This window comes from Antedon mediterranea, chromosome 2 (genome assembly GCF_964355755.1).
Source record: "Antedon mediterranea chromosome 2, ecAntMedi1.1, whole genome shotgun sequence".
Taxonomy (NCBI): Eukaryota; Metazoa; Echinodermata; class Crinoidea; order Comatulida; family Antedonidae; genus Antedon; species Antedon mediterranea.
Genome location: NC_092671.1, coordinates 3,487,774 through 3,593,731, shown reverse-complemented (window position 1 = coordinate 3,593,731; position 105,958 = coordinate 3,487,774). Strand labels below are relative to the sequence as shown.

General features: G+C 33.3%; 4 protein-coding genes across 4 annotated transcripts; 1 reads left to right on the top strand and 3 right to left on the bottom strand.

Moving 5' to 3' along the window:
• Nucleotides 1-41,896: 41,896 nt before the first annotated feature.
• LOC140040099 (alpha-1,6-mannosylglycoprotein 6-beta-N-acetylglucosaminyltransferase A-like) lies at nt 41,897-85,068 on the bottom strand. Its single transcript, XM_072085779.1, has 17 exons — nt 84,993-85,068; nt 84,173-84,582; nt 83,597-83,890; nt 83,131-83,210; nt 72,859-72,948; nt 70,933-71,007; nt 69,315-69,479; nt 65,346-65,515; nt 55,815-55,949; nt 53,182-53,315; nt 50,402-50,526; nt 49,223-49,381; nt 47,575-47,721; nt 46,992-47,186; nt 46,302-46,398; nt 46,096-46,153; nt 41,897-45,960 (listed from the first exon to the last, which is right to left on the bottom strand). The coding sequence occupies exons 2-17, from the start codon at nt 84,420-84,422 to the stop codon at nt 45,762-45,764; spliced, it is 2,373 nt and encodes a 790-aa protein (XP_071941880.1). The 5' UTR covers nt 84,423-84,582; nt 84,993-85,068; the 3' UTR covers nt 41,897-45,761.
• Nucleotides 85,069-85,978: 910 nt separating this feature from the next.
• LOC140039511 (uncharacterized) lies at nt 85,979-89,684 on the bottom strand. The gene is made up of 5 exons (XM_072085120.1): nt 89,420-89,684; nt 89,128-89,204; nt 88,179-88,274; nt 87,188-87,817; nt 85,979-86,603 (listed from the first exon to the last, which is right to left on the bottom strand). The coding sequence occupies exons 1-5, from the start codon at nt 89,420-89,422 to the stop codon at nt 86,441-86,443; spliced, it is 969 nt and encodes a 322-aa protein (XP_071941221.1). The 5' UTR covers nt 89,423-89,684; the 3' UTR covers nt 85,979-86,440.
• A 3,281-nt stretch (nt 89,685-92,965) lies between these two features.
• Nucleotides 92,966-96,940, top strand: LOC140039510 (uncharacterized). Its single transcript, XM_072085119.1, has 5 exons — nt 92,966-93,011; nt 93,198-93,286; nt 94,127-94,231; nt 94,978-95,598; nt 96,251-96,940. Exons 1-5 carry the CDS (start codon nt 93,009-93,011, stop codon nt 96,438-96,440), a joined length of 1,008 nt encoding a protein of 335 aa, XP_071941220.1. The 5' UTR covers nt 92,966-93,008; the 3' UTR covers nt 96,441-96,940.
• Nucleotides 96,941-97,827: 887 nt separating this feature from the next.
• On the bottom strand, nt 97,828-101,184 carry LOC140039509 (uncharacterized). The gene is made up of 4 exons (XM_072085117.1): nt 100,964-101,184; nt 100,656-100,826; nt 100,286-100,388; nt 97,828-100,020 (listed from the first exon to the last, which is right to left on the bottom strand). The coding sequence occupies exons 1-4, from the start codon at nt 101,118-101,120 to the stop codon at nt 97,836-97,838; spliced, it is 2,616 nt and encodes an 871-aa protein (XP_071941218.1). The 5' UTR covers nt 101,121-101,184; the 3' UTR covers nt 97,828-97,835.
• Between the last annotated feature and the right edge of the window lie 4,774 nt (nt 101,185-105,958).

The window sequence follows — 105,958 nt, the reverse complement described above, 5'->3', positions numbered from 1 at the left end:
AACCGCGAGTTTATTTAAATTGTTAAAATGTTTTAAAATCTTGACGTAATTTTAATTGGGTCCTAATATCATAGAAGAGAAATGTTTCTTAATCGTTGATCCAATAGAAAGAAAGTACTAAAAATGTTAATGAATATTTTAGAAAAGATTACAATTCAAAATGGTCGAGTTCTAGTTATCAAACTAATATTTCCAAACATGAGTTATTCCATCGCATCATCACAATAATCCATGCATGTTTGAATCAGACAGTAAAACACACGTTTTAGAAGAGATTAGGTTCTAAATAGTTGACTTATTAAACTATTATAGTTATGCATAATTGTGGTTTGAAACAGTCGAGCAACTCAAAAGTGAGGCTTAGAATTGTACACAATTTAAATGATGAATGCACGTTATACCTATTCACAAAATTATGAAATACAAATTGCATATAATCCAGCGAAAGGTGATAATGTTTGACACTGTTTTGCAGGAGAGCTATAATGTAACAATCATTTTTGTCAATTGTTACTCTTTGAAATGCAATGTTCAAATCTTATAATTAAGATATTAGAAGGTTTGAAGTAAATGTCGATTTAGTTGCATGGTTGTTTTCTCCCCTTGCATGCAACGAGTTATAACCAATCATAAACGACACTCCGGATGACCCATTGCGTGTGATTGGTCAAATCACTTGAGTAGGTATATACAAAATTGATATAATAGCACTCACCTTACATATACAAGTTATACATGGATTTCCAGCTAGGATTGGCAATTTAATTACTTCTCCTTCTACTGTACATTTTGCGACACTGCCTATAAACAAAAACAAATTTGTTAACAATTAGAAGTAAAGAAGAAAAAAATAGGAAGACGATTTTGTGCAATTTAAATTAGGCCCTATAAGAAATTGACTGATTATTTTCAGATAAATTATATTTGGGAGTGTAACTCCAAGTAAAGAAAGAGAATACATTTCGACAATTCTAAAAAAAATTGTTATTTTATCTGACGTAGAATGTTCGGAATATCCATTGTACTTAAAGGGTAACTCCGGGTTTAAAATGTCCCCACTTTTGATGCTCGTTAAATTGTCCCCACTTTTGATGCTCGTTAAAATTCCCCCGCTTTTTTTAAAGACGCTTGATTTTCGTTCTTCTTTACCGCTGAACAAAACTAAGTGGGGTTAATATCAATGTTGTTGCAAAGGTTTATATCTTATTATAATATAAAATATAAATGTTTTACCTGGAGCTACCCTTTAAGAATAGTTATACGTGTGGATGATAATTGAAAGTTCTTCAGGGTGGACTCGAAACCCTACCTGAATAAACAAGCCGTTACAACGTACTGTACTTCAAACAAGTTTTCTACAGTGGGCCTATACTTCATTCCACCGACACAAAACAGTTATTTCACGTATAAATAAATATTTTCTTTAAAGACAATATCATAATTTACCATGATTGTATGATTTATGGTGGCCTTGAAGGACCAGGACTATCGTGAGAATCATGAGAACAAAGATGACGATAATGTGCCAAAAAAATACTTTCCACATCGTGTGAACTCGAGTTCATAGTACTAATTATGTATCTCCACAGGGTTATACACATTTACACCAAGTAAGGAGCATTATCTAATAATCAATTAAATTTGGGGAATTAGCATTTTATAAAAACGTAAATATTTTGTTTATATAAACATTTTTAAGACGCCGCGAAAATTAAGATTGACGTCCGCAATGGAATTCGTTGTCAGTTTTTCTAACTATCATCCCTTCTATCATTAAACCTATCACGATAAAACCTATAAGCAAATTGACAATACTAATGTAATTGCAATCAATCTTTCAACACATTGTCAGTGGGACGTTAAAATCAATCGTTCAGTACCCCATCGTTCCCTGGTGTATTGCCTAATACGCCATAAACAGTAAGAGGCAAAGATTTTACAGTGACCCTACGTGACCAGGGACGATTACAGCCTGACAGGACCTTGAAATGTGAACGCATGTGACTAGTTTCCCCCTCTCTCACTCTTCCTTTTTTCTGATCGATATGGCAGGCGGCCAGAGAAAGGTTAGGGTGACCATTGATTGAATAGTTATTACCCCTTCCCCTTCTACTAAAATGCCTGTAGGCGAATTGTTATGTATGAATACGAAGTATCAAAGTATCATTGACAATCTACTGTATGATTTGTATGTTGACAACTTTGGTAATGTGTAGAATGTAGGCCTACAACTGTTCTAAATACCCTTCAGGCAGAAAAGCATTAGTTGACCGTTTTATGACGAATGACAGAACGTTGAAATGTAAATACATGAGCTTAGCTTGGAGCATGGTCCAGTGGAGTTTCCTTTAATCTTTCTCGCGATTGTGATTTGTAATGCAAGGTTGAAAATGTCTTCCCTTTTATTTTATAGAGATACCTTTATCAAGAATCGTATGCATTTTTAATTGATTTCTTTAATTGGGTTACGCTATTTTATATTAATGTATAGGCCAATTATTTCCTACGTTCATTAGACTGGGCATTTGTGCAAAAACATGACAATAAGTAGGCCTACATTTTTATGAAAGATAATACACATCCTTTATTTCATTGTTCTGGTTTTAGACTATAATGTGTACCACGAATCCGTCTTGCAATATGTTGATATTCATTTTAACAATAGTACACAACACGTTAATTAACATTTTATAAAGTATTCAACAATCTTGTTTTTAATCTTTTTACCTATTTTAATCATTTTTTTCTCTTAATGTTTTACTGTATATTAAGTATAATTGTCAAAGGAATGTCGAATTTTCAATTTATGGACGACAAAATATTCTTGAATAAAAAATGCTAATATAAGATTGTTTATATCACCGGGTTGACCATACTTAAGAGACTGTGGAGCTCTTATGAGTAAACACTACATTACATATTCCTCTGCAAACTAAACTTTATAAACTACTTTCTACTACTTCTACTATGACTTAATTAATTCTTAATTCTGTTGCGTAACGAATTCTAAATTAGCGTCAGAATTTCCTGCATCAAAAAAGTAAGAGTGAAAAAAGGATGTGAAATTTAAATTAACTCTGGAGAACCAACGTAAAAATTCTTTTATTCTCTTTATTCACGATTTTGAAACGTCTTGGAGCAGGTTAAAAGCAATTTATTATACACTTTTAGACTTGAGATGAGTTAAGCTTTGTCCACACTATCGAACTTTATGTGACAAACAACTTAGATGTGGCCATATGAACATGATAATGTCATAGCACTACCATATTTGGGCACATCACATGAGTAAATGTATAAAATGTATACAATATTTTGGCCAGGTTCAGTCTTTCTCATTATTACACTGTTTTATGGACAGACGCGCTGGTCTAAAATTCCGGGAGGAAAGGTATATATAGGCCTACAAGTATAAAAACCGCAATAGAAGAGTGTGTTGTCACGTGTTTGTCAAACTAGTTTGACAGTGTAGACAGAGCTTTAGAAAAACTGTACATTTCTGGAAAATTTCATTTGTCGATAAAAAGGATTAAAAGTAGACAACGGGAACTGACGAATATCAACAGCAACGATGGGGCACTTGTTAAAAATGATTCGATCGAGTTAAATCGCTCATGGGACACGAATGTTAAGTGTTTTTAATCTATTCAAATCACGATCTAATTAGAGAGAGAAGAGTTTTAAAAAGTACGTGAGCGAGATGAATTGTAATTTTGAACGTGCTTTTACTGAGATGGTGACGTCCTATTTAAGTGGTACAGACACACAAATTGCGACATGACTGATATATTTAATTTTTGTAGGTTATTATGGAAAATATCGATGAATAAAAGATGACCATATTGAGGATTTTTTTTTTTTTTTAATGTCTTTTCTTAATGCACAATTCTTTAGAAAATGAATTTTAAACAAATAAAAGAACCGTAAATTTTCAGCGGAAATACCAGATCTTCCCCAATTTGTATTTAACGGATTTTACCAAATAAAGAAAGACAATTAATTCAGCAACGAGAAAAACGCCGGGCTAGGACTATGCTAGCGTATGATGTTCGTATGTTACCGATCTTTACCAGCTAGGCCTACACAACAAAGCCTATTAGGCCTAAGACCGTCCGCGAGAGGACATTCGACGCGAGCTACTTAGGTAGTGCATTGTTTCTCTCTTTTAACCATAAAACGTACATTTAAGACAAGAAATGAACTGGTTGAATATATGCATTATTGTTACAAAACTTCACAAATTGTAGGTCTATAGTGTTTTTAAGAAAATGCATCGATACAACCAATTTTTATAAGGAATACCTAACGCTTCTTAAATTAGGTCTACAACCTAAATCATTTGCATTAGGTAACTTGTGAAACCGCAATGGAATGTATCGATTTCAAAACATTAAACGTAGAAACATTACTTTGATTAACAAGAGGAAACTCGCTTCATCTGGATTGCATAACGGTAGATCGCGTGCAGGATATCTCCCGAGAAAACATATTTATGATTCAATGGGTCAAAATAAACAGCAATACAAATTGATTCATAAAGACACGTGGCAATTGATATGAAACGGTGGATGATACCAAACACTGTAAACTACCAACATACAGGGAACCATTGAAAATACGCCCTCAATAAGTAACAACATTGTAAAACTTTAGGCAGTTAGTTTAAGGCATGCAACAATGGGGAATTATAGCTATAGTAACGTTTCAACTACGCAATACATTCGAGAGTCAATCTAATGATTTTGTGTTATGACGTTTCAATACGCGTAAGGTAATAACGCGTTACACTGACAGCCAATTATAACACAGGAAATCTATGAAGCGTTCTCTGAGAGAAAATATCTGAAACTAATGTATGAAACATCTCCTATTATACGCAATGGAATTTCTTACTACAATCATCAATATTTTTAAACATATCCTATAGGCCAAAAGTCCAGTGGAAAAATGACTATTTTAAATCGGAGAAGGCAACGTAAAGAACTATAAAACAATTATAGATATCCGACCAGACAGAGAGAACAATAATAATAAGGGAGGAACGAAGTCTAAATCTAAAAGTAAATTGGACGTTTTGGGATTACTAAATGAGCCATTCGATAATTATCAAAATTAATAAATAAATAAAATAATCCACGCGATCAACGAGTTAACTATTCAAGCAAATGTAATTGTTCTAACAGTGCGTAATATTTCGATTATTTGTTTTCTATTTTATTAATTTGATTGCATTCTTATATGGATTAATGACAATTTGTTTTGTGGTTGTACGTATTTAATTTAACAATTAGTAATCAGTTGGCGTGGGTTGCTCGATAGACCAATATACTGTCTTAGACTTGAATATCGAATACTTGACCGAATACTGTCTAATCTGAAGGATTCGATTGGCATAGTTTTGTCACACAATACCAATAATCACCCACGAGGGTTATTGGGTCAATATTTATTCTTGGGCATGGAGTGGGTGGATGATACATAGAGGCAATCATTCGTCAATTTGAAGATGACATTGACTCAACGATGATTCGAACCAGGGCCTACATGAGACGTCACTATGTTCCAACTCGTAGAATATTCTCTGCCTTTTAGAGGCAACTTGGCTCAAAACAAAATATAAAAGTCATCTTGGAAATCTAAAGTAAATGTTAATACAAATTGAACTAATATTCAAATTCAAAATTCTAATTTATTCACCTCCCTTAGGAGACACATATAAAAACTGTACAGTAAAATTAAACACATCTAAATATTCACATTAATCATAAAGAGAAAGAATATAAAACATCCCCATGGCATTAAAACTATACGTAACGTCGACTGACATTGCTAATTTCCCTAAAACAATCTAGGCCAAAAAAAGGGTTTTAAAAGTCAGCGTTTACATGCGTTCTAATATGGTGCATCGTGGGTTTTCGCTCTAAGAGAATGCTAATTGTTAGGCTAAATTAAATTAGGAGTAATCGTTATATGTGTACCACTATAAATCTTATTCTAAGTGGTTTATTGAGGTACTCGGTTTTCTTTAAATAAAGTAATGATTCAATTAATAAATAGGAAAGCACGTTATTACGTTGCTTTTTTTGGGGCACTGTCATAATCGAAAACTAGTTCCAGATGTCGACGACGAAAAGCCAATCATTAATTCGAGTTCCACTAAACCGCTTCAAGTTGTCATGTCTCATTAAAATGATTAACGTAGAGTGATCATATACTAATTAATTAACCAACTAGATACATCAATAGCATCCGATATTTTTTTACCTGAACTTACAATCATAGTTACTCATACATCAACGATGCACAGATGCTGTTCCATCTTGTGTCCTTATTCTCTCGAAAACAGCCCACTTCACAACATCCCCGTCAAATTAAATCGTTTAATTTGTTTATTAAATTTATTAGTTTATGTTTTTTTCTAATTCTACCGTATTAGGCCAATGTTGACTTCTTTTCCATCAACGGTCAGCGCGTGAATCCCTCGTGTATTGAAAACGGCGCCAAACTGTGAGAGGGTCATGTCACAACTGTCGGATATAGTTTAGATTTTTTTTAAAGAATATGGATTTCAAAAACTTTGACTAATAATATATTAAATTGCATAAGGCATGGAGAGAGAATAAAACGTTTCGCAATTCAAAAGAAGATACCAATAATGTAAACAGTTTTTAAAGTTATTCTACTTCTTACCAGTATTGTAAAAGATAATATACCTTGCTCTTCTTGTTGTTAGGAATTGATTAGGTATGATAAAACATTGATAATGTTGAGGTATAGTAATAATTAGTGCATTAGTAATTATTACATAATAATAATTATCTACAATATTTCGACAGTATCATAGGAAAAATCCGTAATACAGAATCCCATGGGATGTGATGTCAGTATAATGAAAGGTTATTATGGTTAAGAGTTAGACTAAGGTCTATGATACAGGCTCCATGTGTTTCAAATGTGATGCTGGTATTACGGAATTTGTCTATGAACTGAAAAAAAAATAGATATAGGCCCCTAGTAATCATAACGGTATAGTAGCAAACTGGGACTCATTGTTAATTGCTGGTACTGGTGGATCGGTGAATGTTCCAAATACAATAGTTGATGTAAATAAAGTACGAATGAATTGATGTCCTTACTTAGTACAACTCATTGTATTGAAATCATGTCACGGGACGGCATAATATAATTCTTTTTCAACGATCACAAAATGTAGGGTAGGCCTCTTACCGACAACTTAAAAAATACCCTTGATTTTACAAAGATCAGAACGAAATAATCAGCAGTTAAATCTGGTTTGTAAGTGCGTTTGGTACCTGTGAGTAATTCTACAATCTTTATTAAATCATCAGATTAACCGAGGGGTATAAATAAACTATCATTCTTCGAATACTGGCCAATTTCTGTTTGAATTCGCGCCATATTTATGTCAACAGCACGCATATCAACTTAAGTGTAAATTCAATTTGTTTACCGTTTATATCGAAAATTGCAGGTATGAAAATCAAACACGCAACGACAATTATTATCCCCGGGTTTTATGAAAAACAGAACAACTTGAAACGTTTTTTATCCAGGTACTCCCACGTGACCTCAAATTATTCTATTGCGGTTTTTTATACTTGTAGGCCTATATATACCTTTCCTCCCGGAATTTTAGACCAGCGCGTCTGTCCATAAAACAGTGTAATAATGACAAAGACTGATTGGTCAGAAGTTCTAACCTAACTTAAATTTACTCACGGGCTAAAGCTCTGTCGAACAGCTCTGTCTACACTATCAAACTAGTGTGGTGTGCCCGGTAGTGATCCCCAAACATGGTAGTGGTATGACATCATCATGTCCATATATGGGCACATTTGGTTTTTATCGCATAAAGTTTGATAGTGTATACAGAGCTTTAGCCTATAAACACTTTCAAATTGTATAGGCCTATTGCCGACAAATTTTTTATTCCTCAACAAATATTGGAGATTTATGTTTTTTCCAATAAACATTTTTCAAACCCCACCTTTTACCCCCAAAGTGTGTATGGTTGCTGGGCCCCGTCTAGCACACCAGTTCCTACTACTCACAGTATGTCAACATAAATCGGAAGCAGTCAAGTGAAATACGATTCAACGAGGAAACTAATGATTATACGATACTGAATTTATAATTTCTGTGTTATTTTATTGCCAGTCGATAAAATCAATTTATTAAATCAATTAATGTTTCTTAATTGTAACTTGTCGCTTCTCTCCTGGGAACTATTTTGTTTCGGCGTAATGGACAAGCACGTCTGATTGCCATGCGATGTTCGCGTATGGACTGAACTCTCTGCGGTTTTACATCAATCGACATCCCGGTGCACACGCGTTTAACAAATTCGTAAACGGGACTTTAAATGCCAAATCAAATCAGATTTGACTCATTAGAACTGAAAACAAAGCGAAGTAAATTAAAGAAAGTGCCTATCTAGATTCCGTTTTAATGAGATACCCACTTATTATAAGGTTAAGTGCCACAAGACAGGTATTAAGATAATTGTAGTGAATCGAACGCAATCCAACCCAACAGCTGTGTGATGCGTTTTCTTTACACGCAATATGGAAGCTATTACAAACTCTTGTTGTTGTAGGCTTACTTATTTTTTTCTCAGCTCATGCTTAATGTATCAATATAGATTATAGACAACAAGTTCAATTCTTTGCTATGTTTTATATCTTATACATTTCCTTGCTTTACTAGTACATCACAAAACAGTTATTACACAAAAAAGAAAAGAATTATTTTTCATTTTCCTAATTCGATTAAAAAGTTTGTTGTACTGAAGTATTTTTGGTTGATTTGCATTTGTTATTTCTGTAATACATTCATGGCGGCAAATCGTGAACGAGTTCCTGAGTTATCATCTACCGTATGATACATATCCGAAATGTGTCCGTCACTTGGCCCTAAGGGATGACCCTACAGTCATTCACAATTTAAACATAGAAGAAAAATGTTACGATGTTTTAGTCAAGATACGCACATGCACGGAAGTGGCGTACGTGCTAACACGAAACGACAAATTGTACGTGCGTGGAAACATTAGTCTTGATATATTAGCCATTGTTTAATCTCTACAGACGAGACATTTCGTTTAGGAATGTAAAGTGTTCGTTCATGTCCTCTTGGAAGTCAGTCGTCTTATTCCCACTGTCATGATTATTATTCTCAGATGAGCACTATATCAATTATATGCAAGCACTTTATTGAAACGAAATTATTCTTTGAATACTGAAAGACTATTCTGTATCGTACCAAATCCGTGTCGACAACTGTCATCGTGCACGCTGGAAAATAGAATACAAGGTACGACTATGGAAAGCCAAACCCGTCAAAAATACATAATACGACATATACTCGCAACTCACTTGATGTTAGCTTATTATATAGCTATACCTGTATTCCAACCCACCCTATAGAGCCTATTAGACACATTCCCCATTATAAAAGCCTCGATAAACTGCTTTACAGCCAGAATTACGTATGAGAAGCATTCTTGGTTCCCATTATGACGTAAGGTATTACGTGAACTTTCGTAAAGTATTGCGTGATGAAAAGTAGTAAATTTACTTTACAAAGGTCTGTAGGATAATAACAATTTTAAAACTACTTGGACATGAAACATTTATTGTATATAAAACAGTGATTAAAAAGAGACAAATGAGACAAACAATTATTCTTATCTAAGAAACGTCGAGTGTTTTAGCGAAAAATAATTATTTGAATTTATATACCAGTGATGTTAATTTCAGTTTGCTTGACCTGCGTTGGGTTATCAGACCGCTTACGTAGCATGCACCGGATGATAGTCAACGGAAAAGAATGAGTAGACATTTCATAATATTTATATTAATAGCAATTTAGCAGTTAATCACGAATCTAAGTATATACAGACAACAAATTCAAACATCATCAAATAATTCAATATGGTACTATTCTAACAAATGTTTGAATAACACATTTTTTTTATCAACAGTGATAATTTGATAATAGTATGAATTTTTGTACGCGCGCGTTCCGAGTTGATATGGTAATTATTTTGTACGCTCGTTAAAACGTTGACAATAATGGTACATCTTTTGTACGCACACGTTTAAACGTTGATAATAATGGTACGTCTTTTGTACGCGCGCGTTCAAAAGTTGATAATAATGGTACATCTTTTGTACGCGCGCGTTTAAACGTTGATAATAATGGTACGTCTTTTGTACGCGCGCGTAGACACGTAGAAAATAATGGTACTTCTTTTGTACACGCGCGAGTAAGCATTGATAATGGTTACGTCTTTTATACGCGTGTCTTCAAAGTATGATTTCTGTAGGCGCGCGTCAAAATCGTCTGGTATAAACTGCAAACTATTTCGCTGTATTCCATTTACTATGCCTAGGTCTAGGTCTAGTGTCATATCCAATCAACGTGTAGTATGATTATTGTTAATGTTATTACGTTGAAAATGAAATGTTGTACCTTGCTGATACTTTGTAGCTTGCCATTTCGTGGAAGGCATATTAACAATTTGTTCTTAGGCGTTGATATGGTAAGATGGGTTAATTTCGGTAACGTTTGAATACATTTATCGCGTTAATACATTACCCGTACCCAGCAGCGAATGAGCTCAAACATGACATTGAAATCATTTAAATTAATCAAATGTTTTAAGATGAACACCTCGCCATGAACGAGATAAAAGTTCAATAACTTGTGGTTTGTATATTTGGTTTAAGAAACGATCCGTCGATAGCTTTTTTCATATAGGCGTACAATTCATTTCTTGCACATTTTCATATGTGTGAAGTTGTTTCTATGGAAAATGAATTTATCACACAAAAACAGTAGTATTTCATTATTATGTGATTAAAAGAATAAGACCCTTTTATGTTGACGTCATTTACGCAAAAAAGGTACACATTTGACTTCCAAACTATTACGACGAAGTCTATAGAAATGGAATACTATTATTCATCATAATAATTATATTTAACGACATTTAGCAAAATTAAAAATCAATTTGTTCTGACTACCCTATTTTTTAATGTGAAGAGAGAACACGTGTAAATAAGGTTGGCGACATCGTAACACCGGTACATCGCGGTTTATTAAAGTTTCCGGTAATAGCTGTTTTTAATTAAAGTTTAAAGATACTAAAATAAACATAAAAACGAATCTTTTCATCTGGATTTTATCGAAAATGTATACACTTGACAGATAATAGGTCAAAGACCGACGTTTCATTTCCCATAAAGTTGAATATTACGTTTTATATTTCTCTTTTCTTTCTTTTTATTGTATTTTTTTAATTTATAGCGACTGTTAGACAGGTAGTTGGCCTATAAAAATCGAAATTTACACAATTCACTGATTTCGAAATGCAGCAAGTATTTGAAATGGCGTTCTCCCAAAACATGCATTCAAAACATCCTAAATGCGTTTAAATTCAATTAAAATATAAATAAAAACACATTCCAAGAACATATAATACAAATAAATTACTGGCATGAGATCCATACATTTTTATTATAATTATTTTTATTATTAGTAGTATTAAATTACATTATATTACATTACATTAAATTATTAAATGTTAGATTTTATTTAGACAACAATAAATTTCGCTGAATTACATAAATATATTAAATGTAATTAATTGAATGTATTACTTTAAATTACATTACACTATAGGCCTATATTAAATTGCTAAAGTTTAGATCGTTATCTTTGTCTTATGTAGGTTCGTCATACTTTAGGATCATTGTTGAATTATGTGTTCAGATATCACTTGAATCTTTAATGTTTAATATCCGTGACCGTTGCGTGCGTTTCTTAATATATCGTTTGAAAAACTTTTTACTATATTATAATAATAGGTTTACTGTACTTTTTGCTTATGATTGACAGTAATAAAATTAGGTCCATAAAATATTCCTTAGCATACCAATACAGGAACACATTTTTAAGAATGCAATACTGTGTATTAGTTTGTCAAATAACTGATCTTTCAAGAGTGTTATTAGGCGATGTCTGGCTTCGCCATCCTACCACCAAATATTTTGTTTTTGTCTATAAGTGAGCTTTTCCATGGGTTGTATCGAACTTTATATTTAGAGTATTTTTGTGATAAAACAAATTAATGGACGACCTCACTTCATCCAAAATACTGCTTAGGACGAAGAATCAATTTCTTTTTAAAAAAATTAACAAGAAGAAATCGATTCATTGGAAATATTTTTTTTAAAGAGAGTAAAGTATTGAGTATATTTTTTACTGGAAATTGAAACAATTCCTACGAAAGAAAAAAATCCAATTCATGCAAACAACAACTGAAGCAGCTAATCCGGAGATCACTAGAGATGATCATAAGTCAAAGTTCACAAGTCACAAGAAGAAGATTTTTCAGCTATTATACATAAAAAAGGGATAGAATAGATAGAATTATTACAAGAACAGGTGAACGATCAGTGAAAAAAAAAACGTGAAATACTCGAAATATGAAAGTCGAGGCCGACTCCTGAATCACAGTATTTTGTCATCAAAGTATGACGAATGCACTCTTGAACTTGTAACAAACCTGAGTGACAATAGCCACAGGTTACGATGGAAGATGTCCACAGAAGATTAATAATTTTAAACATCAATTATGTCTTACTTTAATAATGGAACTCTGCAAAATAACTAGGTTAGAACGACCAACTTTGTAATAATAACCACAATTGCGTCGTCGTATAAATAGCATAAAAGGCCGTAGTTCGTGTAGTCGTTAGAGCGTTGAGATATACCAAAACGTAAAGTACACTTACCTAATAAAAAGTGTTCATAATAATGAAAAATATAATATCACATAAAATTTGTAATAATAAGTACTTTACTAGACATTTTTTTATACAGCCACTAAGTATAAAATATAATTATTCAAACTGTGTATTTGAGTTGTTCCAAATACAACTGAAATATGAATGAAAATATGGTACGCCTTATTCGACAAACATCACACTGTTAAGCTCTGTCTACACTCTCAAACTTGATGTGACAAAATATGTGCCAATATAATAGACATGATTATGTCATATCACTACTATATTTGGGCATATCACTACCATACTTCGCACATCACTTAAATTTGTTCAATTAGTTTCATAGTTTAATAGACAGAACTTAAAACTTCTCTTTCTGGAAACATTAACAACTGGGCATAGGCCTATACTACGGAACTTCAGGTTGTGTTTATTGTGGGTTTTATTTAACCAGGTCTACAGTATATAGGTCTAAAACATTGTCCACGCAAATGACGAAAGTTGAATTTTCTCATAATAACTCGTTATTGAAATAAATATGAATGGAATTTCCGACCACCAATCAAGTTTTTGTCAATTAAAGTCTACAATCAAAAAGTATGTGTCATTTCGGTGGGAATGTCTTTTTAGCTTCTGTAACAAATATTGCAATTTTACTGAGCATCTGGCACGGAGGTCGGTTATAGCCGTCGGCGTGGAAATGAAATAACTGCAAATTATTGTTTTGATAAAAACCCATCGCAAGTAAAATATAAACATAAAATAATGTATTGTAAGATTTAAAACTGTTAATACTTCAACATTTTTTACAAATTACAACAAGTTTATTCACCTCGAGATAACAATCAATATAATTGTTCATAAAGATTAAAGTTTTTCTTACAACAAATTAAGAAACACAACAGATCTTAGTTTGCTTTGAGCCTCACTTTCCAACTAATAACAGTGAATATAGTGCAATAATACCTACTAAATACCACAATAAAATACTGTAATTGAACAGTCATAACATAAATATCTTCCAATTGTCTGCATAAGATTACCATACCGTAGGCAGTAAATACCTACCAAAAAAATACAAAGGAACGGTGTTCCGAAGCGGTAACCCAGTATTTGGTACATAATCACACAATAACAAACACTCTCTTGTTAATATAATTATTCTGTCACTTTTTATTATATTATAGTTTAGATTCAATCGTTCAATCCCAATTGCTCTACTAAGTTCCGAGGATCTTTCGTTCTCTCAACCAGAACAACTTGTGTTATATAATGTTTGGAAACCACGTATTTAAAGCCCTTTCAAGTCAACTAACGAATCATTAATCTAAGTGGAATCTGTTGTTAGGCCTATTGTTAACAGAAAGTTATTAGAAGGTCCCGTTTGGTGACAGAAACGTTTACAATAATAAGTTCTATCTATATAAATGAGAAATCGTCAATGACACCACAGGTACATACATTGGTACGGACAAATCGATAGAAGAATACTAGGCCTATATGCACGCCATCCATATCCAGTAATGAGCCACGTAAACAAAGCACTATCCTGATATTAATGTTTTTTACGGGATAAGCCAGTTAATATATTTAGGCCTAGATGTTTAATGTTAACGCAACTAACAATGCATTTTTCTGTAAACTTATTCAAAGAACACAAACACGCAAAAGTATGATTATAAGAATTTGCGTCAACAATTAAGGACTGTACAAAATGTTCAGTAAATAATTGTGATTAAGTTTTTGCACGTGCCAAATAATTACTATTGTCATGAGAAAAATATGATACTTAGAAAATCAGAAAATACAGAATAAATCTATATTTTCTATTCAAAGAGGCCTCCTAGTACTTATAGTTCTAAGATATAAATCATACGTAGAGAAACGGATATCTTGTTAAATCGCCAATAACGTCGTGAAGTTCAAATTCCTTTTATTTAGTTAATCATAATATTAGCAGCTATTAAACGTTTTGCCACTTTATGGTAGCCGCGGGGCTTACAAGCTAAAATACTAAGCATTGTTTTGAAAAACCAATAAAACGTAAAGTTATTGTCATTTTTTTGACTTCCAAATAAAAGAAAACAGATTACAAATGATAAGTAGAAGCAAAGGTGGAGTTATATTGACACTAATTGTTAAATTTTCAGTAAAAATAATTAGCCCTAGGCTAACATTTTAATAGCAAACGAGATGGTGTCGATACCGGATTTACGTGACCTTGAGCACCTCACGAACGGGTTTAGTTCAGTAGTCACCCGGGCTAAAATCGTATTATCAACTAGATCTATCGTGTATGCCACTAATTAGAAGCTAGATACATGGGAACTGATTTTATCAGATGCTAATGAAAAGAACCAATATATATAATATATCTTGAGAAATAACTTTTACAATTCACAAAATACCCCACCAAACTATGGTTATTCCATTTATTATTAGGGCTATCACTATTGTTAATAAAAGAAAAGAAAGAGGCCGTGTGATGAACAGAAATATGTTGATAAAGATTAAAATCAGAAAGTTGAATCGCAAATAAAAGTGTAAATGCTATCCTAGTTCAACCTGGTTCAACTAGCTTCGATACAACTGTTGATAACACTTGAAGTTACTTTACCCATTAGAAAGGAAATGATATGGTCTTTTGTTACGGCGTTTAAGAACTTTTTTAATTACCCTCTTGAAAAACTATTAAAAATAAGTTAGACCTCATTAGGCGTTATAATAACCCATGTACAAAAGTACCAGGCTCTAAATGGGAACTTACAAGTATTCAAAATAGTTGAAATTTCGTTTGATTTTGTTATTTATTGATTCGTTTAAAATTGTCTTGATATCACTGTGCATCAAGTGAATGTTGTTTTTGGAACATAAAACATTATTTTTAACATCGAAGAACATGCTTGGGCCTATATTTATGATTACACTAAATATTAAGGTGCGCGCGTTTTAAACGCGGATAATGGTACAGTCCTACAAATTGACGACGCGTAATTTTAATACCTCTCTTTATTGCATCACAAACGAAATAAAAATATATAATTTGACCGATTTGAATGATATATTGGTACCTTAAATTAGAGCATGGGAAAGTGCGTTGTCCGCTCGACCATTAAGGTAATGTGTTTCCAATAAAGGTAGCCGTACGTCTAAGTCAACCGTCATTAACAATGACAATATTTAATTTACTCAAATTTCTCGCATACGCCTTCAATTCTTTAAATTATTGTCCACAGTTTTAACAATGACTACTGTGACTACAGCTGAGGAATTTGATAAGAAAACTGTTTATTTGGCTAAAAAATTAGCAAGTTCGGCAAGCGACAGGTGAAAGCCTAGACAGCGACCCGGGGAGCCGCTGGAGTCCGTTGGGACGAGGAATTTCCCCACGCTAACCTAGGCGACTACGATGTGTCGACGTCTCAGGGTGTCAATATCGTATTCAAGAGTAACCGGGTGGGTCCTCCTTGAGGTGCTTGACAGCAATAATGATAGCTTAAGGTGACACTTTGTTTCCGATGTTTGGTCTGATCTTTAGCCTAATGTATCAACATTATTTAAGTTCCTTTTGAACTTGTGTTCTCCGATTACAATTTCTTTTTAAATTATACGGCATTTAGTAGTGTTTATTTAGGCCCACACTAAACATTATGATCATTACATCCTCGTTTACAACAACTTACAAGACAATCAAAATGTTGTTAAATCGTTTGTTGATACAGCTAACTGTTGTGTGTATATGTTTGGTTAAACTAAACATTGTTGTTTTGAAGAAGAAAAAGAAAAAAACAGGATACGATAGAAAAAACATTATTTAACCATTTAAAAAACTACTCGTCTGACATTTTTATATACTACAATGATGAAACGTCGTTGCAGTCGGTGAGGATTACAGACGATGACGAGGCGAAGATGAAGATGTTGATAAAATAAAGACAAATGACGTAATTGAATGTTTGTATACAAACAGTAAAAATGGTTCCATCTTCTTCTATAAAAAGCTATATTTTTCACAAAGAACATCGAGTGAGGACGCCTAAAGTTATAACAATTCACATTACACAAGTGTGCGTGCGAATTCCAATGTACGTATCTATAATTCGTCAAAAAAAAAACCTTAAAATTGCTTCAACAAAAGACTTTATCATCACCGTAACAGATTCAACTGTGGGTATAGGAAGGGTCTAAGTTCAGAGGTCAAACAAAACGTGTCAACGCTATATACAAAGTTCATAGTTGTTATTATATTCCTGTGACATGGATGATCCAATTGTTGATTTAATCTAAAAATAAGAATAACATTCAACATCTTGCTTAGTTCTCATCATGTTTAAGTCGTAAGTGTACAATGGCAGGTCAGTTTCCTAATGTGAACAGGACTACCGTCAAAAGTTCAAACTATTGAATACTATTGCATAACAATTGCACGACAAATATCGATGCCATAACTTAACTTCTGTGTATGTGCCATATCATATCTTACCTTAATGATAGAGGTAAGCTATGATATAGTGCATACATCTAGACAAAAATCGATGCCAACTTAACTTCTGTGTATGTGCCATATCATATCTTACCTTAATGATATAGGTACGCTATGATACAGTGAATACATCTAGACAAATATCGATGCCACTTAACTTCTGTGTATGTGCCATATCATATCTTACCTTATAGTGATATAGGTACGATATGATATAGTGAATACATCTAGACAAAAATCTACAGTATACTAAGTTAGCTACCGTACTGTATGGATGATTATCATATCTTACCTTGGTGATATAGGTAAGATATGATATGGTCCATACATTTAGACAAAATGAATACGAAGTAAACTACTGTATGGACCATATTGTATTGTATTTATTTATTCCTTTCAGTGAAACATTAAAAGGGAGCACTGAAAAGAGACAAGACAACTATCGCCAAATAGCGTGTTTCTCTAACTCCATACAAACATTACAAGCAAAATCAAAAAAAAAAAAAATAGACTATGTACAGCATTAAAATAACATTGACAATACATGTATAATTAACAAGTTGTACAAAGTGTCTATAAAGTCATTTAAATAAATGTTAAGAGAGTGTGGTTGAGGTACTTCCAATGAGAACAAGAAGAGGAAACTTTTCAATTTGCAAACATGATTTGATATTTGAAGAGAAATACAATTTTGAAGACAATCAAGAGAACCAAGAAGAATAGGTCCAGTACGGTACTAAGACGACTAATACTACTTTCCTGCTTTTCCAATTTCATATTCATTTCAGATAGTAAACATTAATGTCACTCAGACAACAGAAATCTTGCCAAAGGTCAACCAAATACATGTTAATATTTCCTAATCCAATGTCGGACTTTCGGTTTTGAAAGTTCCATCAAGGAAATCTAAAAATGTCGAATGTTCTATAAAACAACTTTTGGCACATTCAACAGAACAGAAAATGTAACTGTTATGGAATGAATTTAGAACAGGTGGGTTCGTCAAATTCTTCAAAAACGCGTTAACCATCAATCATCTCAAACCAGAGACAATATGATAATCGTACAATTAGGGCGTTTCAAGTTTGGTAAAGAAGCACGTTTGCGGTCTATTCTAGGCCTGCAGATGTTTTTACAGGGCGGCTGGTCTCTCAGAATTCGCAGGAGCATAATCGAATATAAAGCGTTAATATTCAACGATTGGCAACAGTTTTTATTGCGTTAAATGGAAACGCATTTGCTGCAATTACTGTAGATTAGCCCCACACCAGGGGCCTGGTCAGTGGCGACATTAACTTTAAATACAGCCTGCTTGATGGGGGACATGAAAGCAGCTACAATAACTCCAATCGACACACGTAAAGACAGAGAAGTCAATCATTTAGGTGATATCGTTCTGATGTCCAATAATAGTTATTATGTTGACATTGTTTAAGATTTATATCTGTATTATATTTAAAATGATTAATAAGTTTTGATTTCAGAGATCCTACTATCACAAAATAGACACTTACTTTTAGGCCTATATACACATGTACTCTATATTCACTAAAAAAACAAAAGTAAAATGTTTAAGCAACATGCTTAACACTTAGATTGTAGCTTAATGTATATATATAGTTTCAATATTGATACAATATATCAAAAATCAATCAATGAGCAATTGATATCGTAAATTGAAAACAATCGTAAATGAGCAATTGATTATTAGAAATCGAAAATTAATCAATAACCAATTGATCTATCACAAATCGAAAATAAATCATGATTTGTTAATCTATCGAAAATCAATCAATTGATCTATCGCAACTTAGAAAATTAATTAATAAGCAATTGATTTATCGCAAAATGAAATTAATTAATCTATCGGAAATCTAAATCGATCAATAAGATCTATCGAATATCGAAAATGAATTAATATGCAATTGATTAATCCTCCACATATCAATAATCAAATGATCAGTTCAAATAAAATGTAATAATTTAGCTGTAAACTTGACGGCTTTCATAGATAGTACGTATAAAAAGATGATTTAATATTTTTCTATGAATTTCCTTTATCACAAATTAAGAAATTAAGTAGTCAAAATCATGTGAACAGATTTGTCAATTCGTTAAAGATATCGATCATTTTCTTTGAAACATTATTTTTAAAGCCTCTTAGAATTGCTGATATGGAATCCATCACTTAATACTAACTCAAAGTTTGCCATTTTCAAGTATGTTATTTTATTATTTTGTCCATGCATTTGAATCATATTATAGACTAGCGTCATCTAGAATCATATGTCAAAGTTCAAACATACTAACGAAAAATTGTAGCTGATGACAATTTTGTTTTTAAATATGTTTAATTAGAATGGAACCATAATAGTTTATTTGCATTTACTTATTTTGGGTCAGATTTCAAAATTATATACCTTACAAATCGAGGTGTATTGCTCGTACTGATAATTTTAAAGGCCAGGTGCGGGCAACAAATTTCTATTGATCATACATTCCAATAATTATCGATCTATAATTTCCCCTATATTTCATAATTTTTGGGATTTTATTTGTGTTTACACGAGCTTGTTGAAAATAAGCACTTTCTTATCAGTGGGGGGATAGTTCAAATTACACAGTAAAATCTCTATTCTTTTGTACACAAATTCTGTAAATAGAGAGACATTTTAAAAAGCTATGAAAACTAAACGGTGTGGTAAAAAATGTTATATGAATAAATATAGGTAATATAACTTGAATTTTACATTTCTGGTATTTTTATTCTACTTTAGATTTTTATTTTCATGCTATAGCAACAATTATCCACCGTATATCCACCATCTTTTTTCACCTTCTAGGGAGTCACCAGACATGTTATTACATTAGGTTAAACTACTTAACTACTGAAAAAAAGTCTTCCTGATTTTTATGGCAGAATTTTGCCAAATTTGTATTTGACCATATTAAGGGAAATTCATGTTTTTTCGTCTTGATTTGTGTTACAAATTTTTTATTTATGTACAATTAACTAGATATTACATTTAAAATTCATGCCTGTACCTGAGCTTTAATGCTCTCTTCCATTTAAACGTGTGCAAGTTATTAGAGCGTGAAAAACAGCACACACAAAACTGAGTAGTGACGTTTGCCTTAAAAACGAAAAATACTGTGTTACAGATATGAAGATAAGCAAGCAACAGAATATGTGACTTTAGTAACAATTCACCGATATCGGTGAGCTTGTCACGTTAGATCTTCCAAAAACGCGTCACGCGTGACTCCCGTAACGCCCCGCTGATTTGCAGCACGCGTGGTCATAACCCGGTCTCCAGGTTTAATCTCTTGCAAACGTTGGTATTCAGACGGTCGTGCATTTTGTGTCGATTACTATAATGTTAACTGAAATGTATGTTAACATGTAGAAATAGGCAGTCGCCGTGGCTATAACGGCTGGGGAGTCAACCATGTTGGGTACCGCCACCTCGGTCGTTCGATTACCTGAATAGAGACAATACTGACTCCTCTTTGTAGTAATCTAGAGTAGGCCTACAGTATGTTTATTTCATAATATGGCAATTGTGTAATATTAATCAATACAGTAGAATCCCTATTAAGGGGACATCTTCGCAGAAACAATCATGATAACATCGTGCTCCAACTTCGTAAGACGGGAAAGTGTCCCTTTAATAGAGGTTTTCCCTGAATATGTGTTGTGGCTGTACGCTAAACACAATATGTTCCCTTCGTTCATTTGAATAGAAAGTGTCCCTTCTATAGGAGTTCTACCTTCATCGTATTTTCCCGATGTAAAGGCACTTTCGAAATTAGGAAATCAGATAAAACCGAGGTCGAAGAATTGGTTAGAGAGTAAATTAAACCTATATCACTTTTTATAGTTTCTTTTTAATAACCGTGGATTAGCGATCAATTAATATCAAGTTTGTGAACAATGTTAAAGTACTAACGGATTTTAAACAAGGGTTACTTTTGAAGGTTAATAACCGAACGAAGAATCATAAGTAGTTGGTCTTCTTATAATCACCATAGGAAATAATAGTCATTCTTGTGTCTGTACAAATACGTAGATTGCCTTAGGTTATGAATACCATCAAATTTCATGTTAAAACACGAATATTAACCTATTAAATGGAACATTAAATTCGAAATAAACCGCATTAAATACAGTAATTTGTTGTAGCATGGTCAGGGCGCGGCTCATGTTCGTCTTCATTGCACTGTTGGTAACTATGTTTAGTGAATTTATCACGCTGCGTAAACGCGACCAGTTCGCGATTCGCTATGCTTCATTATATAATTTGTATCTCTTCTTTTCTATTTTATTGCTGCCAAGTGCCAAGCGAATACGTGAATTCACCATTCCTTCTTCACACATACACAAGTCGCTCTATAAACAAAGTCTTTAACAACTATTTTTTGGAGTACAGTTGTTTTCCCCGACTTCTGACGGGAGCTGAACACAGGACCGTGTGATTGGTGGTAGCCAAGCACCAACACAACTACAATCTATAACTTCACTGACAGCTACAAGCTACAAGCTACACTCGGAAAACGAATCTGCATTTTGTTGTTTATATCACTGAGACGGTAACGCCAAACATGCACTCCTTGTCTCTCCAATATCCAACGATTGTTTATTGAAACCGGGTTAAATTTGTTAATCTCTTATAGACCTAACCATTGTTTTATTGTTTCGCATTAGTAACATTATACATAAACTTAGAACATGGTTCAAGTACTATGTTTATTGTTTAAGAAATCCGTCGACGGCCGCCGTTTACATTCAGAACAATGAACACAGCATTTGTCATTGTAGTCACGTTTAACTGTCCTTTTAATAGTTTGGTGTGTTTTTTTTTTCAGAAAAAAACAATGGGGTATATTTCAGACTAAATAAACACAACGTTTCATGTGGAAATGATCTTTAAATTTAATAGTTATTTTTCTTAAAGAGGGGTCAGTAATTAACGAATAGACTAAACAATGTTACTTTAATAACGTCAAACCATCAATAATAAACCCATCAACAAACTATCAATTTGAAAGTGATCAATGTTGGATGAACTTGATTGGAAATAGCACCAAGTATTTAAACGACCAAATAGTTCTTCATGAACATAACAAAATCGGTATGACATGCCGTTGACGCCATACTTTGTTGTTATTTGGTTAAGTTTGTCATACATTATCATCCATTCGATCCTCTATATCGTGGCCTATAATAATATAACTATATCTGTGTACATAAATCATGTATTTAGGAATCATAGGAAAATTATGTAATACAGTGTATTATTATAAGGTTACGGTAAGGCTTAGGCCTATAGCCCACGATACAGATGAACATGTGATAGATAATGTGACAATGTATCACAGTATTTGCCTATAATACTATAAACACTATATAAGGTAATGTAACAGTTTGCACAAAGGCCTAAAACAACAAAATATAATTTCAATATTGTTTAGTCGTATTACTGGCCATATTCTAATGTAGGCCTACGATTTTAAAATGAGGAAGGGGAGAGGGATACTATTTATTTTAAAGTTACGAATGACCCATTTGATAGTGTTATGCCTACTAAGATAAATTATCATTAAAGGACAGGTGTCCTGAAACGAGGGAATAAAACATGTAAACATTTAACAGACGAAAATGAAACATTTTGACGTTTTATATTGGATATTTGACCAGAAAATTAAAACTTTTTCCTAGGGAGTCGGTGTCCTTGGCCTATTCAAGGTCCACAGGGTAAAAATAAATGACAATAATCGATGAATATACCCATCTCAAAGGAATAATATATGTTAATACATTATTCAACACATTAGAATAAATAATATTTTGCCATTTTAAATAAAATATACGCGACTTCAATTAGCCGATAATTAATAACAATTTTGTACTTACAATTATAGTTTATGATTAAATAATCCTGTTCGGCTGTCTCATAAATTGCTCTGCCTAATTGATAATTAATAATATAATAATTCAAACGTTGTGTTTCCATGTTACCGTAATACATGTTCGTGATATCAACTTGTAGGCCTCTTGAATATACCGGAAATAACTTTTAAGTAGGTATGTCAGATGCGCTTCGCAGGCCTATCACCTGTCTATTTCGACAAAAACACAAGTGTAACAATTGATTATCTAATGAGTTGGGCCTAGACCTTTCATTATGTTATATTGGAATGTTCCGTTATTATTCTTGTTTTACTTGTTAGTTTGAAGCACCTAACACTTTTGTCAGTTGTCGTGTTTTGTGTGAACACGACTCCAACCATGTCAGTTGTCGTGTTCACACGACACAGACAATTTACAAATACAACATCATAACAAGTTGGTACGTTCCCACACTGTAAAGTGGAAGGTTGAACACATTGTACTGCAGTCTGTGTTTTTGCAAGGTAAGCTTCAAATCCAAAATGCACTATCTGACACAAACTGTAGTTATACAGTACTAAAGGACAGACACAATTGCACTATCTGACACAAACTGCAGTTATACAGTAGGCCTACTAAAGGACAGACACAATTGTAATCGGAATAATGTATTTATTATTTACTTTAATTATTACATTTTATTGTATAATAAAAACAAATGATAAAATACACAACACAATTACGGGCGTCACATTTCGTGAGTTAAGGACAACGGATGGTATCTGTTACTGTCCGGTTTTTTTATCTGTTCAGACTATATAATACTTCTGAACTTGTTTAGATGCGTGCCTTTTGCTTGCGTGAAAATCGTTAATCATGTTCAGACGCGTTTATATTGCAAATCAATTCAGACGCGTTTTGTAATCTGTTCAGACGCGTTCAGACTTTTGAACTTGTTTGATGCGTGCCTTTTGTTTGTGTGAAATTCGTTAATTATGTTCACACGCGTTTATATTACAAATCAATTCAGACGCGTTTTTTAATCTGTTCAGACGCGTTCAGACTTCTGAACTTGTTTAGATGCGTGCCCTTTGCTTGTGTGAAATTCTTTAATAATGTTCAAACGCGTTTATTGCAAATATATTCAGACGCGTTTATATTGCAAATCTATTTAGACGACGTTTCAATCCTGAACATGTTAAGCCGCCGCGTTTCATACTAGGCTATGTTCAAATGCGTTTATTCTTAGATCGTGCTAAACACATTGTTATAAGGAGTGTTGGCCCCCCGCACTGGGCCCCTGGTTTTCTGACAGGCCTATGTGAGAAGAATAGTACAGTATTATTATAATTGTTGAACACAACTTGCAGTGGTCTTAGCTAGTGATACCTAATTATTGTGCAAAATGCTGGCTTTACAAAGCGGATGCTTACATAATATTAAGACCTTCACATATATGATTAGCTATTCTCAAGGGTCGTACACTTTGCTAAATTGCCAAATACTTTTGTACCTGTTCGCAATCATGTAACTTGTCTAATTGAAAGCATACGCATGTGAGTAATAATAATTCGTCTCAAAAACAGCTTTCCACCGGGGCCTCATGACATTAACTACGACAGGAAACATAGGCCTAGCTTATGTTGGAAATTATCTAATATATATGTATTTGAATGGACAAACAAACGGATAGGGTGGGACTGGAAAAGATGAGCTTTTAGGCTGTCAAAGTGGAAGATGAAGGTGTCATAGGAGGAGGGTTTAACGGGAAATGAGTAGGCGGTCAAGTGCGTTATCCAAGGATGATTAATCGTTTGAAATATTAAAAAGGCTTAGCCTAGAGAGTTATGATGAATATTATACTAGGATTACCTGCAGTGGCAAGGAACAGCCAGACACTTGAGTTTGACGAGAGGAAATTCAAGGTTATTTAGTTCAGAGTTAAAGTTACGTGTGCGTATACGAATAAAATAATGAACACGTGACCTATAAACTACGAGAGGAAATTCAAGGTTATTTAGTTCAGAGTTAAAGTTACGTGTGCGTATACGAATAAAATAATGAACACGTGACCCATAAACTACGAGACGAAATTCAAGGTTATTTAGTTCAGAGTTAAAATTACTTGTGCGTATACGAATAAAATAATGAACACGTGACCCATAAACTACGAGAGGAAATGCAATGTTATTTAGTTAAGCAGAAGGTACTTGTGCGTACGAATAAAATAATGAACACGTGACCCATAAACTTTGTTTGGCTATGTTAAATAATCACTTGTTGTATTGTATTAGCCTTTTCAAAAATTATTAGGAAAGCGAAACAACGAGAAATATTTTATAATTGTTTGGTTCTCCCACTAGGGACGCACCGCATACGTATACACAATTCAAGCGAGTTGACCAATCAAAAACAACTGATCGAATAAATCCATCGCTTGTGATTGGTCAAATCACTTACAATGCGTTACGTCTTTGTGTTGCGTCTCCCAATCGGAACAAAGTATTACTAGCGACATCAAACGACAAAATATACATACATGCGTATAGTATATGTCCAACATTAAAATAATTTGACTATTAAAACCACATTTTCAAAAATGTGAATAATCAATTGTAATTCTTTATCGAAAATAGGCTTACTATAGTAATAGACTGCAGCTGTAGGCCTACATTTGATTGATATCTGACACATTTTATTGTGGAGGCCTAGTTCGTCTAACAAGGCAAAAGTGCATTTGATAAAAAAAACGTTTTTGTTTTACTGTATGTTAAATATCTGACAGTAGTTGCGACGTGCGTAAGAACGTGCTACGACATTTATTTAATATGGGCATATATCATCGTCCAGTTTTTGTGCTATACCTGCGGGAAGGGGTAACCGACACGGTCAACCGTGCCTGTAATTTATAACTTTTCTATCGGCACGATGGACCCTGAAAACAAGGCATTATACGCTGGTTAACCGTACTGATAGAAAACAATACACACACACAGTCGACCATGCCGATAGAAAACTTAGACGTACGTACGATTGACCATGCCGATAGCATCATAGCTGCTTTTGGCGCATGCGTTCAAACTGAATTGACATTGAGGATAACAATTAGCTATAGATATGTAGCTAGTTGTGTGACTTTGCTACTCCTATGCATTTTTACCATTGAAAGTTATCAAACGTCAACTATTATCTAGTCTGACTGATATTATTTGCTTGAGGGAATTCTCAACGAGCGATTGCTTCATCACATGATAATTTAAACATGTTCATTCCCATTCATGTTATTATTAAATGTACATTGCTATTAAACATTATAATGTTTTTCAAATTTAATCATCTCAATGATGTATAATTGGCATTTTTCTTCAGGAAATACCCTTTCCTTCATTGTACTAGCCTTGTTTAATTCGATTAAGTGCGAGGTTACAACCAGGGTTTAATGTATTTCAACTTGCCATTCCAGCTTACGGCTCAATACGATGGAGATCCGCGCCGTTCGACTGTCTAGCAACCGCCACCTAATAGGTGTTTGTAGGCCTAAAAATGTCACCATTTCACTATACACATATATCGATTACACACTCAATTTACAACCAATTATATGCCTGAATTCAAACGCTTTACAAAATAGGTCGGAGTAGCCTACCGTACTCATTTTAAGCCTACACAGTCGATTTTTTACAGCGTTAACTTCACCGAAAACAAGAGGTTTTGTAATGTGAACATACTGATGATTTTGATATACGGCTTGTGTACGCGCGCGTAAACATTATGTTGATAATCACGGATTTGTACTCGCGCGTTCAAATAATGTTGGTAATCATGATTTTTGTAAGCGCGCGTTCACATTATGTTGATTATTATGGATTTGTACGCGCGTATCAACTTCTTACTTATGTTGTGGTGTTTGAGACACCACATCACTCCAGGGTATAGTACACGACTGTCAAACTATAGAACAATATTTCAACAGCACGCGATAAAACACTTTGGATGTCAACACCAATTCAACCCTAACCTCATATCAACTGTCAGTCATCGTGCAAGTTGTCAATCAGTCAATGCAATTTGTCAGTGACTCGTCATATTTCGCAGTTTTTGGTAAAGAGACACCTGTATCGAAGGCCATGGTCACTATCACTTCCCTATTTGAGTCACATGTTTCGCAAAAATCTACATTTTATATATATAATTCATTTATTTACTTTGTAACATTAAACAACGACGTTTTTTTTTACACTCTTTTCGTTTACAAAGATGCTGTGCGTATGGATCGCCAACAATGCCAAAATTGCATTATGAGGTAGATTAGGTTTAATCTTAAAACGTGTCTGCACGTCTCTGCCCTACAATTTGCTTGTCTGCTTTTTAATCGGTCAGTTGGTTAAGTTGTCGGTTTGTCGGATGCAAAGGAACAAAGTGAGCACAACGCAAGTTGACCAATCACAGAAGAAAGTTTGGAAGATCCATCGCGTCGTGATTGGTCAAATTACTTGCTTTGCTTTTGTGCGTTGTGTGCAAGGGAACCAAACTTAAACATGCTATATTATTCCGCTACACACATAAGCAAATTGATTGAAAAATGTACGAAAGTTTGCAGCAAAAAATTGCATATGTTTAACACTAAACTCTTGATACGCTGGAACATAATATCTTTAGGAAAAATAGAGGAATATTGTTCCTTCTGGTGTTTTTAGTCGCGTGGACGCGACTATAGTTCACTATGTCGGTCGGTCGGTCGGTCTGTCGGTCTGTCTGTCGGTCCGGTATCACTATGCGTTTTAGCACGCGACTTATGGCTGTTGGCCTTGTTTTCTATAAACTTGTTCAAAGCTTACAACACCCTTTACAAACTTTTTTTTTCTTATGCCTCGATTGACAAAACGTGCAATCTTTTAAAATACAATACTTAAACTAAGCTTACAAATTGCTAATATTTTGGAACCGTAAGGATATTAGTTCTATTTATATCATTGTTTTTTAAAAAAAAACATATTGTAATATAGTATAGTCAATAAATATTGTGAATATAACTAGTAGCTTATAATATAACTCTAATAGCATAAAACCGTAGTATGAAAACAGCATAGGCCTACTTAGTACCATGTATTACTTTAACATGGTGGTTTCGCTATTAAATCCTAATGTATCAATTCTTTCATTATAAACATATAAATTATATGGATTAGAGAATGATGGTTAATAGATGTTTTATCAAATCGTAAAATAATGTTCACACTGAAGCAAGCGGGATACTGTGTCACATCACTTGTCCTGTTTACCCTCAACTTAAACCCTCACTTCCCCTCTCCATCGAATCTACAAAATAAATTTAATTCCAGTGACCTTGGGGTTGTTCCTAACGTTCCCCCATCAATACAGAAGGGCGGTAATAGTTCCCGTGGGGAAAGACAGGCCTGGCATTTACGAGCCAGCCCAATCCCTAGAGAACAATTTAATTGACTTCAACAAACCCATTTCATGCAATCGTCAATCATTTTAAAATAGCTATAAATTAAACATCCGAATATTTATACGGACTTTTGACATTAGACATTCATGTCATGTGACACAATGAACGTTGTAATGAATTGTAATAAACCGAGTTGTCACTAGAGCTGTATATCAAGATATGTGCATATGACTTTGTCCAGTATCATAATTCCATGAAACAGCAACTCATGTATATCAAATGCGATGGCTGTATCATGAACGAGTAATACAGGCGTCACATGTGAAACACATGAGACGCTCTATCATGGAATTACCCTATGATACTGTATATATTTAGATACTGTATATATTTAGATACAGTACCGAGTATAGAAATGACTGATTTAAGATACCCAATATATTATTCAATGCTGCTAAATAATTGTTTTAACTAGCATAATCAAATTGTAACAACATTAGGTTTCAAATAAAAACTAAAATGACAAGCCTACTAATCCATGAGTTTTTTTACGTGTAGAAAAACAATTCATAACGACACTTTCACTTAAATTACGTTGGCCCAATTTCACAATTCCATCCCCAAGTGCATTCGACCTTCTCTCTGAACGTGGTCGAAATCCGCATGACACTGCCGGCCTAGACTAACCAAGCACTAATCCAGGCAACGATTAATTGGCCGATATAAAGTATGTGTCAGAGTTATTTAACCTAGGCTAAAGTGTTGGAATAGCGATTAGGGGAAGTTCTCGATGTCGTCTGTGGATAAGGTCAGAATGTATGTTCATGGACAGTTCTGGCACGATCCACGCGACCCGAAGGCATCCTTCATGTATCATTAGGACGATCCACGCGACCCGAAGGCATCCTTCATGTATCATTAGGACGATCCACGCGACCCGAAGGCATCCTTCGTGTATCATTAGGACGATTCACGCGACCGAAAATATATTAAGCCTATTTGTCCGGACGATCCAAGCGGCCGTATGCTTGTTTAAATAACGATAAATAAGTATGTTAAAGACTGCATCGAGGCCTCAGAATTGTTACAGAATAGTGTGTGCACATTATCGGGAGACAAACAATTGGTATTGTGTTGCGGTATCGTAATATACACCAGAACTTTCAACCAATCAGAGACCTACATATGGAAGGCGGTTATAACAACAATTCACGCACATTAAGCTGGTCTAGAGAAATATGAAAGCATATAAGTTAAAACCATGGGATATTTTGTTTTTCATGAATGTGTGCGGGTTGGGGGAGGATCTGTCATTTTAGAAAATGTGTCCCTTGTAAAAATGTTGGCCCCTGCATTATAAAGTACGGTACGCAATGCCATAATACACTGAATTGATACACACATGCGCAATGATAATTCAAAGTTCGGATTAATTCCATAATTAATAATTACTGATAAAATTGAAAAAGTCTGTCGACTTTGTAAGTAAAGGAAACAGGGGCTACATAAAATTAATCAGTCTGATATTTTAACAAGAAGATAATAATTATTGTTGTAGACAAATCACTAGAAAATATTTATGCAAAGGAGCTGAGAGAAATAATTCAAAATAGAGCTTTGAGCCTTTGTTCCAACTTAGCTGAAACGCAAGCATAATCGCATCAAGCGACAGTTTGGTGCTCAAATGTGATTTGTCAAATTACTTGCCTCCAACAAGAGGAACCAACTTAATTTGACATCGGTACGGTACGATTGCAGGGGTACGGCGATGGCAACGGGTCACGTTGTCGACTAGGAGGTGCGGACGACGATAGTATAAGGCGACAGAAAGGCCAATCATGAGGCGCGTGATCGTATATAAGGATGACGAATGTTTAACGAACGTAATGATACAGCAGACCATCATGCCGCAATCAAAAACAACAATGGTGGCAATGATGATACAGCAATATTTTAAACATAAATATTGCTACTGAATTCGTAGTCATTTTTTGTGTAAAAATAATTTATTATTTCCGTTTCAATAAAAGGAAGGGAGTAAATTATAATTCACAGGGGTATCGGTTTTAAATAGTTAAATTTGACCCCCACCTCCGAATGACGTTTGCACTCGAGGTTATGACAGGTCAAGGTTCAGTAGCGCACTTCCGTTCATTGAAAAGATGGGAAATATTTATAATGATCACTCAATAACTTTATTCGGGTCTTGGAACTGTCATTTATTAAAACGTCAAATCAATCAAATTATTGTGATAATTCGTCGGCAGCATTCTTCAAGAACATGTAACATGCACATACCCTATCTCTATCATATCATGCGTCGGTGTTTTCTCTTTAGGCCTAGGCCTGCACTTAATACATTAATAAGGTCATTACTTATTCGAATCCGAAATGCATTAATAAGGTCATTACTTGTTCACATCCGAAATGCATTGATAATGTCAAAATAGCCATCAACTTCCCTCTCATCAATTTACTTATTATTCTCGATGTCATTCACAGAACTTAAATCTCCTCCGGTCCAAACAAAGTTTACACTATAAGAAGTAGAACTCGGCCCAACCAGGTCACCACATTGGTCACAAGCTAGCCCCAACCATGTCGCCACATCGGTAAAAGCTAGCTAGCCTTAGTTACTCATTGGATCGCTATTAAACAGATTATCAAACTGATTGTCGGACAGTGCCTAGCTTAAGCGTATTAAATAACGTAATGGTTTATTTAATATCTTATTCGCATAAATATGTTTATTTCCTATTTGGCCACTTCATAAACCACACGGTCATCCCCGTATCACTGATCAGGCCTTCGACAAAGCCAATCTCAATTCTTATCTAGCTGCAAAAAGGAAAAAGTTATAAAGTGGTATCAACATTTCTTGTTAAGTTAAACTATACTCAAGGATATATTGGTAATTTTGGTTTTATCCATTTTTATCATCGGATCAAGTCATTTTACTGCATTTCAAACGCAATATATTTTGTTTTGAATTACTATTAAAGCTATAAAAAGAAACTAAAGCCGTGTGTCTGTTAGCAACTAGTCATAGACTAAGCATGATTTCTGTAAAAGCAACACACAGTTGGTGGAACCAAGGGGCGACCCAGTTCCTCAACCCCTAAATTTAGAAACAATCCAAAAGGTAGGACAATTGACATTTGACATTTGTAGCTCTGTCTCGCCCTCCTCCGCTTCTTTTAAAATATTGGATCATCCCGCCCTTTTCATCGGCGTTGGAACATCACGCGTCAATATCCTCTCCGGTGCGTTAAACGCTCTATTGATTGTCATGTATTGCAAACTCCCTACATTAACTATTAGTGGGTGAAATCATTTCACCCACTAATAGTTATGTGGCTGCGATCAGAATATAACGATCAACAAAAACCTCCTCCGATTGAAACAGAAGACTTTCGATTTAAAATACCACCGAGTAAATGACTTCGTTTGTACTTATGGATTGCATTAGCCGATCCGTATAAATTTAAACGAATAGTCACACGAATTAATAACGCATTTAAACCTATTATTCAGAAATCAAGAATTTAATGTATCTAACGCATGGAATTTTGTGCACGATTAATTAGTCCTATAATAATTAAGATTTATATATATATATATAGTTTGGAAAAACGTTTACAATGTGTTTATATCTCGTTTCATGCCAATAGAGCTTAATAAACACATGCTTTTAGGCCTAAGTATTATACATGTATTACGGGGTTGGATAGCCGAGTGGTTAGACCCGGGTTCAATTCCCGACAACTCCCAGTCCACTCAGCTGTAAAATGAGTACCTGGTTGAAAATACTAGGGAGAAAAAGGCGGCGTGGAAAGGAACTGGCCACCCTACCACATAATGCCGAGGCTTAGTACAATGAGCTCCTAACAGCTCATTCCCCTACGTTCAAAGAACACGGGACTCACCCTTACATGTATTACATAATAAGGTCTAAAATGCGTTTAGCTTTTGTGCACCAATAATTGTGTGGTGACGCATTTACGTCAACAGTTAACGCGTTCGAGCTACATACAGTAGTTAATACATACAATATTCGTTTTAAAAAACGCTTTTTTTTTTTATTTTGCGTTAGATAGACGAATGGTGTGATCCCTCGAATAATACGCACCCTCAGGAGATATACATTAACAAGTCGATTTATTTGAAATTTTCTTAGCAACGACAATCGAATATAAACGACCCAATAAGTGTGTTCATACAAACGAGAATATTTGAAAATCCACAAATATTTCTGATAATATGAAATGGGTATAGTTTGACCTATTTAAATTCTGACAAAAAAATTATTCTGAATAAAAATAACCTATTTTATTCCCCACTTGTAGAGTATCGGCTTTTCAATTTTCTAATTGGATTTCTATTGTAAACTTTTATTGTCCACAAATGCTGTATTCCCACAATATTTTGTGTATATTAAACTGTAGAATTTAGGCTACTAGTTATTTTTATTGCATCATTAATAAATATTTATCACTTTTATTCCAATTGTTGATTGATTGAGAATGCAACCAGTTATAACTATCACTCGATCTGGTTCCTATAAAAAGATATAACAATATAAGCTTGGAAAACACGGCTACTTTATCAGGAAGATAGTGGGTCGGGTGAAATCCCTTTTTTATTTATAGAAATCGATACAAAATTAAGCTGATTCCAATAACTAATCCTCCCTCTGTCAATATCATGTCTCTCAAAATGTGACAGTAAAAAATCCCCCAGTGTCCCCCATTTGGGGTTTCCCCTGAACATAGAGGTTGAATATTTATAGTGTTAAAACAAGATATTGGCCCTTGGAAATGTTCCCCTTATAATAGTGGTGTCCCCTGAAATGGAGTGTCTGAGAGGAGGGGCTCTACTCATCCGTTCAACGTAGCATTGTTTTTAATATCGATTTTGGCGTAATAGAGGCTTATTAATTACCGGTAATTAGCGCATTAAACATTTTATGTCATGAAAAGGTCGCACATTGTACGATATAAATGCCTTTTTTTTAATTGTAACAAAACACATTTTTTCTTAGACCATTTAACTCAAATAATATTCAGAGATTATTAAAAAGGAGTAATACATATAATAAAGAATAGAATAGTATAGGCTTAATACGAGCAATTTCATTCATTCATCTTTTTATTATAATCACATAATATATCTATAGCAAATGAAGAAGCTTAATCTAAGAAATCATTGTACAGACAAAAAAAGTGTTAACACAAAATAGCATGTATGATTATTACAGTATAATACTCTTCACTGGTATTAGTACGGTATCACACAGACTTCGCTAAAATGTTCGTTAGTTTAATGCACACACGGAATATACATCAAGGATATCAAATGGCAGTTAACTCGTTGTACAAAAAAAGCATAAAAGTTTAACTGTAATAACATCATTTAAGTATAAATACAAGGTTATACCAGGGAGAAACCTATTTTCTCCCTGGTTATATACTAAACTGTCGGTGTACTTACACAGAGAAACCCGGCTATAACTTCCCAGATTACCATCAGCGAAACGTTAATTGGAAAGTAAATTTGATTAAATTAAGCCTAATATCTGAATTCCAAATAATTAAATCGTAAATAATCCGCTAAAGACCTCGAAAGACGACCGTATTTATAAAAACGTTTCCCAGGCAGCGATGAGTGGGCCTGATATTTTTTTCTGGCCTACCCACGAAGTCACTTTTATTAACTATCAAAACAACAGATGATTACATTCAAATGCGCGCTTAGGTTTAATTAATACATTTTAAAGGCCGGCAATAAACAGCACAACAATGCTGATAATACAAAAAATAACAGATATAGGCCTATGAAACTCTGCGAGAGTGAAAAGGTCTATCAAACGCTCTAAAATGCCTAAGCGCTCCTCCTCAAAAAAACTCTGAGAGTAGGCCTACTTGGGAAAACATTTCACTGGATATATGCAAACGCCTAGCTCAAAAGTTATTGTAGACAGACCTAAACCTCATTTCTACAGTAATGGCTAATGTGTGTCTGTTTACTGTTTCTATTATTAGATAATTTAGCACTCGACAGCCAAACTTAATATATGACAACTTTTACTTAAAAACATGGTATGCTGTTAATTGCAGTAATAACTTATACAATCATATACAGCTTAAAGTGGGGAAACTTCCGATTTTCTATCATCAACTTTTACAAATGTTTTTCAATTATTGAAGTTGTACAAAATGGTTAATAAATAGCTGTAATTTATTGGGTAACACAAGTACATTGTCAATATCGATTTGCAGCTAGGCTGTTTGAATTGTTCGGACAGAAGGGGCAGACAGTTCATCAGGCCAGCTTAACCAGCTACGCCTGGGGTAGTAAGATGCCACGACTCATAAAGTCCTACGTGCCTTTTCGAAAATTTCATATTTTCTCCATTAGTTAACACAGGCTTGGAGTCTGTATTGAATTGATGGCCCCGCGGGCTGAGACTGGTTACACGGGCTGCAGGAATAACAGACAACACTGCAGACGACACTACTTTACAGATCAATTTGGCCTATTCTCTCTCTGTGGGCAGAGATTTAAAAGTTGTTGTCTTTTAGGCCTTAACAATAGACCAGTAGACTCCACGTCAGTGTATTCACAGCATGAAAGAGTACGCAATGAAATTGAATACCTGAATAATGTTACATTACAAATATACACGAATTAAGTATTGTTTGTTTTTAATGGTTAATGTTTGACTTAACGCGCAAACTCTGCAAACCTAGGCCTAATCGAGGTGGCTATCAGAATCCGAACAATACCGCAATGCTTAACTTATATAAGTTCATTATCTAATTTATGCAAATACAAATAACTAATAATTAATAATTAATAATTAATAATTAATTTAACGAACGAATGTTGAGGAAAAACAGCCTTATAGTCATAGTAAGTAAGTCTGTTTTAAATATTAAATATTAAATATTGTATATTTATGAAAAAATGACATTTTTATTGGTACGCGAACAAACAGTTTATATATGTATGTTTTCTGTATATAGCATTTATCATATTATATTTACATTATTGTATCAAACAACTTAAGTTAACTCGCCTGTATACTAATATACAAATAACTCATATCAAGTGGTAATGGTAAAACGAACGAACGAAAAAACGTATGTATACATAGCCCTTTAGATAGGTCATTTATTAGTATGTCTATTGAACCGTCGTGTTAGTATTTTAGGCCTATATAAAATTATTAAAAAATATTAATAAGCAGCTTAATGAACGATAAAATAACCAATGATTTACTTATTAAATATTAAAAACAACATTATTATTATTATTGGTACATTAGGTGTTTTCTGTATATAAAGTTAGTAAATTTTATAAAATTATGTCTCCGGAAGCTTTTAAAAATATGATTTGAAGTATTGATAAACCGTTCTCAACTGTAGGCCTATATCCACTTATGAAATCCCGTATCATAGGCAAATACTGTAATACAGAGCTACATTGCGTCACATATTATGGTGCCTGTATCATGGATTTATGTCGGTGCCTGTATCATGGACTTATGTCCATGCCTGTATCAATGGGTAGGTTACGCTTAGGCCCACAATTACGATACAGGCCTCACATGTGATACACATATGACACTGTATCATAACATGATACTGTACAAAATACCGTAAAATATTTATGTATGATGATTGAATAAAGTGAATAAAAAAAATCAATTCTTATGATTCATTTAATATCTATCTAAAATATTATCTCCCTCTACAGACTATAAAACAAGGAACACGCTGTTTTAAGTGATGTTAAATCATCGTGACAGCCTTTTTAACAGTTCAAGTTAAAGTTGAAAGAAATTAGTTGATCTATAAGAAATATATATACAATTACATATGGTTTCAATTTATGCAATGATATTTGATAATAAAAAAGGAAAGCATGTCTAAGCCTAAATTAATATCCTTTACAAATGTTGTTATGCGGATACGATATTACTCGTTTAAGAGAAAGTGTTACGACCGTTTTTTCTCTATATTATATCTATGTCAATATAAGTCAAGAAAAAAATGATTTCATATTGAAAAAAAAGTAATAAAAGTTTTTTCGTGGTAAGAAATTTTCACGATTTTCGTTTCGAATTATTTTGCGACCTTTTATTTTCGCGATTTTATTGTCTTGAAGAAAAATATGAATTTTGTGATTTGTGTTCTATTAAGTAAATTTCTAACATAAGTATAACTGGTTAAAAATTACTAATCATCAAGTTAATAATATATAAAAATGTTTTCTAACATTTCTGAAGATACATTAAATATAACTGAGACCTAGGTGTAATATCTATATGTTTTAGTTCTTCAATGAGGTTGTTTTTGTATTGGTTTACTTTTGCTGGGTCTTTTTTAACGTTTAGTCTGTAAGACTCCAGATTTATTAAAAATTGGTATCGTGTTTTATTTGTTGTGATAATCCTGACCATTGTTTCTTAATTGTCTGTCGCTTTACACAACTACTTAGCACGTGCTTATCTAGTCAGAACCAATCAAAAACGAGTGCGTCTGGCACGCGGGAACTAACAACAGGCGACAGCAGACGATGAGAGAAACAGATAAAACCCATAGTTCTTGGCGCGCCATCACACAATACAAAACAATTAAATAGGGTTTAATGTAGATTATAACAACACTATTACAGGAAAGCGATCGGTACGGTACAAAGTGCATATTTATACACATGTATAAATCGACATGTGGTAGGCCTACCATGTTTGTATTTAAGTTATCATAAACAATATGTTGCGGTTCATACATAATAATATACTTTGTGTATCCTTGATTGCGTTCACATTATAATATAATAAAGATAGGCCTGAAAATAAGTTTTAAGGTCATTGAACTCATTGTATAAACAATGTGAACGAATGTATTAAACAAAAATTGTGCTTATACAGAACTTGAATGTATCATTATATAATACTTATATAAAGTTGTGTCATCATTATATAGCATTAACTATAGACAGTATACTGAAATGTATAGGTACTGTACTTATATTGCATACAATAATATACGGTACTACAGTATATTACCAGATCAGGCTCTATACCGGTATGTAATACAAATTGCAATGATCTCAATACAATTATTCCAATATAATCGGCCTACTCAGGCGAAACAACATTGTGTTAAAAATAATTACATGGGTCGTTAAAAAAACATTATAAAAGTAATACAGACAAGATATTGTAAAAGACTTACCCTCTAACTGTGTGTGAACTCCTGTTAAAGTATGGAATAAAATAACAGCGAAAAATAATAAGTTCGGATACAGGGCATTCCTTACCCATTCACCTAACATTCGCATTATAGTCAAAGTCTACAAATTCCAGGTTAAAATTTCATTTAAAAGAATTCGATTCTAAAAAATTTAAATTATATTCCTTCAGAAGAGTATTCCATATACGAAGTGTGTCTGTTACAACGATGAAAAAATAAAATGTCTTTATCGATCAAATAATTTGACATTATATTCCAGCAAGTTAATATATAATCAGGTTAACAATGTTAAAAATATTCACGATGATGACAAAGTCGCTATAATCACCGTTTTGTTAACACCGGCCCCGGTTCATTGCTTCCCCTAACACGACGATCCGTGGATTACCAATAAAATATTTCCAAGCGTCTAGCGAGGTGCTTCCTCGGCCTTGGATAATAAAATTACCAGGCCCTCTCGATCACCGGAAACGTAATACAGTACCAGCAGCAATTATCACAGTGCATAAGAATTACGGTTTTTCAGTCACCATGACGTACTTATGCATACAGGTGTCACTTGCGATTAAAATGCTTTTACTCCGTTGAATCTAACTATATAGTTCAACAGCAATTGGAAAATCAGATAATTATAATCGCGATGATGTATTTATCAACAGCATCTGAAGCTTTAGTATAATAAACCGTCTTCTTATTGTTGTTGACACTTATCAGTGATGATGAACTCGTTGATCGTCTGCCTTGCGTATTACAGACGACTCTTTAACCCACCAATCAGCTGCTTTCCTTGCTCACGTGGTATATTAATGAAATCAAAATTCGATATTTCCTGAACGGTTTGCCCTTAGTAGTTTATCGTGAAAGCGTGCTGCTACCAACTGTCTCAGTTGGCATAGCTCTACTGTCACAGTCACTGCTAAATAGAACCAGTGCGTGATGCCTTAACAATGAACAAGTTACGGCTAATGATTACTAGGCCTATATTAATTCTAATTTTATCTTCCATTGATTGGCTAACAAAACACAATTTAACCACTTACACGCGGTACACTTCCAAGGTGATATAGGCCTAGTATTCATAATAAAAAAAAGTTAGACAAACTTTAGTCATAGCAAAAGTGCATACAACAACACAATAATAACGTTACAAGAATAGTTATTATTATCTATAGTATGCCATTCTCTCTGGAAATAAAAACTTGCATAACGAAAAATAATTGTTTGTAATGTCATGGGGAATTTGCAATTATTTGAGCCGACGATTAAACGCATTGTGGGGTTTTTTTTTTTTTGGCTTGAATTGTTCAACATAAAGTACATTATTACATTACCCAAATATCCTTCATCTAAATTGTCACAAACTTCTGGACATGTGATATTAGATCATTGGTGACATTAATAGTGACTGATATGAATTATAAATATTTATAAAGGAAATTGAGTAAACTAATTAAATCAAACACATTACGATACTCGCCAGTCGATTTGCTCCATACTTGTCGAAATATAATTGTTTTAATCATTTTAAATGTTAATATGGATACTGTTAAGAAAACACAATTAAGCAAGTTTTATTAACTTCGAGGCTAATTTTAACCAGACATTTTTTTCTTTTTTATCCACACATATGTTTTAGGCCGTCAGCAGTCGGCTAGAATTCGTGCATGCTAGGCCGTCAGCAGTCGGCTAGGATGCTTGCATGCTAGGCCTAGATAGGGTATCTCAGGGACTTCTTCCCTGGTTGCCTCGTGTTTATAACAATACTGTTTTGTTCTGCAATGCAATATAATGTGTGACAATGACCGTTGCATACACATTGAACTCGAACGAAAACTTAAAATATAAAACAATTCACTATTTAAATAGAACTTATTAGCATTAGTCACGATTTGTTGTTTTACGTAGGCCTACATAATCAATGGGACAACAATGTTGTGATTGTCTCCTAATTAACTACACGTTCAATTAATATTATATTATAGGCCATGTATTTTTCTATAACATTGGTCGACACATGTCCTCCGCTTTCCATCCGAAATTATGGTGCCATTATTGTTAAAATTGGTAGAGGAACAGAAATGCTCACACGGACCGTTACAAGCACTTACTGTATTCGACCCAGCTGGAAAGGGAGACACTTTTAAAATATCTGAAATTAATTTTTTTTTTCTGTCAGAATCAGAAAGTCAATGGACGATGTAATTTCCATTAGCTTGGACAATTAATGAATATGAATATTGTATCGGTATTATTATTAAATTTTAATACAACATAAATACTTTAAAAAATAAAATATTGAATTTACTGAGAAATATGGGCTGTAAAACACTAAAAAATTCTATAAAAGAATAAGATTTTGCGCAATAATCATATTATGCAAATCAACAGGTGTTTTGTCAAAGTGGAATTTATTTCGAAGGTTATAAAGTTAAGAACTTTACACGAAAACACTATTATTATCACATTATAGATTTGTATTAGATCAGTAGCATCACTATAACATATTTCCACACATTCGATACTAATGATGTGCGACAGGCTGTTTCTATCGAAATAATAACCCAATCGCACACAACCAATTCAAAACACGCTCTTTCTAAATAATCAAATATTTTTTTACTCTAGCATTTCTCCTTGGCAAAATTGACGATAATTTGTACGAATACCGTTTTAATATCCCACGAGAATAATAACTTGGTGACTTAGTTTATCTAAAAACCCAAGTAATTAGGTAACGACGTTAAGAATCATGTACGCGGTGAATGAGCACAGGCAAGTTGACAGCACCTGCCGCTAGGATCACACACATCCTAGGCCTCAACTCACGACGAGTGCAGTAGTATCAGAAATAGTAAGTATAAATGTCAAAAAACATTCGAATAAACTGTATTACAACAATTTTATCAACATACAGATCACGATAATTCTACATTATTAAAACAGGCAAATAATACAGTGTAACATATGCATCACGTGACGCCTGTATGTGTTAACATTAAGACACAGCCAATCCCGGTCAAATATGTCGTTAATTGAAGATGGCAAGCGTCGAATAAACCATAGCTATCAAGATAAGTATAAATTAGATACATTCCAATTAAATGATTTTGAAACTCTTTGAAAATTGGAAAAGATGGCCTTGAAATAACAAGATGGCTACCGATACAGATAGTGTATTCCCAACGTATGCTCATATATAAAATAACATCAAGATAATATGTAAATATATTTCTTTGTATATCTCCAGATTTTGGAAGAGTTACCTGCTTGCCTCTAGACCATGCATTTGAGTTACATAACTAGATCATTCGCAGAAATATAGAAAATAAGATTCTTGAAAGGCCAGTTTAAAAACCGGTAATTTAACCGCCAAGCCGGCTTCATATGCCAAGGTATAACAAACTTACCCGGGTAAATAACTACATAAGCCTGCACGCGTCATGTTACGAATACGCATACATTAGGCCTACGATAAGGTTAATTCTCTTAAAATCTATGAATTTATCGAAATATGAATGAAAAATGATTGGAATTCATATTATTAGATTAACGTAGGCCTACCTTGCATTTTATATGCTTTAAATATTAAAGAACGTGCCTTGTTTTATTAGCGTTCGCCTTCAATTTCCTCACCGTCACCATCTTGCACGCACAGAAAGAACCGATAAACGGTGACGATATAGAGGGCGCTATCTAGATTACTGTCAATGTGAGGTTTTTGATGAAACCGTAGAAGACTGTTACGAAATACACGATAAAGGCCAATTAATACAGACAAGCGGTAACGGTAATAAAAATATAGAATCTATGTTATTCTTTATGACCATCGCGGAGCGGACGGGAGGTTCCTCTCAGGATAGATAGATTCTACATGGGACAAGCTACGCGGTTTTTTGCATACCGCTCGTCTGTGTAAATTGACCTTAAGACTAGACAATATTTTGACGCGTTTTCTTTCGACAAGAGTGTATAAAATGAATGCACAATAATATATTTTAATTATTTTTATTATTATTATTATTATTAATGCGAATAGCAAATATAATCAAACAAACAAACACAATATTATCATTCTTAATAAGTCTGTTTGGGAAGTGGTTGTTGTAAGGAAATAAATTCTGATATCAGATAAGACTTGAACCCAGTATCATGAAATTGACAAGTAAGCAACCATCAAACCCACAAAATAAATTGCGAAGGAAAACATAAGCGACTGAACACTAATTATAAAGATAAAGGCACAGGATGAATGTAGAGAAAAAGATGTGTAACCTAAATTGCACAAATATATATCAATCAATTTATCAACCAATCAATACAATTGGTCACTTACTAAAGAATCAAACGGTCAATAAAATAATTGACCAATATCACTGATTGATATCAATAATCAATAAATTATTGGATAATAAATCAAGCGACTTAATTACTGACAATAACCTTTTAAACATTTTTTGATTTACATAATATAGCTATGATACAATCAATTCCACACACACTGAAGTAATTTGCATAAATGAAAACATTTTTGAAAAATCATGAAAAAAGCAAAAACGAAATGAATTTTAAATAAATTTAAAATTTTTGTATGAATAGTCTAGTATGAATAAGAATTGAACTATTTCTTTTATCTTTAGAATAGTTTAAAATTTCAATTACAAAATTTTTTGAAAAAAAATACTAATAATATATAACTTATAATAATATAATTTAATTTCATCTTTGTTTATTTCTTTTCTTTATGTTATTCATTTTTATCTAAATTGAAATCCAGCCATTTACCTTAATGAATTTTTTTTAATAATTTTTAAAATAAACATTGACAACAAATCAAGATGAATAAATACATTTGTTTATTTTATAAACAACAATGTTTATTTACGTCTTTGTAAAGTTATAGAGAAGCTAAATAAATATGTTTTTAAATGTTGGTCCTTTGTGAGATGGGCCATTACACATAGGCTACACCTGGATTTGGTTTAATACTGGTCAATAGATAGAGGTTCTTACATCTGATATTGGCAGAGCCGTGTACTGTATATAAATAAATCATTTGACAGAAAATGTTGTGATTAGATTACAACTCCCTGTATGTACTATGCCACATGTTAATATTTTAATGTTTTGAGAAACTATTCTCATCATCAGAACAGTAAACAACGCCTAGAGTGCTTATATACCAATAGGACATATTGTATGTAAATAAGTAAGTAATTAGCATAATAAAACAAGGAATGTAGGCAACAACCAATCATATGGCAAGTGTGACGCCTAAGTTATAGATTTGTTTGTTCAAGGAAGGTTTACTCCACGAGATGTGGAGGGCTTCCTTGACCTTAAGTTTGAAAGCGGAATCTGCAGAATCCAGAACGGTGAAGCAACCCGCATTAGCGAGGGCCTTACACCGTTCTGAATCCTGCAGATGTTGAAAAATGTGAGAAGCCTTGTGCCTGAAATGTTCACGCACCCGCATTGATAACCGTCTATTGGTTTCACCAATATACATGGAATTACATCCCATACATTTAAATTTATATACAACACGAGAGCAGAACACATCAGGGACAGGGTCCTTAAGACTACACAAGAGCGGAACACATCAGGGACAGGGTCCTTAAGACTAAACAAGTTTAGTTACAGTATTATTTACTGTAATAATATCAGATTTTAGTTTGTTTCAGTATAGAAGTTTAGAAACAAAAACATTGTATAATTATTGTATTGATAAATAACTGAATCAAACAGGTGAAAGAGTACACAAATTGTAGAATAATTTTGACATGGTTTCTAAAGCACTCACAGTTATTCTTTGCTGTAAGTACTTCAGTACACTTTAGACATTGACAATTTAATTATCATCATCGTGAAATTTAAAATTAAGTTAATTAAATTAAGTCGAAAACGTCGTAACCTGTTATAGGTACGGTTCTCGGGTTTGGTGTAATTGATGGCAGATTACATAAAGTTGTTTCTTCTCTCGTTTTAGCCTATTATATTAAGTAGAAGAAATAACAATCAAAATAATTAAATTTTATCAATTAAAATGATTAGGTATTGTCTAAATTAACTAAATAAATAATATGTGTCAAAATTTAACTATCGTAAATAATCTTTCTTAATAGGACAACCAATTTTAAGTATTTTGGTCTATAATTTTGTACAATTTAACAGTAATATTGCGCTTATAACATGTATGAGATGTAACACTACAGAATATCACCACACGAATGTTTATTATTTTTACATCTACCTGCCGATATATAAATTTGGTTGTCGTCAGTGGGTCAAAGGTCATATAACAATAAGTGAAAACTAACCTAAACTAAATATTAAATGTGATGCATACAGTCTTAGTTTATTAATTATGTAGCAAGTTTTATAATTAACCTACAACTGTAACAAATAACTTCTAGATTCAACAACAAGACAGCTATAATATTAATTTTAATTTTAATAATAAATCTTAGCTAAAATCTTTATAAAAATATATACTCATTTTATTTTATCATTTTATTACATCAATTATGTACATGACTTTTAGAAAATTGCATTTTAGTTATCTACATTGGCCCCTTATGTACAACGCAGTAAATAATGATTTAAATTTCAGTATCATGTTATATAATACGGCTAATTAACTTTGTACACGCCTCAATTTCCAAACAGCTCATATTGTCATATCCGTATCTTTTTTGTAAATTTTCGCCAATGTGATGACATCATCTACACATTCTGGTTTTTTTTAAATAAAATGTTCACCAAACTGATGATGTCATTGCCTCAAAATAACACCACCAAATGTTACATCCTATATCTAAATGTTGGAACAATATGATGATGTTATCACAATGATATTAAAGTGCTTGAATATCAAAATAAAACTGAAACTTCAAACAATTTGATGATGTCATCATCATGCTTTCTGGATTTTCTACAAAAGTCCACAAAAATGTTCATAAATTGTGATGATGTCATCATCATGCTCTTTGGATTCTCTTCAAAAGTCCACTCAAATGTTCACCAATTGGATGATGTCTTAGATGATGTCATCATCATGCTCTTTGGATTATCTTCAAAGGTCCACTTAAATGTTCACCAATTTGATGATGTCATCATCATGCTCTTTGGATTCTCTTCAAAAGTCCACTCAAATGTTCATCAATTGGATGTCATCTTTGATGATGTCATCATCATGCTCTTTGGATTCTCTTCAAAGGTCCACTCAAATGTTCACCAATTTGATGATGTCATTATCATGCTCTTTGGATTCTCTTCAAAAGTCCACTCAAATGTTCACCAATTGGATGATGTCTTAGATGATGTCATCATCATCATGCTCTTTCGATTCTCTTCAAAGGTCCACTCAAATGTTCACCAATTGGATGATGTCTTAGATGATGTCATCATCATGCTCTTTGGATTCTCTTCAAAGGTCCACTCAAATGTTCACCAATTTGATGATGTCATCATCATGCTCTTTGGATTCTCTTCAAAAGTCCACTCAAATGTTCACCAATTGGATGATGTCTTAGATGATGTCATCATCATGCTCTTTGGATTCTCTTCAAAGGTCCACTCAAATGTTCACCAATTTTATGATGTCATCATCATGCTCGCTGGATTCTTTTTACAAAAAGTCCACACAAATTTTTACCTTCACCATAAAAATTTCAATCAATCAATCAAAGATTGCCTTAACAATATCTTGTTGTTGTTAGCTGCCAGTACCAGATAGAATTTGAAATTTCATACCATAATAGGTCTGCTTTTGTCTCCTTTTGAAAATGTCACACAAAAAATGGTGTAATCTTGTGTAATCTCACTGTTCTTTCTCAAAGATTTCTTACAGTCCTAAAGGTGGTTCTACTGTGTTACTAAGCAAAACACATCAAACCCAGCGTTATACACATTCAGTACAGAATGCAATTTGTTCTTTAATAAAGTCTCTACAGGGACACATTCTTTTGAACCCATGTTCATATCCAGCACAACTATATAAAAGTGTCTCGGACTGAGTGTAGCATATTTTACTTTCTGTATCAAAAGAGGGCGCTATAATCTCATTAAACGACTTAAACTCTTCACAAGGTATATTGTTTCTGCAAAAAAAAAAAAAAATTATTTGAAAATTCATGATACATTTTCTGGTTGTCTCCCTCTAGTGTTGGAAAGTTATATTTTCTGTTTTTGTCTCCCTCTAGTGTTTTAAAGTAAGTTTGTTTGTTACCACTTACTGTTGAAAGTTCTCCTTATTATCAATATACTTGAAGAAGTCTGGTTCACATATAAATCCTAAAAAATAAATAAAATAGTAACCAATTATTAATTTAAATCAATTATTTAATCAAATGAATTTATATGGTAATTCACCAAAATTAACAATGTCTCTTTATATTTCAAAGATGATTGTAAAAATTAACAAATTGTTAAAATTCTGTACCTTTCTTACTGCAAGCATGTTTACATGATTGCCCTGCTTTGGACATTATTTGTTTCATTGCTTGCTTCGGAGGCCAATGGGACTCATCACAGAAGTTCTGAAAACAAAAACACTTTATTTTGAACTGGTGAAATAGTATAAGCAATCCAGTGAATGTATTGGACTCAGTTAAAGTATTGGATGTTGTATTTTTTAGACTCATATCAAATCATTTTTTTTATATATACTTTTTTCTGTATATATTTCACAAAACATGACTTTCCCTAATATTAATAAAGGGTAGGCCAATATGGTGGTGCAGTGCAATTCTGATTGTGGGATTGGGAGTTGAGACCAATGCTAGTCTTTAGGCAAGACACTTCAATAATGTTTGCATCTCTTCACCAAGGTGTACAAATGGATACCTGGTAGGATCTAACACAAATGCTGCTGATGCAACATTATGAGAGCTGTCCATACGAATGTATTCAAATAACCAGGGTGGTAATAATGTAAAGTGCTCAGAAGTATTGAGCAGTAAGCGCTATATATTAAAAGCGTCTAGTACTTAATGTATGCTGCCATGCACTTATGAGTTGATGTAACATCATTTGCAAATGCGATTAAAAGTCGAAATCGCATACAGAAGTTTTAACAAATGCAAACATCATATCTATGTGTTTCTGCTGGCCTAATTATTGCGCATCTTACCTGATTTTGAATATAGACGCTAACCCTCTGTAGCATACCCTCACAAGAAAACTCATACGGTAGATAAGGTGCTAACTCGTCTTGTTTTTGTATTTCAGTTAAGGCTAGCTCAAGAGCAGTTGTGTTGGTTATGTCCACAGTGTACACGTATGGTTTTCCAATGTATACCTCAGCATATGGATGCTGTGATGTCAACTGGAGAAGAAACAAATGTAAAATAAACAACATGGAATAAATGGTTTAAGCTCTGTCTACACTATCAAACTTTATGAGACAAAAAAATGTGATGTGCCCATATCACTACCATACTTGGGAATATCACTACCATATTTGGGCATATAACTACCATATTTGGGCAACTGACACAACTTTTTTGTCAAACTAATTTGATAATGTAGACAGAGATTTATAGATAAATAAATTGATGCTTGGTTGGACCAATTAATGAACTGGGAAAAAACATCTCTCTATAATTATAAGGTAGATAAATATATGATATTTCAGTCCACTACATTTTTAGATGAAGTTACTATAAAAAAAAGCGCATTATAAAATTAATTAAAAAAAATAAGTGATACTGTACCTCTCTTGTGGTTGGTTTATCTTTGAAGAACTTTGTATTCTTCGAATTCTTGGGTGGTTTAAACATTGGATTTAGGAACACGCAACCATTTGCAATAGCCTCCAATGGAGCTGGTCCATCGTATGGAAATCCAAGCCCTACAAATAGCTGGAAATCAAAACAAATTAGATGAGATATTTGTGGGTTTCTTTATGTTAAGATGCCTTACATAATAGAAGTCTTTGATATCATTTTTTGAAAACCTTTATAAGTTACTAGGAAAGTGACACATAAGTAGTTTAACATATTTTTCCAGTAAGATTATGGACATTATTATACCCTATGTGTATGCATGCATACAATATAGAAAACATCTGTACAAATGTACAAACGCTCTCCCCTCTACATTATTACAAACTACAATCAACTTTCCTAAAATCGAAAAAATAAGTTTGGTATTTAGAATTCATTACATATTAATGAATGTTCAGGTTTTGAAAGGGTTTATGGAAATTTATCTTCCAAATTCATACATTAATTTTAAAGAACTGAAATCACAAAAGAAAATTACAAAAAAAAAAAGTGTGATTTTATCAAAATTATTAGTTCATTAGTTCAAAAAATGAATCTAAAAAGTCATCCTTAAGGAGCTGTTTCATTAAAAATGGTGTTAATGTGAGGTTGACAAAAAATTTGCATAGATCTAAGGTGTCAAATTGGTTAAATTATATTCAATATTAATTTATCTATTAGGTAGGTTTGTAATCTATAACTACACATGCCGTGCGAACTTCGGTAAGTGCCTTGACTCACCCATGTGTGAACTATGACACAAGGTGTTATATAATCGTTTGTTAACGCGTTCGTGTAAACTAATCTATATGAATTTGTCTATAAAATCTCAGTTATATGATCATAGATAAATCTTACATAGCCTGAGGTGTTTGTACTTTGAATTTGTACTTGTCAATGACATAATGTATAAAAACACTTAACAATGATTTCTGTAAAACGAGTAATAATAATAATCTTCATTGTCTTTTCTTTTTTTTTGTTCTTTCCCACATACATAAAATCAAAACTTAAGACAAAGACAAAAAAAAAATAGCTTTCGCTTATCGAGTTTTGGCCTTTAGAGAAACTAAACTTGATTTTTGATTGGCCTCTTAATTTTTATCTAATTGATTAATTTTTATTTGTATTACATCAGATATTATTATTATATACCATATCTACTTCAGATATCATTTAGTATTGTCAACAAGGAAACACATTACAGTAATATAATTATAATTAGTTATTTGAAAGCTACACTAATATGATGCCGATAAAAAAATCTTCCCAATACACTTCAAGCGATATCGCATTTAATGATGGTCAAAAATCCTGCAGTGGCGCCACGTCTTCTGACAGCAATCCATGGGACACTAGGAATTTTACGCATCAGGACGGTAGATGAAAGGGGGTGGTAGATGAAAGAGAACAGTAGATGAAAGCGGGCAGTGATGAAAGGATACAGTAATTTATGCAAAATATTAATCTGCACATGCGTATAAGCACCCAGTTCCGTACATTATTAAGAATGTATTTGGTCTATTTAACATTCGGTCCGATAGACGGAGCAAAGTTTATGACATCATTTTGAAACTTTTCAACAATAAAATCATACCTTAGTCTCTCTTAGGAGCTGCTGAATAGACTGACCAGAAACAATTCCATGATTAATAACGTAACTAGGCAAGTACTGCTTCTGCTCAGACAAATTTCGAAACACTGTCCCGTGAATATTAAACTTGGAATGTATTGTATCTATGTATTCGTGAGCATCCTAAAATAATAAAAAATACTGACTATCATCACATACTACAGAATCTTCATACATAATATATAAACAATATACTCAATTCTCTGAATCCCTAAATGGCACTATCTGTCCAAATTAATTTGTATATATCACATGTGACACCTGTTTTTAATATGTTTATGTTAGGTTGGCCTATGATACAGGCATCACATATGATACATATGTGAGACTGTATTAAAGCATTTTCCTATGATTGATACTGGAAACATTATAGATATCAATCAATCAATCAAAGTAACATTTATTTTCTTCAAATTAAAACAGTATACAAAATGGTGTAAAGAAAGGAAATTAAACTGAAGAAGGCATGTTCAAAAAAAGCAAAAAGCTTGTGACAGACATGCCTAAAATTAGCTAAACAATGAAAAACATAAAATTTTCGTGAATACAACAATTCTTATTTTCTTTAATATTTTTCCATACAGGGGAGTTAAATATATTCAATAACACATCAACCCAGATGTATCATCTTATTTCAATCTGACATGAATGTATCAAAGGGAAGTAGTGATTATTATAATGCATAAACATTTTGTATGGTATCCTTTAAAATGCTAATGTTTTCCGTCATCACCATAGCAGTCATCACAACATGTTATATAATCTATTACACCTATCACTGTAATCTTGTGCTTTATTATATCCATATCCATTTAAAACTGAATGCATCAAGCTATATCATAATAACTCAAGATGAGATGATAGAAGATTATTAGACACTACTGTACATACATTCCCAGACAGCGATTTTATTATATTGAGATGTCTGTCTTGTATTTAAATCAACTGTTAAAGGCCAACACGCTTTTTTATTCTACAAAATTAACAATTGGTTTTACAAATCTTATATTATAAAAATTTGAAATTATTTTCAGAAAAATCAAAAAAAAATTGACATTACAAACGTCAATCGTGCGTAATAATATGCATCAGACATTTTAATGAGAACGCCAATCATGTGTAAATCAATTGATTGATACTTACGGCCCACATGTTTGCCTTCTTTCCGTACACGAGAGCATCGTTGGTTTTACGAACTGGTGATTTGGATGACTGACTCGGAGCCTGGTCAACAACAAATCCCATGAATGAATTATCAGGTGTGTGGGCTGAAAAAAAACCCATTAAAAATTAGGATAATTTATATTAATAAACATTGAATTCTGTAATCTGGATTTGAACCAGGAATTGTAAAACAAAAAGCAGGTATAAACCATAAAGTTATAATTGACAAATTTGTACCATCTAGGTCGTGTCCACAGCTGTTTCTCGAATACACAGTAATTTCAGGGTAAAAAATGTACGTATCGCAGGACTATAGTACATTGTCGTTTACAGAAACAAATAATTAGACACGATGATTTATGTAAAATTAGCACCCTGAGAATTAGGCCTTGTCTTAAAAATGAGTCCAAATTTTGTATCTGTTTTGTATATAACATTACAGTTGAGGGATGGGGAAGAGGATGGGAAAAGTTTTTAAATAATTATATTCTTTATCCACTCAGTAACGAAATATTGTTTTCAATGTTTTTTAGGCAAAACATTTATGTTTTAGAATACTTTTTTAAAACTGTCCCTGTTAATGTTATAGTCGATTGAAATAGTAAAGTACATGTAACGATACACCACTATGACGTTTATATTATTTGTAATTATTAATTAATACAAATGTTGAGAAGCAACTGTCACAGTCACAATAATAAATGTTCTTTGTATTTTTTGTTTATATATTCACAGTAAGACAATTTTGATTCAAATGGCGATCAAAAATAGTTAATATGTACAGTATTTACAATATTTTCAAAGTATTTATTTTTATTCTCCAAGGGCCCATAAATTTACCTACTTGTGTTTAACCAAGGGCGCATAAATTTACCTACAAACTGTGAGTCTGAGAGATTGGAATGTTCCATTCATCGCAAATCAATACATTTGTATAAACATATATTAAATCTATCAAAATAGTATTTTTAAAAGAAAATCGGCCTGTCTTCAACATTATGATACTGTACTCGAGCTGTTCAACCGGTTTTCAGTTATTAAAAACAATTATCGTAGGAGGAGATAGGAAAATGCGAAGTATCCTCATATTATTGTGTGCAGGTATTTTTCATGAGGACATCCATTAGACAGTGTATACCACGATCGGAAAACAACCCTATTTGGGGCAAATCGTTGAACCTAATTTTGTTTTAATTGTCAATAACTAATTATCTAACTAAATTTAATTAGTAAACAGGGTTACATCAGGTGGTTAAAATCAGTACCGAGATTCTAACCAACTTTATATACCATCAAGTAAACATTCTAGAAATAACGCGCGATTTACCGAATTTTACCCTTACGTAAATTTATATATAGATTTATAGTATGTACTTTATATACTATTCATAAGAAAACTTTTACGGATTTTGGAACCTTTTAATGCGATATTTATGCGCCCCTAATTTTTGTGATCATTATTCAATAGCGAAAGTCACAATGGGCTTTACAGTGTAATATAAAGAATATAGTATTAATAAGTTAGAAATTATCAAGATGAATATAAGGAGACAAGTAATGAATAAAGTTCAAATTCCCTAAAGAAATTTCAGTTTGACAATTCCACACAATTAACTATGTCTGCCTTTATTATGTTTAATAATTAATGTCTGCACGGTCATGCTATTAACAATAATAACATTATTAAAGTAATTCTACTTCATAGATACAAAATAAATCTCAACCGTATACTTTATCATGAAGATAATTCATATAAAATTGTAATCACTATTAAGCTCTGTCTACACTATCAAACTAGTTTGAGAAAAAAAGTGTGATGTGCCCAAATATGGTAGTCATATCCCCAAATATGGTAGTGATATGACATATATGGGCACATCACATTTTTTGTCACATAAAGTTTGATAGTGTAGGCAGATATTTAGGAAGGTACAGTAAATGTATGTACTCATGTCTTCATGATTATCCTGGGTGCTTTTTTTTTTCCTACATAAGTTGGGGACTTCGAATTACTTCCAAAGCATAACTAAACCTAACCCTCTAAATAATCTCAATCTTACTATAAAGTAAAAGAAGATGTTCATAGGATTCGAATCCCATACATCCACATGCAAAGTCCATAATCTAATCTATTCGACTACACAGATGGCTCGACGGAAAGCATTTGCATTAGCGAATTGTAGTTTAGTCAATTATTTTCTTCTTTTTTTAAATATTATTTTAAAAAAATGTTTAATATAAGTCAAATTATGTTTATGCTATAAAATATGTAAATGGAATAACATTAGTAGAAATGTATGTGGAACATAAAGTATGTATTTAGTTGAAAAATAAATTATGTATTTAGTTGGTAAATACTCTAAACACAATATGGTTAACTGTAAACAAACAAACACAAGTTAAGTGTTAAAAGATAATTAAAAAATAAATTATAAAAATTATTATATTATGTATTTATGGAAATAAAAGTGGGATGAACCCACGTAAGACAAAAAAAAAATTATTTTCTTAAGCTCTGTCTACACTATCAAACTTTATGTGACAACAAAATGTGATGTGCCTAAATATGGACATGATGATGTCATGTACCATATTTGGGCACATCACAGTATTTACAATATTGTCAAAGTATTTATTTTTATTCTCCAAGGGCCCATAAATTTACCTACTTGTGTTAAACCAAGGGCGCATAAATTTACCTACAAACTGGGAGTCTGAGAGATTGGAGCTTAATAGAGCCTTTTCTATTTAATACTTACGAAACATAGTAAAGAACTGCTTTGGTTTAAGACCCCACTTGCCCCACACAGACTTGATACTTTTCTTCTTCATATAAGTGGCAAGGTTGAATGCTGGCTCTGTGCCAAACGAGTCAATCACCCGGAACATACAACTAAAACCAATAAAAAATATAGAAAACACATAAATTTAGACACATAAATAGTTAGCTATATTTTTGTTAACAAAATTTGAGTACCTACTATAATAATATTTTATTTGTTTGTTTGTTTGTTCTTTTAAATTTTAAGTACGATAATTCTTGAATATTGTCATGACCACAGACAGTAGGCAAACATAAAATTTAATATCTTAAATATCTTTAAAAACACAATTAATGTCATATGTATGGTACATTCACAACAACAGAAACCATAAAAATCACGGTTTACCATATCCATAAACAAAATAAAAATTTAATTATATTTGAAATGAAGAATTTGATAGATGTATTGAGTTTTAAACATATGATTTTTTACATTGAGTTGTTTTACATTTAAAAGGATAGCGTCTACCAGAATGATCTGTATATTCATCATTTAATGGGCAACAAATCTTTTTCATATTTCTTAATTTGTCTGAGCACATCACGTTCATCTACCTCATCAATGACTTTAACATCTACTCATATTAATTTACTTGTTATTTTCATGCGAGTTTATTTTAATAACCATCACTCACTCAGGCTATTGTACCATAACACACAATTGATGGGCAAACTTCTACGAAAAAAGGCCATACACCATAGATTTGGATGCGAAAAGGAAATTGGAAAAGACAAGATTTTTGCAACACATATAATGATAGACTAGCTGCCAAAGACTTTTTTTGGATTTTAAAGATCAAAATAAATGTCGTTTTGTAAAACAAATTGTAAACTTTAAATGATAGTATGTTTGCAATAATTATTTTAAAATAGTGATTAAAAGGAACAGCGTTGTGACTCCATTATGGAGCGGAAGAATTGCCTCAATGAATTTTGTTTAAGCATTTACTTTTCTTTGAATACATACATTGATCTATGCATTCAATCAGTGTTAAGATTGCTCCACGATAATTAATCAAAAGCCTAAAGTATAAAAATTAATATTACGCTTGACGGCCTAGCGTTAATGCGGTTCATGAAAATGGGCATTAAATCAATGCTCATTCTGGCTGAATTCCACGACTAATGAAGAAAGGAAATGATCTTTCAAAATAATGTTGAAATATTATTTTTATTATTCTCAAGGCATTCATTATCCTAAATGCATAAACTTTAGCTAAATTGGCTTAGGTATTAATGTTCATATTTTGTGAATATATCGTATTTTAACAGCATTTTAACCCAAAAACAAGATGAGAATTAGAATATGTATCACCTTTTGTCAGAATATATTGTAGATTAGTCAAATAAATTTGAGATTTCCAAGATAAAAAAGTTAAGGTGGAAAAGTGATTTTTTAGGATTCCAATATTTTAAAGATTTCCCTAAAAGCTCTGTCTATACTATCAAACTAGTTTGAGAAAAAAAGCATGCTGAGGCAAAATATGGTAGTGATGTGCCAAAATATGGTAGTGATATGACATCGTGTCAATATATGGGCACATCACATTTTTTTTGTCACATAAACTTTCATCCTGTAATTGGTGTTTACACTGTTGGATGTACAATAAATGTTTTATAGTGTAGACAGAGCTTTAGAGATCTGACAAAATTATTCAGTTACTGCAGGGTCAGATCCACAGGGGGTTTCACTGCCCCTTTTGACAGCTATAATGTGAAATTATAAACTATGATAGCTATTATCAAAGAACTTATAACACAAGAATCTCCTGTTCGTCCGAAGCTCGTAACAATTTCGAAAGGCATTGTGGGATAGAATAGAGCTATGGGTGGCGCCATTGTGAGCCATGGAGTAGGGCGCCCGCATCAAATTAGAAAGTCAAAATCATAGAGGGGATCTGCTAATGCTCTAGGGGGGATAGAGTAATTGACTGAGGAGTAGGGCGCCCGCATCAAATTAGAAAGTCAAAATCATAGAGTGGATCTGCTAATACTCTAGGGGGGATAGAGTAATTGACTGAGGAGTAGGGCGCCCGCATCAAATTAGAAAGTCAAAATCATAGAGGGGATCTGCTAATACTCTAGGGGGGTAGAGTAATTGACTTCCTAGTTTGGAGGGGGCGCTGCTCCATGCTGTGAAATGGCGTCGCCCAGTTTGACCTTTTAACCCTGTACTTCCAATACTGTGTTTTGAATGCAAATTGAAGAACAGGAGATTCTTGTGTTATAAGTTCTTTGCTATTATTGAATAAATATTAATATAATTATAGCACAGCTCTCCCATTTGAAAATCCTAGATCCATCCCTTTACAGCAGTAAAGACATTTTGTATCAATACTGTATTTTGCAAGTTTGTTTTTTTGGGTAAGGGGGGGGGGGGAACGGAGGTTGGAAGGGTGGTAATCCTACACACGGTTTAATACCTCATCTACATATCAACAAATCATATATTATTGCAGTAAAAAATTGTAGTTACTGCAGTAACTGGAACAATTTATACATGATTCTCGATTCATGTATGTTAAAATATTACATGTGTTGGCTGAATGTCTTACTTATTATTCTTACCTGAAGCGTTGCCAGAGAGCCGCTGCAGACTTCTTAAACTGTTTCAAACCAACAATATCAATGTAGATAATCTGAAATCCACTTGAACTTTTTGATGGGCAGTTTGAGCCTTTCATACCGACCTCTTTTAGATAACTGTAAGAAGAAAAAAAATTGTCATTTTATATTCTTTAAAACAAAACTAAATAAAACTTCTCCTTTAAACTTGGTTGCCACTATGGCTCAACGCAATGATATATACTGTAAGCGCAACACAAGCGAGTTGACCAATGGCACGCAATAGTTTGAATAAAGTATCTCTTGTAATTGGTCCAATTACTTGCGTCGCGCTTACATCCTTGCGCTTTAGTAATGTAGCCACACGAAATGTAGCGGTGCGGTTTTTGCAAGAAAGAAGAATCTCTGGTAAGCCACAGTGTTGTGAAAGGCCTCTTTGAAAAAGTGGTCAGGTTGAAACCCTACCAACCGTACTGGTGGCTCCGGCCCTGCTCTTCATTCTAGTGGGAACCAAGCTTTAGGACACTCCATATTAATAGGACAATTCCCTTGGAAATGAATAAGGCGCAATGGGCAATACTCACTACAGCCAACCCCTATTCAGGTGGCACCTCTATAAGTGGACATATTGTTGAGTCCTGCAGGTGTCCCCTTATTAGAGGTTCTACTGTGGTACATTCTAGAATTGTGATTTACTGTTAATTCAGTCTAGCTAACATGCTATCCTTCAGATAAGATATTCAGATTTTAAGATATTTGATGATGATTATAATATGACATTTGTGTACATATCCTTAGTTATATGGAATAAATTAATTTTGATTGCTTAATTGATTGATATTGAATGTATTACTTTAATCGTCATAAGCTATATAATACCATAATTTGTATCAAGTTTATAAGAAGCATGGAATAAACATATTTTCATTAAAATTATCTTCATTATCCTTTAAAATCTGAAATAAATACTTTTTTATCCAAAGCATTGCATTTTATTCATATATTCGAGTGCTCTTTTCATATTCAAATGTTTTGTGAAATAAAATTTTTATGTATCACAGACAATGCATTTTCAAAATTTATGTCCTTTTTATGGCCAATAAAAATATACGACTTTGAATTGTAAACACATAGTATATTTACTTAATAATAAGTAAATAAAACTTTAACCGATATCCTTGTCCTCAATTACATTTTCAAAATACTGTAGTACTGTACTTTACACTTTTCGTGGAAACCTCTATTAAGGGGACACTTTTACAGTATTAAGGGAATACTAGTAAAAAAACAAAGGAAAATATATGTGTTAACACTATAGGTAAGCTATATAAACAGGAGACACCTATTAAGGAGACACTATTCCGTAAAAAAACAACCGAAATGTCCAATGAAAAGGGGTTGACCATAGTGTTAAATATATATTGTTTATTTTGTGAGAAAGCAGTGTCCATTTATTAGGAGATAAAAAGTATGGGTTGTACTGTATATTTTTTAAAACATGCTTCAAAGTTAAAGATAAGGTACATTGATGTGTCCCTTTAATAGAGGTTCTGCTGTATATATTTTAACACTTATATGGCCAACTCCTGTCCAGGGAGCACTTCAATGGTAAGATAAAGGTATTGTACAATAATGGGTCTCAAATGTGTCCCTTTAATAGAGGTTAGAGGTTCTACTGTGTACAATTTAACACTATGGCCAACTCCTGTTTAGGTAGAGGTAGCACTTCAAAGGTAAGATAAAGGTATAATGATGGGTCCCAAAGGTGTCCCTTTAATAGAGGTTTTATTGTATAATTTTTACCCAACATGCATGAGCAACATCCAAGGTATTAGGAACTAGTGTAGTGTACTTTATTCTTTACAGGCTTGTTTATTATCAATGTAGTTTTATTGTCAAAGCGTCAAAACGTGATCAGCGATGTGTCAGGCCATTAACTAACAATAGTCGTCCGCATCGCAATAATATCATGACACATAGTTTATAGCAAATGAAGTGTTTATGAGGATATTTTTGGAAGCATGTTCTTGAGGGAGTAATGAGCTACTTAGATATTCTCACAATCGGTCTAATAGCAAATAAAACAAATATTCATTTGAGTAACGCACCAATTTTGCTTGTATTTTGAACGATGTATTTTAACAAATTTCAATTCCTTGATTAAATTTAACCTCATTTTTGTATTTATATGAGAATTTTTTTAACAAGCCATGTATTTTACTGTGTTTGAGGATGAATATATTGCTATTCACAAAATACAAAGGGTAGTTGTCAAATGAACGTTATGAGCAAGATTAAGACGCTTTTTATCATTGTCAAAATATTAGGTATGCCTGTCTACACCTGTGCACAATTCAGTCAAAGTATTTATAGTTTAAATAATGCCAGTTTAAAATCACATTTTAAGTCTCCAAATCCATCCATTCATTATGAATTTATTGCAGACAAAAGAAAGGGTTTCAGTGAAGTGGTATCATAAATAGTACAGTGGCCCTGAAGTATATCTTGAAAAAAAAAAAGAGCTTCATGCGACTTATTTTATAATAACATTTATTAACCTAATTCGTACAGAGGCTTCCCAAGATATTCCAAATTTTAAAGAGATCAAATAATTGTATAGGCTTTTGTTGTACAGTATCTCTAAAAACAGTAATCTCAGTATAGTGTAATGGAGTTAGTGCAGAACCTATTTGGGCTTTAGTGTCAACATGGAGGTAAATACGTCCATGGTTACAACAAGAAAACAAATCAAGTTGACCAATAATGACCCAATTAATTATTGTTGCTTATGATCGTTCATAGGCCGTGACGTGTCTGTAGCTAAAAATTAACCGATAATTAAAGATGTATTGTCCTTCAAAAATATGAAAAATGAAGATTAATTAAATCAGACTTTGAATTTTGTAGTTTTAGTAATAAAGCTAATCACTTCCGTAGAAAAAAAACACACAAAAATACAGTGATAAATGGTTAAATTCAACCACAAATCCATTGAATGGCATATCATTAAAGTTATTTTAGGTCAATAAATACAATTTTTCTATTAATTCATTATGTGACCACATTAAAATGGCATATTCAACAACAAAAATGTTAACAATTATTTTTCAGGGGTACAATACATCTTTAACCTATAAACTGTGCCTGTAAAAAGAGGCTTTAACCGATTCAACTCGAGAAAAATTTACTTATCAACATTCAAATCAGATAATTATTGTATAAATACAATAATTTTAATCTTTCACCTGAAGGACAAATTGTTGCGTTATGATTGGGCATCTAGTTGTTTTAGACTTCTGTATTCCCACATACTTCTGGTGATGATTCATTCAAATGCATCAAATAAATATTATTATAATTTGATTTGATTTATTTCGATACTATTCCAAGTTAACAAATACAGATAGAAACAAAAATAAAAGTGATTGCCTCTAAATCCCCAAAACGGAATTTAAACCCTGATAATTGTTGAAAAATGTAGTTTAATTTATTCTCACACTTCCTAAATTTCTTTAGTAGTTTTATTTTCACGATTAAATTCATATTAAAAGGCTTTCAAGACAATAATCTAATATTCACAACACGAATTCTGTATAAAGAAACACACATTATGCTGATCAATACATTGTAATTGGGTATACAAGACATTCGTCACGTCAAAATCTTTGCAAAGACTCAATCAATTCACACTAAGTCCAATTAAAGTAATACTCTCTCGCAATCTATGATAATTAAGTTAATGTTTTTACAACCATCATTTATATTTTATGACTTTCTTATCTGATCCTCCATGATAAAATAAATGACTATTTGTTGTTTAATGTTGGCTGAGTACTATTTTTTTCAATTTTCTCTATTTTAAAAAGTAATTTATTATAACATATTAATAATTCTTGGAATGAGTTAAAATACTTTGTGGTTTAATAACCTACTACTGTATACAGTCAAATAATTTATTATAAATAAATAAATAAATTAAACAAGTACATTTGTTCTTATTATTAATGCATGTACCTGTATTGCTGCATAAATCTAATTGATCAAAATCGTCAAACTTCATTCACTTTTCTACAGTGATATATTAATATGTTAATATATTTTATTATAATTCCTGAAAAAATACTTTCTGGATTTGGTGCAATAATTTCTTAATAATACAAACCTATTATTATGTTAAAACAAACAATTTTGAATTACCTTATTGATGCAGGTATATACCTGCTCAATTGATCAACTTATCCTACCTGTACATGTTGATTTGCCATTCAATTATTAGAATGTATTATCAGCAGCTCAATAGAAAACAACGTCATGCATAATTTATTTATTAATAATTTAATACAAATTCTGTATAAATAATTTAAATTAATTTTCAGCTTGTATATTTTGTCTAGGATTATAGATATTGTATAACGACAATACAATGCTAAACAGATTAAATGACTTCACTGGCCAGATGTTTGCAGAACAGTATACTTTACCACTTTATCAAGACAATAGTTCTGTTTCTGCTGCGAAAAACTAACTAGTTAAGAACCGTGTGAATAAATTAACTCCAATTTCATGGGAGCAAAAATTGGAACAATATTTAATAACTGGTTTTTAAATGGCAGTAAAAATAAGCCGAAACAGGTTGGCACATTCTGTCTTGCAGCAGTTATATACAGTAGAACATCTCCGTTTGGACTCCTATATTCAGCTGAGTCCTATTAAGGGGACATATGCACATAAAATGAATGAAGGAATTATATTTATTCATTTCATACGCATCCAACAACGAGCAACTCGCCAATTACAGGATGGATATATCATGCTTATACACCAAGTCTCATTTAAGGCTTAGGAAGGGGAGTTGAAAAAATTATTAGTTACAACACTATAGCGATAGTTCAGGATTGAACATGGAACCCCAAACCTTGGGAATGGAAGGCAAACATTCTAACCACCAAGCTACTGTACAGCTCCACTACTAATAACACAAGGCCAACCTCTCTTCAGGAGACATTTTGTTGGGTCTCAAAAGTGTCCCTTTAATAGAGGTTCTGCTGTATTATAATATTATTGTTTGTTTAAGGTGATAAATTCAAGTTATATTTGTCCTTTACGGTGATAATTGTATTCATAATGCTTTTTAAAAACATTTAAAATGTGTTTATACTGTATAGATACAGTGTAAGTGATTCTCAAAGCATTTATTCAGTATTAAACCAAATTCTGTATAATAAAGGATCGATGCTTATGGGAAGATCAGTGATTTAAACACTGTAATGATTCATGACACGTGAGCTTGGTTTCTTTCTTCGCATAATCTACCAAACTGTTTTTTCCAAGAAAAATCATGACGATCAAATTGAGTAAAGGACAAGGGAAATCATTTTGTTGCCACAAAATGGCTATTTAAAATAAATCATATCCGAGTTTTAATTACTATGTCATAAAATCATAAAAGAATATTGCTTGAAAAGTAGTTTGTCTTTAGAGATATATAAACATTTAAATATTTATAGGCACAACTGTGATAAATTATATAGTGGATATTAAAGAAATCCATGCGGTATACACATCACATGTTAGAGCAATAAAAAGCTGAGAATATCTCGATGTTTCGGTCAAAATTCATCGACAATCTCTCTGGAGATAGAAATACTGTTTGATGCGGAGTGAATTAATTTATGAAAATAGTTTGGTTTGAAATTTGAAAATATAGATACATAGAAAATGAAGGAACAACGGCAAAGAATCAGACTGGTGTATGGGAAGGAAAAAGTTTAACAAAGTAGTAAAATAAATAAATAGTAAACTATAAATAAACATATCATCTTGTTTTCCTCATCTTTACTCATCCCTTGGATGAGACATGAAGTCTTTGGTCATGTATACATCAGTATAATCCCTCCTTTAGGACACCCCTATTCAGGGGACACCCCTATTAAAGGAAAACTTTCTCATGAAACAAACAAGGCCAATATATGTTTTAAATCTACAACCCTTATTGAGGGGCATCCCTAATGGGCACACTTTATCATGACAGGAACATGGCCAGTATATGTTTTAACACTACAGCCAACCAATATTGAGGGGCATCCCTAATGGGCACACTTTATCATGACAGGAACATGGCCAGTATATGTTTTAACACTACAGCCAACCAATATTGAGGGGCATCCCTAATGGGCACACTTTATCATGACAGGAACATGGCCAGTATATGTTTTAACACTACAGCCAACCAATATTGAGGGGCATCCCTAATGGGCACACTTTATCATGACACGAACATGGCCAGTATATGTTTTAACACTACAGCCAACCAATATTGAGGGGCATCCCTAATGGGCACACTTTATCATGACACGAACATGGCCAGTATATGTTTTAACACTACAGCCAACCAATATTGAGGGGCATCCCTAATGGGCACACTTTATCATGACACGAACATGGCCAGTATATGTTTTAACACTACAGCCAACCAATATTGAGGGGCATCCCTAATGGGCACACTTTATCATGACACAAACATGGCCAGTATATGTTTTAACACTACAGCCAACCAATATTGAGGGGCATCCCTAATGGGCACACTTTATCATGACACGAACATGGCCAGTATATGTTTTAACACTACAGCCAACCAATATTGAGGGGCATCCCTAATGGGCACACTTTATCATGACACGAACATGGCCAGTATATGTTTTAACACTACAGCCAACCAATATTGAGGGGCATCCCTAATGGGCACACTTTATCATGACACGAACATGGCCAGTATATGTTTTAACACTACAGCCAACCAATATTGAGGGGCATCCCTAATGGGCACACTTTATCATGACACGAACATGGCCAGTATATGTTTTAACACTACAGCCAACCAATATTGAGGAAACCCCTATTTATGGGGACCCTTTGTTACTACAGTAAATGTGCTTAACAATCTTGGCAGAACTGGTGTACTGATCATGGTGGTAAAGTGACGGTTCTATATGCGACCTTTGACATTTCCTATAGGTTTGACAAAATATTTCTATTAATATGTCTTCCTACATAATTTACTACATCCTGGAATGAATTCTCGAAAATAAATTGATACATTCTAACAGAGTTTTCTCGTTTAGTTTTTATGTTAACAGTATTTTTTGATATAAAGCTGGAAAATTACAGTTTGAATCTATGACAAAAAATTTAAAATAATACTGTATATTAATATAATTCCATGCTCGAATAGGCTATAACATAAACTATAAATTTTTTTTACTTAAGATTGTTATACCATCATCATGCCCATATATGGTCACATCATATTTGTTATACCATCATCATGCCCATATATGGTCACATCATATTTGTTATACCATCATCATGCCCATATATGGTCACATCATATTTGTTATACCATCATCATGCCCAGTACAGTAAGTATCAAACTAGTTCAACAAAAAATTGTGATGTGCCCAAATATGGTAGTGTTATACGGGCAACATAAAGTTTGCTAGTGTAGACATTGAAGTATAGTACAGTCTATAAGCTCTGTCTATACTATCAAACTACTTTGACAAAAAAAGTGTGATGTACCCAAAAATGGTACTGATATGTCCAATTATGGAAACAATAAGACATTATCGTGTCCATATTATGGGCATATCACATTGTTTTGTCACATAAAGTTTGATAGTGTCTAGACAGAGCTTTATAAGCACTGTGGAATAATGTACTTTTTAATAGCTTTTTCTTACTAATTATTTTAATTAAGATCAAATAGATCGTATCATTCTCAATAATGTATCTTTCCTATGAAAAATAGATTTTTTTAGTTTCTATTTATAGCTTTTTCTCACTATTATGTTGCCTAATTAGACATTAAAACTTCACAAGGACATAGAACATTGTTGGATTTATCAAGGGGAAAGAAGAAAATCTCTCTTATAATTACCAAGGACATGCATTGCAAAACATACTATTAAATCTTGCAATAAGAATTGCGTTTTACTTAACGGATACATTTTTTAAAGATTACATTTTTTCCCTAACAAACAAAAATAATGTGCTATAATAAAAAATCTAAAAACATTTGGATAACATTACTGTACCATTCGCAGACTTAAAAACCCTACAGACTGTAATCAATTTGCTATATAGTCTGACTCCTAAACCTGACCCGATTTTAAGCAGCCTCAGTGTTGTATTTAATTTGTCTGTCTTAGGAATTCTCTTCAATACAGCATCACATGTGTGTATCACATGACACATGTATCAGGCCTAATTCCTAATGTTTAAAAAAACTTTTTCATGATACAGACATCATGTTATACACATGTGATACCGTATTGTAGAATTTGAATTTGCCTATGACACTAAACAAAAATAACATGGACATATGGGAAGATATAGTATCGAGTATCTCATAATTTATGCCTTATAGTAAGTATAACATTTAAATTATTATTCTCTGTATCACATCACAGAAATTATTTTAATATAAAGTGTGTTTTTTCAGAAGAAATACAGTATTAAATACAGATAGTATTTGAAAAGGTTAAGGTATAATCTATAATAATGAGTTTATTATCTGATTCATGCGATTGTCTCATAAACTGGTAATGAAACATATGAATGCACATAAATTACTTATATGTTCTTGTTTTAGGTTGACAGTCGGACTATAAGTTCCATTTTCTGTGTCACAGTGTGTGCAAGTGCTTTTGCAGCTCTTGTTTTGGACTCTTTATAAATGTATTGACACTGTAGTAACACCCGACTTGAACAATACAGTAGCATATACTAATTTGACGGTCGCAATAGTGCTGTATATAAATCATACAGTAAAAATGCAGACTTATTAAACTGGTACAGTTTGAAGAACCGTAATAGAAGATTTTCTAATAAATATCTGTCATAATACATTTTAAAACAGACTTCTGATTTATTAAATTGTATGTTATTGAAGAAAATTGTAGAGAATTTTATCTCGCGTTTAAAATGTCAACCATATAGTATTCTACATAAGTTCACATTTTGTTAAACCTCATGCTTTAATAAACTAGCATTCGTATTTCAGAGAAGCGGTTTGATATAGTACTTGTTGTAATTACTCAAGAATGTTCCAAATTAAAGCATGCTAAAATTGTTGGATTATGGCCATTTCAGATTTAATTTCAAAAACGGTATAAAAAGCAAAACACAAAATCAACAGAAAATTGAAACAAATTTTAATAGTTGGCCAACGACTTAAAAACAATTCCTGTCTGAACATAATTGTATGTACTGCAATACTGCCAGTCTAGACCCCCCATAGACACAGGTAATGAAAATGAGGTCATGTCATTGTTTCCCGTGAGGGGTCACTCATGGTGAAAGGTGCAAAATTAGATTGGGTACACTTTACTATATGTTCAGATGGGGTGTAATGGAAGCTAGTGTTTAACTGAGGTTTGCGCCCTTTCACACAGAAGCCAGTATTCATAAATTATTAAATAATTACCTTTTTATGGTTCTGTGTGAAAGGGGCTTATGAATATTAATGGAACTTACCTTTTAAGTGAAGGCGTTGAGATAGAGATCGTCATGTCATGGCCTAGTATGTACATGGAAGCAATGATATCTCCCCATTGTACCAATTCACCCAGGGGGCCACCGTGAAATGCATTTTCAGCTATTTTGAAGCCTGATTCCTTCGTGAGCAAACCTAAATGGAGAAGAACCTGCAAAAATACCAACATCATAAATTAAAATTTAGATATATTGTCCCCTGAAAAAAAATATTTGTAAATATAAATAAATATTTATAAGTAAAATTATCGGGGGCACTTTTTTCTATTAAAGTGAATAACTTTATTAAAACTATAATATCGCCTATTCAAAGTCTGAATTTATTATTCTTTTATTTTCCTGTTTTTCAGGAACAATACATCCTTAACCAAATAACAATTTGCAATACTGTTATACCATAATTTAAATTTATATTTTTTTGCCGTAAAAACTATAGGATGGATGATTTTTGCAGATAGGGTTGGTTTATAAATCAGTAGCTAACTGTATATTGTAGTCTTGATTGAGCAAGAGTAAGTAAGTGAATAGGCAGCTGCCCATACCACAATAATAGCAAACTGTTAAATGCATCAATAAAATAACCAATTTGTTAGATATTTTTTATTTAAAGTTCAGAAAATGTTAAAAACAGCGTCGTTTACAAACAGCTTTTGTTGTGTACTTGTTCACGGTGCTAAAAGGAAGTGTATTGAACCATATTCTTAGGTTAAAATACATTGACGGAATCCAACATGATACAGAGGAAATCCTGTAACAGCCATTAACAAAATTTAATATGATGCTTTCGAGAAATTGATTCTACTCACAATCAACATAAAAAATGTGTTCTTTTAAAATATTAATTAAAGCATAAAAAACACAGCTCAACTATGAGTTCTGTATATAGACGTCAACTTTTAATAACAAACTTAATCCAGCAAGAAGTAAAAGAATGTAAAACTCTTTAAAAGAAATGTCAGGAGTTGGTTTCAAAAAGTTAAGGGTGAGGTAGAAAAAGAAAACATTACTTTCAAAGTTTAACATATCTTTTTTTAAACGTTACCGTTTTATTATTATACTTCTTAAAACCATAACAACTTTTTTAGGAACACATCTTCCGCCAGATCTGTAAAATTATTCTATACGGCATCCTAATAAGATTCTGTATATAACAGCATTCATATTAACCACCATTTGAGTTGTTTAGTTCTTGTTCATTGTCCATTCCAAAATTGTTTATATCTACCAAGCTATCGTCATTGTTTTCTACTCCTTAAACTCTCTCCACCCTCTATTCACCAGCTTAAATACTGTATGCCTCCTTTGTCAAAAATACATTATTCCAGTCCACTCAGCCAGCAATGTACTATACTCTCACTTGCTTGCACAAGGGGTATGTGTTACCTGAAAGCTCTGAAATTTCTTTCCAGCTGTTTTACTTTATCGTTTTAATCTAGTTTTTGCTTATTAAATTTTGTTCCATTGAGATTCATACACTGATACCCACAACATTGTCTGTTTTTTCATAAATTTGCCTTTTGATTTTAATAATGTTTTGTTTTTGTTGATGTTTTGCTTGTTGTCCTGTGTTGCTTTATTATTCCATTCTGTAAGTGGTGGGCTCCTTGCTGTTGAGTGTGAATTGACAAGTAAAGAAATATGGTTAGACCTCTATTAAGGGGACACCTTCCGAGCGCAACAAAGTGTCCCAATTATAGGGGTTTTAACGGATAATGCATATTGTATTTATATTGCGCTTTAGTACCAATTGTCTCAAAGATCTGTGTACAAGATTTTTACAACTTTCATCTTCCCTAAAAGGGTCTCTTCGTGTCAAGTTCTTCACCAAACAGCGCTTATTCGTCTTTCACAAAGTGTCCCTCAAAAGGGATGTTCCAAAGGAGAGGTTTTGAACTATAATTTAAAAAAGTTAAATAAACAAAATAATTTTCCCTAAAATAGAATAGCATATTGTTAACAAGTCAAGTGAAGTACTCATGTTACAAGTTTAAAATAACCATGACCTATTAACATTAATAAACTCATTCAAAATAAAGCATTTCAGTTAAACTAAAAAATCAATTATCCATGAAAGTTTTGTGAAAGGAATTTTCTATTATAAAGAAACTTTTGTACTATAAACTTCGCCGTACTTTACCAGGTCAGTTATTGAAGAAAATAAAATTTTAGAATTCACATTATTTCATAAATAAAGTGAATTTTATGTTTTTATTTGTATTAAAGATACAGTTTGTATATATATTTTACTGCAGTTTAAACTTTATGGATCAATAAAATACTGAAGTTGATACAAACATTGTTTATCTTCATAGCCCTCAATACTTATATTCAACATGATTTGTACTTATTGAACTTCATAGGTAAACTATTAATATTCAACTACAACACTTATTAAACTTCAGCACTTATTCAATTTCAACACTTATTCAACTTGAGCACTTATTCAACTGTAGCACTTATTCAACTACATTACTTATTCAACTTTAGCACTTATTCAACTGTAGCACTTATTCAACATCAGCACTTATTCAACTAACAGCATTATTCAACTTCAGCAATATTCAATTACAGTATTTATTCAACTACAGCACTTATTCTGAGAACAGCACTTTATTATTCAATTGCAGCACAATTCGAACTATAGCATTTATTTACCTATACCGTATATTTCGGTGTATAAGTCGCACTTTTGACACGCAAATTTGACCTCTAAATTAAGGGTGCGTCTTATACACCGAACATAAATGCCTCACCACACAGAGTGTACATATCGTCACCTCGTTGGCTAGGCCTGAGTAAGCTAGGCCTAGCTACAGTGTACTAACGTAAAAGCAACCTGCTTCTGCCTAGTTTTCAAGGCATTTTAGCGTGATGTTATACTAAATATGATGAAAAGATTTGTTTATTATGGAGCTGTTTTTTAGGCGCTCCGATAAAATTTCATTTGTAAACGTTTACGATTGGAATAGGCCTAGTATTTATTTATAGTTATACGCACGATCGCCGACCGCCGTACCCCCAGCGCAAGCCCTTCTTGGCGGCCACATGTTGTACGGTATTCGACTAGTATATTCTCCGGGTGATTATAGCATGGACCTAGCGTACACACTTCTCGGATACATAGATACTAATCGAATACGATTGTCCGTGAAAACGTGCGCCCTCTCGAAATGATCGAGCGAGGCTAGCCCACACACGTGCGTGTTACACACACGGTCATGCACTCGATGTTGCGGGTGCGAAACTCATGAATAACAAGTTAAAAACAACTTGTTGAGGCTGGGCGCGGCCGAGCCTAGGTAAGAAAAAACCTAAATAAAGGATGCCGTTGTAGATATAACAAAATATATTATTACAATAATATTGATTACAATTTAAAAAAAACATTGTTTTGATGAAATATAAGGTGCGTCTTATACATCGACAATATAAAAAATACCGATATTTTCCTCTCAGTTAGGGGGTGCAACTTATACACCGAAATATACGGTAGTACTTATTCAACTATACTAAATGATTTGACTGCAGCACTTATTTAACTATATAGCACTTATTTAACTATAGCACATATTCAACTACTGTACAGCACTTATTCCACTAAAGCACTTTAATAATGTGAGTGTGATCATTTTATCAATAACAGCATTAGACACCATTTTACATTATTAATAACCAAGGCTGTATTATTGTAAAATCAATATCAGAAAACTATGAATAATATTAATAATAAATATCAATAATAAGAAAAAAGCAACAATGCCTGCTAAAAAAAAAATATTTTATGGCAAAATTTGAAATTCAAGTATTAATTATCCTTTTGTAATTAGTAGTAGATATTTTAAACAATTTTCAAACATGGCGTGATTTACGCAAGGTAATTTCTTACAAAACTTGTGTTTTGTCTACCGCTGGATTCAAACCTTGGAAATACACATTTCAAAATAACATTACCTTCTTTTGCATTCGTGTCTGATTATCAAATTTCGTTTTGAAGGCCTCGGCAGCTGGCAGCCATTTTGATTTCCACATATTGCTGATACGCTGACGAATCCATTCAAATTTTTCGGAGTTGGACAACAATGACATCAATGGGTTAATATTCGTACGAACCTCCGCCTGTTAATAATCATCATAAACAAAAATGTATCATTGGTTTTTTATTTTATGTAAATTTTCAAAGAAACTTTGTATTAGTTCTCAAACTAAGAACATTTGGAGAGGTCCTCTATGGGTAATGAACAGTCGGTGAAGAGCATATCAATCAATCAAACAACTTAATATTAAGGATTGTACATTACTCTTAACAGTTTGCATATATTAAATTGGGGACTTTCCCATTGAATACGTTTAGATAACCATATATTTCAAATGCAATATGATTGCAATAAACAAGGCTTGTGTCAATTGAATGTTACTATTCAAATAAAGTTGTAGCCTGGTGGTAAACATGCTTGCCTTTCAATTCCAAGGTTTAGGGTTCAATCCTAACCTAGTGCCAGGGTTGTAACTCATGAATATTTTGACTCCACTCTCTAACTAAGTCTCAAATTATACAGATTTGTATATATATGTTTTTTTGTAACCGAATAAATAAAAACATTTCTGTTGAGCAAAGGTTGCTATCAATTACACCTCACTGATGTGTACATACAGTAGGCAATGAGAGTGAAGCATCTGGTGTAATGACACGAACAATTTGAGAGACTAGACACAGGCCTCAAGTTTTAAAATGCCAATTCCATTCCTGTTGTAGCGTCTTAGTTTCATTAATTTCATATACCTGTATAACAAATTTTTTTCTTAACCCAAAACAAAAGGATTTAGATTGTATAGTGCTCATAGCTTTTTTTTCCTTTTTTTTTTTTTTTTGGTGGAAGGAAGGGGTAATTAGGTATCTACTACTATCATCTTGGAATGGGTAAGCAAGCATTTAACCACCAATCAACTATGCCACTTTTATTGTTAAACTCAATACATACAGTAGATACTTAATTAGATGTTTACATTTGAAAAATGTATTAAAGATCAAAAAATTATTATAAAATTGTTTTATTCTTTAATAAAGGTTTGCATCGCAAATAGTGATATTGAAAAGCAAACTATTTATCATACATAGACATTACTGATTGAAGAATGTGATCAGCAGTCAATATGACGACATATATCACATGATTTTAATTCTTGCATGCATTTAATTTAAAGGAACTAAACTGGGATATATTTTATGCATTTTCAATTGCAAAAAATCAATATCCACATATCAAACGACTATACATGATGAAATTGTTTAGTACGATACAAATGCGTTTATAGTATTTATTCCGAAGACATTACTATGGCAATGCAAAATAGGTGAAATATAATTAAGACTATTCTTGTATTGTACTGTACAATAAAAAAAATTATATGATATGATATCAACAAAAGATAATTTTAAAAAGTACATCTAACCATTGATGAGATGAGCTTCTTATGGATCTGGAGAAGATTTTTATTTAATCAATATAATTTTATTTGATTAAAATAATATGTTTTCGCGGAAGAAATAATGTAAATATAATATGCAAACCTTTTCATTGATTGGTCTGTCTTCTGTTATCTGTTCCTTCACTCTTCCTGAAAGTAAGGGGCACCAAGATTCCACCTGAAAAACAACATTTTATTAGATTTATGTACCCTGTATACTATAAATAGCTGCTCTATTTTAAAAGTAGGCTGTTTTCTTTGATAAATAAGCTACTAAAAGTGCATGATTTCTTCCTGTTTACATAAAATGTATACAGTGGTACATACAGTACAACTCAAAGTATATGAAAAGGAATATCTGGTTTTACTGTAGGTAAAACCATGGAGGTATAAAATGATATACAGTACCTCGATCTAAAACAGATTCATCAATAATAATGTGAATTTATTATAAATAACCTACTACATTAAAACCAGGTTAGGTACATGTTTATTATATTGTTTGAAGGTTTGCATGGCGAAAATCAAATGTTGATGTAAAGTTTGCGGTACGTCACGTACTGTATATAGTTCTGGAAAAAAAACTGTTGAGTTTCTTGACATTTCGATCAATATACTTTCGTCGTTCTAAGTAGTCAGAATGATAAAATAATATTGATCGAAACGTTGAGAAACTCAACAGTTCTTTTAAGAACTAACTATCACATGATACCACAAACTACATGCTTATTTTTATAAAAAAAATAACATCAATGTTTTGTATTCGATATGAAACTGAAAGATTATTTTCAATTTAGAAAAAACTGAATTCTATTCCATTTAATGATCACAAAAAAGTAGTTTTGTATAATAACAGACAGATGACCATTAGTTCAAAGGTCATACTGTTAGCATTCAATTTTCCATTAATATAGTAATAAGTATTGGCCTGCAATACAATCATACTTAATAACCTAGTGTGATATTAAGACTGGAATAACAATTATTAATGACCAAGTTCATTATGTATTGAATTAGCTAGAGAAGCCCTTGGGGGTTACGGTTAATTTAGACTTTAACACGCTAGTACTGAGGTAATCGAACGCGAGTGATTGTCTAGTGTCAGAAATTATAGTTAATGTATGTCGGAAATTCTCTTATTAAAATTTTAAATATATTCTGTATACTGCAATTGAATACCATTGAAATAAACGGTGAAACATGACATCACTTTGGTTTGGTAGTTTTTGGTATAATATTCAAGACAAAGTGATCTCCCTATGTTTATGCAGTAAAAAAAACATTTTCCCATGCGTTTCTCAGTTTCTATTAAAAAAAAGAATGGTTTTCTTCGAAACCGGTTTATAATAAGATCATGTTGAAGCTGTCATGGTAAATGTTTTAAATCCAGTATTTGACATCAGCAGAATAAATTGGGGTTTTTGAAATATTTAAAATCAGTTATCTTTACATGGACCTGTTTCTGTAGGCATGAAAATACAGCAGAATTTAAATCCATATTCTCTAGCTCAGTAGAAACAGGTCCTTATTAAATCATAATAATTAATATCAATGGTGTAAACGGCTATGATCACTCACTGGCTAAACTCAAGGGCCAAAGCTTATGGGGTCCCAAAGCAGGGCGTGGATGAATAAAATATGTCAAAAAAGGCTAAAAATGCTTAAGGCCTCCAGCATGGTCACAAGCGTCCATAAACCAGGGGCCTCAGCGTTACGCCAAGCATAATAGATTGTATTTGTAGGTAAATCCGAACACATTTTCATTTCACATAAATTTCAAGTATGTAACTGAAATGTTATTGTCTTTTTTATCTACCACCAGGTATTCTTACTTTTATACCAAATACAATCATAAAAACGAACGTTTGTTTGTCATTTCTATCTATTCAATGTGTTTAGTACAATTCATACTTTTTCCACTAATTGCCATATTGATTTTTAGGTATTATAAGAGGAATTGATTGTATTGTGAAATGGGAGTGCATTATTTACTATGGCTACCGCAACCACAAAATGGCTATTACCATACCTCACTTAGATATCTCATAAATGAACACTGAGATCCGTCCACTCCATTCAAAGCATAGCACTTGTCAGATTTCCACATATGTTTCATCCACTATTAAAGAAAAACAACAATTTTGTTTAAATTAAAGATGTAAAAATGAAGATTTTATTTCATTTATTTATTTTATTTCTATTTCTTTATTTGAATTCACAAAAACACAACATATAAAAACAAAGAATGAATTCAGGGTAACACAAAAAAGTAACCAAAGGTCTAACTTATTTCCATTGTGGCCCTTAAGGATAAAAACACAAGAATAAACATTTACAATAAACAAAAACACATGTAGTAACAATATAAATATAAATTATAATCTTTCAAGCATAACCTCTTTGGGCCCGTTTCTGCTGCCAACCCAAAATATACCGTATAAATATACCGTATAAATATACCGTATATATACCGTATATGAAATTCGTGCACCGTTTCCGCTGCACATACTTCGTGGGTGGGTTGTAAAAAAGTTGGCTTTCATTACCCAAAATGCATTTCGTGAGACGGAAGTATGGATTGACCTCGTGTAGTGAGGTTTTTACCTACCGGTACATGCTGACAAAAACAAAACAATGATGGTTTCTCAAAACGTCGTAGCATTGCTTTCTATTTTAAATCTAATGAGCAGAAGTGGCAACGAATTTACACCGCACATACAAGCACAATCTAGAAATGTTAACTCTGTTATTCAAATTGAGTTTATATTATGCTATATTATCCTATATTGCCGTTTTAATTTCCATTTTCTATTATACAGTATTTTACCATGATTTTACATCACGTTGTTGTGTAAGAACATTCGATTTATTGTAATTAAAATCTCGGTATCTCTTCTGTTGCCATGCAGTCTCCCCCCAACCTTCGCTTCCCCCCACAATTGAATTGCAAAAATAGTGATTTGTTCGGTCCACAGTGACATTTTGATCTGTTGCTTGCTTTTACACGTGTGTTTCAACTTTCAATGCAGCAGAAAAACCAAAACAAACGCGTCGCGCTCTGTTAGTTTTTGACCTCGTGTCACGAGTCGGGTCACATTTACGGTATATTTTTAGTGCAGCAGAAATGGGGAACGAAATATACGGTATATTTTGGAATATACCGTATAATATCCACAAACGATGGGGATATTTATGCGGTATATATACCGCAAATATTTACGGTATATTTTTTATGAGACCCATTTCTGCTGCCAAAAAATATACCGTATATAAAATATACCGTATATATACGGTATATTTTTGGCAGCAGAAACGGGGCCTTTGAGATGTTTCCTGATATTTCTTTTGAATTGATTGATGGTTTCTGAACACTGTATCAATTTTGGCAGGTGATTCCATGACGTTATTGCCGTGTTAACAAAGGTTGTTTGGGAGTGGTTACCTATATATGGTCTATAAATTGATTGAGTTGCAAATCTAGTATTGTACTGGTGAATTGCATTTGCTCTACTAATACCATCATTCATAAGCGTAGGGCTTAATCCATTAATAATATGATACATGTGACAAAGTTTTATCTGTTTAAAAATCTACTGGGAGCCAACTCAGTTTGTTTAATTCATTAGCCCCAATGTGATCCCTTGGTTCCAGACCAAGAATACATCTGACTGTCTTATTTTGTGCAGTTTGCAATTTAACTTTTAATGATTAATATTATAATTACTGTAGACTTTGAATAGGCCATTTTACAATTTTAATAAAGTTATCAATCAGTCCATAGAAAAAAAAAACCACAAAATAAGCTGCTAAATTTAACACACAAAAAAAACCTGATTGTCTGCCAATGACATACAGTACAATTGGACTAATTTTATTCTTATAAATGTGAATGTACTATTTTTTTATTATTACATAATATTCAACAACAACAATGTTTACTATAATTTTTTTTTCAGGGGACAATGTCTTTAATGGATTTCCAATAACCAAAACTTAATCATTTTTAAAGCATTACAAGAATCTACAGTGGAAGCTAAACATGCTTTTAACAATAAGATCAATACTGTAGCAGATGAATAATTAATTAACTGAAAGTAGTGGCTATTGATGAACCTACAGTATAGTTCAATTAATAAACAAGCTAACAATAACTGTATTATATTATTATGCAAATTGAAATTGCAATCTATGGATATATCATATCTATTTGAAGGCAGTTTTATTGTTTCCTCATTTCTTTTATTCAATATTTCAATTAAATTTATTATTATATATTCCAGGAGTATTAGACAAAAAAAGTGCTAAAGGTATTAATGCTATAAAATATAAGCTGGATTTTTCAGAATAGTTTCAAAATGTTGTTTAAGTCCCCAGTGCTTAACAACTTGAATGGGCCATCTAAAAAAATTCGCTGCCATCTTAACAATAATTACCATATGGTAATTCTGTACCAGGAAAACACTAAAATATTGAATTTTTATATTAAATTGATGTTTTGTTTTGTAATCGATCCGAAACAGGCCCTTATTAAATCATAATATCAGTGGCGTAACGGCTGAGCAATTGTAATTCATTCAAATTTTGGAGCTCTAAATAATGGAATATTTTCATTATTTTAAAAGATTATATTTTGTTTAATATCGCAAGTTATTTATTTCTATAGCACACCCTGCACTAGCCTCTTGCTAAAATAGGTGGGATATAAAACAAATAATAAAGGTCAAAATATTCTAAATTTAAATTGGCCATATCAAAGTAATATTAAAGTTATTCAACTTAAGTGGAAAATTTTAGCCAAAAACAAAAATTTTACGTAATTAACAGCTAAATTAATTTGATTACTGTACATTTCGTCTGGATAATCGTCCCGAGCGAAAGTAAACAAAGATTTCAAACTACAAGTACACATTATGCATGATACTAATTAGGATTGTTTACAACTCATCACGGATGAGAAGGTGTTTTCACATAGATCGCGAGGAAGTTTTATTTATTTATTCATTTTATTTTATGTCTGGCCAAGGATTACCAATTTAGTGAATTAATCACTGTCCTATCAGATAGGTGGTAATCCCCCTGATACAGGGGCTATTGTGTGAACCAGTTCACCGGGGTAAGCCCCTATGATTATGCATACAGAGTAGCCAAATAAGCGTGTTGCATTATGAGATATGTTTTGATAGAAAATTTGACTGGAAGTCAAAGTTATTTTTTGAACCATAAAATGTCTGTATTTCAGTTACCGGTAAATGATTTTTTTTTCGACTCATTTTTGGTGAAAATTAATAACTATTATGATACTTCAAAATTACCCACTTTTTTCAAAATCTTTTTTTGGAATTTGACAAAGGGACAATACATCTTTAATCATTTGTATAGTACGTATAAGTATAAACAATACAGTATTATATCCTTTGCACTAATGACTCACTGCTGGATTTCCCTATATCACTCAGGCAGCATGTCTCCCAGTTATATACCTTATCATTTAGAAAATCTAGGGATTTCTTGACAATTTCACTGCGAAGTTTGCAATCTTGTTTGTATCATAGGAAGGTGATGGAGCCTTTCCAAAAACGATACAATAATGGATAAGTCATCAATTTGAAATGTGCTGTTACCAGGAGACAAAAAATGTCTGTTGTTTACCTTATGAAGGCCTATTTGGAAAACAACCAGAATTACTGTACAGCATCATTGTTGCAACAAAGTCAGTATTAACCTACAGTCCTGTACTGCTCCAATCCAACTCCCTACTCTTTAGAACAACAAAACAAGAAACTAAATTCATTGTCCTTTTTTTTTTCAAATTGAAACATTTTATATAATTATGATATAATAATATATAGTATTTTGTTATTGAATTTTTTTCTTTTTTTTTCTTCGTGGCTAATTAAAACTTGAACAACCATAAGAAATGATGAAGATGGAATTCATAGATAATATTTTACTATAAATTTCAAACAAATTTGGCTTGGAGTAATTTACTAACAAAAAATGTGAAAGCATAAAAGCCAATTTACACAGAAGAGTGGTAACAGTAATAAAATAGAATATTATGTTATTCTTATGACCATATATTTAGTATTAGTTTACCACTAGTCTGTGACCAATATCATGCCTCCAGTAATGGAAAATTTCTTTTCTTAAAATCATCGTCAGTGTGTGTGTACAGTATTAAATCCAACCACAAATTGATATTGACTTTCATTTGCATTAGAGTACAGAGTCCATTCATGTAGTTTATACAATATTGAAACAAACGGTTTCTTATATCCCTTGCATTGATATTCAATAAGGTTTTAAATTTAGTCGTACCATTTTGCATTCAGGGGGAAATAAAAAGGGTTAAAAGAGCAAAAGGCATTGTTATAGGGCATTGTAGCACATAGATTTCAGGACAATAATCGCTTTTATATTTTTATGCCCTTGAGTCCTATTCTTCTGGTCTGCCACTACTTTTGGGTTCTTATAATTGCTGTAGTGAATTCTGAGACTAAGATCTAGTTCTTAAAGCTGAATTCTATACCATTCTGCCAAATGAAATAGACTTTCAGAAAGCATTGACAAACGTTTTGATCTACTGTGAATAGGATCCAAGTGTCCATTATGCATGTGCATTAATACTGTACTGTAGTGTATTCAATTCAATTGTTGTTGACATTTTGTGCTTTCAAATCGCACGTCCTCTCTTAAGCCTTGTCTACACTATCAAACTTTATGTGTCAAAAAAATGTGATGTGCCCATATATGGTGGTGATATGGCCAAATATGGTAGTGATATGCCCAAATATGGTAGTGATATGACATCATCGTGTCTATATACTGTATGGGCATCACATTTTTTTGACACATAAAGTTTGATAAATGTAGACAAGGCTCTTTGGGAAATGATCTAAAATAACCTGTAAATTTAGTACTATTCTACTACTGTATGTAGATATTGAAAAGATTTACAGATAGAGAACTAGGTCGAAGGAATGTGATGTGATGCGGTTACGATAATGGGAAGCTGGATTGGAAGAGGTGTGTGGGATTTCAGGAGACATCAAGAGCACATAGTTTTGGTTTACACGCCCAATGGCAAATAAAAACAAACATTAATACATTTGCTGGTGAATCTTAAATAACTCATTAATGTGACATGAAGAGTTACTGTACTGTATTCCATGATAAAAAATGCTTATTTTTTCATTTGTATTAAATATTTTGTTTTATGTCATTATTATCAAAAATGGATGTTTAAGAATTGGAATTGAATGAGCGTATACTGTAGTATCTTTTCACTATGTGGTACGGTTGAAACCTAAACCTACCGTAGTGATGGCTGTCTGTAGACACTGCATAGAACCCAGCTAGTTGTACTGTACTCTCTGATGTGATAGAACGATATTATTTATTAAGAATTCTCATCTGTGAGTAACCTTGCAGGAGGTTAACTGTGGTATAATAACATATTAAAGCTTTCCTCGCATTAGTTTCCTAACAACATGCTGTGAAAGGCATTGCTAGCAATGGTTTGACTAAGTGCTTCATATAGCTCTTACGATGTGTCCATCCAGTACAAGTGGTTTTAGAATGAAATACTTTCAGCATAAGCTCTGCTTTTTTAAATAAGTCCCTCCTTCATGTTGGATATTGTAAGAAATGATACTGTATGCTGGGGCGGATCCAGACATTTTTGAGAGGGGGGGTCCGCCGATAAAAAGGGCACATCAGATATTGAGTATTTGAGCCACAGCCCCCCCATGGTGGGGGTTGTGGCGAAGCGAATTTTGTTACAGGACACACTTAGATGGCCGGAAATGGCACTCTCGCACGCAAAATCCATGATAAATGGCACCTTTCTAGTTCGCCGGAAATGACACTTTATTAGCAGGGATAAAGATGCAAAATTAAAAGTTGTTATTTTTCAACCAATTTAAAACATTATCTGTTGGTATTTTGTTTCAATATTCCAATAAAGAAAGAATTACGAAAATCTGACTTGTAGTTTTCGAAATTTGTGTAGAGTACCGTTCAGTACAGAGAGATCACGTGACTTCTTGGTACACGCGAGAGAAAACATTCCGCTGTGGGTGATTCGCGTCCACCAATCCAAAATAGCCAGAATCCAAAATCATTCAACCGTGAGCTCTGCCGATCGCGGGAAAGCTCAGCTTTGATTGGCTTACGATGACATCATATCACAAAATGGTGGTTTTGTAGTTGAGCCTCACGTAATTTTCACAAATATTGTTTCAAAAATGAAATAAATGAACCTTCTTTATGGTATGTGTGATTTTTCTTTAAAAGATTTGAATAATAAAGGCTTCATATCGAGAAAAAAACATTTTTTTGGCACTTATAATAAATATTTCTCAGAGAAAAAAAGCACATGGCTTGTAGAACTATATTATCTTGGCGTAGGAAGACAAACAAATCCCAGGTTATGAGAGGCTCAACTACAAAAACAAGGTTGAATAGTATAGTGTTTCGATGATTTTTGAGTAAACAATCTACCGCGTATGGTCGTACGCGGTAGATAGTACGATATTTTAACTACATTTTTTACATGTTTGGTTGGATGTAATGGAAATAAAAAATAGTTGATCTGATGGAATGATATGTAAATAAACAAATACTCAAAAGAATTATGTTTACAGTTCAATTATTTTCAGAATAATAATACATAAAAATGTGTTTACCAATGGACAAATAATCGCGTCAATGACAGAGCGCGCATGGTAACGTACGCAGAGTTGAATCGTAAAAAGTTTACATGCGCCCTCTGTAGTATGCGAAACGATCTATTTTTAGAAGTTTAAGTAGAGATCATCACGCATCACCACCTCTCACAATGCTCTTTGATCGGCCGCCGTAACTTAACATCGTGATAAATTTCTGTTTTTATTTTTGGGGTTAGTGTAGCTTACTCTGTGCATACTAATATACACACAAATATTTCACACGAATAAAATATTGGACCTCTAAAAAAAGGGCACCCTTAAAATTTAGGGGGGGTCCGGACCCCGTGGACCCCCCCTCTGGATCCGCCCCAGTGTATGTTTGTTTTGAATGAATGAAGGAAATAACTGTTATTTTGATTGATTGATACACTGTACAATGTTTAATTTTTTTCTTATGTAGGCCTAAACTTCCTTAAATTTAAATGAACACACTGAAAATGGTTCTTTTGCAAATAGATAGCCCTAAAGTAAAGATTATGCAAATTATTACAGTATAGTAATTCATGGACACTTCTATATTATATTAAAGGCCAGGTGTGGGCAAAAAATTTCTATTGATCATACATTCCAATAATTATCGATCTATAGTTTCCCCTATTTTTCATAATTTTTGGGATTTTATTTGTGTTACACGAGTTTGTTGAAAATAAGCACTTTCTTATCAGTGGTGGGATACAGTAGTTCAAATTACACAGTAAAATCTCTATTCGTTTGTACAGTACACACATTTTGTAAATAGAGAGGCATTTTAAAAAGCTATGAAAAATAAACATTGTGGTAAAAAATGTTATCAGATGACTAAATATAGGTAATATAACTTGAATATTACATTTCTGATATTTTTATTCAACTTCAGATTTTTATTTTCATGCTATAGCAAAAATTATCCACCGTATATCCACCATCTTTTTTCACCGTCTAGGGAGTCACCAGACATGTTATTACATTAGGTTAACTACCTAACTACTGAAAAAAAGTCTTCCTGGTTTTTATGGAAGAATTTTGCCAAATTTTGTATTTGACCATATTAAGAGAAATTCATGTTTTTTCGTCTCGATTTCTGTTACAAATATTTGATTTACAGTATGTACAATTAACCAAATATTAAATTTAAAATTCATGCTTGTACCTGAGCTTTAAGGGAACACTTTCTCATTAAAAGAACAAGGGGCAATATGTTTAATAACACACTAGCAAGATTCAAGAAATTGTATTGGTCCACATCAAACCTCTATTCAAGAAACACCTTTATATTAAAGGGACACTTTGTTGTCCTGAAATTGTCCCCTGTATACCTCTTTTTAAAATGAAAATGGTGTGTTCGTTACCGATAAATTAATCATTTTTGGCTTGCATAAATTACTGTAGCTCCCTTTTGTTTTCTCTTACATTAAATTGTTCAATAATTTATTCTTTATGGTTTCAGTTTTATAAATTTTCAATGAGTTTACATGAAAGATGGATACCAAGAAAATGATGGGGATCAGCTCATCAGTTTTTTAAAGATCTACAGTAGGCCTATTTAACTATATAAAACCGCAAAACATCAATTTATGTCTGAATCAAAAGGTTAAAAGCATAGGTCATAGTCCTGGCAGGCAGAGTGGTATTAACCATAACAATAGTGAATTGTTTATGAAATGTACAGTACTGTATGTCTTCAATTAATTAAGTACACTACAAATAATTTGACCAATCACGACATGATAGATCATCCAAGCTGAAGCTTGTGATTGGTCAACTTATATAGTAGATTTGTGCCTCCTGTAGTGGAAACCAAGATTTATAGTCAAATCAAAGATGTACCCTCAAATCACAGAGAGAGACATAATTGACTATTACCGTACTTTTAATTTTTTATTTTATTTCCTTCCAAATATTATATTTTTTAAGAGTATTATAATGATATGGAATTCATTTTAAAATAATGTGTATTGATTATAGTACTGAACCAACCGAGTGTCTATTCAATTGGGGTATCTCCTGAATAAAGGTTAATGTCACCTTTGGGGTAGCCTCTGAATAGGGGTACAGAGGGTGGAGGGGAATAGGGGGGGGGGGAAAGGTTAGTCTACTGTTCTATTGTATATAGTAGAACTATTCCCCTCCCCCCTGTGTATACAGCAGAACTCAACCGATCAAATACAAAACAAAAAAGAATGTGAACAAAAATTAATTACATGGCGGATATTTCAACCAATTCACATATTTACTGTAGATTCAAATTGATATTAAAGGTGATTACGAATTCCATTAGGACTTGTGATTTAAACAATTACTATAATCCGACGTAACAATAACATGTTTTGATTAATGCCGTTAGTCTGATACCATAATCTACCTGTACCACTTAAATTAATTTCCAATATGTATGAAAATTCTGATGTTTTGAGAAAATTGAGAGCTTGCTTACAGTATATGCGTTATAAGCAAGCAATATTATTATTGTTGACGGATGTAATAATAGTTAGTTCCTCACTTTATTTTAAAAACATTTATGTGAATTTCCTCCTTTAACAGTAAAAAATTCCTTCATTGTTTGATGCGAGACGAACAAAAACTACTGCCATTTTCCTTCAAGAATACTGACAATCAAATTTGAAAGTTGAAAGTGGAAATATGTTTGGGGAAAACCCCTTATTTAAAATGTTTAAAATTTAAAAAGTTCAAATCAACACATACTTGTATACTTTATGCAGTAGTGTTGTTTAGACTACAGTACAGTATAGCAATTTGGGACATTATTAAATTTCAATTGAAAAGATTATTAATTTTGTGAAATGGCAATGCACAATTCAAAGTAATAAGAGCATAAAATGAATGAAGATTTCAGTCTAATGTACAGTGAAAAAAATGAATAATTAATATTGTATAAATACTTTATTAATGAGTACAATAACATCTTTCTAACTGTACTTTTGTACAAGCTTGATTGCTGCCTTTTTATCATTTTTTTCAATTCTGTAGTGTATGGTTTCATAGAGAGTAATAACTGTATAATTGTGTTGTCATATCATTTTTTGAATAAATATATTAAAAATGTGTCAGTTATGTTAGTGAAATGGAAATTTCATAATTTTTTTAGAGAATTAAATATTCCTTCATTGTCTACTTTGTATCATTACTTATGTGGCCAATTTGATTTTTAGAAAAAAGTATTCGTTTTTACAATACGTCAACTGAAAGTTGGTTAAATAATTATTAATTATTTAATATCACTAATATTATAAATAATACTTTTAATAATTACATACACATGTGATTATCACCTCAATAACAACAGGGGATTATTGTAGAATTGATTGAGTAATGTACTATCGGATGTTGCCACTTCGCATACAAAATAAAATATTTCTAATAAAATTATTATAATAATCTTGGGAATAAACAGAATGCCTTAATGAATAATGATGACCTAATAAATTGTTTAAGATTAAAGAATACAACTAAAAAAGACCATATAAAAAAAAATTTTTATGATAAATTATACGTTTACAAATAGTTATGACGTACAGACAGAATCGACAACAAAGAAACTGATCCATAGATTAGAATTAAAATAATTTACTTACACCTAACTTTCCTTTGCAATTTGGATAAGATGACAAGTCCAATAAATTTATATCACATCCACTTTTGGTAAAAAGATCATCTGTTGGAAAAACAAACATTTTAAATATGGTACTGTAAAAGATGAATTTAATGAAATACTACTGTATGTATCCAAAAAGAGGGGAAATAATTAACACAATTTTAAGATAAATTAATGGAGTTTTGGCTTTGTGGTTATTATGCTTGGCTACCAATCTAAGGGTCCTGGGTTCAAATCCTGTCAGTGTCATGAAGTTTTCTAAAGACAAATTATAACTCCACTCTCAAAGACTTGTAATAAGACTTTGTTTATGTAGAGCATCTTTGTATGTCTTGTGAACAGGATCGCAACCTTTAAAAAGGATAATGAATGAATTTGATTATGGTTATCCTTGGAAATTTGCCTAAATATTATAGATAAAGAAAAAAAATTATACATTAACATACCATTAGGTTGTGAACCGCCTGGTAATTTTTGGTTCACACCAACGAACATATTGTTATCCTCGACAGCGGTATGCTTCCTTAAATTAGCTTTAGTTTTTTTATTCATATGTAATTTGTTTTCTTTTCGTACTTGGTATTCTCGTAAACTTACGATACCAGGTGTTTCTAATATATGACTTAAATTTCGTGATAAGAGGAATGTATTGTTTGATAAAACTTCATCGAGTCTTTGCTCAATTTTATCGATTCGTTCTATTAAACTGTCTAGAACTGTTGCAATTGTTTGTTTTAAATCTGAAAAAAATAAAAGTAAATTAAAAAATAAAGAAAAATAATAATAAATGAGTATGGACCATGGTGGTATGAAATTTGGTGAAAATCATTGGGTGGAAATACTTACAAAGATAGCACTAATAATAATTGATTTGTATTCAATTGAAGTAAATAGGACTTTTGCTTTTTTTGTTATTTCATAAAAATTCATTTTGACATTTTATGCCCCAAAAATTAAATATTTTTCTGTCTACTGTATTCTAATTTATATTTTTAAAAAAAAACAAATTTAATTACACATACCTCTTGCTATTAAACTATTGGACATTTTATCTCCTTTGGAATGCTCTACTGCCAGAGCTTGTATATACTTTTGGCTAATTTCTAAAATTTCATCCCTCAATCTCTCACTTTCGTGGCGTGGTTCAGGTTCGGCTTTCATTGTTTGGAATATCATTAGCATACAGGTAAGCCACATCATCATTAGTGTCATTAAAAAAATTCGAATATTTTTCGAGGTCAAGTTTCGACTGCAAACACCGTTTCTAGACATGGTTATAAATAGATCGTGCTGATTCTCGATGAAAATGTGTTGGAAGTTTTTCTCGTGGGAATTACCTTTGTTTTATATCTCTACTGTATATTGCCTGAAACATTTTTAACACCTTCATTCTTTCCGATACTCTATATTTAATGATGCTTGCAAATTCTGTCTGGAAAAAAAGTGATAAAATTAACCAACCTGCCAAGTCTAGCCTAGTACAGTAGTATGAAGCTATAATAATCTCTTTTGAAATGAACAAAAATAAGAGTCTGTGTAAATGATATTAATAGTTAGTTCTGTTTGTAGGCGCGCCTATTTATTGCTAAAATAATTAAAACACATTATTATAAAGTAAATCTTGATCATGTTGCTGTATTTTGTTTTGACCAGGTTAAAACCAGGGAAGAGTTAAATTACAATTTAACTCTTCCCTGTTAAAACGATGTCTATTTTTATTGTATTAAGGATTTTGGCCTAGCTAGGCCCTATAGTAGGCCTATATTAGTATTAGGAATGATTGAAAGGTAATAAGGTGAAGACAATTTTTAATAAATTTAAAATACGTTAAATACCACTTACAATTTTCCAATGTTTCTATTTCGAATGTTTTTGTTATTCCGTTAATCCAAAAACAAAATCTAGGCCTTAATTAGGCCTACAGACGTGACACAGCCTAACACAGTATGTATATCTAGGTTACTCTACCGGTCGGTTAGTACGACGGCAAGCTGACAGGAACGTACACACACAGACACAACAAAGCATGAGAGAGCAGCAGCAGCAGATCATCAGTGTTCTCCGATTTGTCGCAACCCTCAGATCATTATCAATCGATCAAAAAATATACTAGCTAGAGTAGAGGCCTAGCCTACTCGGATCGTCTCATTAGATTGACCGGTTGAAAGCGGGCTAACTATTAAACAATATATCCAAACATTTTACCACTTTCATTTATATTTGCCGCTAACTGAATAATTAAGTCCAGGAAACTGGCTCCCATTAATACCATCACAATTGCTGTATTTCAGAAGTAGTAGGTCCTATAATATTATTCTTTCATTTGTTTCGTCGTCGTGTGTGCATTCATCGTTTGAAATCATTCATGCATGAATGACTTTTGTTTTCGGTTTCCAGCCAGCTAGCAATATTAATTAAATTATTTACAGAGCTAAAGAGGGCGATGTTTGATTTTTTCCCAATAATTAAAACATGACCGCTATTGATGTTATATAGGCCTAGTTAATGTTAAAATTAATTTTGTGACTGATGATAAATCGATATTTTTGATGTTAATAACGATAATGACGATTGAAGCTGATATGTTGCTAAATCATTATTATCAAGATAATTCATATCTCAAAGATCGCTATATTAACATGTTCTTATTATTTATGTCATATTTTTCGCTAGATAAATTAAGGCATACTACAAAGAGAAGACTATATAATCATAACTCTATAAAATTAGATCTAATCTAATGTTATAGCTCCATGATATAATAATATATAAAGCAAGTTTTGCAAATTATTATATTTATTGTAACCCTTGACCAAATCATTAATTTATTCACGAACGTTTTGTTACACATGTTGCATATACTTTAGTGTTTATAATTAAAGATTTCCTTAATTAACTTAATTACAAATTTAATGAAAGATTTTGAAATAACTTAATTAAATATGTACAACCTTATTTATCTAATTACTTGAGGCGAAAATAATTATATACATTTATTTAAATACAGTATAATTTACCTTAAATAACAGCTGAGAGAACTAAATAATTGTGAGTTATGGCCAAACCAGTTTGTCGCCCTCACCCATTGTTCAAAAAGGGGGAAATCCCCGTTTGTGACGCACAGTGGCGTTATATATAATGCTTTTGTGCTTTAAGCTTTTATACTAGTTTAATATTTATTGGCCTAAAATTGTCTTGTCTTTAATGAAATAAATGAAGTTAGTTTAAAACTGAATAAAAATTCTTTTGGAATAAAGTTTGTGAGAAAAGTTATATTATGTTTGGACATTTTAATGAAGAAATTCACAGGCGCAACAGGATGGGATAGCAACGTATTGTACTTTGACGTCAGGTTCACCGTGATTACATCCCGCAACAACTAAAGCTTTTCTCCATTCGAACTTTTGAATACAGTTTCCAGCTCGCGCGCCAAGAAGTGCACACCTCTGTTTACTGAAGAAAAAAAAAACAAGCTTAAATTATTTAAGCTACATATATATAAATATATTGTTACAGTGCTAAACTCCGCATTCGGGACATCCCAGCCCTGTTCAGGGCACATCCCTATCCAGGGGACACATTCCCATGAAACGAATGAGTACAATATATTGTTACAGTGCTACTCCGCGTTCGGGACATCCCAGCCGTGTTCAGGGCACATCCCTATCCAGGGGACACACACACTGAGTACAATATATTGTTTTACACTACCGTACTACCAACTTTTATTAGGGACACTTTGGTGGGTGCTTATGGTGTCCCTGGGGATCGGACTATATACTGTACTTATTTTATTTTATATAAATATTAAACTAAATATAACGAGGCTTTATGTTTTTTACATACAGTACAAGTAAGGGAACAATTTCTCATGAAACCAGTAAAAGGAAACGTAAAAATAGGCTAACCCCTATTTAGACTAAGGACTATATTTTAAGAGACATTTAGGTCACAAATGTGTCCATTTACTAGGGGTACTACTGTATTTCGATATCATTTATACACAAAAGTAAAAATAAAACCGTAGGCCTACTTACGAACAACGAGACTCATCGAAATATTGTTGTATTTTGATTTTTCCAAGTTTAGCTTGTACAAGATAGACCAATTGACCACCTGTGTTGTAGGCTGTCTTACGCTGGATATTACGTCTGATTACCGGGCAAAGATCAACATTTCTGGGCAGTAAACCAGGTATATAGCTAGAAGGATTGGCTGCTATAAAAGGAGGTACCAGCGGATAACCGGTACCACCGTTACCACCAGCACCGCCATCGCCACCATTACCACCAAAGAATCCTCCTTGTCCACCGCTACCTCCAGAACCTCCATTACCACCAAGATGACCACCGTTACCACCGGTTCCACCTTGACCCCCTTCACCGCCATTTTCACCTCCGTCACCACCAGATCCACCAGAACCACCCTGGCCCCCAAGAACACCACCTTCGCCACCATTACCGCCCTCACCACCATCACCAATGCCGTCACCATAAGCTCCACCTCCGTTGCCACCGTTTCCTCCACTACCACCTTGACCATTGTTAATAGCATTACCACCATTACCTCCATTACCACCGTCTCCATCTACACCGCCGGTACCACCATTTCCACCGTTGCCACCATCGAAGTTTGGGAGGCCATAGTTTATAAATGGCACGCCATAACTAAGCAGGTCGAGAAAAAGAGAACATTATATGATTTACGGTACTAAATAGGGTGAGGTAATAGGCTATTTTCAACATTTTAATTACTATTTACAAGGCACCTCCTCCACTCACTCCCTCTCTATTTAAATATCCTTAATCCGCCGTGCCACTGATAAAAGCGGGGACCTCTATGTATGTATGTGACAAAATGTCATCAAGCAAGAATGGAAGATATTCTATGACTTCCTTCAATTACGTATTATACGTTATATTGATACTGAATATAATATTTAATTAAATATTTTTTTTAAAATCCATATGAAAATCAATATATTTAATATTTTAATTAGAAATTAAAGTTTAGATTACTTAAACTTACAATACGACATCTGGGTCAACTCTTGGCAACTGAGGATTTAGAAGATAATCGTATGTTTGCAGCAATTCTGACAATCTCTTTGCATCTTTGGTAAGTCTATAAAACAATGAAATCAACTAATTATATAAATAATCAAACATCGTATACTCTATCTCTAACAATTTTTTCAATCTTCTATCGACTAAAGCCGAAGTATAGTTTTTATCTCGGGACCGTTCTATGGTTACCACCAGGTAGGCTTTCTTCATCAAGGCTTCTATGAATGGATGACGAGTTGGGAGCAGGAACGCTAGTAGACCATACCCAGTATTGCTCATTATACAAATTGCAAGAGGCATTGTACTGGGAAGGATTTAAACTGTAATTGAAGGGCCGGAGCTAGTCTGGGTTCCAGACGGAGTTTTGATTCAATATTAGTATTAAGATAAATATTTTGGCACATATAGCGTTTAATACTTGAGCTTGTAAACTTGTATTTTCACACAAGTCAAGGTATTTTTCAACACAATAAAAGGTAGGTCGGTAGGTCGGTAACGACATTTATATCGGGTTATCGGGGTATAATTAATTCTTTATTTGGTAAGAACGGGGAAATATAAAATTAATATATATATATATATACATATACCTCCATGGTAAGAGAAGTCAACAATGTTGTTTATTTTTATAGATTTATTTAAAACGAATGTGAAGAAGCCCTAATCAGACGAAATTCAATTACATTTTCAATTCAATCTTTTATATCGGAATCTCTGGTCCATAGAAAGTAACATTTACATATAAATTAATTTTTTTTTAAAGAAAATTGTACTAATTACTACTACCCATCTTAGGATGGTATACCACCTGGAGAGCATCATTGACTTATATAAGACGTTATCCCTATGAGGACACCTTTGGGTCCCGAAGATGTCACCTTTACATGTTATGTTACTTTGTAAACACTTACCCACAAAGCCTTTCGTCAACCGGATCATATGATGCCGAAACGATCGCAATTAAACAGAGAATACCAACAATTTTAATCTATAAACAGTATAATATATTAACAAAAAAAGCATATAAGTTCGGGTACTACAACTCGAAAACACGACCTTCAAATCACTAGCCCGTAAAAAGTACAAATTTAGAGCGAATAAACAACGTTTCTCGTAATAATAATAATAATAATAATAATAATAATATAATATTTATTTCAAATTATTACAGATTTAGAAGACCTCGTTTAAAATTAAACTTACCATTTTAACTGCAGGTCATGTATTTCGGCCGATGAAGTCAAAACTGTTTTTTCGATTCAGAAATCTCGACTACTTCTCTTTATACACAAACCGTCTCGAGGGGCGGAGCTAAAAAAATGCTAGGCGGGGCATCCACGATAAAAACCACCCGGAAAAGTTACAAATACGAAGGTAGTTAAAAGTACTTAGCTACAGCTGGTAGTAGGCCTAGATAAGCAAGTGTACTTTAAGTTACAAGGGGAACACATCTGAAGTAGGGACGAGACAGTTAATGAGAGGAATCATAATACGTCATTTAATATAATGCATCTCATTCACGCGTACTTCATTATTAATTATGATACTCGTACGTTTAAGTTCATTACCACATTCAAACGCCTTTTAAACTTGTTATTTGATTGTGTTTCTAAATACCATATGGCGTGGATTTTTACGACGGAAGATCAACAGGAAACCGCAAAAGCGTAAAATTAAATAATATGTATGTAATTAATGTAAAATTAGAAGAAATATGGAAGGTAATAGGCCTAATTATTAGTTTTTAAATTTACGTTTATACAAAATAATAATAATAATAATAATAATAATAATAATAATAATAATAATAATACTAACACTAATAATAATAATAATTATATAATAATAATAATATAATAATAATAATAATAATATTATGCTGAAAGCCTCAATGCGCTTTACATATAGACAGAAACATTTAGAAAATTAAAAATTCAAAAGGTGGGTTTTGAGGAGAGATTTGAAGACACTGGTGGAAGTTGCCTGACGGATTTCAATAGGCAACGCATTCCAGAGAAACGGATGCCGAAGGAAAAGAACGATTTCCATAAAATAGAATTGTCCATTTAAATGACTAGATTTTATACTATTCAACGAAAAGAAATCATTATATCTGTATTGTCCCCGAAAATATGGAAAAAAGTGAAAATTAATTTAATTTAACGACTATTATTAAACACTTTAAATGGGCCGTTTTTATACTATACTATACTAGATAGATTTATAAAGCGCTTTCCTAAAAAAAAATACCAAAGTGCTGTACATTAGAACATCTAATTATCTAAAGTTATCTAAGTTTATTCACGATCACTTCTTATATAAAACAAGGCCAACAGCCATTAAGTCGCGTGCTACAATGCATAGTGATACCGGACCGACAGACAGACAGACCGACAGACCGACAGACAGACCGACAGACAGACCGACAGACAGACCGACCGACCGACCGACCGACATAGTGAACTATACTGACCGAAATTACTGAACATGTTTAAAAATGTTGAAATGTTTAAAAACATTTATATTTTTTTAATTTACACGTGCGTAGCCTGTCACTTTTGACGTGCTCCTATAACGTAATTTCGAGTTGAAAAGTAAGTCAAGAAAACAGAAATCGGGCAAAAAGAGTGCGCAACAACATTTAACGCGCAGTGCGCGCGCAAAAATATGCGCACTCATGGCAATTTTGTAAATGCTTAAAATTGCCTGAAACGTACTCTTATTTCATCGAAAATAAATTTTGAAAATTTTAAGCGCGCGTACGCATGCGTTACATGCGCTACGCACGTAATTGTATTGCCATATCATATGATGATTTATGCCCTGAAATTTATGAGTACCAAATTTTATTTAATTGTGATTCATGGTTGTGAAGATATGATTACAAACGTGATTTCGTTAAATCGTGCGTAGACCGCGTAATTTTTTATTGCGCACCGTGAAAACATAACCACATTGATTCCTGGCAAATTGACCTAGCTAGATTAAACTGATATCAAGATAAGGTCAGAAAGCGATAAAACGCATAGTGATACCGGACCGACAGACCGACAGACCGACAGACAGACCGACAGACAGACAGACCGACCAACCGACCGACATAGTGAACTACAGAGTCGCTTCCACGCGACTAAAAACGAACAAAAACAATGATTTCACCATATGATTTCACTATAGACATACAAAATAAACGGTTAAACTTAACCAAAAAAACCACATTGTCTGACAATTAGACTATTGTTGCTTAAAAAATGTTTATCCAATTTTGGCCAAGTGAATTCATATTTATTTAAAGATGTATTGTCGCCTGAAAAAATATTTGTTTACATTTTATTTTTGTTGAATATGCCATTTTAATGTCACATAATGGTTAACCACACAAATTGAATCGGAAAAATGTATTTACCTGAAAAAATGTAATTTAAAGCAAAAAATAGTCAAATTGGCTGCCAACCAAAAGGTTTTTGGCCCGTTTTTTGGTTGATTTTGACTATTTTGTCATTTTATATGAGAAAACATTATTATTTTTTAAAGTTTTTTTTACGGAAGGGCTTAAATTTATTAAAACTACAAAATAACCTATTCAAATTATGATAATTTTTCATGTTTTTAAAGGACAAGTAATATCTAAGTAAATTTGTAACAGTGTAAAACTGAGAAGAAATGAAACAGGGAAAACCACAAAACAAACTATTGTGTGAATAAAGGTTGGCCATGTGTATAAAAACATATTTCCCCCCTCATTCGTTTTACAGAAAAGTGTCCCCTTAATTAATCTACCGGGTCCATCAGGAGGTAATTCATAGTCTACAACAAAACGATTTAGATCTAAGATAACGTTTTGAAAAGATAAATAAAATAACCTTTCCTATTCCTTATATTCCATATTTGCCATTTCCAGTGAAACGAACATTATATACGGGGTCAATCCTAATTCTGGGAACACCACTATTCAGGGAACACTCGTTTATAGGGTCATGCACGACACCCGAGTCTGCAGCTGTCAATGAAGCCTAACTATTGTCAGAGATAACATGTCTTAAAAGTATTTAATGCAGACTCTTTTCTAGATGACTTCCAATAGTCAGTTAGACTCTATCTAGTGGCAGCTGCAGAATTTGGCGGTGGTCACGAAAGTGTCTATATATAATGTTGTTTATAATGTATCTATACGAATTACAAATGCATTTTTATTGAATAATTAAAATAATAAAATAAAAACTAAAAAATAACCCAAAATATAGAGAGAATGAAGTTAATAATATCGATATTATATCTAAATTATAGACATTATTTTAGTAGACTATCATTATTTTCAAATATGTATGACAATAAATTATCATCATTGATAATTCGAAGATTTATAGAATCAATGAAATAACATGCGGATACATTTTTTTCTCCAATATTCCCCTCTTTCGATGACACATTGTAAACACTAATACCCCGGATGAGGCTTAATCATAAGTGTACACATCTCAACATTGTTCGTGTAATTTGTAGTGCTAAAATCTTGAACTATATTAAAATCCACCGCATTCTTATTCAATTTTGCTAATGATAATACGATAACCAAACAACAATTCACTACTTAAAAACCATTTAAGTATTTTTGTGAATTGTCCCAGCCATATGGTATCCAAGAAGTCGGAAACCTTCAATTTTAGTGACGTAACAAATGGGCGTGGCTACAGTATGTTAGTTGGTATTTAAGAAGATCTTGTAAACCATAAGTGGTAACTTAGCTACAGCCAACCAAATATTATAGACTAGTATAGTACTAAACAGAACGATGGTAAGTAAATATATAGATTGTTTTTTTGTATGATTTGTATATGGATGTACTATCCGAAATAAAGAAATGAATGAAAGAATAATATACGGTACAAGCTAAAGAGAGTGTGATGGCAAAAGCAACAGTATTATTGTATACCACTAAGTGTTTTTGTTTTTCAATTGTCTTACAATTTTTTCAAAACAGTTGGGACGAATTATTTTTATGTGCGTCATAGCGTACGTAGGCGCCAGATCAGTGCGCCTGACACGTAGCTCGTACGATCCACAGTGTGGGTAAGTTAAATTATTTTAGTACAATTTTCTATTTTATAACATCAATAAATTACTATTACTATATCATTAATGCAAAGGCAAATTACTGAAAAAATGCTGTGGGTGGATTTCAATGGAGATGCCAAATAAAATAGGCAAAAAGCGTAATCAAAATAATGGAAAAAATGTAGTAAGTAAAACAGCCAGAAAAATTAGCAGAGATTTCGGACAACACTAGCCCTTCATCAGTGCAACTCTATTATGATATATACCAGGGAAGAGTGACATTTATTTCACTCTTCCCTGTTGTATACTGTATACACTGTGTATATAAATGCGACTGTGAATCTATTGGGTCTAACGGTCATTCTGCGCATAATATGTTTATAGGCCTATATTTCTGAGCTTGCGCGGACAAACTTAACAAATTACGAAAAAGGAGGATTATAATTATTGAATAACAATGGTGTGAAAACTAAAAACAAATATTACTGATTAATTTTATTAATCATCAGTTTATCATGTTGAATGAATGAATAAAAGTGGCGGTTCAAGTCACAAAAGAGAGAAAACAAAAATTCGAAATTCAAGCTGCTAGCTTATACATGAATCATTTTATAAAGAACAGAGAAAAGTCCACAAGCATCACTGTCATTCTACCACCACTGTATTTAATAGTTATAAGCTTCAGTTTTCATTAATCAAGAACGAAAGTTAGAGGTTCGAAGGCGATCAGATACCGCCCTAGTTCTAACCATAAACGATGCCGACTGGCAATCCGCCGGCGTTACTACAATGACGCGGCGGGCAGTCTAGTGTTACTTCTCCTCAAAACGCATATATATGTTATCTATTTTTCAGAGCAGACAGTTGGAATCCTGGTCAGATAGGTAGAGTACTTCATGAATATCAGCAGTTATTAAATCCAGCACTTCCTCAGTTAACATTCAATCCTCATTTTAGTGGGTAAGTTTTTAAATTTGCATATTATTATCATGTACATACCGTCACTCGTCACACGAACCGGCGAATCATCATTTTGGCACGAACATTTTTATTTCATATTTCAAAAGCTTATAACAAAAAGAATATATATTATATACTAGTATTGTCTTTTAATGGTCAAGATCAAGTATTATACGTATTAAACGCAAAAATATTTATCATTTCATACCAATACAATTAAGTGGAAAAGCACCGTCTTCAACCTAGACTAGATGGCCATAGGCCTATAAGAACGATAACTAAAGGCCCACTCAGACAGCGTCGTACAACTGCTTTCTCAGTTAGCGTCGGTCGCGCGTAGTTTTCAGGTGGTCGTCGCGAGAACTTTGAACATGTTTAATTTACCACGCCGTACGACGCTGTCTGCGAAGACTATAAATACGATAAATGTCGATTTGGATAAAGGGAATTTTCATCCTACATTTTCTGTTGGTGGGAGGGAATGGGGAGATTGAAAAAGTGATCAGGGCTTGCATTTATCTCTTTTTTTCTTTGCTTAAGTCAAGATAATTAAGCAGCGCTTAAGTAAAGTTGTCTACAACTTTGTCTCCTAATATAATATACTATAACCCTTAATCTAACTTTACAAGATACATTCACCACATATGACACACATGAGATGCTGTATTACCAAAATGATAGGCCTACTGGTCAAATATTGTAGTATGTGTTTTTTTTTTTTAACTTACCAATTTTTTTTTATATAGTCGTAAGTACGGGTACTATGTTGTCGATGATTTAGGTGGTCAAGGTGGAAATGGAGGTAATGGAGGAGATGCCGGTGTAGTCGTGGGCGACGGTGGTAACGGAGGAACTGGTGGTAATGGTGGTGGATTCGGCGGTGGTGGAAATGGTGGAACTGGTGGAGATGCAGGTGGCTATGGAGAAGGTGGTAACGGTGGTGATGGTGGTACCGGAGGCGCGGTAGCTGGTGTCGGCGGAAACGGCGGTAATGGTGGTGGCGGTGGGTATGTAGAAGGTGACGGTGGTGATGGTGGAACTGGTGGAGATGGTGCTGGCGGAGGAGGAAATGGTGGCAACGGTGGTGACGCCGCAGGTTACGGAAACGGTGGAAATGGCGGGGATGGTGGAAATGCTGGAGGTGCCGGAGGAAATGCTGGTTACCCAGCTCCATACGATTATCACTACAACAGAGGTCTACCTATCAAGGTCAAATTTTCCCCGATTTGCCCTTCAACTCTAACACTGGGTCGTCAAGAATGGGCTCTCAACACTGAAGGATATTACGTAAAGATTCTACAAGTTGGTGACGACAAACGTCGCTACGCACCGGTTATCAAACAGGAATTCTTCTCAGTAGAATGCGAGTAAGTATTCGTTTTCATTAAAAACCTCAGTTCTCCTATTAGGACGCAACGTAATGACGTAAGCGCAAAAGTATTAACCAATCACTAACCAATTACGTTGCGCGAACGACTCTTGTGTTGCGTACAAGTGAGAACCAAGTTTTAAGCCCTGTCCACATTATCAAACTTCATGTGCCAAAAAAATGTGATTTGCCCAATTATGGAAGTGATATGCACAAATATGGTAGTGATATGACATCATCATGTCCATATATGGGCACATCACATGTTTGTTTGATAGTGTAGACAGAGCTTCAGTGACGATTTTGAGTGCTGTATATAGTGAAGATTGGTATGAAGTTGTGACCAGATGAATGAATTTACAATAGAAATAATAAATGTTACTTTTTGACTTGATCACAGTGTTAAGGCATGACATGATATCTATAGAGGTTGCACATTTAAGTTTGGTTCCCACGCAACGCAATGATGACGTGATCACAATCATCAGTTTGGATGATCAAATCCATTGTGATTGGCCAAATTACTTGCGGCGGACGCGCTTACGTACGTCCTTGCATTTGCGTCCAAGTGGTAATCATTTTGATTTAATATATTCACCGGCAACTTATATAGACAACGATTTACTAAATTAAGCGCTCTATACTTACAGTACTGAAGAATGCGATGGTGCACGTGGTGTTTGTATTGGAAAATTCACCTGGAAACGAGCCCTTGTGGTAGCCGGATGCACACATGATGACAAAGGCAACCAAGCGCCAGATCTACAAGTACAGTTTGTCGCTATCCAAACCTGCTGTGTCTGCTCCGTCATCGATGCCCCACCATTCCCACGATATTAGGATGCCAAATTAGCGCTATATGACGTGTTGTGTTACGTCAAACGCGCTGGATCATCCATATCATACTCTATGTACCGGCTAAGGCCTAGTTCACACGAAATCTAATTCTTATGCAATAGTGCGCCAATAATACGGTGACGCAAGTGACATGTGAAAGAAAAGTGTGTACTAGTCCTCATTATTCAGGATGCGTAATTTTTTTATTCAGGATAACATTAGACGCGTTTGCTAACGCACTGTGCTCGTTACAAACGCAATCTATTTCATCCTTCTTGCAACAATCTTTTATGACGTATATACAAAATACAAATATACAATTTAGTTAAATTATTATACTTCTTTATCTTTCATTTTTGTTTATAATTGGTCACACATTTCCTAAAATGAACCAGTCTTGGAAATAATTGTAGTTAAATAAATTGTTGACACCAAATTAGATATATTAAGCCACTCTTGAGACGTTAACCCTACAAATCATACCAACAAAAAAATTCTTGTAATTCAATTTCTTTAATTATGTGAATAGATTTTTGATTCTGTAAATATGTATAACTTTATTATGTCTATAATTGTATTACTTGAGGCGAAATTAGTTAGGTGTTTTTAAGACAGAATAAGTAACTTATTTAAGTAGCATAAGAATTATTATCAGTGAATAAAGCCTTATTTTTGATCCGAAAATGATTTATGAATTCCGTTAGTGTTCGCCGATTCTCGTACGGTATCACCATGAAGAAATAATTCTCCATGGCATAGCACGTAGCGATATTAAACATCCCACAGTAGCCCCAAGCATGTAGTTATTTCGAGGCTTTTCGATGTTTGTCTGTTTTAATTTTCAAGATCATGTAGTATACGTATGAAACGCCATATGTGCCAATATTTATCTTTTTACTACTATTAAGTAAAAACTCAGTCTGGAACCATGACTAATTCTACAGGATCGCGTCTGCTCAACGGTAACAAGCTCAAAAGTCTACCATATCTTATTACTCCTAAATATTACTTACCCACCCTCTAAATTTTCTCTCACTATACAACGTATCCTACGACGGGATGAAGGTTACTGTTGTCGAAGACGCGATACTGCTGCGCACGATGTTTAAGCGCGCCGGTGGTAGACGTGTTGATGCGCTCATCATGTCCGTGTTGATCTTGTCTCTGCTACGCGTCGGTTTGTTTACGCAAAATTTTATCTTTAGTGTACTGTAGGCCTATATTTGACGGAATTTGCGTTTTAGTTTTAGTTGGAACAAAGGTTAAATGATATTGGAACCAAGTTTTTTATTAATTGATTGTCATCGGGTATGCGCGCGTAAGCCCAAAAAATAAGCTGATTCAGACATAAAACACAAAAGAACAATAAGCCTATGATTAAAATTGTCGGATTTATTATTAAGGTAATTCTGTCAAATCCTGACAAGAACTTGGAACTGAGAAAAAGCATTCACCATCACTACTAAGTTCACTTGATAAATCCGAAGCCAATCCGAAGTATTTATGTACACGATTCTGTTGTTCTTCTGTGGTCGATAACAACAATTCGGATTGTATACTGTCTGGGTTTTTAATTTTGTTACAACCGCCATTTTGAGTCCCATTATTTGACAAAGAACCGCCATTTTGAGTCCCATTATTTGACAAAGAATGTTTCCATTGACAGAAGTTTACGAAATCTGTATGGTTTACATCTGGAGGATATGTATCGTTTGTTTTTATTTCACCATCTAATTGAACTCTTTTCTTCGAATCCTCTTTAACATTTCTTGGATCTTGTTTAGAACTTAAATGTCTCTTCTCGGAATTAAATGTTCTCCTTGCAGAAATTGGTGTCGATGTCTTTGGTATATGACTTGATGAAATAATCCCCGTCAAATCGTGTTCATTTGAGGGGGAACCTTGTAAGCTTTTATTGTGGGCGTTCGACGGACTGGTGTCATTATCGGCATCTTCTCGTTGGAATGGCTTATACCTTTCATCTGACAACCTGTTGGGTTCTTGTCTATATGCCGTCTGTTGTTCTCCTCCTACTGACGAGTTTGATGTAGGTACCCGCGAGTTTGATGTAGGTACTCGCAGGTTTGGTGTAGGTACTTGCGACTTTGATGTCGGCACACGTAAGTTTGATGTTGCTACTCCCGAGTTAGGTGTAGATACTTGCGAGTTTGTTGTAGGTACTCGCGAGTTTGAAGAAGGTACTCGAGAGTTTATTGTAGGTACTCGCGAGTTTGATGTATCATGTTTTATTCCATTTTGTTGATCATGCTTGTCAACTTCCAAAGTTAATTCATTAGATCTCTCATTATTGGATACTGATTGCAAATTGGTTACGTCATCAAAACGTGTCGGTTTTATATCTCGTGTGTTCACTGATAAAACTGAGTACGATTTCCGAAAAGTATTATGCGACCTCGCACTATTGTCATATTTGTTGGTAGATGTGTGCGATCGAATGCGTCCTTTTCTATTTCCATTTCTACTCTGTATTGATCCATTCGTCTTTGCTTTCAACATTCTTGTTTCTTGTTCGGAAAGTTGTGGTGTTACATCGGTGCGTATCTCCTGTGTAGCTAAAGCTACCGATAACGCCCTTGTTAGTGTGTCAGCCATTGGTAACTCCGTTCTATCGTTGAATAGACGAGGTTCATCTCGGTACAATGACAATTTTGGTCGAGGAAGGTTTTGGCGGACAGGTTGTTGTCTGTGTTTTCCAGAGTTAAGTGTTGATTCAGATTTCAAATGGCTAACATTTGAAGTTTTTAACGAAGAGCTAGTATTACGTGTCAGTTTATGTTGTGCTTGATTTGTTTCGTTTTTTATTGGCAAAAAGTAGTAATCTGAATTTCTAAGAGATTCCTTGGACATACTGCCTTTGACTGTCCGCATGTCCTGTAAACTAGAGAGTGTATGCTCTTCCTTAATTTTGACAGATTTTGGTAAATGCATTTGTTTATCAAATTGAAAACATTCAGAAGAAGTCTGCGATGGATGATGTCTCATCTTTACTGATTTTTTCGATGAATGACGAGACAGTTGATGATCTGTATTCACACGATTTCCTGCTGATTCACGACCTCCATTTACTGATGTCTGTTTCATATGTGACGTGTGTACTGGTTGTCTGAGACGGGTATCAGAGAGCGGAATACTGCCAGGGATTTTAAAGTTTTCGCGTTCTGGCAAATGACTATCTTGGTAATCTCCACAATAGTTTTCGTATATATTACTCGTAGGGCGTGGCCTCGTTGTTTTAATCCTCTGGAATTCCGAGCTTACCTTCCTCTTTTCTTTATTATCACGTCTATCTCCATCGTAATGCGTATAACGCATTGTTTCACGTTGAATTTTTTCATTGTTACGGACGTTCTTCTTATAGTAACCCGTAGGCGCGCTTACGTTTACAAACGAACGTTCGCCTCGTGTTACAGCTGAATTACTTCGTTTTGCCTTCGTAACAGATTGGCTGCGTTTGACTTTTACGTGACTGTCATTCGAGAAAGAATTTATAGAATTTACAGGAGAACTCCGATAGTCATATTCTTTCGGTGACGAATCCACCTGACGATTTTTCAATGAGTTTCTGTAAAAGTTATTCAAATAAAAAAACAATATTTAAGAAAACAAGAAATTAAAGATGGCATAACGATTGTAAGCCTAGAGCCTACAAAATATGCATTTGAATGTAGTACCAACTTGCCAATGTTTGGCACAATATTCGTATCTAGATAACTCTCAATAGTCAGTTACGATCTATCAATCAAGCTGCAGAATCGGGTGTGTTTTCAGTTACAGTTAAGCCGTTACAATAACCATATTGTTGAGGAAACTGATGACAAAACACTTACCTTCTCTTTATGCAATATTTTGCTATAATGAATACAAAAGCCAACATCGACATTCCGATGAACGGAGCTGCAATTAGAAATCCTTCTAGGGTTGACAATGAATCTAAAAGAAAATTTTTATAAATCTGTGTAATTTTGTATTTTAAGCTCCGCCCACACTATCAAAAGTGTGATGTGCCCAAACATGATAGTGATACGATGTCATCGCGCATGGGTACATCACATTTTTTGGCACATATAGACAGTGTAGACAGAGCTTTGGTTTCTATTGTGATGAATATTCATCGGTGACGTGCATACAATTACATTTACTCATGCGCACAAATGTGTACTATTTTTGTAACTGTTTTGACAACATAAGAGAACTTACTGTTATGTTTTTTGCATGCCGTTAAATAACATTCACGATTTTCAACATCGTATCCATTGCATGTCTCTTGTGCTACACCTTTACGGCGAAAACAAGTTCGCCTTCTGTCTGCAAAACCTACACCACACGTTGCTGAGCATGCGCTCCATGATGCCCAGTCGCCCCATACAACTACACAATACACATAAAATATTAGAGCAGACCTCAACATACTGTGATACTTCCAATTAGTGATTAGTTGATGACATGTAAACGTGTATAGAGGCGTGTAACGTAAACGTGTCGGAATTCATTGCCAACTTACGTACCTGGACATGGCTGTAGGCTGCACCGTTTGGTTTCCATAGTTTTCCCATAACATCTATCCAAAACAAGACACGATCGATGACGCTTGCTGTATCCAATTCCGCAAGATCCCGAACATTCTGACCACCTCCCCCATTCCGTTAATATCTGTGACGTCATGGAGGAACTTATATCCTTATTATTGCCATCAATTTGTTGTTCAATATTATTTCTATGCTTAGGAAGACCACCAACAATAGTATTTTTTATGACAACGTTGTTAAACGGTTTTTTGTTCTGGAAATGTTGTCCCTGTAGTGCCGAAACTAGCTCTTCTTCGCGTGTCCTTATACTCTGTTGTTCTTGCAATTGTCTAATTTCAGTGTTTGAATCGATAGCCATTCTGAACCCATCGTAAAACCCAGATTTGTAATCGTTAATTCTAGTTCCCGGACCTTTTCCAGATACACCAGATTGCGGGACTAAGTCTGGATTGTCTCTTGCCACAGAAATGGTTTCTGATTCCAAATTGACGCCATTGTCTTCGTTATTAATGATAATGTATTCTCCATTATGCGGTGATTGTCTTGCATAAGACGATCTGTCAGTATTCACTTCCAATAAAACTATCTTGGGTGTGGTAGGCCTAGTTGTCGTGACAGTAGGCCTAGTCGTCTCCACACGTCCGCCATTTTCCGAAATGCGTTTCTCTTCAACAGAACCCAATTTAGAAATGTCCACAGGTGATAAACTCAATGGTATCTTCTTTTTCCCTTTTCTTGAATACATTCTGCTTCTCCAATTTCCTCCATTACTAAGTGGATTCAATTGAGAATTAAGATCTAAACCTTGTTCTACTCTATCTAGTGTTTGTTGTACAGATGGTACAAGTCCTGGTGGCATCAGCAGTGTTTTAGCAAATTCTGCTGAATCTGATTCCGAGGTTCGTTGTATTTCTTTTTCGTTTACGACATCCAACACAACGTTTTCTACAACGTCAGTGACAACTTTCTCATCCACTGCTGTAATTTTTACATAATTTGATGTTACCATTTCATCTGAATATAATGACTTTACTGCTTCAAGATTCGTTTGACTTCTGACATCTTCTATATGTACTGCATTAATAACTCCAGATGGCTGTCTGTAGAGCGTCTCTGACGATAGCTGAGGACCACGAACGGGGTTAACCTTATCAACGGGCTTTGCCTCCTTCGTGGTGGATATATGTTCGTATTCTGTTATTTCTACATCGTCTACATTTGAATTTAGTACAGGTTTCTCATCAAACGGTTTTAAAACACTTCCAATAAAATCATTATTTTTGCCTTTTTTTTCTTCGCCTTGTTTTGAATTTGTTTGAAATATATCTTCAAATGTTTCAATGACACTATTCGTCTTAGGAAGTACTGTACGAGCTACATTCTTGTTTATTCTTTCAGTCGTAGGTAATGTATTACCCGGCTTTAATAGATCATAAAGGCCTTCGCTTTTAGGCTGAACTAGATTTCTTAGGTTATCTATAACTTGTTTTTCTCTCAAATGCAGATTATTACGTAGATCACTCAGCGGATTGATATCGTTAGCTACTTTGCGAGATTTGTCAGATTCATGAAAAACTTGTACTTTTTTATGGCGAATTTTTGTCAAATTCTGTACCAAATTTTTCATCAATGTGTCATTCTTCAAAAGGCGCGTGTTAGTATGTTGATTGGCTATTGGTTTACTTAATACTTCTGGTATAACTTCTTCTTGACTGTTTGGCAACGGCACCACACTCTCTTTCGAGATTGACTCGACCGTTTTTAGTTTATTTGAAACTGTGCCAACGTACTCAATTGACACATTTTTGAAAGACGAAGTTTCTTTGAAAACCGGTTTAACTTGAGATATTTTACCATCCGGTACAGTTACTTGCAATAAACCGTTTACCTTCGAGAGAGTTTCAAAGTATTCATTAGTATTCTCAGATCTCAAATTACTTTCCATTTGTTTAATGAGAGGCTCAACCCATTCTACTGGGTTTGTTTTCCCTACATATCCTGTCGCAATATGGTCGATTGCATCGGTTGCTTCAGTTGGTTGATGTTCTTTTTCCAATCTAACTGTTTCTGAAGGAGGTTTATTGGCATGAGTGTTACGAAATAAATCAGATTCTATTGGTATATTGACGGCTGTAGGCCTACTTAAGATGGGAGCAGTCGCTTCACTTGGTTTGTACATTTTATTCAACCCTACCTCGGTAGAAGGCTGAGTAGCTTTCAGCACAATAAAGTTGTCAGTAACTTCAGCTGCTTGGATTTCTGGAACATGATGCGTAAAAGGTTGAAACGTATTATCAGTATACTTTACTGTTGTTATTTGGTTGGTTGTACTTTCAGTTGGCTTATATACTTTTTTCAATTCAACTACTTTCATGGTCTCAGCAGTTGTCAGTTGACCTATAATACTACTTTCAGGAGCCTTAACTACTTGAACGTCTGTATCGTGAGGAATTTTTTTTGTCATTTGGTTGGTTGTACTTAAAATGATATTCGTTGCTTCAACTGGTTTATACACTTTCATCCCAACTGCATCCATGGGCTCAGTAATTGTCACTATGGTACTTTTATCAGCAATCTCAACCTTCGGGACTTCTGTAACGGATGCATCATGCCGAAGGGGAGGAACTGGATTAGGTGTGTTCCGAAAGAACTCGTTTAATTGTGATAGAGTTGTCAACGTTTTATTTGTAAGTACATCGTCTCCTGTACTTCCTTTCTCAGGAATAGCGTTGACAATATTTTCAACCCAGTCATTATTTGATTCTTCCGCAGGAATCCCTGAACTCTTCATTGGTGGCTCCTTTGGTTCAATCAGCATTTTCTCTGTAGTTGATGGTGTATTCATTTTGTCGACAACACCTTCGGTTACATATTTAGTGGCTGTGTCATGGTCAAGAGGAGGGAGTTTCAATGTATTAACAGATTCACTTTGAAGAAGATCATTTAATTTGGAAAGAGTTGCTAATGTTTTATTATTACGCACATCGCCTCCTTCACTTCCTTTCTCAGGAATAGCGTTGACAATATTTTCAACCCAGTCATTATTTGTTTCTTCTACAGCTATTTCTGTACTCTTCATCGGTGGCTGTATCGGTTGAATCAGCATGTACTCTGTGGTTGGTGGTGTATTCATTTTGTCGACAACACCATTTGTGACATTTTTATTGGCTGTGTCATGGTGAAGAGGAGGGAGATTTAATGTATTAACAGGTTCACTTTGAAGAAGACCATTTAATTTTGACAGAGTTGCTAATGTTTTATTATTACGCATATCGCCTCCTTGAAATCCTTTCTCAGGAATGGAGTTGACAAGATTTTCAACCCAGTCATTATTTGATTCTTCTACAGGTATTCCTGTACTCTTAATTGGTGGCTCTATCGCTTCAATCAGCATGTACTCTGTAGTTGGTGGTATGTCGACAACACTTTCGGTGACATTTTTAGTGGTTGTGTCATGGTGAAGAGAAGGGAGATTCAATGTATTAACAGATTTACTTTGAAGAAAACCATTTAATTTTGACAGATTTGCTAATGTTTTATTATGCACATCGACTTCTTGACTTCCTTTCTCAGGAATAGCATTGACAAAAGTATCAACCCATAATTCCTGATTTGATTCGTTTACGTGCCTTCCTGTAGTCTCTATTGGTGACTTTGTTGGCTTGGTATAATTATCTATGCGTTGAGTTACCAAGTGTTTAGTAGCTTTTATGTTGACTTTTGTAAAGGATGTACTGTAAGTATGTGGATTAGCAGGATTACTTGTGCTTTGAAATAAGTCATTTAGTTGTGATAAAGTTTCTAAAGTATTATTAGAGTTCACATTAGTTTCTGTCTCGGGAAAAGCATTGAAAAGTTTATCAACCCATTCACCACTTGAGTCTTCTACACTTCTTTCTGTGGTTTCCATTGGTACATCTGCTGGCTTGATATAACCTTCAATGTGCTGTGTTACCATGTTCTGATCATTTGTTGATACGATAGTTTTGCCTTTGACGCCTTCTGTGACTTCTTCAATAGATGTATCGTGACGAAGAATATTGTCAGGATTGTGTGTGCTTTCAAGTAAATCGTTTAACTTTGAAATAGTTTCATTTATAAGCATAGCGTCTCCTTGAGTCTCAGGAATAGCACTGACAAAGGTATCAACCCATTCCTCATATGATTTTTCTTCGTACCTTAATGTACTCTCCATTGGTGATTCTGTTGGCTTGTTATAACCGTGTGTTACCATAGATTTAGTGAATTCCGATATACTACTTTTACTCGTGACTTCCTTGGAGGATATATCACGATGGTGAAGAGGGTTCGGTTTAATATCAGGATTAATTGTACTTTCCAGTAAATAATTCAATTTTGATAGTTTTTCTAAAATTTCGCCAGTAAGTGCAGTGTCTTTATTTCTTCCTTTCTCTGGGATAGAATTTACAAAATTGTTAACCCATAATTCGTTTGATTGCTTAAGTGTTCCTGAACTCTCTAGTAGTAGTTCTGTTGGCTTGATGACTTCTACATCAATACGATTTGGTTCAACAGTATGAATATTTTCTTGTTTACCTGATGACGATGATTCACCTGATGATGCCGTAACTCTTTGTAAAGGGTATAATGCATACTGATCTGTAGGAGTTTCTTGAAGTAAATTGTTTAACTTTGACAAAGTCTCACCATCAACTTTAGAATTCTGGACATTTTTATTCGATAAAGGGTCCATGAAGGTATCCACCCATTTTTGTATGTCTTGTGTTTTTCCAATTATATTGCTTGTCAATGGTGGTTGTGTCTGTTCAAGATCAGGGTCCTTGCTATTGGTACTAAATGGATATTGTTCCGTAGTACGTGGTGCAATAACGTTTATCACCCGATTCAGCAATTCTTTTTCTTGAAGATTATCAGTACCTGTTTCTTCTGAGAACATCTGACGTAATTGGTCCAAAATGTGGTCTCTATACGCTGAGATGTCGTTGTTAGAAA

Bases quoted from the DNA above. Each gene is read 5' to 3' on its own strand.
- LOC140039510 (XM_072085119.1), top strand. The intron at 93,287-94,126 runs GTAAGTTAAATT...TCTATTTTTCAG, and splicing joins TCGTACGATCCACAGTGTGG to AGCAGACAGTTGGAATCCTG. The intron at 94,232-94,977 runs GTAAGTTTTTAA...TTTTTTATATAG, and splicing joins TTCAATCCTCATTTTAGTGG to TCGTAAGTACGGGTACTATG.
- LOC140040099 (XM_072085779.1), bottom strand. From the start codon at position 84,422: ATGTCTAGAAACGGTGTTTGCAGTCGAAACTTGACCTCGAAAAATATT. The intron at 83,211-83,596 runs GTATGTTAATGT...TTTTTCCAACAG, and splicing joins AGGCGGTTCACAACCTAATG to ATGATCTTTTTACCAAAAGT. The intron at 46,154-46,301 runs GTACAGAATTTT...TTTATTTTTTAG, and splicing joins ACATGCTTGCAGTAAGAAAG to GATTTATATGTGAACCAGAC.
- LOC140039509 (XM_072085117.1), bottom strand. From the start codon at position 101,120: ATGACGTCACAGATATTAACGGAATGGGGGAGGTGGTCAGAATGTTCG. The intron at 100,827-100,963 runs GTACGTAAGTTG...TGTATTGTGTAG, and splicing joins CAGCCTACAGCCATGTCCAG to TTGTATGGGGCGACTGGGCA. The intron at 100,021-100,285 runs GTAAGTGTTTTG...TAACTTTTACAG, and splicing joins AAATATTGCATAAAGAGAAG to AAACTCATTGAAAAATCGTC.
- LOC140039511 (XM_072085120.1), bottom strand. The intron at 87,818-88,178 runs GTAAGTTTAAGT...CGACCTGCTTAG, and splicing joins GTTGACCCAGATGTCGTATT to TTATGGCGTGCCATTTATAA. The intron at 86,604-87,187 runs GTAAGTAGGCCT...TTTTTTCTTCAG, and splicing joins TTCGATGAGTCTCGTTGTTC to TAAACAGAGGTGTGCACTTC.